The sequence below is a fragment of the Thalassophryne amazonica genome, chromosome 21 (genome assembly GCF_902500255.1).
Source record: "Thalassophryne amazonica chromosome 21, fThaAma1.1, whole genome shotgun sequence".
NCBI classification, from domain to species: Eukaryota; Metazoa; Chordata; class Actinopteri; order Batrachoidiformes; family Batrachoididae; genus Thalassophryne; species Thalassophryne amazonica.
The window spans coordinates 24,906,076-25,036,912 of NC_047123.1; the positions used below are offsets into that span (position 1 = coordinate 24,906,076).

Consider the following 130,837-nt stretch of genomic DNA (forward strand, 5'->3'; position numbering starts at 1 on the left):
GTCGACAGCCGAAGACAGAGGCCACCTGGGGACTCGGGACTTGGCGGCTCCGGTGTTCTTCAGACCGTTGGTGGTGGAAGCCGTGTGGGACGCGGCTTCTCTCTCGTCAGGGGTCTTCTATCTTCGAGCCTGCCCACACGTCACCTGGTGTTTATTGACTGTGCAAATTTCTGTACATTTAGTTGTGTATTATCACAACATTAAATTGTTACTTTTTGGCTTACTCATTGTCCGTTCATTTGTGCCCCCTGTTGTGGGTCCGTGCTACGACACCTTCCCAACAGGATTTCTCGGCCATTGTCATGGATTCTGAGGGGCGTCAACCCAAGCTTGAACGGCCAATGGAAGAGCCAGGAGCGCAGGCGTCAGCGGGAGGCGTGTTGAGTGAGCTGCAGCAGATCTTAACCGCCTTCACGGCTCGGTTAGATTTAGTGACCGAGCAGAATGTCCTCCTTAACCGGAGGGTGGAGGCTCTCACCGCCAGGGTGGAAGCGCGCGATCAGGGCGCTGCTGCAGCCACTCCTCTTGCTGGTCCTGGGCCTGTAACAGATGTTCCACTGGTCGTTCAACAACCCCCCCACCGTCCCCTGAAGCATACATAAGCCCTCCGGAACCGTACGGGGGCTGTGTTGAGACGTGCGCAGACTTCCTCATGCAGTGTTCGCTCGTCTTTTCACAGCGCCCTGTCATGTACGCGTCAGACGCCAGCCGGGTGGCTTATGTTATAAATCTGCTTCGAGGAGAGGCACGCGCCTGGGCTACGGCGCTTTGGGAGCAGAATTCACGGCTCCTAACGTCTTATACTGGGTTTGTACGGGAGTTCAAACAAGTGTTTGACCATCCCAACAGAGGCGAGACCGCTTCGAACGTGCTGCTGTCTATGAGACAGGGGCGCCGTAGCGCAGCCGAGTATGCAGTCGACTTCCGCATCACGGCAGCGAGGTCTGGCTGGAATAACGTTGCGCTCCGCGCCGCCTTCGTAAATGGACTGTCTCCGGTCCTGAAGGAGCACCTACTGGCTAAGGAGAAACCGCGGGATTTTGACGGGCTTGTCGATTTAGTTATACGCTTAGACAACCGTTTAAACGAGCATCGTCGGGAGCAGGCCGGGGGGCGTGACCGGGCACGAGCCGTCCCTCCCCCTTCCGGTTCCGAAAAGGTGACGTCGTCCCCACGCTTCACTGCCAGAGAGCTCCGTGTGGCTACAGCTCCCCCTGCTGAGGAGGCTGTGGACACGAGCAGGGCCAAAGTGAAAACAAACATTAGACAAAGACAACCAGTGACTTTGGTTGTGTCTGGGAATCACAGGGAGGAGATCGTGTTCCATGTAACACCATCTACCTCCCGAGTGATTTTGGGCTTTCCATGGATGGTGAAGCACAATCCCCGGATAGATTGGCCGTTCGGGGTTGTGACGCAGTGGAGCGAAACCTGCCACCGGGAGTGTTTAGGATCCTCGGTTCCTCCCGGCACGACGGCTAATGAGGAGGTTAAAGTCCCCCCCAATCTATCGGCGGTGCCAAAGGAGTACCATGATCTTGCTGACGTTTTCAGCAAAGATCTGGCGCTCATTCTTCCCCCGCACCGACCGTACGATTGTGCCATCGATTTGGTCCCGGGCGCTGAGTACCCGTCCAGTAGGTTGTACAACCTCTCACGTCCAGAACGCGAATCAATGGAGACCTACATCCAGGACTCCTTAGCTGCCGGGCTGATCCGGAACTCCACCTCCCCGATGGGTGCTGGTTTCTTTTTTGTGGGTAAAAAGGACGGCGGACTCTGTCCATGCATTGATTACAGAGGGCTGAACGAGATCACGGTTCGCAACCGATACCCGTTACCTCTGTTGGATTCAGTGTTCACACCCCTGCATGGAGCCCAAATTTTCACGAAATTGGATCTTAGAAACGCGTACCACCTGGTTCGGATCCGGAAGGGAGACGAATGGAAGACGGCATTTAACATCCCGTTAAGTCACTTTGAGTACCTGGTCATGCCGTTCGGCCTCACTAACGCCCCCGCGACGTTCCAAGCTTTGGTAAATGACGTCTTGCGGGACTTCCTGCATCGGTTCGTCTTCGTATATCTGGACGATATACTCATCTTTTCCCCGGACCCTGAGACCCATGTCCAGCATGTACGTCAGGTCCTACAGCGGTTGTTGGAGAACCGGCTGTTTGTGAAGGGCGAGAAGTGCGAGTTCCACCGCACTTCTTTGTCCTTCCTGGGGTTCATCATCTCCTCCAACTCCGTCGCCCCTGATCCGGCCAAGGTTGCGGCGGTGAGAGATTGGCCCCAACCAACAAGCCGCAGGAAACTACAGCAGTTCCTCGGCTTTGCAAATTTCTACAGGAGGTTCATTAAAGGTTACAGTCAGGTAGTTAGCCCCCTGACTGCCCTGACCTCCACCAAGGTCCCCTTCGCCTGGTCGGATCGGTGCGAAGCCGCGTTCCAGGAGTTGAAACGCCGGTTCTCAACTACACCAGTTCTGGTGCAGCCTGATCCTGATCGCCAGTACATAGTAGAAGTGGACGCCTCTGACTCAGGGATAGGAGCCGTGCTGTCCCAGAGCGTGGAGGCTGATAAAGTTCTCCATCCTTGTGCCTTTTTTTCCCGCAGGTTGACCCCAGCTGAACGGAACTATGACGTCGGCAATCGGGAGCTCCTCGCGGTGAAGGAGGCTCTTGAAGAGTGGAGACACCTGCTGGAGGGGGCATTGTTGCCCTTCACGGTTTTCACGGACCATCGGAACCTGGAGTACATCCGGACCGCCAAGCGGCTGAACCCCAGGCAAGCCCGCTGGTCTCTGTTCTTCGGGCACTTTGACTTCCAGATCACGTACCGCCCCGGGACCAAGAACCAAAAATCAGATGCATTGTCCCGGGTGCACGAAGAAGAAGCCAAAGCGGGGCTGTCGAACCCCACCGAGACCATCATCCCCGAGTCCACTGTCGTGGCCACCCTCACCTGGGACGTGGAGAAGACCATCCGGGAGGCCCTGACAAGGAGCCCGGACCCGGGGACCGGCCCCAAGAACAGACTGTACGTCCCACCAGAGGCAAGAGCTGCCGTATTGGACTTCTGTCACGGGTCCAAGCTCTCCTGTCATCCCGGAGTGCGTAGGACCGTGGCAGTAGTCCAGCAGCGCTTCTGGTGGGCGTCCCTGGAAACCAACATCCGGGACTATGTCCAGGCCTGTACCATCTGCGCCAGGGGCAAGGCAGACCATCAGAGGACTTCGGGACTCCTCCAACCCCTGCTGGTGCCTCATCGCCCCTGGTCTCACATCGGCCTGGACTTCATCACGGGCCTCCCGCCATCCCAGGGCAACACCGTAATTCTCACGATAGTAGACCGGTTCTCCAAGGCAGCCCACTTCGTGGCCCTCCCGAAGCTCCTGATGGCCCAGGAGACGGCAGACCTCCTGGTCCACCACGTCATGCGGCTGCATGGGATACCATCGGACATCGTTTCAGATCGTGGTCCCCAGTTCTCTTCGCAGGTGTGGAAGAGTTTCTGTAAGGAGCTGGGGGCCACCGTGAGTCTCTCGTCCGGGTACCACCCCCAGACAAACGGCCAGGCAGAGCGGGCCAACCAGGAGCTGGAGCAGGCCCTTCGATGCGTCACCTCCGCGCACCCGGTGGCCTGGAGTCACCATGTGGCCTGGATCGAGTATGCCCATAACAGCCAAGTTTCGTCTGCTACCGGCCTCTCCCCTTTTGAGGCATGTTTGGGGTACCAGCCCCCATTGTTCCCGCTGGTGGAGGGAGAGGTCGGTGTGCCCTCGGTCCAGGCCCACCTCAGGAGGTGCCGCCAGGTGTGGCGGGCCGCCCGCTCTGCCCTGTTGAAGGCCCGGGTGAGGGCCAAGACCCATGCGGACCGCCGGCGTTCCTCGGCCCCCACATGCCAGCCCAGGCAGGAGGTGTGGCTCTCAACAAAGGACATCCTCCTCTGTGTGGACTCCCCCAAGTTAAAAGACAGATACATCGGACCATTCACAATCCTCAAAATCATCAACCCGGCTGCAGTGAAGCTCCAACTCCCAGCTTCACTGCGGATCCACCCTGTATTCCACGTGTCCCGTATCAAGCCACACCACACCTCGCCCCTCTGTGCACCTGGACCTACGCCGCCTCCTGCCCGGCTCATCGACGGGGAGCCTGCTTGGACAGTCCGCAGGCTCCTGGACGTCCGTCGTAAGGGCTGGGGGTTCCAATATCTGGTGGACTGGGAGGGGTATGGACCTGAAGAACGCTCCTGGGTGAAGAGGAGCTTCATCCTGGACCCGGCCCTCCTGGACGATTTCTACAGAAGACACCCGGACAAGCCAGGTCAGGCGCCAGGAGGCGCCCGTTGAGGGGGGGGGTCCTGTTATGTGGGCCGCTGAAGAGGAGGTACTGCTGGCCCACTACCACCAGAGGGCGCCCTGCTTGGAGTGCGGGCTCCAAGCACGAGAGGGCGCCAGACCCAGAGGAAGTGACAGCTGTCACTCATCTACACCACTACTTAAGCCGGACTGCAACTCCACCTCCCCGCCGAGAAATCGACTACCATTAAAAAGGTAATTTCTCTGCTGACAGACACTTTGAGTGTTTAACCTGAACTTCTGTTACAGCCGTTTTCCTGGAGTGTTTCCTTGTCTGAGGGATTGGCGTTTGGTGTGACAGCGACGGCTTCGCCTCACATCCCAACTCAGATAAGTGGTTAAACCAGGAGCTGTACGAGTGTGTGATTGGAGGTGGAGGTGCTCCCTCCTAACTGTGTTTGGACTGTGGATTACTGAGTGTGCGGACTCACACTCATACATCTTATCTCTGCTTTCTGCCAGCAGTACCAGGGTCGACAGCCGAAGACAGAGGCCACCTGGGGACTCGGGACTTGGCGGCTCTGGTGTTCTTCAGACCGTTGGTGGTGGAAGCCGTGTGGGACGCGGCTTCTCTCTCGTCAGGGGTCTTCTATCTTCAAGCCTGCCCACACGTCACCTGGTGTTTATTGACTGTGCAAATTTCTGTACATTTAGTTGTGTATTATCACAACATTAAATTGTTACTTTTTGGCTTACTCATTGTCCGTTCATTTGCGCCCCCTGTTGTGGGTCCGTGCTACGACACCTTCCCAACAATTACATCCAAACTACTGCACGAATTTTGATGAAATCTTCACCACAGATAGATATTTGACAAAGGAAGACTCCGTTAAATTTTGAAGGTGATCCAGATCTGGATCCGGATTCTGGATCAAGTTTCACTTTATACAGGCTTTGGAGGATTACTTTTAGCAAGATTACATCAAAAGTACTGCACAGATTTTGATGAAATTTTTACCACAGATAGATATTTGACCAAGGAAGACTCCATTCAATTTTGGAGCTGATCCAGATCTGGATCCGGATTAAGTTTTACTTTATATAGGCTTTGAAGGATTACATCAACACTACTTCATGGATTCTCACCAAATTTGCACCACAGATAGATATTAGGGCATGGAAGACTCCACTTAATTTTGGAGGTGATCCAGATCTGGATCTGGAGCCGGATTCTGGGTCAAGATTCACTTTATACAGGCTTTGGAGGATTACTTTTAGCAAGATTACGTCAAAACTACTGCACAAATTTTGACAAAATTTTCACCACATATAGATATTTGACCAAGAAAGATTCCGTTAAATTTTGAAGGTGATCTGGATCTGGATTCTGGATCAAGTTTCACTTTATATAGGCTTTGAAGGATTACTTTTAGCAAGATTACATCCAAACTACTGCACGAATTTTGATGAAATCTTCACCACAGATAGATATTTGACAAAGGAAGACTCCGTTAAATTTTGAAGGTGATCCAGATCTGGATCCGGATTCTGGATCAAGTTTCACTTTATACAGGCTTTGGAGGATTACTTTTAGCAAGATTACATCAAAAGTACTGCACAGATTTTGATGAAATTTTTACCACAGATAGATATTTGACCAAGGAAGACTCCATTCAATTTTGGAGCTGATCCAGATCTGGATCCGGATTAAGTTTTACTTTATATAGGCTTTGAAGGATTACATCAACACTACTTCATGGATTCTCACCAAATTTGCACCACAGATAGATATTAGGGCATGGAAGACTCCACTTAATTTTGGAGGTGATCCAGATCTGGATCTGGAGCCGGATTCTGGGTCAAGATTTCCCTTTATATCAGCTTTGAAGGATATCTTAAAAACAACTTCACGGATTCTGACCAAATTTGCACCACAACTAGATATGAGGGCATGAAATATTCCACTGCATTTTGGAGGTGATCCAGATCCGAATTGACAGACATCAGAAATATCTGATTGTTGTTGTTCAGAATCCTTTTGGTCAATGGTCCTCAACCAGGTTCTCAAGTACTACCTAATGGTTAGGTTCATTTAGGTTAAGTCCTAACCTAAGTGTCTGTTCGTACTGGATTGGCTGCACACTTGAACAAGCTCAGGTATAAATGGAAAATGTGTCTTTTAGGTAGTACTTGAGGACTGGTTTGGGAACCACTGCTCTGGGTTACAATATTGTTGTTCTTACCACAGCTGAAATGGCTGTACAGCAGAGATCAGCGGTTGTACTGTGAGTGGATGTGGAGCTGGCTTTCACTTATTCTGTCTGTCCAGGTGACGTTTTGTGCCTTCAAGGTGGTGAATATTATGGGCGTGTGCCACCTGCCCTTCAGAATTGATCTCACTTCGTTTGCACTGCAGAACCACCCCACCGTCAGGTAAAAATCTGGTGATGATCTTGACATCAGCTTTGAATCTTGATCTCCTGCAGTTCCAATGGTTGTTGACTATCTAGATACATTTAATTATAATAACTCTGCTAACCACCCCTTCGAATCTGAAAATGATCCTGATACCTTTTTCAGTGAGAATATTGTGAGACAGTGCAAATATTTTACAGAAGAACAATTCAAAAATTATAAAATCAATGATGAAAATTTTTCAATTATACATTTCAACAGCAGAAGTCTTTCTCGTAATCTGTCCACTATTAATGATTGTTTGAAAACATCCAAAAAACGTTTTTCAGTTATTGCAATTTCAGAAACATGGTTAAATGAGGATAATAAAGATCTGGTATATCTTGATGGTTATGAATTGTTCCTGGTTAATAGGCAGACGAGAAGGGGCGGAGGCGTTGCATTGTTTGTAAGGTCAGATTATAACTGTAAACTCATTAACAACATGTCATTTACAGTGGACAACATCATGGAATGTGTTACCATAGAAATGACATCTATAAACTCCAAAAACATAGTTGTTAGTTGCATTTACAGAGCTCCTGGGACAAATATTGACACCTTTGAAGACATTATCTTAGGAATGTACAACAAAATCAACAGAAATAAGCATTTATTTGTCTGTGGAGATTTCAATATAGATTTTTTAAACCCTCACAATCATCCACAAATTACCTCATTTATAAACACCTTGTACTGTTTAGGACTGTTTCCAACCATCATTCATCCTAGCAGAATAACTATGGACTCAACAACTCTCATTGACAATATTTTAACTAACGTTATATCCGGTAATCTTAGTGGGGGACTACTGGTCAGTGATATCAGTGATCACTTGCCAGTTTTCTCAGTCTTTGCATTGGAGGGTTGTTGTATGTATCGAAGCAATATCAAATTCATGAGTAGAAAAGTAACACCTGAAACAATTGATCATTTAAGGGAGGATTTATCAAGTCAGAATTGGTCAGATGTTTTTGTTGATGATGTTGACAGGTCATATGATGCTTTCATTTCCATTTTTTCCAGTTTGTATAATAAACACTGTCCATTTGTTAACAAAATATATAGAAATCAATATAGCAACAAACCATGGATAAGGATAAGGGGCTTCAGAGGGCATGTAAAAAGAAAAACGTACTATATAAACAATTCATAAAACTACGAACTAAGGAAGCTGAAAGTAAGTATAAAACATATAAGAATAAGTTAATCAATATCATGAGACTCAGTAAAAAAACATATTATAATGAGTTACTTGTCAAAAATAGAAATAACATCAAAAACACATGGAACATATTAAATGAAATAGTAAAAAAGAATAGAGTAACTAGAGATTATCCTTCATTTTTTCAGAGTAACAACTACATCACGATTGATAACGACGAGTCTATTGCTGAACACTTTAATGAATACTTCGTTAATGTGGGTAAAAATCTTGCCAGTAAGATTGACTCATCAACTAATAACTTCTGGGTAAATAATTCAATGTTTAACAAATCTGTTTCAATGTTCATTGGTGGTACTCATGAAAGGGAAATACTTGATCTGGTTCATGGTTCAAAAAGTAAGAAATCGACTGATTTTAATAATTTGGATATGGCTTTATTAAAAAAAGTTATTGATTGTATAGTAAAACCGTTCAATTATATTTGCAATATGTCACTAAGTACTGGTAAATTTCCTTCTCAAATGAAAATAGCCAAAGTAATTCCTCTGTTTAAAACTGGTGACAAACACACATTTTCTAATTATAGACCTATATCACTCCTGCCACAATTTTCCAAAATTTTGGAAAAAATATTTGCTAAAAGATTAAATGATTATTTACTGAAGCATAACATCATTTGTGAAGAACAATATGGATTCAGAAGGTCTCGAACTACATCACATGCTTTGATGGACTTTGTGGAAAGTATAGCAACTGCAATTGATAATAAACAATACACAATAGGTGTTATTTTTTTTTTATTTATTTACAGAAAGCGTTTGACACAATTAACCATGGAATACTATTAAGTAAACTGCAGAAATATGGAATCAGAGGTCTGGCATATGAATGGATAGCTAGTTATTTACAAGGCAGATTTCAGTATGTTCAATTCAGTAATACAAATTCTGAACTCAGGGATGTCACATGTGGGGTGCCGCAGGGCTCAGTGCTGGGTCCTTTGTTGTTTATAATCTATATAAATGATATAAGTTGGGTGTCGAGTTCACTGAGATGTGTCCTTTTTGCGGATGATACAACTGTGTTCTGTAGCGGTGAAAATCTTGAACAGCTTCTGGACATAGTGGAGAAAGAACTGGAAAAATTTAAGGTTTGGTTTGATGCTAATAAGTTGTCACTCAACCTTGGGAAAACTAAATGTATTATATTTGGAAATAAACAGGCACCCAAATGTAAAAATTTAACTATAAACAATAAGGAAATTGAGTTAGTAACAGAGAATAAATTTTTAGGTGTTATAATTGATAATAAACTTAGCTGGAAACCACATATAAATTATGTGAAATCAAAATTGTCAAAAACTATAGCCATTTTGTATAAAGCCAAAGACCTACTGCCGCAAGAAGGGTTACTTACTTTATATCATTCTCTGATGGTACCATATATGACATATTGTGTTGAGTCATGGGGAAACACTTACAAATCAAATACCAATCCAATATTCCTTTTGCAAAAACGAGCCATACGAATCATCTGCAATAAACAATATCGTGAACCAACTCATTCTCTATTTGTGTCTTTAAATTTATTAAAATTCATTGATTTGGTCGATTACATTACAATTCAAACTATTTCGAGTGAAAAACCAAGCCTTACCGTGACATGTCCAGAGTCTGTTCCGATTGAGGGAATCCAGATATAGTTTAAGAGGTTGTGCAATTTTTATGAAACCACCAGTAAGAACAAATGTAAAGGGTTTTTGTGTGTCTGTGGTTGGGGTGAGGAAATGGAACAAATGTTCAACAGAGGTTAGAATGAGTAGTACCTTAGTGAGATTTAAGAAACTACTCAAAAAGAACATTATGTCTAAGTATCATAAAGAAGCAAATATAATTTGATTTATATGGAATGTTCAATTTATAAGTGGGACTTATTGTATATTTGAATGTGTGGGTATGTATATGCGTATGTAGATATATAGATATGGGTAGGTGTATATGTATATAAGTGACTGTGTATATGTATGTATATATTTATGTTTGTAAAGTATATACGTATGTATATAGGTATATGTGGCACAGCCCAAGCAGAGGGTCACCCCCAAGAGCCTGGTCTGCTTGAGGTTTCTTCCTTATAGGGAGTTTTTCCTCACCACAGTTGCCTAGTGCTTGCTCTGGGGGTTGGTAAGGTTAGTCCTTACTGGCGTAAAGTGCCTTGATTCGACTTTCTTATGATCTGGTACTATATAAATATAATTATAAGTGAATAGTATATTGATGTGTATGTCTGTGTGTCGACATGTAGTAGTGAATTTATATTTATGTAAATATGACTGATTAGAATTGTTGGACTTGTACTAGCAGGGGTGGGCGCTAATAAGCTTTGCTTCAGCCCACACCCTTTCGGACTCACTAGTTTTGTCTGTGTTTGTTTGTGGAATTGTTCATTTTTTTTCTATTTGAATATTTTGTGTGCCGAATTAAAAAACTTTGTCACTTGTCAAACTTTGTCACTTTGACTATGATTCAGGTTCACCTCAACAACTATGTGTTACTGAGTCGTCTTCACATTTCACAGGTTTTACCGTGCTTTTATTCCCGTACTACTTCATAACATAAAATATTTAAAGTCTAAGGTCACTCACGTGTTCAGGGTTTGCAAAGGTAGGTTGACCTCTAGTGGTTTAACCATCACATGTGCAGTTTGTGTTTACATAATGATGTTGCGCAAAACGAAGGTGACATATACAAAATGTTTTTATTACACAGCTATTCTGAGTTCATTTATATTTCACAGTTTTATAACAGTATTTTTTCCCTGACGTATTTGTCAATGTTTGCTTGTCAGCTTTAATCCAGAGATCTTCAGTGGCACCGTATGGAGGATGGAAGAACATGAGACTACCATCACAGTGTACCACACTGGCACCGTCTGTCTTGCTGGTGTGTCTCGATTACACACACATCTACAAACTCATAGTCTTTCCCATAATGTTGGGGCTGCAAACCAGTGTGGTGTCAACTGATGTTCTGCAAAAATATTCCCGTCCAAAAGCATTTGTTGCTAAGACGATATTAATCGAACAATAGCATTGAATGAGCTTCACATTTAATTATTTGAAAGTAGGGACATCGAAGATCGATATCAAGTCAAATGAAAGCATATTTTGACATGCCCGCCTTAATTAAACAGGAGTCACCCCAGTCAGTCTATGGTCCGTATCAGAAGCAGTATCGACAGAGGTGATTGCCACAACTCCATTCAGTGCTCATCAGCAGTGAGATGGCAAAAAAAAAAATACATCAACTCCTCTCTTTCTCTTCAAATATGCAATCGGGTTATTTTTAAAGCATGGCACTTCGCTCCTTGGCGTTTCTGTGTATTAATTTTGTCACGGCAATTTCACTTCCGCTTTGCTTCCATGTCACGTCAGTCGCTACCGTGACAATATGCAGCTGGCGACATGTCTAGGTGTGTGCCTTTCCAAATCATGTCCAATCAACTGAATTTACCACAGATGGACTCGAATTAAGCTGTAGAAGCATCTTGAGGATGATCAGTGGAAACAGGAGGCACCTGAGCTCAAGTTTGATCTTCATGGCAAAGGCCGTGGATACTTAAGTACATGTGATTTTTTTAAATAAATTTGCAAAAACCTAAAAAAAAAAAAACACTTTTTTTCACATTGTCATTATGGGGTATTGTGTGTAGAATTTTGAGAAAAAATTGGAATAAGGCTGTATCATAAATGTGGAAAAGGTGAAGTGCTGTGAATACTTTCCGTATGCACTGTAAGTTGCTTGAGCAGTTACTTAATCTCTGACTTCTTTTTATACGTTGTTGAATAGCTTGTTCAGTCATAACTGATTTGTCATTTTGACTGAAATGCAAACAGCTGCAGTTGTTCAAGAGTGAGGCTCCTGTCGAGGACGCCACAGTTAATAGACACCTTTGTAGTCTCTTGCAACCCTTACTCATGAGACTAAAAGAAATCCTTGTGGAATGTGTTGATTTATCGTAACATAATGTGTCAGGCAAAACACTGTCAATGAACTTTTGTATATATGTGCTTTTTGTGTTTTTTGTTGTTGTTCTCATTCTCTCTCTTTTTTCTCTTTCTCTCTCTCTCTCTCTCTGACACATTGGTCAGGACCAAGTGAGGAAAAGTTGATCGCAGCCATGAATCGGGTTTACGTACATTGTGTAAAGTACTGGAGACCCAAACAAAATGTTTCAGAACAGTGTTAATAATAAAATCGTTCTAATATGAAATATGAATTGTGTACCTGTTGTGTTTTTAACAACCTAAACACAAAAATGTTCCAAATGTCACCTGGAAACAGGCCCTCTGAGCAGTCACTGACCAGATTGGTTTATTTTGTCTCATTCTGTCACAAACACTGACTTCCATTGCATAAATGTGGCAGTTAATTTGACAAGTGTATTTGTTGACAATGAAAAGCCACCCCAGATGCTGCTCTTTTCTCTGGAAAGGTCTCCATCCTGTGGCTTGTTTGGACGCCCCACAAACACACATACATATACCTTACTGAATTTTCATATATATATATATATATATATATATATATATATATATATATATATATAATTGACAGGGGCCCAGAGATGCCCCAATACAATTATAATAGAAAATAATATGGGGTGTGGGCCTCAGTTTTATTCTATTTTTGACATGTCTTGTGCATATGTGATAGAGGATGTATGTTTTATTTTATTTATTTGTTTAGTTTTAGGCTTTTGTAACACTTGTTCAGAATTTTTGTGTTTTGTTGTACATCAACAGTTGCACATGATACACAGTAAAATAAATCATTGTAATTAAAGTTATTTGCACTACATGCAATAAAACTTTAAAAACGTGAATATAAAATATGCATGTTTGTTAAAAAAAATAACATTTTAAAAAGCAGAAGAAATATAACACCAATAATATAATTATTGCGATTTTAGATTATACATTCCAAAGTTCTTTACGTTGACAGTTGCACATCATAAAGCATAAATTAAAATATAATTAGCATCAGTAGGATAAAAACAAACACCCATTATGAACGTAGACTGATTGCAACACAGTAAAATTTAAAGCATGTCTATATGTATACAATCAATGTAAATGTGTTACATCAAATTTCATACAGGGGATATAATAATAATAATACAACCCCTGGCAAAAAATTATGGAATCACCGGCCTCTGAGGATGTTCATTCAGTTGTTTAATTTTGTAGAAAAAAAGCAGATCACAGACATGACACAAAACTAAAGTAATTTCAAATGGCAACTTTCTGGCTTTAAGAAACACTATAAGAAATCAGGAAAAAAAAACATTGTGGCAGTCAGTAACAGTTACTTTTTTAGACCAAGCAGAGGGAAAAAAATATGGACTCACTCAATTCTGAGGAATAAATTATGGAATCACCCTGTAAATTTTCATCCCCAAAACTAACACCTGCATCAAATCAGATCTGCTCGTTAGTCTGCATCTAAAAAGGAGTGATCACACCTTGGAGAGCTGTTGCACCAAGTGGACTGACATGAATCATAGCTCCAACACGAGAGATGTCAATTGAAACAAAGGAGAGGATTATCAAACTCTTAAAAGAGGGTAAATCATCACGCAATGTTGCAAAAGATGTTGGTTGTTCACAGTCAGCTGTGTCTAAACTCTGGACCAAATACAAACAACATGGGAGGGTTGTTAAAGGCAAACATACTGGTAGACCAAGGAAGACATCAAAGCGTCAAGACAGAAAACTTAAAGCAGTATGTCTCAAAAATCAAAAATGAACAAAACAAATGAGGAACAAATGGGAGGAAACTGGAGTCAACGTCTGTTACCGAACTGTAAGAAACCGCCTAAAGGAAATGGGATTTACATAGAGAAAAGCTAAATGAAAGCCATCATTAACACCTAAACAGAAAAAAACAAGGTTACAATGGGCTAAGGAAAAGCAATCGTGGACTGTGGATGACTGGATGAAAGTCATATTCAGTGATGAATCTCGAATCTGCATTGGGCAAGGTGATGATGCTGGAACTTTTGTTTGGTGCCGTTCCAATGAGATTTATAAAGATGACTGCCTGAAGAGAACATGTAAATTTCCACAGTCATTGATGATATGGGGCTGCATGTCAGGTAAAGGCACTGGGGAGATGGCTGTCATTACATCATCAATAAATGCACAAGTTTACGTTGATATTTTGGACACTTTTCTTATCCCATCAGTTGAAAGGATGTTTGGGGATGATGAAATCATTTTTCAAGATGATAATGTATCTTTCCATAGAGCAAAAACTGTGAAAACATTCCTTGCAAAAAGACAGGGTCAATGTCATGGCCTGCAAATAGTCCGGATCTTAATCCAATTGAAAATCTTTGGTGGAAGTTGAAGAAAATGGTCCATGACAAGGTTCCAACCTGCAAAGCTGATCTGGCAACAGCAGTCAGAGAAAGTTGGAGCCAGATTGATGAAGAGTACTGTTTGTCACTCATTAAGTCCATGCCTCAGAGACTGCAAGCTGTTATAAAAGCCAGAGGTGGTGCAACAAAATACTAGTGATGTGTTGGAGCGTTCTTTTGTTTTTCGTGATTCCATGATTTTTTTCCTCAGGATTAAGTGATTCCATATTTTTTTTTCCCTCTGCTTGGTCTAAAAAAGTAACCGTTACTGACTGCCACATTTTTTTTTTCTTGATTTCTTATAGAGTTTATTAAAGCCAGAAAGTTGCCATTTGAAATGACTTTAGTTTTGTGTCATGTCTGTGATCTGCTTTTTCTCTACAAAATTAAACAACTGAATGAACATCCTCCGAGGCCGGTGATTCCATAATTTTTGTCAGGGGTTGTAATAATAATAATAATAATAATAATAATAAATAATACCCGGAAAGGGTTGCAAAGTCTGTGACGTATTTCCGCTACAACATTATTGGCGCAGCGGCCATTCTGTCGCCGTGGTTTCGTAATGTTTTGCTACAATTTTCACAACAAAAAACGTCCAATTTCAGAAAACTGTTTCGGCGTACAAACGCAGTATCTTTTTTAAGTTTGTTTTTATTGCTGAACGATTCAGGCAGGAAGTGTAAGTATGCCGTTTTGCTGAGCTAACAGGAAATTAGCTATTAGCCCAGCGTGCGCGAGGACAAAGGCCTTCCACATCACTGCAGGCGACGTCTATTTTCAGCGGAATGTATCCTTCTTGGGGGAATTATGGTGGCTCTCAATCGCAGAACTTTGGGGGCACCGGACCCCGTAAACCACTGGTTGCCGGGCACCCCCCACCGACGGGATACGGCGGCTTCGAGGCCTCGAACAGTGGCTCGATGTTCTCCAGCCTGCAGGAGCAGCACCGGCAGCAGATGCAGCAGCTCCAGATGCTCCACCAGAAACAGCTTCAGTCCGTTTTACATCACAGCAACGCTCCTAGTACGTACGGCGGCGGACCCTCAAGCGGCCCTGCTGGGTCTTCATGGTATTCAGAAGGGTATGGACAGGTAGACAATAGCGCTGGAGCGCAGTCGTACTACAGACACGATCAGCCACCGGTGCGAGAGCCTCCTGTTCCTCAGCAGGATGTGGCTCAGCCTCCTCCGCCTCCTCCACCACAACCTAACGAGCCCCAGCCTGGTCCTCCGCCTCCAGAGCCCGCTATATTTTGACATGCCCGCCTTAATTAAACAGGAGTCACCCCAGTCAGTCTATGGTCCGTATCAGAAGCAGTATCGACAGAGGTGATTGCCACAACTCCATTCAGTGCTCATCAGCAGTGAGATGGCAAAAAAAAAAAAAAAAAATACATCAACTCCTCTCTTTCTCTTCAAATATGCAATCGGGTTATTTTTAAAGCATGGCACTTCGCTCCTTGGCGTTTCTGTGTATTAATTTTGTCACGGCAATTTCACTTCCGCTTTGCTTCCATGTCACGTCAGTCGCTACCGTGACAATATGCAGCTGGCGACATGTCTAGGTGTGTGCCTTTCCAAATCATGTCCAATCAACTGAATTTACCACAGATGGACTCGAATTAAGCTGTAGAAGCATCTTGAGGATGATCAGTGGAAACAGGAGGCACCTGAGCTCAAGTTTGATCTTCATGGCAAAGGCCGTGGATACTTAAGTACATGTGATTTTTTTAAATAAATTTGCAAAAACCTAAAAAAAAAAAAAATAAAACACTTTTTTCACATTGTCATTATGGGGTATCGTGTGTAGAATTTTGAGAAAAAATTGGAATAAGGCTGTAACATAAATGTGGAAAAGGTGAAGTGCTGTGAATACTTTCCGTATGCACTGTAAGTTGCTTGAGCAGTTACTTAATCTCTGACTTCTTTTTATACGTTGTTGAATAGCTTGTTCAGTCATAACTGATTTGTCATTTTGACTGAAATGCAAACAGCTGCAGTTGTTCAAGAGTGAGGCTCCTGTCGAGGACGCCACAGTTAATAGACACCTTTGTAGTCTCTTGCAACCCTTACTCATGAGACTAAAAGAAATCCTTGTGGAATGTGTTGATTTATCGTAACATAATGTGTCAGGCAAAACACTGTCAATGAACTTTTGTATATATGTGCTTTTTGTGTTTTTTGTTGTTGTTCTCATTCTCTCTCTTTTTTCTCTTTCTCTCTCTCTCTCTCTCTGACACATTGGTCAGGACCAAGTGAGGAAAAGTTGATCGCAGCCATGAATCGGGTTTACGTACATTGTGTAAAGTACTGGAGACCCAAACAAAATGTTTCAGAACAGTGTTAATAATAAAATCGTTCTAATATGAAATATGAATTGTGTACCTGTTGTGTTTTTAACAACCTAAACACAAAAATGTTCCAAATGTCACCTGGAAACAGGCCCTCTGAGCAGTCACTGACCAGATTGGTTTATTTTGTCTCATTCTGTCACAAACACTGACTTCCATTGCATAAATGTGGCAGTTAATTTGACAAGTGTATTTGTTGACAATGAAAAGCCACCCCAGATGCTGCTCTTTTCTCTGGAAAGGTCTCCATCCTGTGGCTTGTTTGGACGCCCCACAAACACACATACATATACCTTACTGAATTTTCATATATATATATATATATATATATATATATATAATTGACAGGGGCCCAGAGATGCCCCAATACAATTATAATAGAAAATAATATGGGGTGTGGGCCTCAGTTTTATTCTATTTTTGACATGTCTTGTGCATATGTGATAGAGGATGTATGTTTTATTTTATTTATTTGTTTAGTTTTAGGCTTTTGTAACACTTGTTCAGAATTTTTGTGTTTTGTTGTACATCAACAGTTGCACATGATACACAGTAAAATAAATCATTGTAATTAAAGTTATTTGCACTACATGCAATAAAACTTTAAAAACGTGAATATAAAATATGCATGTTTGTTAAAAAAAATAACATTTTAAAAAGCAGAAGAAATATAACACCAATAATATAATTATTGCGATTTTAGATTATACATTCCAAAGTTCTTTACGTTGACAGTTGCACATCATAAAGCATAAATTAAAATATAATTAGCATCAGTAGGATAAAAACAAACACCCATTATGAACGTAGACTGATTGCAACACAGTAAAATTTAAAGCATGTCTATATGTATACAATCAATGTAAATGTGTTACATCAAATTTCATACAGGGGATATAATAATAATAATAATACAACCCCTGGCAAAAAATTATGGAATCACCGGCCTCTGAGGATGTTCATTCAGTTGTTTAATTTTGTAGAAAAAAAGCAGATCACAGACATGACACAAAACTAAAGTAATTTCAAATGGCAACTTTCTGGCTTTAAGAAACACTATAAGAAATCAGGAAAAAAAACATTGTGGCAGTCAGTAACAGTTACTTTTTTAGACCAAGCAGAGGGAAAAAAATATGGACTCACTCAATTCTGAGGAATAAATTATGGAATCACCCTGTAAATTTTCATCCCCAAAACTAACACCTGCATCAAATCAGATCTGCTCATTAGTCTGCATCTAAAAAGGAGTGATCACACCTTGGAGAGCTGTTGCACCAAGTGGACTGACATGAATCATAGCTCCAACACGAGAGATGTCAATTGAAACAAAGGAGAGGATTATCAAACTCTTAAAAGAGGGTAAATCATCACGCAATGTTGCAAAAGATGTTGGTTGTTCACAGTCAGCTGTGTCTAAACTCTGGACCAAATACAAACAACATGGGAGGGTTGTTAAAGGCAAACATACTGGTAGACCAAGGAAGACATCAAAGCGTCAAGACAGAAAACTTAAAGCAGTATGTCTCAAAAATCAAAAATGAACAACAAAACAAATGAGGAACAAATGGGAGGAAACTGGAGTCAACGTCTGTTACCGAACTGTAAGAAACCGCCTAAAGGAAATGGGATTTACATAGAGAAAAGCTAAATGAAAGCCATCATTAACACCTAAACAGAAAAAAACAAGGTTACAATGGGCTAAGGAAAAGCAATCGTGGACTGTGGATGACTGGATGAAAGTCATATTCAGTGATGAATCTCGAATCTGCATTGGGCAAGGTGATGATGCTGGAACTTTTGTTTGGTGCCGTTCCAATGAGATTTATAAAGATGACTGCCTGAAGAGAACATGTAAATTTCCACAGTCATTGATGATATGGGGCTGCATGTCAGGTAAAGGCACTGGGGAGATGGCTGTCATTACATCATCAATAAATGCACAAGTTTACGTTGATATTTTGGACACTTTTCTTATCCCATCAGTTGAAAGGATGTTTGGGGATGATGAAATCATTTTTCAAGATGATAATGTATCTTTCCATAGAGCAAAAACTGTGAAAACATTCCTTGCAAAAAGACAGGGTCAATGTCATGGCCTGCAAATAGTCCGGATCTTAATCCAATTGAAAATCTTTGGTGGAAGTTGAAGAAAATGGTCCATGACAAGGTTCCAACCTGCAAAGCTGATCTGGCAACAGCAGTCAGAGAAAGTTGGAGCCAGATTGATGAAGAGTACTGTTTGTCACTCATTAAGTCCATGCCTCAGAGACTGCAAGCTGTTATAAAAGCCAGAGGTGGTGCAACAAAATACTAGTGATGTGTTGGAGCGTTCTTTTGTTTTTCGTGATTCCATGATTTTTTTCCTCAGAATTAAGTGATTCCATATTTTTTTTTCCCTCTGCTTGGTCTAAAAAAGTAACCGTTACTGACTGCCACATTTTTTTTTCTTGATTTCTTATAGAGTTTATTAAAGCCAGAAAGTTGCCATTTGAAATGACTTTAGTTTTGTGTCATGTCTGTGATCTGCTTTTTCTCTACAAAATTAAACAACTGAATGAACATCCTCCGAGGCCGGTGATTCCATAATTTTTGTCAGGGGTTGTAATAATAATAATAATAATAATAATAATAATAATAATAATAATAATAATAATAATAATAAATAATACCCGGAAAGGGTTGCAAAGTCTGTGACGTATTTCCGCTACAACATTATTGGCGCAGCGGCCATTCTGTCGCCGTGGTTTCGTAATGTTTTGCTACAATTTTCACAACAAAAAACGTCCAATTTCAGAAAACTGTTTCGGTGTACAAACGCAGTATCTTTTTAAAGTTTGTTTTTATTGCTGAACGATTCAGGCAGGAAGTGTAAGTATGCCGTTTTGCTGAGCTAACAGGAAATTAGCTATTAGCCCAGCGTGCGCGAGGACAAAGGCCTTCCACATCACTGCAGGCGACGTCTATTTTCAGCGGAATGTATCCTTCTTGGGGGAATTATGGTGGCTCTCAATCGCAGAACTTTGGGGGCACCGGACCCCGTAAACCACTGGTTGCCGGGCACCCCCCACCGACGGGATACGGCGGCTTCGAGGCCTCGAACAGTGGCTCGATGTTCTCCAGCCTGCAGGAGCAGCACCGGCAGCAGATGCAGCAGCTCCAGATGCTCCACCAGAAACAGCTTCAGTCCGTTTTACATCACAGCAACGCTCCTAGTACGTACGGCGGCGGACCCTCAAGCGGCCCTGCTGGGTCTTCATGGTATTCAGAAGGGTATGGACAGGTAGACAATAGCGCTGGAGCGCAGTCGTACTACAGACACGATCAGCCACCGGTGCGAGAGCCTCCTGTTCCTCAGCAGGATGTGGCTCAGCCTCCTCCGCCTCCTCCACCACAACCTAACGAGCCCCAGCCTGGTCCTCCGCCTCCAGAGCCCGCTACACTGAAGCCCCCTGACAGCCTGAGTGGCGAAAAAGAGATGACCATGAAAGAGTCCTCCGTGGCAGAAGACAAGTCCATGCCTTTGCAGGTAAAGTCTGTTACCTACTTTTGGAATTGATGGAAGATTGCAGATGTCCTCATACCTCTCTTTAGTCCTGGCTGAGGGCAGCTTGGTGGGCAAGCGATTCGTGCTCTTGATTTCAGAGTAAAAGGTTTTCAGTTCAAGACCACCCCTACCCATTATGCGTTGAATGTGGAGTTGCCTCAGGAAGTGGATCTGCCGTAAAACTTGTTTCAAATAAAGCTGCGGTAACCCATAAGTAATACAGGGAGAAGCTGAAAGAATCGGCTTTCTCACCATATTTCCTTGGTGCACTTCAGCTGATTTCCCCCAAACAGCTCTCACCCAGATACGCTTGACACTGAGTCCTCCCGAGCAGGCACACCACTCCGCAACAGTTGAAGAATGTCTCTTTTTGTGTCTGGATTTTTGGACAGATTCTCCACATCTCACTACACTACAGTCAAACTTTGTGTGCACTCAGTTGATCTTGTCCTAAATTCTTCCATCATTCACACGCTTAGCAACGCCGACTGGCTTGACAACAGTTGAGCCAGGATGTACTTTTATAAATAGTGCACATTTTAAGTTGATGCAATTTCGCTACTGTTTTTGGTGAATTCACTTAAAAAAAAAACCCTCAACTGAGATGGATCAGCATATGCACCATGTAAAAATGGCAGAATATGTGGTCAACATTTCATTAATGGTATGTCTAAAATTCGCTTTTCAGAAAGTTAAGACATTAATAAATTTAAATATTTTGTCATTCGTTGTATGATATAAATGTAGTGGTGCTCTTAGAGTTAAAATTACATTTAGACACTCGTAACAGTAACACCATAAAATGTAACGTGTAACTAATTCATTATATTTCTTTCATAAATACCTGGTGTATCTGAGGTAGGAATAAATATCGGGATATTGAACATCTATCCATTGTGTAGAATTATTTTTCCATTGTCCAGCTTCACGTTTGCTGCTGCTAATTTAGCGATATCCAAGCCCTCTGAATACTCAGAAGCCATACCAAGGCCCTAACAACAGAAATTAAAAAAATATATTTCCTTACATACGCAAGTAAATCATACTCACAAATACACATTGTATTTCTACGCTATAATAACTCATAATAACTGCCAGTGAGTCATGTGACGCTGAAGAAAACTGTAAGTGATTTTGTCACGGCCCATAGAATATCTCAGGGTTAGCCTTTTCCATGCTCTGTGTGAAAATTGGATGGCGAGTGGTGCCAAACTTGCACCGCACCACCTTGAAATGAGCAAAATTAAGCATGAGTTTCACCAGCTTTTTCTGATTTGGCGGTGTTGTGCAGCACACCCAGGTGTTGCTTGGAGGAATTGAGCATCAAATCTGTCAGGTGTAAGAGCAGTTTAAGGATGGAGTGGAGGAGTCTATCCCAGCAGTCATAGACTGCCAGGCAGAGGGTACCAGTCTATTGCAGGGCTATAGCAATCTACGGTTTCAAAGAAATGATGGCTACACTTGTAAAATTGGATTTTGAGATTGGCTGTTCAGGCCTTGGAGAATACAGTGCTACGACCACAAACCCATAACTGTGGCTGAAGGGAACAGGCATCAAGTTCCCAGAAGCAATAGCAGATTGTCTCGGTACAAACAGAACCCAGGCGCACTTGTTACCACCTCCGTTCAGTCTTGGTGATGTGAACCAAACACATGGTAACTTTGGTTCAAGGGGAACTTCAGTGCTCCAAGTAGGTACCAGAGCGCATCCACCTGCTGCAGCTCACATTATGAGGTTGATCTTAAAATAAATTTTTACCTCTGTCAACAAAGTTCAGTGGAAGTTCATCTCTGTTTGTTTGTGAACAGCCTGTAACCCACAATTTTTCATATATAGTTATGTTTTGTTTTTGTTTTGTTTTTTTTACAAAGGATTCATATCATGATCAGCAACAACCAATTACATTTTCAAGGTCATTGGTCAAAGCACAATCTTGGAAAACTGGAAAAATCCTTATCGTTTAACATTGAATGAATTTTCAAAAATTCATTACTGTCAGAAAGATTGAATTTCTTTCATATTTGAGAGTGTCACTTAGGATGTTATCCTTTTATCATCTGAAAAAGTTTTATCCAGATCTGATCTGTATTGTCGATTTTGCGGCCATTTAAATTTAACATTGAAAACCCCATTTAATGTATTTTTTTTTTTTTTTTTTTACATTATATCGTAATCAAACGTACCCCAATCACTCTCCTATTTGAAAGTGAGGTGCAGACTGGTACTCACTGTTGCCTGATAAAGTTTTATCCAGATTGTGGATTTTGTGGACATTTGAATTTAATATTGCAAAGCCCATTTGGTGTACATTTTGCATTAAATCTCAGTCAAAAGTGCCTTAATAACTCTGATTTTTCTCTTACAGATTTACCTACACCACCACAATTGGGTGGAGGTTCCAATTTTATGCCTGTTTGTGTATCTTCTACAACCCCTGGCAAACATTATGGAATCACCGGCCTCAGAGGATGTTCATTCAGTTGGTTAATTTTGTAGAAAAAAAGCAGATCACAGACATGACACAAAACTAAAGTTATTTCAAATGGCAACTTTCTGGCTTTAAGAAACACTATAAGAAATCAAGAAAACAAAATTGTGGCAGTCAGTAACGGTTACTTTTTTTAGACCAAGCAGAGGGAAAAAAATATGGACTCACTCAATTCTGAGGAATAAATTATGGAATCACCCTGTAAATTTTCATCCCCAAAACTAACACCTGCATCAAATCAGATCTGCTCGTTAGTCTGCATCTAAAAAGGAGTGATCACACCTTGGAGAGCTGTTGCACCAAGTGGACTGACATGAATCATGGCTCCAACACGAGAGATGTCAATTGAAACAAAGGAGAGGATTATCAAACTCTTAAAAGAGGGTTAATCATCACGCAGTGTTGCAAAAGATGTTGGTTGTTCACAGTCAGCTGTGTAAACTCTGGACCAAATACAAACAACATGGGAAGGCTCTTAAAGGCAAACATATTGGTAGACCAAGGAAGACATCAAAGCATCAAGACAGAAAACTTAAAGCAATATGTCTCAAAAATCGAAAATGCACAACAAAACAAATGAGGAACGAATGGGAGGAAACTGGAGTCAACGTCTGTGACCGAACTGTAAGAAACCGCCTAAAGGAAATGGGATTTACATACAGAAAAGCTAAACGCAAGCCATCATTAACACCTAAACAGAAAAAAACAAGGTTACAATGGACTAAGGAAAAGCAATCTTGGACTGTGGATGACTGGATGAAAGTCATATTCAGTGATGAATCTCGAATCTGCATTGGGCAAGGTGATGATGCTGGAGCTTTTGTTTGGTGCCCTTCCAATGAGATTTATAAAGATGACTGCCTGAAGAGAACATGTAAATTTCCACAGTCATTGATGATATAGGGGTGGTGGCCAAGTGGTTAATGTGCTTGGTTTCAGATCAGAAGGTTCCGGGTTCAAATCCCACCCCTGCCACATTTCTCCATGTAATGTGGAGTTGCGTCAAGAAGGGCATCCGGCGTAAAACCTGTGCCAGTTCAACATGCAGATCCACCTTGGATTTGCTGTGGCGACCCCGAGTGTAAACAAGGGAGCAGCCGAAGGGACTTACTATTGATGATATGGGGCTGCATGACAGGTAAAGGCACTGGGGAGATGGCTGTCATTACATCATCAATAAATGCACAAGTTTACGTTGATATTTTGGACACTTTTCTTATCCCATCAATTGAAAGGATGTTTGGCGATGTTTCAAGATGATAATGCATCTTTCCATAGAGCAAAAACTGTGAAAACATTCCTTGCAAAAAGACATAGGGTCAATGTCATGGCCTGCAAATAGACCAGATCCTAATCCGATTGAAAATCTTTGGTGGAAGTTGAAGAAAATGGTCCATGACAAGGCTCCAACCTGCAAAGCTGATCTGGCAACAGCAATCAGAGAAAGTTGGAACCAGATTGATGAAGAGTGCTGTTTGTCACTCATTAAGTCCATGCCTCAGAGACTGCAAGCTGTTATAAAAGCCAAAATACTAGTGATGTGTTGGAGCGTTCTTTTGTTTTTCATGATTCCATAATTTTTTCCTCAGAATTGAGTGATTCCATATTTTTTTTCCCTCTGCTTGGTCTAAAAAAGTAACCGTTACTGACTGCAACAATTTTTTTTCCTGATTTCTTATAGTGTTTCTTAAAGCCAGAAAGTTGCCATTTGAAATTACTTTAGTTTTGTGTCATGTCTGTGATCTGCTTTTTTTCTACAAAATTAAACAACTGAATGAACATCCTCCGAGGCCGGTGATTCCATAATTTTTGCCAGGGGTTGTAGAAACCAAGTGCCAAAAAGCAATGACAAATTGTGCATAGCGATAACCAATAATCTGTGAAAATTATCAGAAAAAGAATTCAGAAACCAAAAACTTGAAAAAAAAAAACCCCGACAACACCACAAAAAACCTTTGATTCAGGTGAATGAACTAAATACATACTCGTAAAAGTTGTTCACATCTAATTTAGCTTATGAAAAGCCGCTTCTAACAGGACTTTGACCTTGAAAATTTTTTCCAAGGTAAAAATTTGTACAATTGGAAACTAGCATTAGGGTAATTGATGCTCACTTGGCCTGTGCATTTTGTGCATATCACTAGGGTGGGAGCTAAAGATAAGGATGTGCGTAGGACCTATGGTCACTGTGTTCCTAAGTTTGTTTGACTGTGACAGCCTTTCCAGTATACAAATCAAACACACATGACAAATTTCATTTCTGTCAAGTTCTTAACTTTAAATGCTTGATTCATTATCTGTTTACTTTGACACCACAAAACCACTGTGGATATGCAAAATCTGCACATCCATGTGCTTTATCACGTTTAATTTTTTTATGCCATCAAATTTCTAACGGAAATTTTGGCGTCTGTAAATTACATTTATATTATTATATTACAGTAATGCACTTATTTGCACTTATTCATCTCACAGGCAACATGTCTACACCGTAAATTAGAGAATCAGAGCCAAAATAATTGAATAACTAACTCTGTGCTCTTGAGAATACACAACAAAGTAATGACTTCTATAGTCAGTTTATTTTAGGCAGGCCGGATAATAGCTACAATAACCTAAATATACATTACTTCTACTCTGTGGTCCTGGACAGTGTGTTGGCCAAGTGGTTAGTGCACTTGATTTCATAACACAAGGTTTAAGACTGGGCATCTGTGATTCTGTGAGTCTGTATAGAACAGGTGCCCAAGTGTATTCCTGGAGGGTACCTGTCCTGCAAGTAGTTTTGTTTTTTCACTCTCTCTGCTCCACCCACAGTTAATTAATTGGCAGGTGTGCTCAACCAGTGAGAAGCTGAGTATAAATAATTAGGTGTAAGTAGAGCATGTAGGCATGAAAACATGCAGGACTGGTTTCCTCCAGGAACACATTTGGGCAGCTCTGGTGTAGTACAACTTTTGTTTATTGCATCACCAGTTACAGTTTCATGACAAAGTGGCACAGAGGAGGATCCCTCTGTTGGTCTGTGTTGGAGATGCACTCTTGTTTATATCATGACTTAATGGCAAAATGTATTTGCATCACTATATCCACAGATTATATTCAAATGTTTGACCTTTAGAACTCAGTTTGCTGTTGAGGTGTGTGTGTGTGTGTGTGTGTGTGTGTGTGTGTGTGTGTGTGTGTGTGTGTGTGTGTGTGTGTGTGTGTGTGTGTGTGTGTGTGTGTGTGTGTGTGTGTGTGTGTGTGTGTGTGTGTGTGTGTGTGTGTGTGTGTGTGTGTGAAGGAGGGAGGGAGGAGGTTGGAGATGCTCTTTTGAGAAATATCTTTTTTCAGTGAATGACCAGGAATTAATAGAATCACTGATTTGGTTTCCATAGCTACTGTTAGCCTTCTCCATTATCAGGCTTCTTTACAAAATGTTTTTTGGTCTTCCTGCAACAGTGCTGCATAAAGAGATAAGTCAAAACTAGCTGAATGATTTTTAGATCAGCCTGCAGTTTTAATCTATTGTCAATCATAATAAATTATCCAAAATATGTAGTTTGTGAGTGTTCAGTGTCATAAGACTGAGAATTTTTGCTCAACTCTTGTCTCGACTCTCAAGGTGAACTGTGTTCACATCTTCATCACCATGTTTTCCCTTAATTTGAATATCCAGGTATAGCAAAATAAATGTATATCTATATTATGATAGCCAAGTGGCCTCTGTTTACGTGCATATTGGCTTTGATCACGCAAAAACTAGGGAGAGCTGACATTTGCCATTTGGTATGCTTAAGTATTTTGGGTCAAGGATGAACGCTGTGAAAACAGAAAGTTGGTAGGACAAATATTTTTGGAGAGATTAGCAATTCTAGCTAACTAGTAAACAGTGGATGTGTGCTGCAATGCACCATGGGAGTTTGGGGTTTGGGGATTTCAAATGTTGTTACTGAGGTTCATGTTAGTTTAACAGTGTTGTTGATTTATTGTGTTTTTTTGTAGTTGAATTGGTTTAGTCAGTTTAGTTAATGTCATGTTGCTGGTGCCATGAGTGAGTTAAGTTTAATGTTTGCCAGTACCATGAGTGAAAACTATAGTGCATTTGATGTCTTCCACCACCATCTCTGTTTCTGCCTGTCTAAAATTAGAGGTACTTGCTTGTGACAGAATGCAGAAAAGACAAAATGCTCTCCTTGCATGTGTGCGTGCATGTGTGTAACTTCAGTCACAGAGAAACTGTGGAGAGTGGACATTTGTCTTTGAGTATGCTTATGTATTTTGGGTCAAGGATGAACACTGCCAAAATGGAACGCTGATAGGACTAATATTCTTGGAGAAGCTACAGATATTAGATAACAACACTGAACAATGGATGTTGCTAACTACATTCTGGACTTACACACCATTCCAGCAGGGGGTGGTATGTTATCTTTATATTAAAAGCATGAATGTAGTGAGTGATTTTTAGTTAAGTTAATTGTGAGTGCATAATATTTTGTAAATACGTTAAAAATACATGGATGACACAAGAAAGTGAAAACACTTATTTCCATTGTGGTCCATTTAAAAATCAAATGACAAAATAGAAGTAAAAAATAATAATACTGTGTGTATATGATAAAAAGAACCTAAACAATTTATAAATACATACAGTAAATGAACTTTTAAAAAATTACATATTTAACAGGAAATAAAAGGGTTGAGTTTCTCTTCTAAAAATTGTTGAGGCCTAAGGTTCTAAAAACATTCTGGACTCACACACCATTCCAACTCATTATACAAGCTTTGCTTAATTTATTACTACCCTTGAAAAATGTCAGCTACCTATTTTATAAACACTACCCAATCTAGAGCTCGTGGATCCCCACAGCAACACGCTGGTAAAGGTTTATCTCCATATATTATCAGTTCAACACTCTTTATTTGAATTTTAAGGTTGCTGAAATTATTGTGCCATAGCTCTGTTGAGGGTGTGCAATCAATTATTCAGGGGAAAAATCAGTAAAATAACTTGTTCTGTAAAAGCTTTAATGAACATTGATGTACAACATAATAGTGCACAAAAATCCCAAATTGAAGTGCTGATAATACAGAAAAAAGGTGTGACTTATATATGAATTTTTTCCCCTTCAAGACTTATACGGTATATTGTTAGTTTACAAATTCTCTCATGTAAAATTAGGAAATTATGAGGTGAGATCTAAATTATCAGTTAAATGATTCAACATGCGCACAGTTACTGCATGCTAATGTTAGCGCGTTAGCATTATTTGATGCAAACAAGTTGTAAATCATGATGTGTTCGAGACATGAAGGATGATTCTGTGTTAAAAGCTTCCATATGTGCATTGTCTGATCAGTGTTCTTGCAATTGTTTCAACTAGGAGCAGCAGCAACTTTGGTACCAGCAGCATCTGATTAATCTCCAAAAGCTCCGGCAGGAGAAGGCCAAACAGAATCAGAAAGAGGGTGATGTCCTGATGCCACCATTACCACATCAGAGCCAGCCGGCTCCCCCACCACACGAACCACCGAAAAATGCACCTCCTCCACCACCACCAAAAGAAGAGCCCCCATCTCCACCTCCACCGCCTAAAGAGGTAAGAATGCCTGAAATTATCACGGTATAATTTTGAAGGATTAACAGTAATGGTACGTATTATTGTATATTAATTTTTCTTAAAAACTTAAATATAGATGCATCTGAAATGGTAAAGAATTGGCATTGCAGCTATGACTGCAGCACAGGGGTGGTGGCCAAGTGTTTTGTGCGTTTGTTTCCAGAGCAGAAGATTCCCTGCACATTGTCCATACATTGTGCAGTTGTCAGGATTTGCTTCTGACATAAAACTACCAAATCAACATGCAGATCCGTATTTGTAATACTCGGACATATTACAGCGGTACTGCCAGGCATTTATATCTGTTGAATTTTTTTTTTCTATAGAGGGATGGCGTTATATCAGACTCTGACTTGTATATAATTTTGCCTGGGAAAACTTATCACCCGGCCTCCTTGTCAAAGCAAATGGATGTGCCTTTTTTCTTGTTTAAAGAGCCAGTCTTTGATAACCTAGGTTCACAAAAAATAAAAGACAGAAAGGAATGGGTCTTTAGATCCCATTTAATGCTTTAGTAAAGCAACCAGGGAAATAGAAAAGGTTTTCCAAACAAAATTTAATTCAAAGAAAGTTCACAACAGTGGCATATATGTCTATAATATTTGCTACACATTCAAAGTATTCTGTGTAGTATTGTCTAAAACATTTGCTGATGTCTGTGTTAATGCAGCATCTTTGTAGAAAGAAAAGTCATAAACACAGAATGTAGTATTGAAGGGAGTTGACCAGCATGGATTGTATTCATTGAAGTGTTAGAGGTGGAAACCTTCTTAGCATTCACATTTATTCTGCTGTAATGTATAACTTCCTGTTTTTCTCCATTGAGTAGCCACCTCACCAGTTTCTTTGGCATTTTTAACCCCACACATTATCTACTAGCATAATAGTTTGCACCATAAACTCACATGTGACTAACTATAACATAACTTGGGGAACTGGGCTCAGAGTTTAGGTGATGCCATCGTGCTTCAGTTGCTGTTTGCTCGTAGTAGCGTGCCATCTTGTGTGTAACATCAGTGACTCAACTCCGTAATGAAATTTATTGACTTATAGCTGTTTTTTCTCTCTCTCTCTCTCTCTCTTGCTTTCATTTAAACTAGGATCAACAGCAGCTTTGGTACAAACAGCACCTTCTTAATCTCCAAAAAATAAAACAGGAAGTGACCAAACCAAATCAGAAGGAGGATGAAGTCCTGGCGCCACCACTACCACCTCAGAGCCAGTTAGTTCCTCCACCACATGAAACACCCAAAACTGCACCTCCTCCACCCCCACCGAAAGAACAGCCCCCAGCGCCACCTCTACCACCTAAAGAAGTAAGTATGCCTGAATTTAAGATCAGTGTAAACTTGTCTTGGTCATAGCACTTTACTGAAGTGATACTGCCTTACACATAATGTCTGTATGTGGCCCTGCGATAGACTGGCGTCTTGTCTTGGGTGAGCCCTGGCTCATGCTCCGTGACCACTGAGATAGGCTCCAGTCCTCTCCCCCAACCCCATGACCTTTAATTGGAGTAAGCAGGGATAAAAAATAAATGATCATCAATCGTGTGAACAAAATGTCCAGCTCCATGATCCATGCAGATCCGTTGATACCTGTCACAGAGCATAGGAATGTCCTGAAACATTATTTTTGCGCCTCCTGCAGCCATGTCCTTTGTGTTCAGACTCCAATTTTCAGCTACTTTTGTCTTTTCTTGTTTATGTACTTTTGCATGCACTGCACAGCAAACACAAAGAAATCTTTGGAATTTTCAAAGCGTTCTTATTCGAGGCTTCAGTTTTGAAGAGCACTCTAAGCTCCTTGAAGGAGTCAGTGTGTGCAGTGTGGTGTGTGAGAGCTTTAAATCTCCTCTGGAAATACAATGTATGTCCATAATCCTATGAAAGGCATGTTGCACTCTTCAGTAGAAGACAGTTTACAGCTTTGTGGTGAAATCTTGTTATAAGTGCAGATGTTAGTGCATATAGACTGCATACAGTACCTTTGTGAACATGGGGCTGCAGTCAGTGTTGCTTGGAATCAGCACTAACCTGATGTATATACTGTGACATGCAAATTCAGACTGTTGTTGTGGACATTCTGGCTCAGTTTTGTCACTTTTGGAATTGCAATGGCAATCGGTGCCAGAGATTGGCAGTGGGAGACCGGGTTTGCTCTATGTAAATCAGAGAGAGTTGAATACCGGTACATATATTTAGCTGACTCCATCGACTAAACCTCTTAAACTCAGAAATCTATCGCCTAGGATGACAATTAAAATGGCTATAAAATCTGTCTGAATAAAACACTACATTAAAATTCAGGTGAGTAGTTTTCAGTTGTGTTGCCTGTCATCACAAATTCATTTTTATGTTTTTGATATATTTATCTTATATTTGGTGTGTTTTTACAGGCTGCTGTCTCACAGGACCCAGAGGAGGCTGCACGCCTGCAGCAGTTGCAGGCTGCAGCTGCACAGTGGCAGCAGGTCCAGCAGCAGAGGGCCGGAATGCAATACCAAGCTCTCATGCAACAGCATGAAAAGCTACAGCAGATCCTTGAACGCTACCAACAGCTGATTCAGCAGCCTGCTGACCTACAGGTAGGTTAAAAATAATCAGTGAACTTTTATTTATATAGCCCTTTACAGCAGCCAAAAGGTGGCCAAAGTGCTTTGACAGTAAAATCAAGAAATAAAATTCACAAGAATAAAAGCATACATACATAGAATTTAAATAAATAAGGCACGTAAAAGCAAAACATCACAGCACCACTAGGTATTAAAGTCTTGAGCTTTGATTTAAAACGTGCTCAGTCAGAAATCGTGCGTAATTCGGGGCGTAGCTTGTTCCGCAGTTTGGGGCCAGCAGCTGCTGAAGCACACTGGCACCAAAGTTTATATTTTGACCATGGAGCTTCTAAATAACATTGACCAGATGACCGCGATGCCCGACTGTAAGTGCGGGGAGTTAAATTTTTGACAGGTACAACAGAGCAAGGACATTAATGGCTTTAAACAAACAAAATCTTAAAACTGATTCTACAATAAACTGGAATTAAATTATAAAATAAATTACAAATGTGCTGGAGCTTGTCTCAGCAATTATCGTCTGTCACCCCACCAAATTTTGAATGTCTAATGATTGTGTAACGTCTCAACGATTTCGCTGTTATGTTAATGTGCTGGTAATCTAAATATTCTCATTTTCCATTTGCTCTGTTGCAGTCAATGTCTGCAGAAATGCAGCTCAGGCACTATGAAATGCAGCAGCAGCAGTTTACCCCTTTGTTCCAAGACTGGGAGCGCTTTTTCATGCTATGGTATGAACAGTTTCAGTCCTATCCCCACAAAGATCAACTGCAGGACTATGAGCTCCAGTGGAAGCAGTGGAAGGAACAAATGAGTGCTACCAATGCCCATCTTCACGAGCGAGTGGCCACACTCCGTACCATGATGCCGTATGCTTCGACACAGTACAGCGGTGGGATGATTGGAGAATACGGGCAGTACACTGGCCATAATGTGCAGTTTCAGCAGCAGTCTGTTAGTACAAATGTGCAGCAATCCCAGAGTGCTGTTGGTCTGAGTGCCCAAGGTCCATATCCACCTTCTGCACTCCCTGTCACTGGCGGTAACCCTGCTGGAGTAGAAGCTAGAGCTCCAGTACCACCCACCGTACAGCCACCAAACTTCAGCAGTGATGGTGGGCCAAGGTGAGCTACATCCTCAGCAATTGAGACAATTTTGATTCAGAAAAGGATTACTTTAAGATATTCCTGGGTTTTAATTTGTATTTGTAGAGTGTTCAGTTGAGCACTTTTGGTGAAAGTTCAGTGAGGCCACTGTAAATTGCGTCAAATGAGGAAGTGAATATTTCAGGGTGATTGTATTTTAAGTACAGTGGCTCTATATTTTACATTTCTGTTTGTGGGGAAACATGGTGTATTTGATTCCTTAATAAATATGCATAGTTTGGTTCAAAATACCAGCTTCAGAATTTGTGACTATATTCATGAAGACAGGCTCTTTACAGTGGCATAATTCTTTTTTTATGCTATGCCTTGTTATACTCAAGCAATATGCATTTGAAATATAGGCTTGAAAAGATTTTTTTAATGCCTCATATTCAGAAAATGTTATTTTTTTTAGAAAAATACTTAGTTAACAGTATTCTAACATGAGAAATAAGTACCAACATTTAAAAGAGCTGATGTGCTTCAATGTGGAAATGCTGAGGGCTAAAACTCCTCCAAAGCACAAATGATTTTTTTTTCTTTGCAGTTTTCATCTAAATATAAACTGACACATATGCAACTATTGATCTTTTATAGTAGTTGGACATCTCATACCTAAGAACAACTGCCAAAGATTTCACACATCCAGCAGTAGTTCAAAAGTAATGACTTATTGAGCTTAGCATATTTTTCTGTGCCATTTGTTTTATAATAAAATCAGTGTCACAACCCATTTTTAAAGCCCCAATATCTCAAAAACTAATAAATACACAAGGCAGAAATTTTGTATGGTGTTTACTGGAAATGATAACAGTTTGTGAAAGTATGAAGCAAACCAGAGATGGTCAGTCAGGAGGACGCCAGTGATTTCATATGGACAGACCCTTTAGCAAAACAGTAAAATAGAATTAGATACAGTTCAGTGGCCAACTGAATATTGTTTTTCCAGATAAAATTATAATCTTGGAATTCATGCAGTCATGAATGTTTACAATGACTGAAACATTTTTATGAAAAAAAAAAGAAACTGGAAAAAAATGCTTTCAGTTACTGAAACTGGTTTTGCATCATTATTACATCTTATTTGATTGATTATCCTTTGTTCTCTTGCTGTTAACAGAGGTAACCTCAGATTTGACCAACCACAGCAACGTTTTGATGGTCCCCCAAGGTTTGACCAACCACAGCACAGATTTGATGGTCCCCCAAGATTTGACCAGCCACGGCATCACTTTGATGGTCCGCGAGGTTTTGATAAGCCACCACCCTGTTTTGATGGTCCCCCAAGGTTTGACCAGCCACAGCACCGTTTTAATGCACCTCCAAGATTTGACTTGCCACCACCACGTTTTGATGGTCCCCAAAGGTTTGATCAACCACAGCAACGCTTTGATGTGCCACCCAGATTTGGCCAAACAAGGCACCACTTTGATGGCCCACCCAGGTTTGAGCCACCGCAGCAACACTTTGAATGTCCTTCCAGATTTGAGTCCCCAAGAGCACCTCAACCTCAGTTTGGGCAGCAGCCTCCAGTGCACCCCATTACTCCAAATCGCTTTGAGTGTCTGCCTGTCCTTGAGCAAAATGAGCAGATGGATTCTCAATCTGATACAGAAAAACAGCCAGTCAATATTGATTCCAAGATTCCAGTAAAGCCAGAAGGACAACCACAGACTGTGACAGAAAAAGACAAATCAAAGACAAATAAGATGAATGCTGATGATATGACTGTTGACAGCATGCTTGTAAATGAAGGCTTTTTTGTCCCGAATGACCCCATCCCTCAGACATTACAAACAAGTACAGACCCAGAAGATACCCGTGACAAGAAGGAGTCTGACAATAGTGACAAGTCTAAAGTTGATAGCAGTGAGCCCTCCATAAAATCTCCTGGGTCATCTCAGAATACTGTAACACCAAATACAGACCTGACAAATACCAAACCCCAACTTGGTTCCATCCCTCCTGAAATCCAACAAGAGGTTCAGCTTCCTAGCACAGAGTCTAAACCTGAGCCAGCCACGCCTCTACTTGGTAGAGGACGAGGTAATCCTGCAGTACCTCTTGCACGTGGGCGTGGACAGAGAGGCCGTGGAGATTTTAGGGGGCCAAACACAGTACCACTTGGTGACAGTATGGATAAAATGTCTCATGACTACATGCCACCCGACAATGACTTGAGCATGCATGAAGATTATCAGTGGCAAGACCCCTCATACGAAGAGTTTGGTGATGAACAACCAGAAGTACAAAATACACAAGACATGTGGATACCAGAGGATCATCACTTCACAACAGAGGAAGATTATTATGAAGAGCCTATAGTAGGATCTGCTATGGGTCGGGGCGGACCGCCCATGGGTCGGGGCGGACCGCCCATGGGTCGGGGCGGACCGCCCATGGGTCGGGGCGGACCGCCCATGGGTCGGGGCGGACCGCCCATGGGTCGGGGCCACCCGCCCATGGGTCGAGGCGGCCCGCCGATGGGTCGAGGTGGCCCGCCGATGGGTCGAGGAAGACCACCTGTGTGGAGGGGAGGCCCACCTTCAATAAGAGGGGTTTCACAAATTGAAGAAGAAGAATCAATGGATAGGCACTGGGAGGAACCTGAGACTGCTGAGTACTTGGAAGAAGAGGATGTTTACTGGGAAGAAAGGAGACCTCCAGTGAGAGGCATGAGACCACCATTTCCACCTGTCCGAGGACGACCTCCACGTGGTCATCCTAGTTTCATGCATCAAGGTCGAGGGCGCCCTCCTCCAGTACACAGACCGATGGATCCTGAGTCATTGGACACTGATTCCATAGAAATGGACCCAAAAAGGTACCCACTGTTCCATGGCCCTGACCCTCATGGTCGTCCGATGTATCCTGATGTGGAAAGAGGCAGGCATCTAGTTCCACCTCATGACATGAGGGATCCCATTGGGGAGCCACTATATGATGAGGAAATGGAACGAGAATTGGGGTTGCATGACCCACATGGCAGACGTCCTCCTTTGCTTCCACATGATATAATGGATAGAGAAGGAATCAGGAGACCACCTAGGGGTCGAGGAATGGCTAGAGGAATAAGGCATCCAGGGCCACCTCGTGAGGCGTATGAAGAAAGAGTTATTGAGGGTTATGTCCAGGATTATGGTCATGGGGAAGATGGATATGGCTGGCGACCTCCCCGGGACTATCCGCCTGATGAGTACGAGGACCCATATTATCCCCCAAACTGGGATGGCGAACATGTTCCTCCTGAGAAGGATTATTACTCCCATATGCCATTACCAGAACGATTAAGAGATGAGCACTGGCGAGAGGAAAGAGAAAGAGGGTACCCATATCCATATGAAGAAGATGATAGGGAAAGAGGGGAACTTAGAATCCGTGAGTACGGGCATGAGCCAGCTTACCAGCGTGAAGGCTCACCGGCGCCTTATGAATGGGATAGGCCTCCAAGGCTTGCCACACCACCAGGCAGAGAGTATCCTCCAGCTTATGAGGTTCGCAGACCTCACTATGATGACTACAGAGAAGAACCTCCTTTGGATATAGCACCAGACCCTCTTGCACCTGTTACAAATACACCCGAACACACAGTTGACCCAGCACCACAAGGGACATCTGGAGCAGGTGTCCTTGCGCTGTCTCAGCGTCAGCATGAGATCATTCTGAAAGCTGCTCAAGAGCTCAAACTGATGAGGTAATTTCTCAGATTTCATTATTGATTCCATAAATGGGAGAAACCTGCATGGGGCATTGAAGATAAATCATTGTGTGAATTTGTCTTTCTTTTGGGGCATACAGAGAAATGCAGGAAGGGAAGACTGCTGAATCTCATCCTGCACCATCTGAAGTCCTGCCCGAACTTCCAGCTGGTCTTCTCGGTTTGGAGATCCCACCAGAAGTCAGGGATGCTCTGAAGGTAAATTATAATGAATGCCTCAATACGTTGACTCAAAATATGGTAAAATCACTAAATCCACCAGTTGGTTGAAGCCTCATCAGTTACATTGTGTAAAGTGCAGCATGGCCTTCAGTGGCACATGTGGAGCTTTTCTGCTGTAACTTCTAAATTTTCTCTTGCACCGAGTGGAAAGGGGGTAGGGGTGCTGGAATAGGTTCCTTTTGTACTTGCTATTTATCCATCTGGAGTATTACTACTCAGATCAAATTAGATAAAATCTGTCAGGTTTAGTGATGCGACAAGGCATTGACGTAATCTATTATGTAACATCCCTTTTACACCTTGACGATTTAACCAGCATATGCCGACCGTATTAAAAATGCTGGCATACAGTGATATATGTCATAATAGGGTGAGTATGTCAAAACATTTTGGGCATGCACAGTATTTTCAGCATATGCTAGCATATGGCTGATACGTCCCGCATATACGGGCAAGAAGTTGGAGATAAGTTATGCAATTGTTGACACGTTTCTTGTAATTTACTCATAAGTCGAAACATGTTCATTGATACTGTGCATTGATTGGCTCAAAGCTGCAGTCATCTGAAAAGTTTAGACTATTTCAAATATTAAACCCATTCACACACTGATTAAATATAAAGTTTTAATCTTACCTGTTCTTTTCAGTCTGATTCATCATCACAGCCTGACAAAAACATAGCCACTTAAAGTGTCCTGATTTTGGTAAGCAAAGTCTGTAAATATTTTAATTCCTTGTTGTGGCTGAAGAAACGTAGTGTTTTTAAAGAAGTCCCACCTGCGCTTTGTGCCACAACAAGAAAATTAACTTGGCACCTCATTCATTCACCTCAGCGTTTATCACAGATATTGGTCAATGCGTCAGCATTCTGCATGCAATGAAAATAGAGTTGTATGCAAAGTTTGGGCACTCCTGATAATTTTCATGATTTTCCTTTATAAATCATTGGTTGTCTGGATCAGAAAATTCAGTTAAATATATCATATAGCAGACGAACACACTGATATTTGAGAAGTGAAATGAAGTTTCTAGTATTTACAAAAAGTGTGCAATAATTATTTAAACAAAATTGGGCAGGTGCATAAATTTGGGCACCCTTGTCATTTTATTGATTTGAATACATTTAGCACTAATTATTGGAACACAAAATTGGTTTGGTAAGCTCACTGGCCCTTGATCTCCTTACACAGGTGAATCTAATCATGAGAAAGGGTATTTAAGGTTGCCATTTGCAAATGTTTCCCCTCTTTGCATCTCTTCTAATGAGTGGAAACATGGGAGCCTCTAAACAACTCTCAAATGACCTGAAAACAAAAATTGTTCAACATCGTGGTTTAGGGGAAGGATGCAAAAAGCTATCTCAGAGATTTCAGCTGTCAGTTTCCACTGTGAGGAACATAGTGAGGAAATGGAAGACCACATACGCAGTACTAGTTAAGGCCTGAAGTGGCAGGCCAAGAAAAATCTCAGATAAGCTGAAGTGAAGGATGGTGAGAACAGTCATAGTCAACCCACAGACCTGCTCCAAAGACCTACAACATGATCTTGCTGCAGATAGTGTCTCTGTGCATCGTTCAACTATACAGCGCACTTTGCACAAGGAGATGCTGTATGGTTCTGTAATGCAGATGAAGCCTTTTCTGCGTACACACCACAGTCGCTTGAGGTTTGCTAAACCACATTTGGACAATCCAGCTTCATTTTAGAATAAGGTGCTGTGGACTGATGAATCTATAATTGAGTTATTTTGACATAACAAGGGGCGGTATGCATGGCTGAAAAAGAACACAGCATTCCAAGAAAAAACACTTGCTACCAACAGTAAAATTTGGAGGTGGTTCCATCATGCTGTGTGGCCAGTGCAGGTACTGTGAATCTTGTTAAAGTTGAGGGTCACATGGAGTCCAGTCAATATCAGCAGATTCTTGAGAACAATGTTCATGAATCTGTGACAAAGTTGAAGTTGCACCGGGGCTGGATCTTTCAACAAGACAACGACCCAAAAAACTGCTCAAAATCTATTAAGGCATTCATGCAGAGGAACAAGAACAATGTTCTGAAATGACCATCTCATTCTCCAGACCTGAATATTATCAAAAATCTGTGATGTGATTTTAAGTGGGCTGTCCATGCTCAGAAACCAACAAACCTGAGATGTTTTGTAAAGAAGAATGGTCCAAAATACCTTCAACCAGAATCAAGACTCTTATTGGAATCTATAGGAAGCATTTAGAGGCTGTTATTTCTGCAAAAGGAGGATCTACGTACTAAATATTGATGTATTTTTGTGTGTGTGTGTGGTGCCCAAATTTATGCACCTGCCTACTTTTGTTTAAATAATTATTGCACACTTTCTGTAAATCCTATAAAATTCATTTTACTTCTCAAATATCAGTGTGTTTGTCTGCTATATGATATATTTAACTGAAAATTCTGATCCAAACAACCAATGATTTACAAAAGAAAATCTTGGAAATCATCAGGGGTGCCCAAACTTTTGCATACAACTGTAAATCCCATGATCCATCAAGACTAAAATTAAATTAAGAAAATGTTAAATTACTCTCTTTGGCATCCAAATCTTGAATGAGTGTGAAAAAGAACCTTATGCGCATGAAGGGTGTGTCCTTTTCGTTACTCTAGTCATAGTTGCTACGCAGAGCAGCAACATGACAAACTACACCACTAACTGCTGAATGTAAGAACAAGAAATGTTCTAAAATGTTTTAACAGTTGCACATTGCTTCACTTTGTAGTTCTTTAAGAACCACATAAAAATGTAATCCTGTGGACGGTCAGCAGTATTTCCTTGTTACTTTCTAAACAATTCAGCATTGTTTTTATTTATTTTTTCAACTTTTTACTCACTTGGTTTGTGACCTTAGTGTACATCTCTTTCTTATCAAATCTTCAATTTTTCAGATAATGAGTGCAAGTGGGAACACGGCGACTGGTCCCTTGTCTTGGGATCCCAATTCTATCACTTCATCATCTGTACCTGCAGAACCCACAACTCCAGTGATCCCAAGGACTGTGGATTATTCACATGGCCAAGGGCCTGGTAAGAGTAGCACTGCTAAATGTTTGTGAATGATTTCCAAGATGTGACAGCCTAAAACGTTGGCAGATTTTACTGTGAAATTAACACTCATTGTTTTAGAGTCTGGCACCACTGTTGAGCGGATTTCTTATGGTGAGAGGATTGTGTTGAGGCCTGACCCTGTGCCAGACAGGGGTTATGAAAAGGGTGAGCTAAAGTTTTAAGTTTGAAATTGGTCTTTTGCTGCTCAGAATGGTTTGCTTTGAGATTGTCATATGTGGCTATTTTATTTTCCTCCTAGAACTTCTCGGCCCAAGAGAGCTGTATGGCAGAGACCCGTATTATGAAAGACGGTCCGATCCATACATGGACCGCCGGGAATACAGTAGGGAGAGGGAATTGTACAGAGACGAGCCTCTGCATGATTATGAACGGGAGAGATATGAGAGGGAACGGTACCCACCTCGAGACGACAGGTAATATTTCATCAGTGCACCTGGAAGAGTACGTCTTCAGTACGTATGTAATGTTGTTTTCTGTTTGTCTGTTCTTAATTCAAGCACACAGTCCATGGTTGAAGAAAGGTATTAAATTGTGTTATACATTGTGATTGGTCATCAGTGTGTGCCCGTTTCAGATGATAGGTTCTGTTGGGGAAAGAAAGTCTGATCATCCGACTTTGTGTGTGTGTGTAGACCTCTTCGCTCAGGATACAGGGAAAGAGACAGGGATGTCCGCAGCGTGGACCGCGGTGCCAGTCATGATCGAGATGATCATTATGGAAGGCCTGCTGGGTATGATCGACCTCCTTACGAGCGCGTTGGACTTGACCACAGTGGACCTGAGCGTTTTGGCCGTGGCTCCTCACCTTTCAGTACGTTCAGTCTCACATCAACATTTATGCACAGCAAACTGCTTTGCTAAGTGGAAACACACTCTAAGCCCTAATTACACAAGAGTGTCATTAAAACAAGGACTTCAATTCTACATAATGTCATGCAGAGGACCGAAGAAGTTACCCGGAGGACCGTGGGTCCGTCACTGCACCTTCTCTACCACCTCTGCCACCCCCAAGAGTCGAGAAGAAACCAGAAATAAAAAATATTGACGACCTCCTCAAGTCACCTGGAAGATTATCACGACCAGAAAGGGTATGGAAAGTTTCTTATCTGCAGTGTATATAGAGTAGTTACTTGAATTTCAACAGTACTTTAAGAAATACATTTTTTGACAGATCGTAATCATCATGAGAGGTCTTCCGGGCAGCGGGAAAAGCCACGTGGCCAAACTTATAAGGGTGAGTGAAGCCAAACCATCACATCACAGCAGTAATAAATGAGAATCTTTTGATTCAAGAAATTCAGAGTATCTAAAGCTGATACTGCAACAATTAAAATTGGACATCAGAATGCATACTTCATTACAGTCTGGATGTTTTTTGTTTGTTTGATTTTAAACTGTAGTTTTGTGGGAAAAACAATGAATTCTTCCAGCAGTTCCAAAACTTCAGAATGTCACAGCCCACTTTGAAATCTGAAAATCTTCTGCAGACAGTTAATTTGACTTAATCATTTTACTGGTAATGTATTAAAGGATTATTAACCTCGCTTGCTCGGTCTGTACGGGAAAATATCAGACTGGGGTGTAAGTACGGGCCGAGCGTTAGCGAAAAAGCAGAGGCCTGATTATCCCATACACACCGAGTAAGCGAAGGTAGTAATTCCTTTTGTTTGCTTCACTTCCATGAAGAACTTGCTAACAGATGGTCCGGTCATTAGCTGGTAAGCTAGCAACCTATATGGATCTGTGTATTTTTTTTTTCTGATGCTATTTAAATATTTATGGAGTATGTTCATGTCCAACTTGGTTTTTCTAATTGTGTTTTTAGCTTTCTGGTTTGTAACGCGTTTCAGACTGATTGTCATTGTAACCGTTTGAATATGGGAAAACATTGGACCGAAATCAGTCATTCAGAGCACGCGTAGCATCGCAGCCATATAATAATATTTATTTCATAATCAGGCTAATTTTATGTGAAAGTAGGCATACTAAAATGGCATGCAGTATTATAATGTATCTGTACTGTAGGTTCTGAATTAGCATATTTTGCATAAATATTTGATGGTAAAGTTCAACTTTATCATAAAATTAAAAATCATTTTTAAAGCCTCTCACTGTCCACATGCAGTATCTGACAGAGCACACTTTGGAAAGAACTAAAATGAATTATAATCCGAGTTATCTGTGCAGCAAATCCCCACCATAGTCTGCGTCAATACATTTTTTCCCTCCTGTGTGCATTTTTACAAATATATGACTACGACTTGTGTAGTAATGCAAATATAAATATGAAATCTTTACTTTTCTGTCCTGTTTACATTATTCAGGACAAGGAAGTAGAATGTGGCGGTGCCCCGCCAAGAGTTCTTGTTTTGGATGACTATTTCATGACGGAGGTTGAGAAAACTGAAAAAGACCCAGACACAGGGAAACGGGTGAAGAAAAAGGTGGGTAGCGTTTTAAAATGTAAACACGCAGTGTCATCGTAGGTTGAATAAACTGTGGTTATTTTTAAATATGAGTATTTGTCATATAATTGTAAGTCTTAAAACTGGTCAAACTATTTTGCAGGTTCTTGAGTACGAGTATGAGCCAGAGATGGAGGATACCTACCGGAGCAGCATGCTGAAAACCTTTAAGAAAACATTGGATGATGGCTTTTTCCCCTTCATTATTTTAGACACTATTAACGACAGGGTGAAACATTTTGAACAGTTCTGGAGTGCAGCTAAAACTAAAGGGTTTGAGGTGAGTTGTGATTTAATGTTAGTCTGAAAAAATATATTTTTTTTTCTTTATCTGCTTCAAGCCCATTCTTAAAACCTGTTTATTTGAAGGTGTATCTTGCGGAAATCACTGCAGACAGTCAGACGTGTACAAAGCGGAATGTCCATGGACGCTCACACAAGGACATAATGAAGGTCTGTAATGTCAAAGAGGGTCCATTAAATGTTGCAAACACATTTAGAATGGTGCCTCTTGTTTGGCACGAGCTTTACTTTCACACGGTCTTGGATCTCAGTTTTAGACATTCAGGTAGCAGTTATTAATAACAGCAAAATCTTGCCCCGCTTGAATTTTTTTGTCGAGCTCATGAAAAAATATTCAGTAAAAAAAACAGTATATAATTCAGTCTGATGTGATGTGCAGAATTGAGACTTAGACTGTTGTACAGAAGAGTTTATGAATCATGATTGTATTGTTTTGTTTTACTCCTAATCATTTTAAATTGAGACACACTTTTAAAATGAGAGGGTATTGTTTGATGTTGCAAATATAACATTCGACCAGTCATTTGAAATTAAAGTTAAACGTTGCAATTGTAATTGGTGTATGCTTTCAAGAGTTAATGTACAGCCCTGCTGCTTTGTGGACTTTTTGATGGAGTATGTTGTGCACAGATGTCCAACAACTGGGAGAGTTCGCCGCGTCACATGGTGCGTCTTGATGTCAGGTCTCTGCTTCAGGATGCTGCAATAGAAGAGGTGAGATACGACCCTTCTGAAACTTCTATTTTTCGGTCATCAACATAGATTATGGTGACAACAGTGCAGTTTGTGGGTTTGATCCTTGATGGTAGTGTGCTTGAGCGCCTTGGGGCAACTGTTTGTTGTGATTTGGCGCTATATAAGAAAAAAGTTGATTGATTGATTGATTGATTGAATGTTGATTGTATGCAACCGTACAAACTGAACGCCAAAACAGCTTGGTGGTACATTGGCCCCACTTGAAGGTGAAGGCTTTGAGAATCTCATAGTTGGCAACAGAGGAAAAACTGGTGTTTTTGTGTCATTAGGTTGAAATGGAAGACTTCAATCCTGATGATGAGCCCACAGAACCCAAGAGAGAGGATGAAGAAGAAAGTGATCTGGTAGGACTCAAGCATCATTTTATGTGCCAAGTTTTTATGCCTAAGCCACACCAGGACGATCAAAGTGTTTTCATTCAAAAGTTTGAGTTCAGGTGTTTGCTAAAGTGCCCAGATCAAAAAGGTTCTTCCCCAAATGTCATGAATCAAATATTGTTTAGCCGAGACAAACATAATGCCAGTAATAATCATTCTATTTATATTATTTGTATAGCAACGTTCACATCATCTAAACACAAAGCTTTCAAAAAAATTTTTAATTGCAATAAAAGGCAAAGTTAAAAATGTAGTAGCACAAAAATAACATAGCATGTACATAAAAAAAGAATTAAAATGATTAAATACAAAATCACCCACTGTCAATGGGTCAATATAAATTTGGTAGTACTGCCATTTTCAGTCAGATTAGAGCAAGTTAAATGAAAACTGTTGTTCAGTCTGATTGATGGGCTCAGCCATATCTAATTTGTTGTGGTAACAGTTGTATTGTGATCATGTTTTTAACATAATAGAACATAAAGCTGGTCATAAAAATGTTGAAGATTGCTGTCATACTCCCATCAATACTGTTTCGATGTTCGATGAGGTGTGGTCTGGGACGAATCTGAAATAGTTTAAAAAATTTAACTTTTTTTTTTTTTAAGGCCACTGCAGGCCTTGTCAGTCATCCATCCATTTTCTACCGCTTTATCCGGAGTCAGGTCACCCGGGCAGCAGCTCAAGCAAAGCTGCCCAGACCTCCCGATCCACACACACCTCCCCCAGCTCCTCTGGGGGAGTAATTTTCCAAACAAATAAAATATGTTTCCCTAACCTTTGACTACGGCCGAATCAATTATGCGCAGTGCATTTATTGTGTGTCTCAACAATTGCATTAACAAAATATGCTTTAAACATAGTGATCAGTTGCTTAATTTCCACATCTTCTTTCTAGCTTTTCTGTAGAAAAACGCTTGATCTTATCATATTATGTTGCATATGAGTTAAAAAAAAAAAAAAAAAAAGATACGGCTGCCATACAGGCAGGAGATAAGAGGGCTCACAATACACAGATGTTCCTAGGCTTTGAATAAGCCTAGGCACCTTCCCCCTGGTCCTCAAGGACTACCTCACTTACGCATTTTCCATTTTTCCCTACTCTGCCAAAACCTGACAAGCTCATTCATTAGCACTTGATTGCGTGCATTTGAATGAGCGAATCAGCTTGTGGCTGAGCCCAAACGGATAAAAATGTATGTTACAACAAGGGTTGAGAACCACTGCTCTAAGATAGAGTGAGTGAATAGCTGAGTGAACGAGTCTATCGGCTGTAGTTTAACACAATAACTCAAAAAACAATGAACTTTAATGCAACACAACACTCAAAAAAGCAACTTTGTTTTTCCAGTGAAATGTCTCATAGACATGTCTGCCACCTGCTGGATGGTTAGTGGATGCTGAATTGATGATGGTTTACTTGCAGTTGTGCTCATCTGTCAGTAAGACAGGCAAACTGTTTCTAAATAGAAATTTCATAAAATATAGTCACTAATCCACACAATCCCCCAGGAAGTTTTTATTAAAAAAGTATGAGCTAAAGCATACTTCTTTCTTCTGTCTGTGTCTCTCAGCTAGTGCTGCCCAGGGTGTGACCTGTTGGCCAAGCTGGGCCTGCACTACCTTTGTTTTGGCCCGTCATGGCGATTGAACATCCTATGCAAATTAATATATTCTTGTAAAGTAAATTAAATAGTAGCGTCATTGTCACAGTGAAATCGTCCCTCTGTAAGGCCGGGTTCACACGGCAGGATAATTAGACCGATATCGGACCCAATCTTCCCCTTCCGACAATCCCCGACAATCGTGATGATGCTAAAGATAATCTTATCAGATATTCCTCCCACGTGTGGTGTGTTAAGAGCGCTCTGATCTGCTTGGATGGGCGTCAGGAGCGCTCCGATCGCAAATCGGGGATATTCAACATGTTGGATTTTCTTGACCCGATATCGCAGCGTGTGTTGTGTCCTCCGACCACAAACGAGCACGCAGCCTGCTGAATGTGACGTGCAGCCAATCAGAAAGCGAGGTGACAGACGTACGGAGTGGAAAATAAAATCAAAACAGCTGTTCTAACTTACCAGAAAGTCCGGTGGTCGCGCTGTCTCCACTCCTTTAAAGAACACCTTTTCTTTTTCTTTTTGTATCGTTTTTTTCCCTTTGTTGTAAATAGTCCTCAAAGTACCTCCTTTTGTTTACTCTGAAGTCACGTTTAATCTCGAGAGATTTTGCAAGATTTCCTGTCTGAATTGTAAATGTTCGTGTGTGAAATCTGTTCGTGTGTGGTGTTGTTGTCCACTGTACGACCAAACCTGTTAGATCCATGATTTTTTATCTTCACGTGTGTGGTCTCTCAGGTTTTGGAAACCTACAGATAATTTTAAAACCCTGTCATGTGAACCAGGCTTAACCCGGGTCCCTCTATTCATATTAACGTGGCCACGTCTACTCTCAACATATCTGTGGTTTTGAAGTTAGATGTAGCTTGAAATAGGCGTATGTGTCAGTTTTTCCATTTCTAAAACTGATGTTTGGTGGCAACCAATAGTTCATGTATTTACCTATAATATCTACGTTATGATACTTAATAATGACGTTAACGGCTCAGCAAATTACTTGTCTACTGGTAACTGAATGTTTTAGCACAGTTCTACACTTTTACATAATTATGTCATAAATGTTATTGCATTATAGTTGCAGAATGGAAAATAATGAGGCTCCTCCTATTCCGTTCATTCCGCTGCTGGATAAGCAAATATTCAAGCGGCCTTCTTTTTGACATATTACCTTATGACCTTTTTCTGTGTTTTTCAGCTCTTCTTTGTATATGCATGCCTATGGTGTTCAACATGTTCCTTGAAAATCCAGGCTTTGGTCTGGTGTGTCAGTTTTTGTGTTAATTTCACTTCTTTTTTTCCTATTAAACCAAAATAAAAAAGAAGTAAAATGAAAAAGAATGGAGAGAGGAGAAAGGACATTACACTTTCTCAGAAAAAAAACAAAGAAAATAAATTAGTGTTTCTGAATATAGAATTTATACGTTGCATGTTCTAAGTACTTCAGCACAATGAACTTTAAGCCATGTAAACAATCAGATTATCCTCTATGTGCGTAACATTTGATGGAGATATGCAAGAAAAGTCGGGGGCAGGACAGGGACATAGTGAAGCATCCCATAATGTGTATGGGCAATCAGTCCCTGGTGCAGTCTGGTCTTAGGTTGAGGAAGCAGTGTAAGTAAAAGAAGGTCTGATGAGACTGTGTGATTCTGTTGCTCTCCTCTTGTTCAGAGTGACTGTCCTTCTGGAGTTTGACCAGTGAAAGTAGAACAGTTAGAATCAAGCTGACTACAATACAGGACTCCCTGTTCATTGTTGGAGTTGAGTAGTTTCACACAGGAAGACGTCTGCCGGTTAGTGGTTACTGTGCCAGATGAAAACAATCAAGTCAAACACATGACTTAATTGTTTTTATCTGCAAAAATGCCATCTTACAGAGATGTGTGGGAACAAAATTGGCTTTGATCCCTGCGATGCAGGATGAGTAGCTTTTTCTGTATTTACAAGCTCCCAAAAGTGCTGTCCTTTACTCTTGCTTGTAGTTTAGCTTAACTTTGCAGGTCCATAATTTAAACATTGAGACTGTTAAGGTGGCGTTGCACTGTGACGGAGAGAGCGAATAGATTGGTTACATATTTAAATATTTTGTCTGGTAGTAAAACCGCATAATCTGTCAGTATCCCATGGATTTGGGGCTCTGGTGGACAGATGACATCACATTTCCACTAGCAGCACAGAGAGCAGAAGGATTTTCCCTTTTTCAATGTGCACTCTGGTGGGAGCTGGATTTGAGCGGGATTCACTGAGGTCTCAACACAAATGTGAATGGAATCCAGCACACTCAGGGATTGTAATGTCATACTTCCTCACTATGTTTGTGCGCTGACAGTGTCGTCTCACTGTGCAGGCGTTCTGTGCGGCTGCAGTTGTGAGGGCATCAAACAACTCTGTGCCGCCAGCTCACCAAGAGAATCTGCCAAGAGCGGCCTGACATCCAGATATAAAAGATTTAAAAGCACAAAGCTGTGCTGTCTTTTTCTTGACTTTGGCTAAATGGGCAGAATTCAGGTGCGTGCAGAATTCAGACCCCACGCCAAAGCTTTGGCTGATCAGAAGCCTAGTCTGAAGCATGGGACAGCCACAAGATAAAAACACCAGCGAATCGTAAAATAAAAAAACAAAGGACAAAACGTTAATAAATGTGCAGGCACCGAGAAGTGTTTGAGCATGCACAAAGGAACACAGTTGGTGAATGCAAAAAGGACTTTTGCAGGATAAAAACACATATCCAAAATTCATATCATCTCTTCCTATGTTTCCTTGATCCATCACTGTGCGACACAGGCTTTAGGTGGTGACTTGGTTTGGTGTCACCAGTGGCTTAAAGAATAATGGTGGTAGATTTTTACTTTACTAATGTAAACAAAGTTGTTTTTCTATTGAAGGTTGGAAATATTGGAGAAACATTAATTGAATGACATTTTATTTATTTTTTTTAGGTTAATGAATTTACTAATACTTCATCGAGCTCGAGAATATTCTTTTCTAACAGTTTATGTGAAGAGTTGTGTGTCTATGATTGATTCTTACATGTTTCCCCTCAAGTTTTTTTTCAGCTCTGATACTCTGTGAAAACTCAAATCCGAGGCGCATAGAGCGTTAAAATGCAAAAGCAGTGTGTAACCTGTGAACTCTGCAAAAATGACACGTCATAAACACAGTGAGCATGAGTCATTGCTGCACGGCGCAGTGAATTTTAAATGTAATCACCTCAATTAAGGTGGGGTTGCTGTATGATATAGCATGTTTCACTTTGCTTATCAGTTTGTTTTTTCTGTGATTTTTATTCATTCTGGGCCTCTGAGTATGCATACATGTGGACAGGGAGGTACTTTTAATAATCTGATGTAAAATTAGAGCAGTTGGGGTGTATTTCTGTTCCTTATGTCACAGGGGTGACATAAGGAAACCGTTTCAGGCCTAAAGGGTGTTTATAGCTGGAGAATGACTGAAAATACTCACAGAATTGTGGGACCTTTGAGATGTTTAACATTAAACAGCAAACACATAAAAAATGTAAGGGGCAGATAAAAACTTGTTTTGCACTACGTGACCCCCTTTACCAATCTTATTTGATTAGGACTATTTTCACTTTCAAATCTGTTTGTTGAAAGTTAAAACCTGGATGAAATGTCTTTTTTTTGCAGTTGTACGTGTTCAACATGCATTGCAGTATTTAGTGAAGGTGTTTTGAGTCACGTGTGAACAACGGCATGGGGGCGAGGGTGATTTGAACATTGCTTTTTGAGCATTTGAGCATTGGCTCTGCAGAGCTAATCAGCGCTGTGAATAAATACAAATATTTGTTGGTTAATGGTTATTTGCTGTTACATTTCATAATATCATTGGTGTGTTTGTTTGTTGTTGTTGTTGCTGAAATATTTGTAGCCTGGCAGGATTCTTGTTAGTCTGGTGACTCTCCAGGCCTAAAATGCTGTCAAAGAATCACTCATCTTAGTACCTATGAATAGACTACTCCGTTACTCCAGTTAATTTGAATGTGTATTTGCACAGAGGTGACATGGTACTAACCATTTGTGAACTCTGAACTTGATCCAGCCATCTCCTCTCTAGTAGGTATGATTCAATATACAGATAATGAATGTTTATGAGTTCAGTGGTACAAATATTTCATGAGGTGAAAGATAGAACATTCCATTCAATGAGACGAAGCAAAGTTGAATGGTACGTTTCAGTTTTCACTGTTCCATTAAAAGAATTAATAAACATTCATTAAGTTCGATAGTTCAAAAATAATTCTGATGATATAGTCAATGATGCCGTGCGCTGACTTTGTGTACTTCCTCACTCCAGCGAGAAATCACATCAGAAATTTGTCCACGTTTGCATCCTAACCTCATCCTAACAACTTTTCGTGCCTTCAGACAACTTACGGCGTAGTTAATTTGTTTTTTGTGTGTGTGTTAGAAGAATTAGCACAGTCAATTAGCTCATTCAAATCATCGTCCGTCAGCAAAACAAACTGCCATGTTTAGCTAAACGCCACTTCCACTGGTGTGTGCGTGGGTGGTGGTCGCAGCGTGCAATGGTACAAAACGTATGGAGCCCAATTGCATACTAAATGCTACGCAACACAAATGGGACAAATAATCCATGAAAATTGTAAATACTCGTACAACCAACCTGAAAATGCACCTTAAACATCACCATCCCATCCAGGTTTCCCAACTGGGAACAAAAACCACAGACATAACATTGACGATATATCTCAACATTATTAATGATCATGATATTTGTTGTCATGATATTTTTGACATGGGCGTTTCCATGTGACTTGCGTTACATTTTTTGGTAAATTAGAAAGTATTTTTTCTGTGCAACTCCTACATAAATACATGTTTAAACACAATTAATTGCATGCATGGGTCAGCTGGTACAAGGTATGAAATGGCACCAAAAAAGTAAGACCAAATCTTTAATAAGTCTTTTAATTACTATTAATTACAACGTGACTCACGTTACACAAAAAGTAAAGGGCAAAAAACTTAACCAACTATTTTTAAAAGTCTCCAACTGAAAATAACTGAAACATAGAAATACCAGTAATGTAATTGTAACACATGAGGCTCTTATGTTATAAGGGAAAATAAAATATTTTACACCAAATATTCTTGGGCTCTTGCATAATCATCGTGACTCGCATTACATTTTTCCTCAAAGTGTAAAAGTACAATTATGCCACCAGATGTAAAGCATTTTTTATTTAAAAGTAATCTGTAACTGAAGATATTTCTTGGGAACTCCTTTTTTTTTTTTTTTTTTTTTTTTTTTTTTTTTTTTTATTAAAGTTCACTGAAGTAAACATTAACCCTTTGTTTTCTTAATTTAGTGTACATGGATAACCTAGTAAATAGTACAAATCTAATACATGTACATGTATATTGGCATACCATACCTTTCTATAGTACTGACTACTGAGGTAAACTCTCATTCCAATTGCAAGAGATCACTTGGATTCAAAAATCAGGAAAACCAAAGTGACCACAGTTGTTAACAGCAAAAGGTGGTTGCAGCTTTTTCACTAGTTTGTCACTGGTGTAAAATATCTCATCTGGTTTATCAGGCCATTTCCAAAACTTGCCAGCTGGTATCATTACAGAAACTTGGTATTCACCCTTTTCAATACTTTGGACCTCCCCTGGGTAGATCTTCCCATCATATACTACACCAAACCAGTCACCCACCAAGGCACTAGAATCAGTGACCTTGTTTTAATTCTCATAATTTATTTCACTATTTAAAATCACTATGTGAAACTCAATTATGTGTGCTTAGAATGTTCAGAGAAACACAGAGGCAGCCTCAATCTGCTGGCAATTGGCTTTAAGATGCATACCTACTTTTACATGTAGATAATGCATGTAATGAACATTCAGTCATACACATACATGTCAGTCATACACATACATGTAGGCCTTGCTAAATAACAGCTCTTTGTTTACCCTAATTTTCTTAACTTTTGTGCAAATTAAATGTCTACATAGTTTCTCAGTATTCAAAAGTCAAATGATAATGTAAAATACATTTTTTAACTTACTTGATTTTCAACATTAAGTCGGATGAAAATTTCTTTTGTTTTTGTTTGAGGTGTGGCATCAGCACAAACAGGAAAGTGAAATGAATTGTGGGTAAAAGAAAGTGCTTCCATCTGTACTTAATCTTAGAAACTACCAAAGAAATGAAATTGAAACAATTTAAAAAGAAATCATGAAGTTTAAATATTGTGACTCGCGTTACTTGATCCCATTTTTATGACTCGCGTTACACATATTCAGTGCTCAATAATTTATCTTAAAAGGAAACACCAGGCCTGCTACTGGTTTCCCAATAACCATTGAGGGCTAGAGATGCAAATATATCATTGCCAGTTTACTGCTAGTATAGAATTCTTTTTTTGTGAGAAAAATTGTACTTTTTTGTGACTCGCGTTACATAACATTTAATTTGGGACATTTTCTTTGAATCCTGTTTGGATGGAGATGAACTCACTGACACTATCACATCTTATATTAAGTTCTGTGAGAATAATGTGTCAGAGACTAAAACTGTGAAAATATTCCCAAATAACAAACCCTGGGTGTCCAAACAATTGAAAATTTGTCTTAATGAAAAGAAGGCAGCCTTCTGCTCTGGTAATGTGCAATTAATGCAGGAAAAAAGGAAACAGCTGAGAGGGAATATATTTAAGGCAAAAATTGAGTACAAGAATAAAGTAGAAAGTAAATTTTTCAGTGGCAATATAAAACAAGCCTGGGAAGGTCTAAATACACTGATGGGCAAATCCAGTAAGAAATGTGATGCTCTTACACCCATTAATCAATGTTTTGTTGATGAGTTAAACCGTTTCTTCTGTAGATTTGATAAAGTGGATGATAAACAGGAATGTGATGAGATCTGTAAAAATCGTCCTGCAGGAGCTCCCACAGCTATCACTGAGGATGACGTGGCTAAAAGTCTTTCTAAACTGAAGCCAAACAAGGCCACTGGCCCAGATTGCCTGAAAGCCCGTCTACTCAAAGACTGTGCTCCTCAATTAAAAGGAGTCTTTTCCAGATTGTTTAATTCCCTTCTTGTCACAGGAGTGCCCAAATCTTGGAAATTCTCCATAATAAGGCCTATACCAAAAAAAAGCCAGGGGCAAGCAAACCTGAAGATTTTCGGCCTATTGCCATAACCTCCATATTATGTAAAACTATGGAGAGAGTTTTAGTTGACGTCCTGACCACCACAGTGGTCAGTGAACTAGACCCTCTGCAATTTGCCTATAAGAAGGACAGAGGTACTGATGATGCTGGATTGATCTTGCTGGACATGATCTCAAAGCAGCTTTCACTTGCTAAAGCATATGCTCGGGTTTTGTTTGTAGACTTCAGTGCAGCTTTTAATTCTATGAAATTACATATTCTTCTGAAAAGGCTGGCTGATTTAAATGTTGAAAAGGGCCTGATGCTCTGGATCAGAGACTTTCTGTCTTGTCGCCCTCAAAGAGTTTGTGCTAACAACATTCTGCCCACAGGGTAGTGTTCTTTCACCTCTGCTCTTCTCTCTTTTTACAAACAAATTTGCAGTTAATGACACAAACTTTAAACTGATTAAATACACAGATGACATGGCCCTAGTCGGCCTGCTACAAAAGTGTGACTCCTCTGGCGAAGGCTCCTATCTCGCTCACACTAAGGCTCTTGAAGCTTGGTGTCTTGACAGCCAGCTGGAAATCAATGTGTCTAAGACAAAGGAGCTTGTTTTTCACACAAAGCAAGAACTGACCATGCAGCCAGTTTCACTCAATGGCCAGCTTGTTGAAACAGTTGAAACTTTTAAATATCTTGGTACAGTTCTTGATAGTCACTTGAGCTTCTTTGAAAACACTGATTTTATCTTTAAGAAATGTTCACAGCGACTCAGTCTTCTCAGAAGATTGAGTTGTCTTGGTGTTAATCTGCAGATTTTAGAGCATGTGTATTCTGCACATATTGAGAGTATTTTAACATTTCATCTTTGTGTTTGGTTTGGTCACTTGAGTTGTAAATGTAAGGACAAATTAAATAGAATTGTAAAAATGGCGGGGAAAATTGTGGGAAAACCCCAGAAGACTCTGGCCCACATTTACACTGACAGGATGAGGAGGAAAGCTGAGAGAGTCCTGGCAGACAGCTCTCATCCTCTGTCCTGTCAGTTTGAGCTCTTGAAGTCTGGGAGGCGCTACAGAGCTCCTCTGGCCAAAGGTTCTTTCAAAAAATCTTTTATACCAAATGCCGTCACCATAATGAACTCAAAAAAGTGACCACTCCACAAATTAAACCTGAACTGCTTTACTTCTGTTTTATTTGATTTTATTAGATCTTATTGTACGTTTTATTTATCTTACTAGGTCTTATTCTACTTCTTCCTTTACTTCCATGTATTTTATGTATCTTATTTTTGTTTTATTCGTGTGTTTGTATGGCTGTTTTATGACTGTTTTGTCTTTTTTGTGCTGGTGAGCCGAAGACAATTTTCCACATCGGTGGACAATAAAGAATTTATTCTATTCTATTCTATTCTACCAAGTGAGGAAGGCTGTCAAAGAAAAGGTAGATGGTAGAACAAAACTTCACCACTGAAAATATTTAGAAGAAGACCTACTTAAATAGACATAACATTGAAACTTTTGAGATTTCTTTAAAAAATAATCCTTCAGAGGAGAAAAAAATCCTATCTAAAAATATAAAAAAAATTATCAAAACAAATGCAGTTATTCAATTCTTGAAATTTACATGAAGAAAACACCTAACAACCAAAAGTATTTTGTTTCCTGAAAGAACAACTTATTTCATATTAAAAATACTTAAAATGAAAGGGAAACACTATAAAAAAAACTTTTGCCTAATTTTCCCATTCAGCATGGAAATGCCCACATAGTACCAGTATCGCAGACCGAACGGTCCGCACTGCCTTCACTGCCCGTGCGTCTTGCACAGCAGCACGTCTGACATGGACTCTCTACACCCAAAGCGATCAAATGGATTATTAATGATCAGATGACAAGGTAATACCTCTTAAATCATTCTAAAATCAGTTTTAAGCAGAAAACGAGGCGATAATTGGCGAGTCGTTATTAACCCTCTGAAATGACGTAGGCGCTGCAGCAGCTGCACGCTGATCGGTCTGCCGTCTTTCATTATGAAATATTGCTGAATTTATGTGGAAATGTTTGTTGTACAAAAGCTTCAGATATCTGTCGCTGAGACAGATGATGGCTGCAGTGCAGTTTGAAGCAGAAACGAGGTGATAATCGGTGAATAGCTGGTGACGCTCAGAAATGACGCTGCTGAGCTCCGAAATCATGCATGCGCAATGAAGGCAGGGGGCCGATTTTCAGGGGGTGTTGCCCCCTGTTGATTTAAGGATGAAAGCCAACAGAAAAAGTGGCTGCAAGTTGTTGTTAATTATTTATTTATTTATTTATTTTGCAGTTTTATGTGTTCAATAAACACAAATATTTGTTGGTTAATGGATATTTGCTGTTACATTTCACAATATCATTGGTGTTTGTTTGTTGTTGCCGTTGCTGAAATATTTCTGGCCTAGCAAGATTCTTGTTAGTCTGGTGACTCTCCAGGCCTAAAATACTGTCAAAGAATCACTGGTCTTAGTACCTAAGAATAGACTACTCCAGTTAATTTGAATGCGCATTTGCACAGAGGCGACATGGTATTAACCATTTGTGAATGCTGAACTTGATCCAGCCATCTCGTCTCCGCTAGGTATGATTCAGTATACAAATAATGAATGTTCATGAGTTCAATGGTACAAATATTTCATGAGGTGAAAGATAGAACATTCCATTCAATGAGACGAAGCAGAGTTGAATGGTACGTTCCAGCTTTCACAGAATTCTTTCACCGTTCCATTGAAAGAATGAAAAAAATTCATTATTTGTTTTATATAACGAGTAAAATAGATCCTTCTCATTTGATATTTATTTATTTTGTTGTTTTAAAATTATAAACAACAGAAAAGGGACTTACATTTTGGTCACAGTGCTTTGATGTCAACAGTTGTTATTATTAATAGACATTGAACAGAATTCCTTAAAGCAGTATGAAATATGTAATTAATTGATATATTGTTATATCAACAAAAGCACTCCCCTCCCCCCCGCCCCGTCATAACCAGGGATTATTATAAACACAAAGTCATATTTTCATTCCTATCAAGTGGCTTTTTAATTATTTCTTTATACCATACTAGCTCAAAATTATATAATTATTTTTCCCTCAAATGATTAAAAAAATAAATAAAAATAATAAAATAAAGTGGTCAGAACACTGGTCACGTGGCTTTTAACTTTTCAACAAAATGACAATTACAAAATGATCGAGTGTAGGATTCTTGTAATTGGTTTTACGGGTTTTAATTATATGAAGTTATCTAAATTTGTTTTGCAATTATCTCCATCTGTATTCAAGATGTTAATATTTTTTAATTTTACATAAGAATTTCCCATATGTTTAAAAAAAATTCATTATTTAATCGAGTCAACCGTTGCATTTTAATCAAATGAACTATGACTTCAGTCATCATAACCATTTTAGAAGTATCTGTTTAGCACTGATATTGACCAAACCCCATATGATACCCAACCCTGATTGTCGCCAGATTATCTTTGGTGATACTTGCACTGGTTTTGTTGTCTTCCCTGCTCTATTCAAATTATGATTTGACTCGGACCAGTTATGCCAGCTACAATCCCAACACCTTTCCTGCCTTGATCATTTGCTCCAGTGTACAGCAACTTGGTCTACTTCCCAGTTCCAAAACCGTGTTGCCTTTCTGTCTCGTTTCCTTCAAACACACACACCATTCCAGTGTTCCACTTCTCCAGCTCTCATCCCAACATTCTGTCTTAGTACTCTTGACTTCAACTTAAGCTACCTTGACACTTGAACAAATTTAATCCCCGCACTGCTGCACAATTCCTCATGCCATTGCGACCCACTGTGTTTCACTGGATGCTGCACTTTGTGCTGCTGGACACCGTGTTATATAAAATAACTATTTCACAGTGGATGACGCATTTGCTCTCAGAGTTTTGCTGATGAAACTATCTCTTATCGCTCCCAGAATTGCAGAGAAATTATCTACAGCTGCAGCTTTTCTCGTGTACTTCATAAGGTGAACGCATTTGGAATCATCTCAATTATAATTATTTATAATATTTATATTGTCATAGCTTTTTAAAATGGTTGCATTGTCATTCCTTCTTATGAGTTTCGTAGTGTATCTGCAAAATTATGTTTATTGTGGATGTAACATCTCGTCATAATCGTTCAGATGCACCGCAACAGTGAAACACATCGACTTACAGTGTTTTTGAATAGATTGTGCAATGTTCATGTCTAGGTCACAAAATTAATGCGTGCCAAAGATTTTGAACATTTCAAAATTTTCTTTGCACACTTGCACACAGCCACGCACAGCTCATGCACAGTTTGCAACAGTTTACGAGTTTACTCGCTGGCATGCCAGACTGTGCGCCAGTGTGGGGATCAAATTTGTGCAGGTGGCGAGGTACCTTTACCCTTCTCTCCTTTCCTAATCTTGTTCTGCACTACCTTATGCAACAGAGTCCACTTCAGCCCCGAAGTGCCTTCTTAGTTCTCACACCTGTGACAGGACATGAGCCATCGAGGTCCCGATGCCAACTCTCCGGCACAGGACACACACGGGTCTCACCCATGTTGAAAGGACAGTTATTTACATGCATCATCTGACCCAGAACAACCAAATCTCTTTACTGTAATTCCTCGAAAAGGCAGCTGTGTATGAGTGTGGTCAGAAAATTCATGGGTAATAATAGCGACTCTCAAAGATACTTTCCAACAGCAATAAACAATAACGTCTTGACAGTATAAACAGGAACATGATGAAGAAAGTGGATAAATGAAGACTGAGAAACTGTGTGTAAGCCTCAAATATGATATTTATTTATAATCCTTTGACACAAATGTGCTACTTCTGCGACTGTAGATTGGTGGTGTCTTTATGTTTATGCTTGTTGGAGCAGCTGCCTAACCTGGTAGAGGTTAACATAGACATACAACACACAATTTAACTCCATTTTTTTTTTTATTGATTATAAACTTTTATTGATATAATCATCCACAGTCAAACAGCACCGTGTCTGTAAGTTAACTATGATGTGTCAGCAAATCATATGGACACTGTTTGTCTTAAATTTAAATATTTCATTTACAAAACAGCAGTTATTTCAAAAAGACTATCCTTAAGTTCTTAACCCCTTAAGCCCTAGAGCTCATTTCACCAAACTCACATACCCATACATTATGATTTATTTCTCAGCTTGTACAAGGTCAAAAATGCAAAAGTTTGGATCAGCTAAAAGACAGGTCCTAGGGGATGTTGTGGATGCAAAAAAATTGAAAGTAAATAATACTTGGTAGGAGTAAATAAGGTTTTTTTTCCCAAAAAATGAATTTCAATTTATGTCTTTATTTGCTTGGCGTTTCAGCTGTGGTTAGTTGATATGTGATTGAAGTGGATACTTTTGTAGAGGAGACTTTGCTTGACATTTTGATGTATAATAAGTGTATGTTGGTGTCAGCATTTGTTAGTTATGAGTGTTCAAATGTTCCAAAACAGGGCAAGTCCCCAAATTTGGGGACTCTAGGGTTTAAGAGGTTAAAGTGTCTGTTGACCTGTAGGACAGTAATTGGTTATTCAGTCCCTAAATTTCCTCCAAGCCAATACATGTTATTCTAAGGTTCTCCAAACCATACATTCAAAAACAAATACAATGGAGTGAAGTCCACGCATGTGATCACCATTTTTGATTTTCAGATTCATTTATTAATTTAGGGTCAAATAATAACACAACTCACCTCAAAGCACTACAAATGAGCAAGATTGAGACCTTACCTGCCCCATGAGCAAGCAGATTGGCAGCAGTTGTCAGGGAAAACTCCCTCATGTGTTACTTGATTATAAGAAGAAACCTCAAGCAGACAAGTCTCAATGGGGGGACCATCTGCTATAACTTGGCTTTAAGACATCCAAAATACTGCCATTCTGAGTGTTCTCTTCATGGCCATCTGGCTTAGACTAAACAATGACAAAGATCTTTAGCCAGATGCCACAACTTCAAAATATTTGCATGGCAGTGTTGCTAATATGTCTGTGCTTAATAATTCCTGATGCCTTTTTATTCCTGTAGTTAACATTGGTGTATTTTGACCTCTGTTAAACCAGTTTCCTCTCTTTTCAGCCATCCCCCTTTTCCCCAGCTGTCTCTGCCTCCCCTTGTCCTTGTGTCCTTCACATGTTTAACTGTTGCAGTCTTTCTTTACATAACATAGGGTTACATTCCAAAAAGCAAATGGGAGATGGACACATCGGAAGCAAAACTTGGTAAGTGCCTTGTTTTTATGTAGTTTGTGTTTTAGGACAGATAGCCTGGTACACCATTCAATAGAGCAAAGATTGGCCTGTGTGTACCAAGAAGAGCCGACAGTTGGAGGGTTTTTGTTGTGTCATCACCCTAGAGGTGCTTTTTCATTGCAGGGACAAGATCTTGAACACAATACTGTTTGGCTTCCAGGATCCTTTGTAAAAAACAGAAGTAGTTCCTGTTTGTTCTCCCAGGCACAAATGATTCACTGATCTTTTTGAATGTGTCTTAAATGTATAGAGACTGTATTCAAATTTAATATGAAATATATGAAATATATTAATTTAAGCTTGAATAATGAATCCAGATACAGATAAACCTTTACAGTTAGATTCTGTTTTCTCAAGTGTAAATGGCACCAGAGTACAAGTCACACCTGTCAGAACGAATAAATAAGAAAGCCTCTTGAAGAGGGGAAAAATCAAGTCGCACTGGAGTACAAGTCATGAGACCTTCCAAAGTACTAAAAATCTGTAACACTGGAAAATACAATATGCCATTGTGTTGCAAACAAGCATCTATAATGGAACATGACCTTTAATGGAGACACACCAAATGAAAATGTAGCTAAATACGACTGAAGGCCTTTATTCATTGTACGGTGTCCAAGAGCAGCTCTCCAAAGAGGATATGTTGCAGTGTCGGTGAAATGATTTTGGGCAAAAATTCTTTATTTTTATACACTGTTTTCACTGGATTGATATCTATGGACTGCACAAATTAAGACATTCATAATTTGTGACCTTGTTAAGGCAGGGATCAAATTGTCGATTTTACCAGTTTGGGGGTTTTGTAAGTGGGGCTTAAGGCCCGGTCACATGGCATTTAACGAAGAGCAACAAAGCCCAAACGAAACAAGAAATCTGGACTTTCGTTAGTATCATTTAACCTTTGCGCAGCTTCGTTCCTGCAGCTGACGCTTCGTCAGGATTTTTAAACTGTTGAAAAATTTGAACGAAGGGCAATGAAAACCTCAATTCGTCCGTATTTTGTTTTGCTGCAGTTCTTGATGTTTTTTTTTTTTTTATTGTTTGATTTGTTTTTGTAATGTTGCCGTTTCGTTTGACTTCATTCGACCAGCTGAATGTTTTCATACAGTGCAAAAGCAAGTTTGTGAGCACTGCTGCTGCCGTTGCGTTTATGTACCGTCAGAAACTCCAAAGCAAACTCAGCCTGTTTGCTTGGATTTTTTTTTTTTTTTATCGGGGTGGGGGGGTCAGCTTCACTGGGCTCAGGCACCTTATATAGGCCAAATGAGTCTTTTGTGTGGATACAGTGAATTATTTTACCAAAAATAAAATGAAAACCACACTCCTGCCACAAGCAACTGCTGAATTTGAAACAACAAAAAAGTTGCGTAATTTCTGACGTAGCGTCAGCAGCAGCCATCGCCTCCTGCATACGCTTATTATTTTTTATTAAATATAACAATAGGAGTGTAGGAATGACAATCCAGCCCTTCTGTACATGTAGCAACAGGTAGATGATTATACAAAGAGCTGTTCTAGAAGGCAGAATTCACGCTGTGGATCAGTGGCAGCTCGTGAAAATAAAACTTGTGCCATATCCTGGTGCACATCTATATTTTAGCAGATGTGTCATAGCCAAAAGATGAACTACTACAACTGTCTATCACTAAACACTGAACCTCTTTAGACCTGTGTTGACTAAAAGTACTACCCCTAGATCACACTCTAAAAGAGCCCCTGTTAAATCAAGAGTTTCAGCTCTGGTTCCTGCTGTCTAGTACTAATCTATTAGTATTAGTCTTGTCGTTGTAGTGGAAAAGCAACTTTTTAGTCATCAGTGAAATCATCTGCCCGGTTGTTCGGTTGAAACAAAAACCTTCAACTGTTGGCACATATTTGCCCAAGTTATAGAGGAATTTGGTTGAGCAACGTTTAAATTGATGAGCTTTAGATGTGTTGTTGTAGATGTTTTGTTGTTGTTTTTTGAATCATCTATGCTTTATTTACATTTGTCTGTTTCCATGTCATTTACATGGCTGCAAAACAACAAAATGTTTATGCTGAGACTATAAAAGAAAAAATACTGAAAGAAATGTTTACATTTTATCTGGTCATAGGAGCCAAATCACTATGTGGAACCATACCGGATCCACTGTGGTGACCCTGAACAAAAATAAGGGTAGCCAAAAGAAAATAGTTTAGCATTTTATCACAGGAATGTGACATTTAGTGATGGAGTCTGTGTGCCCTCTTTCATTGGATTTCCTTTGATTTTTTTAAAACGTGCACTTAATGTATAAGATCAGGACTACAGAGTTCATATTTTCAGTTTTTCAAATATTCAAGCTCATATTTCAATGCTTTTATACAGTTTGCTGGTTTTGTCTGTTCTGATGTATTAGTAGAAATGTGTATACTGCTGACAACAAAAAAAACAAACAAACCCCAATTTGGTGTAATTTAATAGACGATGCCTTTTTCAAGGGTTTTTTTTTTTTTTTTTTTTTTTTTTTAAAGGAGGAAATACAGTGAAAAGAAGGCTCACAGACTGATACAAATACATCAAATGTTTTTCACATTTGAATCTAGTAGAATGATAACCGCTTGTAAATGTGGAAATAAAGTTTGATTCTAACTCCTGAGCCTCAGCAGGGACAGAAAATAAATTGCTTCGCTCTGATTAAATGTTTAAAAAGAAGCAAAAACAATGTGCTCCTAAATGAGTAAGAAGAAGCCTGGCGTTTGCTCGGCTGTTGTAATGACGGGTGTACGGTTTTGACACGAGCTGAACGGGCGTCTTCCCTCTGCAGACAAGCTGGACGGTCTGAGCAGCAGCGGAAAGAGGAAGCGTGAAAGTGATCGCGAAGCTTTGGAGGACTACCTTCAGCTGCCAGACGACTATGCCACTCGCATGTCCGAGCCAGGAAAGAAAAGGGTAACTAGACATACCGGGCTGTCACAAAACTTGTGTGTAAACGTCCTAGCGCTTCATGATACAGTCTTCAGTTTGTTTGTGAGGGAACGTTTATGGTAAATGTAATTCGTCCATTTCCTGCCCATAAGCAAACATTCTGGCTGTTCTGGTTTCTTTTGTTAAGGTACGCTGGGCCGATCTGGAAGAGCAGAAGGACGCAGATCGAAAGCGCGCCATCGGATTTGTGGTGGGACAAACGGACTGGGAGAAAATAACAGACGAGAGCGGCCAGTTAGCGCAAAGAGCTCTCAATCGTACAAAGTATTTCTAAGAAGATAACGTATCCCCCTGTCTTTTCTTTGTATGGAACGGTAGGTGTATCTCTCTACTATCGTAACTGTCGCTCTCTTAGTTTTTTGTTTGTTAAAGGTAGATGAGTTAAAAAAAAAAATCTGAATTGTAAAGATAGAAGTAAATGTGAGTATACTAAATCTGTCATTTGCCTGACTTTTTCCATGCGCTGACTTTTAATTTGTATTGCAAATATTCCCGAACTAAAAGTCAGTGAAAGTTGTTCAGTTCACGTTGACCGAACTGTCTAAAGATTTCCACGAGCTCTGAAATCAAGTTTTTCTGAGCTTATGAATAGTTAATGACAAATCTAAACCAGTGATTGAATCAAATTAATCATCCTAAAACAGATTGATGGCTTATGTTAACAATTTTTTTTTAATTTTTTTTTAACCCAACTTTGCAAACATTTTATTTAATATTTGCTTTTTTTCCTGCAGGTGTCAACATCGCAAGCACCAAGCTTTACTTGAGTTGTCACGGGGATGTGACCAATGTTTTTTCCCCCTTTCTTTCCTTTTAGCTATTGGTTTACTGATGTGGATACAACATGGGTTTGTTGTTATTTTGTTTTGTTTTTTCTTATTTTTAAACACACCCCAGATAAACACATAGATTTATAGCTTATAGTCTGTGTATCAGCTGGTTGTTTATGTAATATTAAGTAATGTTTGCTGTTTTTATGTGTTCCATTCAGTGTACTGTACACCTGTAACAATGTACTTGATTAATTCTTCCTTGTTAAAAATAAATAAATGAGTCACAAAGAGAATCCCACGGTGGTTTAATTTAAGTTTTGACAATGACAGGCAGCCTTTGTGGAAGTGTTTTTGCTTGCAAAAAGTGCAGAATGTCCTCATGATATCTTATAAGGTAGCATTTAATTAGACTTTAAGATTAGAACACTAATGACAGAAGTAATTTTTTTCAAAATTTGTCATTAGAATGCTGACTCATCTGATACTGTGTAAATTGTGGAATCTTTTCACAAGTCAGTTCACAGTTTATCTCATTGACTTGAGTGTGTATATGTTTCCACCAAACCCTTTGTGTTGCTGATAGATTGTTTCTTTTTTTTTTTTTTTTTTTTTGGGGGGGGGGCTCCTGTTAAACACAGAATACTGACATGAAATCCTACATATAAAATCTGTTTTGTGGTCCCTGAAATAATGTCCTCTTTCTGATCCTGATCCTGATGTAATAACTCACTGTTGTAATAATTATTAGAGGAGCGGCCACCTAAGTACACCTCTTAATATTACATACATAATACAGTGCCTTTAGAAAGTATTCACAGAGCTTCTCTTTTTCCACATTTTATGTTAGAACCTGATTCCACAATTGAGTAAATTAATTTATTCCCCTGAAATTTCTACCCACAACACCCCATAATGACAATATGAACAAAGTTTGTTTTTTAAATTTTCGCAAATTTATTGCAAATAACTAAGAAAGTATTCACAATGTTTGCTCAGTTTGTTTATGCACCTCTGGCAGTAATTGCAGCCTCAAGTCTGCTTGAATATGATGCCACACATTTGGCAGATCCATCTTGGAGCAGTTTTGCCCATTCCTCTTTGCAGCACCTCTCAAGCTTCATTAGGTTGGACGGGTTGTGTTAAACCCAGTTGATTAAACCACATCAATATCTTGTGTTCTGCGTCAATGAACGTTGGCATGTGATTTTCATCGATACCCAGTCCCGAACCATTTTTTCCACTGCTGATGTTAAGGCCATAGAACCTGTCCAGAATAAAGGCTACCACAGTGGCTACCCATGTTGAACGATCAGTTTAAAACAAAAACACTGCTCCTCCACAGTAAAAACTATTCCAGAACCACATCATAGTTTGTTACGTGGAAGGCGAGAGCTGAACAGTTCAAATGCATACCTGAAATGTCATTGCCAATTTATATATTTTCTGAGTAGCACCAACACTACCGGGATTGTAGGCCAAGCTCAGTCTCTACAATAGCTATTCCGCTAGTTAGCATGCCTGAGCATTGAAGCTGTTGACATTATATGTGAAATGTCAACAGCTTCAATTTTCAGTCACCCACCTAGTAAGTCATTCTCTATTGCAATATTAAATACTTTTAAATAATGATTAGCATTAAACTGATGGTATGTTAGCTGTGGCAGGATTTGGCATGTAGCCGTACCTGTGCCACTCAATCATGCAAGTCAAATTTGTTATGCCAATCTAATATGACCATTCCCTAAATCAAAATCATGGCGGAGGATTGTGGGGGAAAGGGAAAATTTTTCTTTTTGGACCTTTTTGTTTTTTTTTAAATAAATGCATTTTACATGTCAACATATGGGATTCGTAAAGTCACACTTGAACAGCAACAATAACAGTATGATCAAACAAAAGATTCATGTGTTTCCACAACATCTCAATAATTTGCGTAAGATAAAGATGCCTTATCCAAAATATTTGTTGCTTTGATTGTAATTGAGTTACTTTTGCTCTAACTCTACAGTATGTTCACTTGGTACGCAAGAATAATTACGCTTGGTCAATCTGAATCACTGTGATTATCATGTGGAATACATGGTAACACATGTAGGAGTTTTATTTCATCAAACATTTGTTTTACAACTGAGACTTTTCACCACATCTGACATTTCCCCTCTGAAGTTACGCCTGGAACAACGGACGATGGAAAAAAAGACTACGAACAACAAGGACTGGCTACTTTGGGTGATTTGTTTGATTTTTGGACAGTGGATATGAAGTAACTTCTTGGTAAGTATGGAAGATCAAAGTATTTTGAACAACGCAGTTTGATTATAAATTCTGTAATTGGCATATTGGTTCTGTGCATAAAATGTGCATTAACAATGAAGATTAAAGCTACAATGTGTAGGATTTAAGGGGTTATTGGCAGAAATAGAATACAGCAGTCCCTCGTTTATCGCGGGAGTTACGTTCTAAAAATAACCCACGATAAGCGAAATCCATGAAGTAGCGTTATTTTTTGCAGTTATTAGATGTTTTAAGGCTGTAAAACCCCCCTACATACTTTATACACTTTTCTCAAACAGGCATTAACATTTTCTCACTTTTCTGTCGTGTGTAAACACTCTCAAAGTTCAAACCTTAGTAGAAAAAAAGAACGTTTTCCTATAAATAATTATGATGGCTTTTAGAACTAACGAATTTAATTTTAACGATCAATTTTTGTTTTGTTTTTGTTTGTTTTTTTGTTGGTTTTTTGCCTATAATTTTACAATGTGCCCTTTTATATTTACATGGGAGTGGTCCTTCTCATGGAGGCCACCGTGTTGTACCGCTATGTACATTACTACATTACATGTACTATGTACATACATTGGCCCAAAAAGGACATCTTTACTCTGGGTTTTGCATTTTGCAGCGCTGCCATAATACTTAGGAGGAAAAAAAAAACAGGAATCTGGTTGCTCCCCCATGCACAGTCTACTGGTTGCTTGTGCAAACTAACAACTTTGAGAACCTTTGTCACTGCTCATATTGCTCATCCCAAGGGGAAGGAAGGGTAGCATGGATCCTGCTCACCCGTGATGAGAAACAAAATTGCAGTCAGTGATGGCAATCTGCAGTCTCACCACTAGATGGCAATAAATCCTACACACTGTAGCTTTACGATCTGTTGTATATTAATCTATTATGTGGCGTGGAATTATTTTCTGCTCATTAAAGAACGATCTGATGACCAAAAGCTGAAACCTGTGTTATCTGTTGAACTGAAGATTTTTCCTGTCTACATCAAGTTTCTAATCATTACCATAGACACGACTAATTGGAACGCCCTCACGCTTCAGTCTTTGAGATGGCAATGCCTTTGGAGTCGCATTTAAGTCACAGTGTTGCAAATCATGAAGTGGCTTGTAGCTGGTTCTTATCCAGAATGCTTGAATTCAGCCGGGACGTCGCTGTCCAGTTTGCAGATTATCTTGTAGATTGCTTTCTTCCAGGATGGATCGCGGTCTTTACCAGAGGAAAGGGCGATGTAAAATTCTCTCAGCGTAATCTCGGCTACTTCGAGAAATCTGTCAGGAACCTGTGAATTCACAGAAGAATTAAAAAAAAAAAAATGGTTAAAAAAAAAACTGATTTGTGGTTTGACTGTATTCTTGACATTCAGAATGACGATTGACGGCAACAGTAATTGAACATATGATCATGGAAAACAACAGCAAAACATGGCCTCAGATTGTAAAACGTTCTCCAAATTGCACTAAACACATTCACGTTGTGATGTGGCAGCGGTGTGCATTCATTGGGGCTGCCTCTGTACAGTTCAGTGGTTTCTCTGAACTGTTTTTTTTTTTTTTTTTTTTTCTGCTGCACATTTATTATCCAACATCATTACCATCATGACCCAAATACCTGGAGAGCGAGGAAACATTTTATTCTAAAAACTGCGACACTTTGGTTAAATTATACTTTTATTTGGGCATCTATGCTGAAATGAAATCCCATTTTCAAAACTTCAAATAAAGTCACAGTGAAAAACATTATTTTGTCCATGCTGTTGCTGTAAATGAAACACTTTGTTTACACCCCCACCCCACCCCACCCCCCCCCAAAAAAACAAAAAACTCTCACATAAGCAGGTAATGTCTTTGAAATACCTTCCGGTAAAATGTGATTTGAAGGAACAGCTGTTAGGTTTTGTTTTTCCTTCATAACAGCTGGTGGAGTCATGTGCACCAAGGTGTTTGGATATTGGCAGCCAAAAGCTATTTCCAGAAATCCTTCGGTGGCTATCGGAATTGTATATTCGCAATATATAATAAATCCTAGGCCAGCGATGTGAAATTCATTTGCACAAGGGGCCGTTACGAGGCTTGTAAAGTAAACTATAAGCCTTGTAATGGCACAAGACTCACATAATACTCAAGTGACACCATGTGCCTTCTGACAAACTATCTGAAATTTCATGCAGTCTTTAAAAAATAATTCTTCTGTGTGCTGCTCCATTATGAAGCAGGATAACTGTTGATGTAACAGACAAAAGTTACACTACGTGCAGCTTCTCCAGTAACTCTCCCAGAACATAACTGAAGGAGTTGCCATGGGTGTGTTGGTGGCTTCCCTCACCTGTCTTCTTGTACTGTCACTCAATCTTTGAGATTTGCCAACTCTGTATTTGCCACACAGTCCTGCGCTGTTTGTATTGTCCCCAGAAAACTGGCCAGAAAAGTGATTTGTGTTCCAAATATTGTCATCATTGTATCTGAATACTTATACTAGGTCTGAAAGTGGAGACGGTCTTTGTTTACAAATGACCGTAATTCCCAAGTGGTTATTGTGATATTCTTGTTCAATCCTTTGAAAATCGACATGACAAGCGCATGTGGATTGTTTGGTTTCCACTCCGTTGTGTTGGTGTAAAGAGGCAAAATTTCAAATATTGCTACTGTCCAAATATTTATGGACCTGAATGTATAAAATTGGTTTGTCACAGAAGAAATGTTTCTCGTGATGAAAACAGTTAACAGTTGGCCACATCAAGAACACCCTGCAAGAGGATGGAAGAAGCCATCAGAGATCACTACAACAGGAAAATACATTTGTAACACTAAAAAAAAAAAAACCTACCCAGAGGTGAAAAGGATGAATTTGTGGCAAAATAATAAGACAAAAAACGAAGAAAAGAAAGAACTGCAACTCGAACACGGAGGCGGTATCACCGTGGCCTGGAAATTTACAGGAGGGAGTGGAATTGTTTCCCTTGTGTTTACTGAGGCGTGATCCAAGAAGATTCCTGACATTTTGGGGTCTATTATCTACTTATGCGTAGTTAAATGTTCACAACGCGTTCATTCTGCAGATGGACAAAGACCTTGAAGGCAAAGAACTGAAGTCTTGTGCAACACCCAAATAAATCACCCGACCAGGACCAGCATTTAACCTTTTCGAGGCAAAACAGACACTTTGCCCCAAGGACAAGAATGCTGCAGTGAGGGTGGAACACGGAGCATCTCTGGTGATCTAATCTGGTTTGAATTCCAGGCTTTAAGCAGTTCCATCACAAATCATTTGCAAGAAAACATTTAAAATGGCCACTTCTTCAGGGTTGGAGGTCCATGTGGCTCTGGGCACCTGCAGGATTCTTCTTCTCATGAAACCGCATGTAAATGTCCTGACCCAAAACATCAGTTACACCAACAATTTTTTTGATGTCCTGTTCATGTGTAAGTCAGAAAATATCTATGCAAAGCATTTTGGGTATTTCTTCCTCAGTTTGTTTCTCTGTGAATTGATTGTTTAATAGCTTTCTGTGTTTGGATTAACTTGTTACATTTGAGCACCGAGCATGGCGAAAGTGTCATTAGCTGTGAATACCATTAAAATTAAAGATGAAAGTCTCCACTTTGACCAAGTCCTAATTGTTTTATCTTATATCCTGTGTGATTGCTCACGGAACCAGAATGATGTATTTGGCATCATTGTCCAATTACTCATGGATCTAACTGCACAAATGTAAATATACCTTCAGTTTTTAAATAATCAGTGCAAAATATTTACAGATGAATGCGTAAAATACACACTCACTTGTCGGCTCTTATTGGCAATAGAACTGCAGCCGTTTTGATGCTCTTGTAACCTGTGAGAATTTTGGATTTAAATTTTAACCATTTTATTCCCAAGTGGTCATTAGCGACACATGCTTTTGGTTGCTCCCATTAGGGGTCGCCACAAGAGATTATCTGTTTCTCACCCTGTCCTCTGCATCTGTCACGCCTACCACTTTGCATGTCCTCCCTCAGCACATCCTTCGGCCTCCCTTTTCTCCCGCTGCTTGGTATCTCCATCTTCAGCATCCTTCTCCCTATATGCCCTTGGTTCCTCCTCTGCACATGTCCAAACCATGTCAATCTCACCTCACTGAATTTCTCTTCAAACTGTCCCCATTAATCGTTCCCAAAGAGAATCACAGCAGCTTCAGCTCTGCCACCTCTTTATGTTACTACTCCCACTGTCTGTAAGATGTACAACATAAATGGTCTCATAACTGGCTGGTAAACCTTTCCTTTCATTCTTATAGATAGCCTTTTGTCACAAGTCACTTCTGCCATATTTCTCCATGCACACCATCTTTTATGCTCTCTCTTTTCACCTTGCTACCACTGCACTATTTTGGGTATTTGACATGGAACATAAACTGGAATATTTCAGCAGAAAGTCTAAATAGAAAAAACTGTCAGACTACCATAATAAGATTGTTAGAGCCATTAATCTTTAAATTTAAAGTTTTTGCTGACTTGAGGGCCGTCACTACAAATTTAGAATCCATCCATTGTATCCACAAACAACAATAAACCTCATAACCTTGGCCCTTCGAGATTGGTGCAAAGGTTAGATCTCCATAACCCCACCAATGAGAAGGTGGAAGTTTTATATATACACAAGTGCAGGACAGTGAATCATTTTTTTAGTATTTTATAAGGTACAAAACACATATTTTGAAAACAGCCAGTCAGGACCTGGATCAGATTGGAAATACAAATCCAGATAAACTTTCTGATTTCACCCCATGTGAATATAAGTTTACGACCGCACAAGAAATCGTTGAGCGATGACACGTAGAACAAGGTTCAACTGCAGTCGAAACGAATGTACAGTTTTTGTTCCACTTACCTGGAAGTCGTTGGCTTTGTTGAAGTGCACGTTGAGAGCCCTGAAAAGTTGTGATTCTCTTCCCACAGTCAGCCCTCTGACGTCAGACGCTCCACCGGCGAGGGAGTGGCGTGCACACCGTTCCATCTGGATGTAGTAGAACTCCCTGAAGTTACTGAACCACTTGACAAGCTGGGACGTGATGCAGCGTGTGAACTGAGGGTGGAGCAGAAAACAGGTAATGGAATTAATCAGGTATTTACAGTAATTGTGAGAGATGCTGATTTTGACGGTGTTATTTCAGTGTGAATAAAAGATTTTAACTGCGCCTTTGTGTGGTAATTTGTACTTTTGTCTCATATCTACGGTATAATCCTGAATTTACTTTGAGATTAAGATGCAGCCAACAAGAACCACAAAAAACTTGAAGCTGCATTTTGTGCAAAGTTTACAGACTGCGGTGTGCTCTGTAATGTGCTGGGGGGTGGCTTCTGAAGCATTACGGATTGCATAATGGATTATATCAACTCCTGTACAGACAATATCATCTCAACTGAGACTGTGCGTCATTACCCCAAAAATAAACCGTGGGCGACCAAGGACATCAAGGCAACACTGAACAGGAAGAAGACTGCATTGAGGAGTGGAGAAGAGGGTGCAGCTTGCACTGAGGGAGAAGCTCTTGAGGGGAAGGACAGTTACAGGAGGAAGCTTGAGAGCAAGCTCCATCAGAGTGAGGGAGGTGTGGAAGGGGACAAGAACAATCACTGGTCATGGTAAGAAGGCAGGCCAGATGATGGAAGGAGACCTACATGAGGCCAATGAGCTAAACCTGTAGTTCAGCAGGTTTGACTACATGGACTGCCCACCCTCCCCCCAGCTTCTCTCATTGCTCACACCCCTCTTATTACTACCCCCTCCTCTTTCCTCCCCTACACCCTCATTCTTCTCAAAGCCTCTGCTTGCGCCTGCCCAGACATCTCAGCTTTCCTGCCCCCTTCTTAACTGGGGTTCTCTCCATCATCTCCCATCACCATCACTGCTGAGGATGTGTAAAGAGAGTTTAGTCCCCTGTGTCCAGGAAAGGCTGAGGGTCCTGATGGCCTCAGCCCCAGAGTGCTGAAGGGATGTGCTATCCAACTGTGTGGGATTTTCCAGCACATCCTCAGCTTGAGCCTGAGCCAGATGGTTGATCCTGAGCGGTGGAAAACTGCATGTCTGGTTCCTGTTCCCAAGAAGAAGAACCCAAACACACTTAATGATTGCAGACCTGTGGCCCTATACATCACATGTAATGAAGTCATTGAAGAGACTTGTCCTGAGGCACTCGAGGCCTGGATTACCAACTACTCACAGGCCACCCACAGTATGTGAGGCTTCGGGACATTACATCCGACACCATCAAGAGCAGCACAGGGGTACCACAGGGGGATGATCCTGTTTCCCTTCCTGTTCACACTCTACACCTCAGCCTTCAGGTTCTGGTCATAGTCCTGGCACCTGCAGAAGATTTCAGACTCTCTGCCATTGTGGGCTGCATTGACAGTGACCAGGAGGCTGAGTACAGGAGTGTGGTGGACAGGTTTGCGGAGTAGTGGGGACTCAACCACCAGCAGCTCAACATCTCTAATATGAAGTAGCTGGTGGTGGACTACAGAAGACAATCAATGGAACTGAGGTAGACATTGTGGACTACTACAAGTACTTGGGTGTCCACATAGACAACAGACTGGACTAGACTGGACTGTAAACAGATACGGTGTATAAGCTAGGTCAGAGCCAACTGTAGTTCCTTAGGAGGCTCAGATCTTTCAATGTCTGCAGAAATGTGTTGCAGATGTTTTATCACTCAGTGGTCTTCAGCGTCATCTTCAAAGCTGTCGTGTGCTGAGGCAGCAGGCTGAAGGCAGCTAATATGAACAGACTCAACAAGCTCATCAGGAGAGCCGGCTCTGTCCTGGGGGTTGAGCTAGAGTCTGTGGTGTAGGTGTCAGAGAGGAGGATGCTGAGGAAACTGCTCAGTATCCTGGACAGCACCTCCCATCTCCTGCATGCCACAGTGACGTCCTGTCAGAGCACCTTCAGTCGTAGACTGAGACCACCGAGGTGCGCCACACAACGCCACAGGAGGTCTTTCTTACCTGTGTCAATCAGACTATAATTTCCCTCCCTCTTCTGCAGGATGAATACATAATGAACAGAGAATAACTCAGAGTTATGTGCAATATTGTCAAACATCTTGTGCAATATATCTTCTAGTCATTTTGCATCAATTTGTTGTACTTATTGTAAAAAAAAAAAAAGATGATTGATTGATTTCTGTTTAATACTAACACTTTCTGTAAGTATGTATTTAACTAACCATTGTTTACTGTTTCTAAGTTTATCTCCATTTGTTCATGTAAATGGGGAGTCTTCTTCATGGACTAAGGTTAATTATGGAGTTCCACAAGGTTCTGTGCTAGGACAGATTTTATTCACTTTATACATGCTTCCCTTAGGCAGTATTATTAGACGGCATTGCTTAAATTTTCATTGTTACGCAGATGATACCCAGCTTTATCTATCCATGAAGCCAGAGGACACACACCAATTACTTAAACTGCAGGAATGTCTTTCAGACATAAAGACATGGATGACTTCTAATTTCCTGCTTTTAAATTCAGATAAAACTGAAGTTATTGTACTTGGCCCCACAAATCTTAGAAACCTCCAGTAATACTGTGAGAAATCTTGGAGTCATTTTTGATCAGGATATGTCCTTCAATGCGCATATTAAGCAAATATGTAGGACTGCTTTTTTGCATTTGCGCAATACCTCTAAAATTAGAAAGGTCTTGTCTCAGAGTGATGTTGAAAAGCTAATTCATGCATTTATTTCCTCTAGGCTGGACTATTGTAATTCATTATTATCAGGTTGTCCTAAAAGTTCCCTGAAAAGCCTTCAGTTAATTCAAAATGCTGCAGCTAGAGTACTGACAGGGACTAGAAGGAGAGAGCATATTTCACCCATATTGGCTTCTCTTCATTGGCTCCCTGTTAATTCCAGAATAGAATTTAAAATTCTTCTTCTTACTTATAAGGTTTTGAATAATCAGGTCCCATCTTAGGGACCTCATAGTACCATATCACCCCAATAGAGCACTTTGCTCTCAGGCTGCAGGCTTACTTGTAGTTCCTAGGGTTTGTAAGAGTAGAATGGGAGGCAGAGCCTTCAGCTTTCAGGCTCCTCTCCTGTGGAACCAGCTCCCAATTCAGATTAGGGAGACAGACACCCTCTCTACTTTTAAGATTAAGCTTAAAACTTTCCTTTTTGCTAAAGCTTATAGTTAGGGCTGGATCAGGTGACCCTGAACCATCCCTTAGTTATGCTGCTATAGACTTAGACTGCTGGGGGTTTCCCATGATGCACTGAGTGTTTCTTTCTCTTTTTGCTCTGTATGCACCACTCTGCATTTAATCATTAGTGATTGATCTCTGCTCTCTTCCACAGCATGTCTTTTTCCTGGTTCTCTCCCTCAGCCCCAACCAGTCCCAGCAGAAGACTGCCCCTCCCTGAGCCTGGTTCTGCTGGAGGTTTCTTCCTGTTAAAAGGAAGTTTTTCCTTCCCACTGTCGCCAAGTGCTTGCTCATAGGGGGCCGTTTTGACCGTTGGGGTTTTTCTGTAATTATTGTATGGCTTTTGCCTTACAATATAAAGCGCCTTGGGGCAACTGTTTGTTGTGATTTGGCGCTATATAAATAAAATTGATTTGATTTGATCTTTATATGCAAATGCTTTTCCAAGATTGTGATCACATTGGTGGATTTAGGGCGGGGTTTAGTGGGGCTGGTACATTTGCTAGTCTAAATTCATCTTAAGAATTTGTAGATGGCGCGTTGCATTTTTGATGGGGACATCAAGTGAGGTTTTCAGGCGATTGCACGCAAATCATCAAATGCGCTAGCGAATCATGTATGGGCGCAGCAGTTTCCTGAGGATAATTAGTTGAGCAACTTGTTCCTGCAACACCTACTACATCTCTGTCCACCTGAACCCAGGGAGGAAGCATGCCAGTTATTAATGTTTAGCATTTTTCAAATAACATAGTTTCCTCAATTGAATTGAAGAACGCGGCGATAGTTTTTGTATCGTCAAGAATTTCTTACCTGTACATTGTGGAAACACATTTTCAGGACAAACGAGTTGGGGTAACGAGTGTAGAAGAACATCAGCTTTGCTTTCTTCAGGTGGCTTGTGGTCAGACCCTCCTGATACTTGTGTGTTAAGGATAAAATGCATAAATCTGACCTTTGACAAATGGGCAGCACAACATTCAACCGAAACCTCTTGCACATCATTAGACAAGGCAGATTCTGTGAGAAATCGAAGATTTTGTCCATTCAAATTATAGGTAGAGTCGGCGTTGCAATGACGTTTTTAAGGTCAGTCGGATTTTATCTGTTTTAGAATGGAAATGTACAAGGAAAATATCAAGATTGATACGGATACAAATTCGATGATTAGAAAACTTATACAGGATACGTTTGGAATGGACACATTATTCCTCACCAGGCTATCACACTCCGCTTTCACTTGAGGGAGATAAAGGTTTTCCCAAAGTAAGGTACCCCTTGGAGTCAAATGGGTCTGAGGGTATCTGGCAGATCTTGAGCCTCCTTTGGATCTCACTTTGACTGTGTTCCAAGGTTCATCTTGTGTTTCAAACATTGCTCTGTCAACTTTGTAGTATCGATGAGCAGTGCCGTGAATCTCCTCTGATACCTGGACCCGTTGTTGCTCAGGGTATTGACCGGACAAGACTGGAGCTTTGCGTCCACAAGATTTAGACTCGAGTATCTTGTCAGTTCTTTCCAGTGGAGGTTTTTGCACGACCAGAGAAAGTGCTTCAGACTGAACATCTGCCTTTCTGGAACTTGTAACGCCTTTAGGTGAGAATGACTGCTGAAAAAGATTTGGATGATACGTGTTTGTCTCCTCGTTCGTCTGTAAAAACGGAATGCTTTTGAAAAGGGAGTCGACGCTTAGGCTGACGGCTCGTGACAGTTCATATTTTAAAATATTCGCCATCAACTTTAACTTTGCAGGTTTGGAGTGGAAGCAGTTTACTTTTTGCCAGCTGTGATAGTTTCTATTCGAGGGATCCTCAGACTTGCTGAAGGCGTCTTCGGTTATGCACCTTGGTGTGTCGGAGGAATCTTCTGTCAGACTTTCCTGACTGGTGTCCTTAGTTTCGGAGATTCCTTCTGCACAGTTAAATGTTGTGTGGAGTTGTCCGAAGTTCTTCTCTGGCATTTTTGTCTCATGAGTCATGGCATTCATGCTCTCCTCTAATTTTTCTTCCTCCCAGTCGTGACGTTGACTCCGTCGTTGAGTCCGCTTGCTTTCCTGCACTCCATCTAACACTCCTTGCAAATTTCCCGTCTTATTTATGCAATGCATGCCTTTGATGATGCTTTCTACCCTTTCACGTTTTGCTTGATGGCCACTCATTCGGTTCCAGTCCCGCTGGCTGCAGGAATTGTACCCTGGAGATGACTGGTACCTTCTCGCCGCGTGGTCTTCTGATGGGTTTGATTCCAACTGGCTGGAACAAATCAAAGCTGAGCAAGCATCAAGGCGGCTGGTGGACAGACCCGCTGTGTCCAAGTTGAACATGAGGTCACAGTGGTAAGATGTAGTGTCCTCCGAGCGCCTGTCGTGCAAGATATTGCTGGAGGAATACATTGATTTGCTCTGCGTGCTTAGATTTCTGGAATAAACCAAATGTTTATGAGAAATTCCTCTATTGATTCACTTTTACCAGTCAGCATAAATTGCCATCAAAGATGAAAATTAATCCAAGTATCTTAGATTTGACAGATGTGATCAGGATGGTCGGTGACCTACCTGTTGCTTTTGTGAAGGTTGAGCGGATGCTGCAGGTCTGGAGTTTTGTGTGCGACAGAATGCCTCAAATATTTCCTCTTGGCCTGATTGAACAGCTCCACAAATGAGGAGGAGTGGTCAGATTTGCCAGCCTACCCCATTTGTTTCCCTTTTTTTGGGGTAAATGTGATGAATACATAATTCTAGGTTTTAATTTGGTGTATTTTGCATTTCTTTTTGCTTGTGTTGTAAATTCTGTATGCTCTTTGACTTCTGGGATATATGTCTTAAATGCAGCCTTGTGCACGCTGTTTTCATCCTTGTTTCTTTGTTTCGCCTCAGATGTGTGTGCTACAAACTGCACAGACCAGTAGCAAAGTATTTTAAGGTAAAGCTTCAGAATACACCTTAAACATTTACTTTGACAAATCATGATGATGAGTACGGTTTCTTGAAATGCATTTAGACTTAATTGTCAGAAGCATCTCAGATTTTGATTATGATGTCATAGATGTCATTCGTCTTTGTCTACACATCATAAATTCTCAGCTGTTGTTTTCGAGAGTTCAGAAAACTTTTATTTTGCTCACAATAGGCAAATGTGAAACACGGTACACAAGGTCACCTCAGTAAGACCTCGGGCAAAGTTCACAAGTAAGTATTGTACGCATTTAAAAAGTGGAGTTTTCCTTTGAAAAACTTTCAGTCTTACCTGGTTGACATCTTATTTTTTTAATTTGGTGATTGATTGCATTTGGAGAGTTTAGTTTTATTTAATATTCAGATGTGAATTCCCATCATTAGTAAATTGGTTTTCTCAAGATATCAGCCGGTTCACGTTAAACACCCAAACACCCATCGGTTTAACATTCTGAGCTTAACTTGTTCCTTGGTGTTGAATTTTTGTGAAATGATTTTTGTGCAGGCGCTGAGGTCGTCACAGTTTTTACAGATTCTGTCACAGAAGATGAGGTGAGCTTGGAAAAAGATACACACAAACATGGGATTGTGTTGTATTCTCCTGATTGCGTGGCAGGGGTGGCGGCGCCAAGCGGTTAGTGCACTTGTTTCCAGTGTGTAAGGTTCCGGGTTCAAAACCAGCCCTTCCCAGAATGAAACACGGCAGAAGCCAAAGGGACTTACTTGGCTAGAAGAACCTGCTGATACCTGATTTTGGGACCAGGGATTTTCTTCTCAAATTCTGGACAGGAGCTTGGCACTTCTCAACATCAGTATTATCCTAATAATGTAAGAGTAATTTTGAGAAGTATTGAGTATGGATAGCACATTGCCACTTTTGATGTCCGATATAATACCGATAATGGAAACTTCATTATCTACCGATATCAATAGAACACATTTTTCCCTGTTTTCAAACAACTAATCTGTCAGTAAATTTTAATAGATATACTTTGGTAACCTAGCCATCAAACAAACCAACGCTAAATTGTGAAACTATTCTTCTCTCCAAAAAAGAAAATGTACAAAGTCCACAACTCTGGATTTTGTCGATACTAGATATAAGATCCAGTAATTTTGGCCAATATTAAACTGATACCAAACCAAAATACCAGATGTTTGCACTCCTAGTACTGACTTCAGACCTGTTTTTTTTTTTTTTCTTTTCTACAAAACCCGACAAGTTGGTATTGTATATTGTATATATAGTTTTGTAGCAGTGACCACCAATGATGAGACCATGAAATTTGCTGGTATTGAGAAATGCAACATCACTCACATTATTCAAAATGGTATCACATAGTAATTGCATAAGGTGACAACTAGTATTTCCTCTTATGAACAATCAAAAACAAGTACTTCAGAAAGGTGATAGTGAAAATGGCTGCCCCAAAGTAGAAACTTAGTGGAACAAAAAGTTGGTACAATTATGTACATACTTTAATATAACACGCCAAAATCATCTGTTTTGGAGCTGAGAAGATTTCCAGGTGTCTCTTGGAATTCATTTACATTAGTTATTTATAAATATAAACAGTACGATGCTGTGTGGTAACTGTGGAGTAAACAGTTCTCAAAAACAGTGACCATGCAGGAAGGAGAGCAGTGAGGGAAGCCACCAAGACACCCATGACAATCTTCAATCCTGCTGTGATTGAAGAAACTGCCTCAAGCACCTGTGGTCTGTGGAGTCACCAGTCCCAGCTTAGTTTAATGGTAAAGTCACAACAGAGAAGCATTTTCAAACCAGATCAAATCCAAGCTCACATTTCCTATGTGGCTTCTGTCAAACTGTAGCTTTTTAGCTGTATGACTGGTTGTGCAACAGACAAAAGTGGTGCAATGATCAGCTTCTCCAATCAAAACAACAGAAGCCTATGAGAGTTGTTACAGTTGTCTTGGTGGCTTCCCTCACTTGTCTGGGAACTGCTACTCCAGACACATTTACCATACAGTATCACACTGCTTGTATTTCTTAAGGATTGATGGAAATGAAGTACAAGACATGTTTAGTTGGAAATGTTCATGTATTCTAATCTTGATTTATCTTGTGCCAGATCCGAGTTCTTGTCCTCAATGGATCTTCAAAGCCCCTTTAGCGGCCAAGCAGGTCCAAATAAGGGGGTCGGTCTCTGACAAAGTTCTTAAGGGTTGCTTGGCCCTTCCTCCCACTTCACACACGCGGCCTCAAGTGCATGCAGCTGTGTGTGACACGGCTTCAGGATTTCTGTTTATTTTCATAATCACAGGCCACAATGGGTGCTAATGCGCATCTTTGTTTTTCTGCCAGCAACTACACAGATTTACGACCAACAACCTTTGGAGGAAAACACAGAATTCATTAAGAGAGCAGACGTTGGATTACCATCAGAATACTGGAGGTTCTAATGAGTCTCAATACAGCAGATAATAATGCAGGGCTTCGTCTAATTTATTTACTTTCATTCCCCCTCAAGATTCCATTAGCACTTTGGCGATCATGCTAATTGGCAGCATCTGCCAGCAGGTGCATCGATATCTGAAGGGTTTGTTGGCAGGTTTTTGTTTAATCCTTAAAAAATTATGCAAAAAAAAAAAAAAATTTTTAGTTGGGTTCCTCAGCGTGATTTGTGTTTGTTTATTTGTGGGGGGGGTTTTTTACATCTTTGCATCTATTCAGACGCAATTTGAGACATCAGAAAATACTAGCTAGCTGTTTTTGTGAAGCCACATTGGTTTGTTTACCTAAATTAGCCTGTTTTTCTATCATATCATTTCTATCAATTGGCTCCATAAGCATCATGAACAATTTCTTTGTGGAAAAGTACATTATAATTTTAAAGCTTCAGTGTGTAAGATATAGTGTCATCTAGTGGTGAGGTTGCAGGTGGCATTATGCTGTTACAGGCAATGATTTTGTTTATTTGCACATTTGTTCTTTTTTGGCGACAGGGATTCATGCCCCCTTGCGTTCTTTTGTGATAAGCAATATCTATGCACCTGCATTTCACAAAAACATGAGGGTTCTCAAATTTGTTAGCGTCCGCTAGCAGCCACAAGACCGTGTAACAGGAAGCAACTGCTGATTTCTGTTCTTTTTTCCCTTCAGTATTCTGTGGAGACATGGAGTTCTACTAGGAGTGACTCCCTTTTGCAGCCAACCTCAAGTGGCCATTCGATGAACTGCAAAATTTGCCACTTCCCACGTTGGCTTTGTTTTTCAGCACAGGAGGTTGCTCCCATGAGTTTCCGTTACAACCGAGGTATTTACAACAGCTTCCTCATGCGAACAATGTACTATAGCTACTATCCCTTCACATGATGATGCACGAGAATGTTTGAGAAATTTAGTGCCCGGAAACCACTAATGTTGTAGTTTGTTATACGTTTTTGCCGACTCCAGAACCACCTTTCCAAAAAAAAAAAAAGAACCATAGTGTTTGATATCACACCTTTAGACAATTCATCAGCGCACCTTTAATAATTCTCACTGTGCTCGGTCTGCATCAGTAATGCTGCATATGAATATTCATAAGTCTGTCCTTGTTCATTCAAAGCTGTCCAGTGTACCCAAACAACTCGCTCGCATCTGGCCCTATTCTTTCCCCTGGCGGTTCTTTGATATGGACGCCAGCTCTTTCTTCCTCCTCTTGTTCTGTTGTCATACCAGAAGATTGTTTTCGGATGGAGAGGCCCGCGCACAGTTGGCACAGCTCAGGCGGGTGCAGCTGGTTGGTGTCAGAGGTTCAAGAGGTCCCACAGGACCAGGCTGATCTGAGGTAAGGATCATCGCGGAAGGTGAATGGAGGGTGGCGTCATCACCGACAGCTTTCCTCTGTGAGTTACCAACATTGGAGGATGCGGTGTTGCCAGGAATCCAGTTTGGGGTAGTTCCCGCCATCCAGTGCATCCAGAAAGACTTCACAGTGCTTAATTTATTCCATGTTGTCATTCTGTGGTCTTGTGAGTTGAATTTTGAGGAAAAAAAATTAATTTACGCCAGTTAAAAAAGGCTGAAACAACAAAATGTGGATAAAGTGAAGTACTGTGAATACTTTCCAGATGCACCGTACCCTGGATGTCACCTACTTAAGTCTTTCAAGTGGTTTGAAAGACTAAATGATCTGAAGCAGTTACTTTGTCATTTGTTTTTTATGGTTTATTTAGCTCTGAGTTTCAAAAGGACTAGTTTTTGTCACATGTGAAATACTCTGGACTGGGTTTTAAGCTTTAAACCCTCCCTCAAGCTACACATTCGCTTGTATTGCCACATTTTGGCTCCAGAAGGACAATGTGCAGAGGTAAAGCAGACCTCTCTTTATATGGGCTTTGTTAATATTTTCCTTTATTTGGTCCTGAAACGTCATCTTTGATCCTGATCTTCAGTTTTGGGGCCTCATTGTTATGTTTTTGCTGTCATGTGTTTTCTTGTCTCTGATTCTGATGTCCTGACATCATGATATATGTAATCAGCATTATGATCAAAGGCAGCAAAGAAAGCTTTTCTCCTTGATCTACACCAAACTATCAGCTCATCTTTTCATAGTGAAGATCATGTTCTTATACACTTGTCTCTCTGGAAAGGAATCGGTGGTCCATCCTGAATTGTCATGGGGTGTCCAATACTTTTGTGGCCATAGCTGCCTGACACGCATGTATTTGGAGTGCCGTGTGAACAGACGTTGGTCATGCCAATACCTTTCCAGGAGAACAAAGGTCCAAGTCTTTCCTGGTGCTTCCTGTCTGACTATAAGCTTGTGTGACTTGGACACTCACAGTTCATCAGGCCTTTGGTCTGTCTTCAGGATCCTGAAATCTGAACGTTGTAAGATTTTGTATTGTGTATATTATTTCTTTAAAGTTAGTCAGGCTCATAAATTTTTGGACAATGGTTTATTTCAACTGTCTACAGCAGAATATTAGAGTTTATCAATAATAAATAGGATCTCTAAGCTTTATTATCTGTATCTTTATATATAAATCAGTAAATGGTGTAAATGCAAAACTTGACATCAGTGACCTTTTATGAGTTTGTTCATGAGGTAATGATTGATTCAACACTTGGTCATGAAACGGCTCAGAAGCCACTTTCGTCTGTAATTCTGCACTTTGAGCTCGGCTCTGTTTGATTTTATTAGTGTGTCAGAAAGCTAAAAATAAATCAACAAATATTTATAGAACTGACAAAACATAAATATATGTTACAGTATTTAATATTTTCATATTAATATACAGTGAACCTGTTGATGTGGTGAGCAAATTGAAAATGCAAACATATGGTCAACACAACTGAAGGAATAATTCAGTCAATGCTTGTATGTATATGTTAATGCAATTTTATTTATTTTAAAGCAGTAACTTTTAGAATGTTGTAGTTGTGAGTTTTGGATGAATGACCACTAGATGGAGCTATTGGCTGTGGCATGCAGCAAGCTGTTGTACACGTCTTTGAATTTTTATTATATCAGTTTTATTTGATGTTGTTTATTTGTTGTTTGTAGTGTTGACATGTTTGTTCAGTTGCACAGATTTCACCATCACTGTTCCGTCTACTCGGATCAAATCCGACTGGCATCATTTCGCGTCAGCAGACAGAAAATAAAGCGGGATGCATTAGACAACGATAAGACCATGTTTTTTGTAAAATAAAGTTTAATCATTCAGGTTAACAGTCATACATAGCAGAAGTTTCCTCTTTTAAATCATTCCCCGTTGTCAAACGGCTTTGAGCAAAAGAGGAAGACGAATCACTTCAAGTGATTACCAAGCATTTAATGTGTTTATGTATACAAAGCAGTATAAAACAAGTACAATAATGGACAGACGAGTCAAAAATCAAGAGTGTAAACAATGTGTGTTATATGTGCTTTTCATGACGCCAGCGTCACCACAAATCGGCTCAGCCGGTAACTGCCGCAGTCGAGGCAGGATGGAGAAATTACAAAAACTCTTCTCTGTCTACGTATACTGAGTATTGTGTCCTAAAAACTCTACGCCGGTATATTTCGACTAGCATACAAAGGGAAGCTGCGGAACACTGAGCCTTCGTGGGCATTGATACGCGGCTGTAGCGCAGCACCGTTTTAGTTAGTGTAATTCCTCGGCGTTGTTCCGGGTCGTACGCTGCCGTTTCCACTGGTCCCTTTATGTAGCCATCGGTTGAAGTAATGGCGAGGCACAGCAGGCGTCAACGCCAGCGCGTTAATGTGGAGATGAAACTGGATAGCTTCAGTCTTCCAAAGGACTGAGCCAGCTCATGCAGCCCCAAAACCCTCCGGCCTTTTTGAGCAGAGTCTGCAGAAGTCTCTCATTTTCGAGCTCAAGTGCTTACTGAGAAGTTTATTGACCGTTTAGACTTTCGGGCTCCGGCAGTTCACTTGGTGTCAGAGGACAGCTGCTCCAGCAGAGGGTTGGCCTCGCTCTCCGGTGTCTTGACGCTGTCGGTCCTCACGATGCAGGTGGGCCGGTGGAGGTTGAGCATCACCATGAGCTGCTGCCTCTCCAGGCGGAGCTCCTCGATCTGGGCCTTGAGCTCAGAGTTCACCATTTCCAGTCGCTCCGATTCCTGGACAGACATGAATTGTCAAAATTCTGCTCGTTTTAATTCGTGGAATACCTTCAACCTGAAGAAACCGCTCAGGTTTTCCCCAACAGTTAGATTTTCTGCCTCGTCATGAACTCACCCTTTGGAGGAAGTCAGTCCGTTCCTTCTTTTTGTTTCGGCACCGTGCTGCAGCAACTTTGTTTTTCTCTCTTCTCCGTTTCCTCCTTTCCTCGTCTTCATCCATCTGCACACATGAAGATTTAATGGTCATGTTTTTATTTAAGGGCATCTCAGATAATGACTTTATAATTAATTGTAACTGTCACCTTGAAGGAATGACTTTATAAATGTGGCAATTTGTGGCAAACAACCCATTTTTGTATTCTTGGTTCAACCACGAGAGGGGGCAAGCTCACACTTCAAAATGAGCACATGAACATTGTTTTTTATCATGATCCCAACTGGAACTGTGCAAAAGGTTTATGTTGACTTGAGGATGAATGCATGTAAAATAAAGTTCACAACATGCAGCAATAATCAAGCAAGCATCAAGTCGAACATGGGACTTTCCTTGAAGAAGCAAAGAGCTTCAAGTACTGAAGAGCCTCAGTCTATACCTCAGAGTCTATCCCCAACTCTGGTAACTAGGCATTTTTCTACTACACCCGGGTGAACTGTGGGTGTCCTGTTGGTCTTCTCCAACTGCTGGAGTCTTCGACACTGAGGTACCTGAACAGAGAAATGCACCACGTGGCCAAAATGGTGCAGCTGATGTTCCCTCACAATGCCGTCTTCCAAAATCACCAGACATTTGACACAAATGGATTCAAATGGTGCACAAGGATCATCCAGAGAGATATGACAGACATCCAGTCATCACCTTAGCACACTGGTTACTGTCCAAGTCGCACAAACTACCGTAAGACAGGAAGCACTAGGATCTTAAAATGTGGATCTTCATTCTCTTGCAAAGGTATTGGCATAACTAAACCGAGACCTCATGATTTCAGAAGCTCTTCTCAGACGTCTCTCGATCTTAAAGGCTGAGGACTCACAAACAAAAACATCTGATAAAAAGACAACATTTCTGTAAGTTCACGATATACAGATAAACCTCTGCTTACAGAGTCCAGGAAGTCACTGAAAGACAACTGCAAACCCACTCTGACTCCTCACTCACAACTGATCTATATGTCCACTGGGAATAGCGTAGGACAAATGCTGAGCTGCATGGATGGTTGCCAAGTCAGGTATGTAAGCTCAGCAAACTCTGCTGCAGCAGGAGCGAGGAGCTTGCATCAGAACTCATCCACAGGATGTCTGGCAGAGCATAGCTGAACTAAACCAACATCTCGATGAAAGAAACACGACTGGAGGTTGCAGAGTTGTGGACAGCAGTTCTATGGAGAGCCATCACAGTCCAGAGACATTAACCGAGATTAGGAAAGGCACGTGTGCCTAAAACCTTTGCACGGCACTGTGCATGCATAATTGGAATTGAGATGTAGTTACTAGAACACTTATCAGTGCCGCACACTGGAATCAAAGCAAATAAAAAATTTGGACTCTGCTTTTGAGAGACTCTGGACAAACACTGACAGCTGTTTGAGCCACCTGTCAGCACTTTTAGACATTTTTAAACCAGTGTTTGTGACCCTTTAGCATAAGTTAATTTTCTTACTGAATCTTCTCAGAAATAAGTGTAATGTTGAGTTGAAGGACTTGGGTTCTTGCTGATGTGAGAGTCTTGCCTACCCTGTGAGCTCAGAACAATCACTAGTCTCTTTTGGTTTCTTGTGTCTCCCCTCTGACTTGATGTATTCTGTCTGTCGACTTGACTCTGATGTGCAGCCTTTCTTCGTTTCTCCTCCTCACCTCTGTCTTAATGGCCAGCGGCCTCTTCCCAAGCCGGCCCAGGAAATGCAGCGGGGACAGCATGGAGCCCAGCTGGTGTAGGTCCGCGAGCTTCAGCTGATCGGTGAGAGTAGTTGCCGAGATGCCCGCCAGCGGGCCCAGGCTGGGCAGGGAGCCCGCCGCCAGCGAAGGGTCAGGTATTTGTCCCGGCATCATGTCCGACCCGGCCGCCACCAGCGCTGTGGGGAGACAAAATCCAAATAAACATTATGGCCAAAAACAGGTTTCCATACATGTGTAATATGTTACAACTTAAATTTCTTACAAAATTGTAGGAAACCACTTGAAAGATGTCCAGGTGTGGACTTAAGTTTATATACACCTCAGCTAAAAAGAAAGAAAAAGCCCCTTCAAACTCAATTTTCTGCTGCTTCACATCTTCCATTTTATTAAAAATACATTTCCTCAGTTCAAAGATCTACTTTATCTCCATATAAAGATTTTCAGTGAGTCAACACCTAATTGATTTAGTGTTGCTTTCGGGTTTCAAAGCAGGGAAAAAATGTAAAGAATCAAGCCAAAGCTTCTGTCCTGGTTGATAACCTTTCAGGTCATGGTGATGGAACGCGCCCTCTTAAAAAGGTGGACGATGTCACGTTTCTATCTGATGTCTGCAACTCCATCATTCCTTAGTTTTGATCCTGAAGTTCTAGTGGACCTTTAATACCAGTTAGTTGATTTGTGAGTGTAAATTCGGGACTCCTTCCTCAGTGATATAATCGAAGACACAATCACATGTAGTACCAGGAATCTTTTAGAAAGTTCTGCTTTAGGAGGAACTCAACTTGTGATTCTGGATGTCTTGGCTTAATTCTTTAGATTTTCTTTTGGTCTCGGCCTTCAAATACAGCTCCCCAGATTAATCGTAAATGATGCCATTTAGTCATTCAGACGCTTTCACGAGTAAATTCTTCAAGTTCTGGAACATTCCAAAGTCTTCTGTGCTGTTTAATGAAGCAGTATAGACTTTTAACTTGATAAAATGGATTATGTGCAGTTGGAGAAAACTGATTTTTGAAAGTTTCTAGCCAATGTGTAATTTAAACATCTGTGCACAAGTATATTTTGTTACAAAGTGAGAAGCTGTCACACGTAATTACATACATTACAAAACATATTAAGATTTCATTTTTTTTATTTTTTTTATTTTGCGGTGTTGTAGTTTTAGGGGCAGCACGGTGGCGTAGTGGTAGCGCCCTTGCATCGAAAGATTCGGGGCCCACCCATGCCCCAATCTCCCAGCACATCTGGAGTTGTGTCAGGAAGGCCATCCGGGGTAAAACGTGTGCCAAATCAATATGCGGATCAATTCCAGATGTGCTGTGGCGACCCCGAGCAAAAAAAAAACAAAAAAAAAAAAACAGTAGCAGCCAAAAGAATCAGACACAGTCCAGTCAAAGGCCTTACTGCAGAGCTGCGCTTTTTAGACCCGAGTGAAAGGTTGGCGGCTTTCACAGCTGTGTCTTCTTAGCAACCGGGTTACAAACACAAACGTCACACTGTCAGCAGCTCAACGCTCAACCGTAGCTTCAGATGCAAAGAGACGAGCTGTGAGCACAAATTCAGTCCCAAGTCTCCATTTGGTTTTTATCAAGCAGATTCAAAGGATATCAAAAGCACTCGTGTTAAAGTGGAGTGGGTAACACGAATGCATTCCACCGCCACCCTCTTTCAACAATTTTGGGTAGTTTGGAGGGTTCGACCGCAGCACTTTTTTTTTCTCTTTTTTCAAGTAATCAACGAGGAATGAGGGACAAAGGAGAAAAAAGGGAGAACTTGTACAGGCCTAAAGGAAGTGGCTGGAGAATTAAGACGTCTCTCTAATTACTGTAAAAGACCACGACTTGGAAAAGTTCTGATGGCCAAATAAAAAACAAATGTTACAGATGGGAAGTGTGAAACATGAGCTGAACCGACCCTGCCCATCCCTCCGATCTGTGAGGAGAGGAACGGCCACTTCTCATAAAAGACGAGAAACGGTTTCTCTCAGACATTCAAGTGTTTGATATGAAGGAAAACCTGGAATACAACTATCGGGATTGAAATGCCCGATTCAGTCTGTAAACAGTCGAAAGGTGAAAAACAAAGACAAAAGCTCAGTTCAGAATTTGCTGTCGGCCGTGTTCGAACTAAGACATTGATAAAAGCTCTAGCTATGCTGAGGTTGACTTGTGCGTTAACAGTTTAATTCATGTTCGCCTCCCGAGTCTACAGGTCGTGCACAGACTGAACAAAGCCCCTCTCATATGGATCCAACAAAGATGTGTATTGTGAGGCGTCGAGAAACAGCTGACTCTGCTGGTGGCTGACACGCCGGCTATATTGTACGTTACGCCAAGTTGTTGTTTTGGGGGGTGGGGGGGTTCTGTCTTTCCAACTTTTTATTATAAAAGCAAACAGTTGGGGCAATGCAAAAAAAAACTGCATTATATAACCCCATTGTAACACACTCCACCCTAGAATGGGCCGTCTCAAAGTAATTTTATTTATTTATTTAACCGTTGGATTAGTTTACTGTCGAGCACGCCCACGCAGAGTCGGTCCATTATTAGCTCTCTGCAAATTGTGCCTGCCCTATATTGCCTGGAAGAAATTAATCAACATTTATAAAATGCCAGTGGCCGATGGTTAACGGTCACAAGAAAGGAATGTGCAACAAATCTGATGAAAAAGGTCAAAGAAATGAGGAAGTGTAACAGGGGTTATGTGCTTTCTGTGTCTACGCATGGAGAACCACCCTTCCTATCCTAATAGAGAAGAACTTTGTTCACAAAGAAACTAAGCCCAGTCTAGGCTTGAGTCTCCCATGTGCCTTCTGGAAACCTGCAGCTGGAATCTGACGGGTTTTTTTGGGGGGTTTTTTTAAGAAAAGCCTTCTCTCTTCCACTCCACTATGAAGCTGTATAACTAACGTGTAACTCACTAAGAGTTGTTGTGAGTGTCTTGGTGGCTTCCCTCACCTTCTGCTTCTTACACAGTCTGCCTAGTCTAGACAGATTTACTGTACAGTACCACATCAAATTAAGGTCCAAATCTTTCTGGGCCCTGGCGCTTCCTGTCTCACTGTATGGTTGTGAGGACTGTATGCTGACCAGTGACTGAAGCAGATGACAGGATGTCTTTGGTACTAGGTCTTTTCAGAAGATCCTTGGGTTCAGCTGGAATGACTTTGTTTCAAACGGGTACGAGTTGTATTGCTTGCATTGTGAAGGAAGGTCGGCGACAACATTTTGGCCATGTGTTGCGTTTCCTCTGCATGATCCAGCATGCAGGTGCCTCAGTGTTGAAGACCCCAGAGGCTGGAGAATGCCAACAAGACTTCCTATTCTCTTTAGCAGTGAGATGGTTACTTTGAATACAAGGGGACGGACTGGTTGACTGCCTGAGTGGTTGCCATCTAGGGCCCAAGACAGTTGTGTTGTGCGGCGGATGCTGGCCCCATCACATACTCCCAGACCTGACCCAAAAGGCTTTGAGACACTGAAATGTGTAAAACCCAAAGGGTATGTACACTTTCTATACCCACTGTTAGCTGAGGTTATGACTGAAAGTAGCCTGTTTGAGTTCTGTGATTACTTCAGTTTTCAAGCTCAAGACGTCACTTGGATGAGTGCTGAAACTTCTTGAAGACCAAGCAAGAAGTCTGGTTGCTTTAGATTAAATGTCTAAATATCTCTATGCAGGATGTTTGAGAACTTTTCTGGACGCTGCCTTATTTTAAAGAACATCCCCCCCCCCAGTTCAAGGCCACCTGTGCCCCATTCTCCCTGTATATCTAGAGCCGCAATGAGAAGGGCATCCGGTGGAAAACTTGTGCGAGCTCAACATGCGGCTCCACTGTGGTGACTCCGAGTGAAACGGTAAAAGACAAAAGTCGTATCGTACTCAATAACCTGATGTGGTTGGTGCAGGAGCGAGCAACACCAACAGACGTACTTGACTTTTTTCCAGCAGAGAATCTGGCCAAAGACTTCATATTACTCGTGACCTGTCGTCCACCGCGTTTAGTTTGCATGATTTATTGGACCAGAGGACAAGCGGGTATGTGGAGCTGGTGTCCACTGAGGCAGTTTATTATTTAATTCCACCCTCCTCTCAGCCTCTGCCCCACTGTATGTATACTCCCATTTACACGGCACTTGGCAGCAGGCTGTTGTTTTTACTGGAGAGGAAACGAACAAGACAGCCACGGTAAAAATGTCTCCCTCAGACAAAATTCCCTCATGTAACTCCTAGTAGAAGTGTAGAAATGTAACATGCCAGAGGCCTGAATCTGCACAGAGACGTTCAAACTGCAAACATTAACCACATGTCCCCTAATGCGGGGCGAGCGAGAGAGATTAAAACTCAAAACTGACAATCGTCTACCACTATCTTGCATAATGCTACTAACATTTCATTGATATTAAATTATATTAGTAAGGTGGGAGGGTGGGGGGACTATTTTGATGATATTCAAAAGGAGAAACAACAAAAAAAGTTTTAAAGCTAACGAAATATACATTTGGTACATGACCAAATAAATGTGGAGAGCACAGCATATTTAACCGATAACTTACACGTTTCATATTCTACAAAAATAAACCACACACCATTAAATCAGGATATGAAAGAAGGGCTCAGATGTTACATCGAGGCTTTGGAAAAACTTTGGTGTGTCCCGTGTAGATACATAGTTAAGAGTGATCATTAATCAAATAAGAAATTAATCCCCAAATATTTTCATAACAGATTAATTGTTTTGAGTCTCTTTTCTGATTTCAGCTTCTAAAATGTGAATATTTTCTGGTTTCATTAGTAGATTCTTTCCCCCGCTCTTGACGATAACCTGAATATCTTTGGGTTGTAGACAAAACAAGCCACTGAAGGACATCATCTGACTTTAGGAAACACTGACCCACATTTTTGGCCCAAACAATTAATGAATTAATTGAAAAAAACAATATTGACAATAATTGTTCGCTGCAGTCCTACAGAGGGATAGATAGATAGGTACACTCAAAAAGTGAAAGTCTGAATCAACCTTTTCAAAAAAATAAGTTACTCTAATTTATAACATCTAAATGTATTGTTTTTCTTCGAAGTACAGTAGTGTTCAGAGTAATAGTAGTGCTGTGTGACAAAAAAAAAATTAATCCAGGTTTTGAGTATATTTCTTATTGTTACATGGGAAACAAGGTTCCAGTAGATTCTCACAAATCCAACAAGACCAAGCATTCATGATATGCACACTCTTAAGGCTATGAAATTGGGCTATTAGTAAACAAAAGTATAAAAGGGGGTGTTCACAATAATAGTAGTGTGGCATTCAGTCAGTGAGTTTGTCAATTTTGTGGAACAAACAGGTGTGAATCAGGTGTCCCCTATGTAAGGATGAAGCCAGCACCTGTTGAACATGCTTTTCTCGTTGAAAGCCTGAGGAAAATGGGACGTTCAAGACATTGTTCAGAAGAACAGCGTAGTTTGATTAAAAAGTTGATTGGAGAGGGGAAAACTTAAACGCAGGTGCAAAAAATTATAGGCTGTTCATCTACAATGATCTCCAATGCTTTAAAATGGACAAAACAAAAAAAAAAGACGCGTGGAAGAAAACGGAAAACAACCATCAAGATGGATAGAAGAATAACCAGAATGGCAAAGGCTCACCCATTGATCAGCTCCAGGATGATCAAAGACAGTCTGGAGTTACCTGTAAGTGCTGTGACAATTAGAAGACACCTGTGTGAAGCTAATTTATTTGCAAGAATCACCCACAAAGTCCCTCTGTTAAATAAAAGACGTGCAGAAGAGGTTACAATTTGCCAAAGAACACATCAACTGGCCTAAAGAGAAATGGATTGAATATTTTGCAGACTGATGAGAGTAAAATTGTTCTTTTTGGGTCCAAGGGCCGCAGACAGTTTGTGAGACGACCCCCAAACTCTGAATTCAAGCCACAGTTCACAGTGAAGCATGGTGGTGCAAGCATCATGATATGGGCATGTTTCTCCTACTATGGTGTTGGGCCTATATATCGCATACCAGGTATCATGGATCAGTTTGGATATGTCAAAATACTTGAAGAGGTCATGTTGCCTTATGCTGAAGAGGACATGCCCTTGAAATGGGTGTTTCAACAAGACAATGACCCCAAGCACACTAGTAAACGAGCAAAATCTTGGTTCCAAACCAACAAAATTAATGCCTCACAGATGTGAAGAAATCATGAAAAACTGGTTATACAACTAAATACTAGCTTAGTGATTCACAGGATTGCTAAAAAAGCAGTTTGAACATAATAGTTTTGAGTTTGTAGCGTCAACAGCAGATGCTACTATTATTGAGAACACCCCCTTTTCTACTTTTTTTTTTTTTTACTAACAGCCCAATTTCATAGCCTTAAGAGTGTGCATATCATGAATGCTTGGTCTTGTTGGATTTGCGAGAATCTACTGGTACCTTGTTTCCCATGTAACAATAAGAAATATACTCAAAACCTGGATTAATCTTTTTAGTCACATAGCACTACTATTATTCTGAACACTACTGTATACGAATATGGTTTAAACCCAAAATTATAAATACACTTTAAGAGAAAGTAATGAATTTAGGTGTAACAAATTAGAGTAAGTTGGTCCTAGTTTCACTTTTTTCAGGGTTGATAGACAAACGGGTTTATCTATCAATAGATACATTGATCCATTCTCTGGTCTGGCAACACAATAACTCAACACCAAACTGAAAAGGGCACATAAAGACAACAAAGTCGTTAGAATTTGGTATTTTGATGCAGCAGGTCCATCCAAAAATAACAATATGTTGAAGTAATGTGGATGCTGGGTTGATTATAATAATTAGGAGCAGGTGTGGTTGTGAGACAGTTTACTTTCTTACACTTTCTTACATGGCAGTTAGATTCCAAAACGCGAATAACACGGTCGTAACACCACACAACCCAGCAGAAAGGATTGTGTATGAACGTCGCCAAAGAAGACGATCGTTCCGTCTCTCAACGTGTGTGGTTTTGAAGTTACATGTAGCTTGAAATGAGCTTGTTTGTGAGTTTCTTTCATTTCCAAAGTGTAGCTCTGGTGGCCGCCGCGGCTGCCGCTGCTTGCTTTTTTATGATGCCGCAAACAACCATGTGGAAACTGATGTCACGTCCAGTTATAGTGTCAGAATGGGGTGTTTTCCTTGAGGTTTCCTCGTTCCAGTTTGATGATGAACGCAGCAGAAAGTTTAGATGCAATCGACACACTGACATCTTTGAAGAGCAAAGAACAAAAATTCCCTTCTTTAAAGAGGGAATTGCCAAAAAAAAAAAAAAAAAAAAAATGCATGGAAATGTAAACAGAAGGGAACCCAAAGCGCTTCAAGAGTAGGACGTGTTTTTCCCGACATTGCTCAATGCTGACCAATAACAGAGCTGGAATTCCAAAGCTGTAATCCAACCTAACCTCTGGGCCAACAGATGGGCCACAGGAACTGAAGTGCCAATGAGGAATGACTGAGCAAATCACTTTCAGAGCCAAAATATAGTCCAATATCAGCGTTGGCCAGACATTCAGGATTGGTTCACGGATTCGGACCTCAGACTTCAATAGATACTGACACTGAAAAAATAACGTGTTCAGCGAGCTGATATAAAGTGTGTTGTAAAGGAACCCAAAGCACACAGTCAGGAAAGCCCCTGTAGCTAGCTAAGACTTGTTGAAACACGCCTGCGCAGTACATGTGTGCACAAATAAACCCATTGTCTGGTTCACTGCGTGACAGCAGCTCAAATACAGTACACAAAAAGGTCAGGTTGGACTCGAAATGACGCAGGAACCAAGACTCTTATCAATTATGAGGCGTAAATGCAGAGTATGCACCGTCCCAGTTCACTTCCAGCATGACAGTAAATTATCACACAAATTACTTATGCCATGCCTGACATTTAAAACAGCAACTTTTGAGATGAACAGAAAGTTTGTTTGATCTGCTCAACCTGTCGACTGTAAATCCCTCTGAGCAAAGGCCACGCCCCTTTCAAGCCTCAAGATGAGAAACCTTTAAGCATGTCTAATTATGCCAAAAAGCATGAGTCAAAGTGACTTTAGGCTTTTCAAAACAGGGGTATTAGTTTCGCTCTTTTTTTTTTTTCCAAGGGCAGCCTGCTGAAGAGGATTACTGGTCAGTGTGTGATGACGCAACGCCGTTACTGCGCTTTTGCAGTGGAGCAGAAAAACCACTGCCCCGGCTTTTAAATCCACACTGAGCTCAAATAATAACACGTACACGACCCAGCTGCAGCGTGGGCACCACCGAGCGCGAGGGCCAAGGACACCGAGGGCCAGGGAGTGGAAAAATCACGTATAGGAGTTCTGATATATAGAACTATAGTCAACACGGGTTCCAGCATCAGACCAAAACTAATCCACTAAATCCAAAATGATACAGTCCTGCTCAGAATGAACATCAGATATAAATGTTAAAGAACTTGAATTTCTTTTACATCTTTTAAAAAAAATATAGAGTGTGTTCCTGTCTGGTACATCTGTGTGGAGTTGGTAGTTCTCAACATTTGAATAACTGTACAAGAGGGAGACTAGTGAGGGAAGCCACCAAGACAGCCATGACGAGGCTTCCCTCAACATGACTGGAGAAACTGCATTGAGTGCAACTTTTGCTTGTTGCATCACCACTCACAACTTCGAGGAGGAGTGGAACAGTGAGGGACTTTAAGAAAACAACTCAAGGCTGGAATTTTGTATATGCCTTCTGGGAAACTGTTTTTTTTTTTTTTAATGCAAATCCTTCGGTGTTCTGCTGCACTGTGAAGCTGTGTAACTGATGATGTAACAGAGAGAAGCTGCACTGCACACAGTTTCTGCAGTCACAGCCACAGAAGCCTGTAACTCCTTCAGAATTGTCATCGGTGTCCTGGTGGCTTCCCTCACTAGTTCACTGGCATGGTCAGTGCATACTCTAGTTGGAGTTACCACACGATTTCTAGCTCTTAATGACTGATGTAAATGAAAGTCCAAGACATACTCTGTGACTTTGCAGTGCTGATACTATATCAATCTTCTGTCTTGTTTCATTTATTTCTATGTACAAGTTGGACCTAGGCTTTGGAAAAGAAAGAAACTGGCCAACAAGCTCATTCCAGGTTACATGTAACTTCAAACACACATATGTTGCTCCTAAATTTCATCACTCATGTGGGAAACAAGCCCAGACATGTCCAGATGGCTGACATCTGTAAGGGTTATTATGTCAGCAAAAACAAAACTTGATTTTATTATTGATCTGGTGCAACAAAGTTAACTAAATTGTAATCAGTTTATCCTGATCAGGGTTGGGGAGAGTCCACTGGTTTGAACCACTTTATATTATTTGATGGTGTATATTACAACCCGAAACTGATTTTAAAGTTCACAAATAAATGTAATACTTTCAAATTACTAACAAACCAGATCCAGTTTTGTTTAATTTACAAAAATAAAATGCATAATTCTGTTGACATACACGATTAATCACCTTTAACTGTACTGTTGTCTATAAATCTGTTGAATTGTAAATCAACAAATAATGGTAATTCACCATAATTAAATTTTTTTTTTAATTGTCACACCTACCATAAATGTAAAAACAACTTTAACATGCTCTCCTTAATACTAGGACTAGAACTAGTGTGACATTCCTGAGAAGCTGTAGCACTTTGCCTTTTTCAAATACCAATGGAAGCCATTCCCTGCTACTTCATAAGCAGAAGACATTAAGGTAAAGATCATCTGAGGAAAAAAAAAAAAAAAATGATTCTGCTTGGTTGCCCACAAATTAAAATAAAAAAATTAAGTACAATTTTAAAAAATAAACTTACATGTTAGTAATGATCTTGCTTATTTATTGTATTTGTGTGATGTGTGCTTTTTTAAAATAATTTTATGGGTTTTTTTTTTATCTTGCACACAAATGAATTCTGAACAGTTCTCAAGAAAAGCATCTTTATTCACGGTGAGCAAACCTAATTTATTTATTTTTTTTTAATAAAGCAGTGTTATTCGTGGAATATCCAACATCAGTCTGATATTCCACCAATAACCACCAATGTCTTCTTTACGAGATTCCACAGGAAAGCAACATAGACAAGAGAAATCACTCCTCACGGCTGCAAACTGACGAATTTTTAAAAATTCACGCAAAAATTACCAGAGAAAATGGTGTAAGCTTAAAAATTGGAATGATGGGTGCTCAGACTGTAACAACCTGGTGCTGTGCCACGCTTCCATTGCTTTAGGGAGAACTCCTTCAATTTGGAGAATTACAAGGTAACATCATTAACTATTTTTGTGTTATTGTGTCCCATTAATTTATCTATGCATCCATTCACTTGTCTTTTACAGGGTGCACGCCTGAGCTTTCCTCCAAAGCTGAGGACTCCCTTAAATTCCGTGCTAAAATATACTGTTAAATCTGATTTCAGACCTGTTGCTTTGCCCACATGCTTCTCTTTAACTGAACAAAATGCGTCTTATTTCCTCAGAGCTATTAGCAATGCTGTGGAATTTAAACCCGGCACCAACAGCACCAGCAGAGGCCCTTCTGTCCCGGGCGAGGAGGCCTTTCAAAGGCTGCTCCTTTCCTTCATGTTTGCACAAAGAGCCCTCTAACAGAAAAAAAACTGTGCATTTTCCTAATTACACAGAGACACAATTTGAATGAGTGCGCACTTTCTTGTCAGCATGCTTTCTAATTTTGGACGGCTGCTCACATCTTGCAAAACTCTGGCAAACACTGAAAATGAACAATGAGCACAGGGGCTCGGGCCAAAGCACGCTCGCTCACTCCCGATCTCGGGCCAAGGCTTCAGCCATCATCATTATCGTCTGCGCGCTGAGTTACAGCCTTTCGCAATCCTCTGAGGAAACTGGGGAATTTGGAACAGTCTCCCCCCTCTTAAGACACGACAGTCCAAATATACAGTATCAACACTGCTCCCTGCCGCTTGTTACACTTTCATTGGAAAGACGAGAGGCAGGCGCAAGAAAAAAAAGACGAACAGGCGCCGTTAACGGTTGTCGCCGCAAATCACGGCCGCGGTCGACTCTCGCCGTTTGTAGTTGAGGGCGAGTGCGTGTGAGAGCGGAAGTAATTACCAACAGAAAATAAGATCATTGCAGCTTTCATTTCTCTTTCGAGAGCTCGGCAGTTGTTGGCACAGACGCAGAAGGAAGCTGTTCGAATACAGGCGAATAGAAGCGTCAGTATTCAAGTGCACGCTCGGGTCAGCTTTTATTCACAACGAAACTGCACAAGAATGCGCACAGTGCTGCACCAACTGTGGACGTTCGCCGAAAAATGAGCAAAATTTCAGATTAATCCAAACACAAAGCACCTGCAGATACGTGTAAAACACGAGCGGCGCAGCGGCCTGCGTTCACACACTAATATGTGATGGTTGGACGGTTTCCCATTCAAACACTTAAACATTTATATTCTTTATATCTGGGTGGGCCAGACTGAATTACGATAAAGTTACAATATTTAAAACCAGGATTAGGGTGTTCGTGGCACAGTTCTGGCTCGACTCGGGACACTAAATAACACGGGGCTTCAACTCGTGATTATTTTCATCCTTGGACCTTTTTTTTTTTTTTTTTTACCGTTTGACAGTTCAGGAAATAATTTGCCAGGATTTTTTTTTATGCTGATGTAAATCAATTTAACCGAAATGGATATCTGCTCGAAAGCCAATTTAAAACTGTCTGAAAGGTGTTTAAAACCAGATGACTTGTAATTTATCCAGACTGAAGCCAGTTCATGACCTTTTGCTCTTTTAAAGGCTATATTAATTTAAAGCTACAGTGTGTAGGATTTAGTGTCATCTAGTGGTGAGGTTACAGACTGCGTTATGCCGCTGCTGGTCACGATTTTGTTTCCCTTCACGTTTTTACTCATTTACCAACAGGGATTCATGCACCCTTGAATGATCTTGTGATGACCAATATGTATGATTTTCCTTTTCACAAATATGAGGGTTCACAAACTTGTTTGTCTGTACCAGCAACCAGTAGACTGTGTATCGGGGAGAAACCAGTGATTCCTCTTTTTTCTCTTAATTCTTCAGGTCACACTGCATGTTGCATCGATTTGTTGTTGCAGGTAATTAAAATAAGATCAACTTTATTTAATCCAAGGGAAATTATTTTGCCAGTGTACCGAAACAGTAAACAATGTTGTTTTGGGGAGTTTTTTTCCCAATAAGTACAACAAATTTATGCGAAATGACTGGAAGACATATGCACAAGATGTCTGACAATACTGTACACAACTCTGAGTCACTGAGTAACTGTTCATTATGTATGTATTCATCCTGCAAGTGGGGGAGAAATTATACAGTCTGATTGCCACAGGTAGGAAAGACCTCCTGTGGCGTTCTGTGGTGCACCTCGGTGGTTTCAGTCTGTGGCCGAAGGTGCTCTGATAGGACGTCAGTGTGGCATGCAGGGGGTGGGAGGTGTTGTCCAGGAAGCTGAGCAGTTTCCTCAACATCCTCCTCTCTGACACCTCCACCACAGAGCCAGCTCTCCTGATGAGCTTGTTGAGTCTGTTCATGTTACTTGCCTTCAACCGTATAATTATGCAATAATGCAGATGTATTAATGCAGATGGTTATAAATGCACATAGTCATATCCATTTAAAGCAACACGCAGGAGTAATTTCTAAAGAGACCTTAAGGTGTTTATTTGTGATGCTTCACCACGATCTTTTGTGGAGTATTGTTAGCTACAGATTTTATTTTTCAGACGTCCCCCACCTTATGAAGAGGTCTAATGTGACTAATATTTGTATTGCTGGTCTACCAAAGCTTTTTTGGGGGGGGGGTTTTTTGGGTTTTTTTTGCCAAAAATCTCTTCTCTTTAACTCTATTCCTCTCCTTCTCCCACTGTATTACCCTCAGATTTGTCTAGTGTAAACTAATCTGTTTTGGTGGATGTTGACTCTGACCCCGGTACTCCTCTTCAGGAGTTGGACCCCTCAGTCCGTGTTGTGGTTCTTCCCTCCTGGATGACATCAGGAGCTTATCTGATCAGTCTCTTTTCTGTTTTCACATAATTACATTGCATCCCCCCCATTTTCCTACTCGTATTGTGTTTTTCCAAATGATGACATAAAGCCCACAGTGACAGTCTGTGATTTGTGGCCATATAAATACAAGCAGCAGTGGGCTTGTTAGTCTCGGCTTTGGAAATGAAAGAAACTGACAAACAAGCTCATTTCAAGCTATCTTTAACTCCAACCACGCCTGTTCCTAATTTCCATCAAGCATATGATAACATTCTTTCCTGCAACAAGGCCAGACATGTCCAGCAAGTGGTGTATGACGCAGGCAAAACAAAGTTGCTTTTTGGATCAATCTGGTGCATCCAAGTTCACCGAATTTTGATATGCTTGTCCTCATCTTATGTCCTTTTAATCTGGTGAGTTAAGAGACGACAGCATTTATTGTTTTTCAGTTACTGTGTTAACAATCTCTCAAGCAATTGACTCATTCTTGTATTCATTCACATGGATGTGCTTCTTTTTAAACTCTGTGAATGTTCCAAAGCCTATGAAAAATAGAACAAAAACAAGCAAACATCTGGTTTACATCAGTTTAAAACATCAAATGTCTTGATAAATGGCAAATTCTTCAACAAAAGTTATGTTCTGTCAGCTAATTACTTCAAGTTTAGCTTCGACATACCAGAAAAAAGGAAACATCGAGAAGAGTCATTTCAAATTGAATTTCAGGCTATGACAAGGCTGAGGAAAACTATGTGCAAATCCCTGACATTAAGATGTTGGCCAACAGAATCCAGAAAAATAGATTTAATGCTGCCTGTTGAAGCAATCACTGTCATTATGCAACACGGGGTTGTCACTTTAAAGCTGCTTCACACTTTGTCCTCTGATATTTCCTCATCTGCTCCGTGTCAGATGCTGGCGCTGATTAAATAACCTCCGATGTCTGACTGTGTGGTAGGTGTTCGGCTCTTTGGTTTCACTCAAAGAGTAAAACGCTGTGAGGCAGAGGTCGACGCTTTCATATCAGGTTACAAAACTGTTTCTGTGCAAGCAGAGAAAACTGGGCTGAAATCCTAAAGAAATTCAGGAAATCTGGAAATCATAACTGAAAAAAAGGGGACTTCTTACTTCTGTGCGCTTAAAAAAAAACCAAAAAAACATGGGCTTTAAAGCCTTTTCAAATGCACCCTTGGATGTTTTTCTTTCTGTTTTTGTATACCAGGTGGAAAGGCTTATATAGCCGCCCCCGGGGCGCTAGTATCATCAAGCTAGCTGTTGCATAGTTGGCTCGTTCACCTGCAATGCGTCTGCTGTCTAATGGGGTGCAGTTTGGCAATTCTGCCTCTCCAGAGAGGCACTGGAAGGCATTTCTACTTAAAATAAACCCTGTGTGTGTGCCCACGTCCTGCCTCTCAAAACCCCACCGGCCCCGCGCTGCTTGTCGGCTTTCCAGCCCTTCCCCATTAATCCGCTGCAGCGTTCCATTTATGCGGAAACCATCCTACGGATGTGCCCGGGCAGGTGCTGCTGGGGCATTTAAACCCTCTGCAACACATGCTTTTGCTCACACTGACTCACGCAATCGCAGATAAAGAGACAGACGCACAGATATGTTTGCCCTGCACGCTATGCGGTTGTATGAGCGCGCGCTGCAACCAGCCGGGAAAGCCTGTGCTCTGAGCCTGTGAACTTGCAAGTCACTGCTGCACATGCAATCCAGCGCGACCCATCGGGTACCTCGCCGCACAACCGGCCTCTGACCTTCAGGCCAGCAAGGTCAGAACTGAAGCTGCGTCTGACTTTGATAGAGTTACTGTCACATAATAAAGTGGAAATCCTTCAAATTCCAATGTGGACGAGAACACGATGTTACTGGCCCATATGGGCAGTAGAAAATACACAGATCAGCACAACCATAACACTGAGCTCTAAGGTTTTTGCAGTAATTATGCTGCTAACCATGCAGACTGTGTGCACTGTGCAGGCAATATATTGCAAATATGAACCAATCTGAGGAGAAAGTGCTCTGCTATATTTGCATATTGCCATTAAAAAAACTCCCCCCATGTTGCAAGTTGTACAAGCTTTGCCAAGAAAACCTTTTACAGCCTGCAGAAGGACAGAAAGCATTCTAACTGTTTTAAATACTTACTCAGAGAAAACCTGCAAGGCGTCTTCTGTCAATGATGCAACTGTGTTTGGACGCTGTGTGAAAAGAAATATTTGAGAATTATTAGCAGGAGTACTAATTAGCTTGCATGGGGACTAGTTGATTAAAGGACTCCATCAAACAATGTCAATTATATTTTCAAATCATAATTAGTGTTGAGAAAAACTGCAGTCTTGTTAGCCAAAAAAGTTAAGAGAGTTATTTTCCAAACTGTTTACTCATCAATTAGCTACAGTAGGCTAACTGATAATTAAAATAATCACAGTTGCAGCTCTGGTTGTATACAGTGCGAGACTGGAACTTGAATATGTTTTTGGTCAGAGTATATTTACGTGGTTTTTGTGTGTGTATGGTGGTTTGGGGGGTCCTTGATAATGTAAATCCAAGCATGTAAGGGTCATGTTTCACAATAGTTACACTGCCAGAGATGAGACCAAATCGATGTAAATCCACATATGCAATTAGCCCACATGAATTACAAAAAAATTAAATAATCTGATTTGGCATGTTCACGATACCCAAAAATATTAGATATTCCTCACATGTTGGGGGAGGGATTTGGCCACTTCAGATGCCAATGTGAATATAGCCCAAGTAGACCAAATGTGACATCAGAAAGGAAAAACAAGCACACACACACAAACACATGGCATGTTCACAATAAACAGATATTTCACATATAGACAAAAAAAAAACAGTAGTTTATATTCGTTTATATATATATGTATATATATATGTGTATATGTATATATATATGTGTGTGTATATGTATATATATATATGTGTGTGTATATGTATATATATATGTGTGTGTATATGTATATATATATGTGTATGTGTATATGTATATATATATATGTGTATATGTATATATATATATATATATATATGTGTGTATATGTATATATATATATATATATATATGTGTGTATATGTATATATATATATATATGTGTGTATATGTATATATATATATATATGTGTGTATATGTATATATATATATATATGTGTGTATATGTATATATATATATATATGTGTGTATATATATATATATATGTGTGTGTATATATATATATATATATATGTGTGTGTGTGTGTGTGTGTGTGTGTGTGTGTATTTGAGAGGGGGGGGGGGGTAAAGTAATTTCAGATGGTGAAAACGCACTTATTTTCCCTTTTAGTATAGCCAACATACTGGCATAGTATGTTACGTACATACATAGTATGCTTTTTATCCTTTCAAATTCATTTTATTAGGAAACAGAGCGGGCTGCAGCCTCAACTTTATCTGAAGTCTGGGTCTTTTAGTGAAGCTTGGGGCTAGTGGCCGGTGATCACCTTAGTATTTCTTCTGTTTTTCTTGTTTCTTAATGCTGACAAATTATACTGTATTTGTTGTCTTTCTTATGCCTAATTCTGTTTTTCTCTGTTTGAGGTGTGGCTCCATCCAGAGATGGGAGTTGTGTCTACCTCTGAAACCCTCCTGTCCTTTGCACCGGCAAAATTTCCTGTATATCCTTTTGTAAATTGTTTTGTCAATTGTTTCAGTAGCATGGCCCAAGCAGAGGGTCACCCCTTAGAGTCTGGTCTGCTTGAGGTTTCTTCCTCAATTCATCAGAGGGAGTTTTTCATTAACATTGTCGCCTGTGTGCTTGCTCTGGGAGTTGGTAAGGTTAGACTTTACTTGTGTGATTTGGTGCTATATAAATGAAAATAAATTCAAATTAAATTGATGTGAACATGGCCCAGGTTGCCCAAATGGTGTGGGTGGGTGTGTGTGTAGGAGCTGATTTTGCATGTTCACATTATACAGCAAAATAAAAAATGGGTGTGACATGCAGCTAAAAACAAGTTCCATTCTGAATGTGAAAGTAGCCAGAGCAGCCAAAATCGGGATGTGAAAATAAATAGTGACATGTTCACACTGCTCAGAAAGATCTGATCTGTCACATGCATGGAAAAACAATCTTAAAAATAATTCTGAAAGTAATGTTAATATAGCCCAAGCTGCTCCAAAAGAGTGACACGTTCACACTACACATAAAGATCAGGTTTGTGTCACATGCAAGCCAAAAATAAATAAATAAAAACCCTGATTTGAGAGACATTTAAATATAAACTTGGCTCCAGTGTCTGATATTGAAACAATGGATGCATTTATATTTAACAAAAACAATAAATGTCATTCACAAAATAACATCACTTCAGCCAGCAGTGTGAACATACCCAAAATGAATCCATCCATCATACACTTTTTTTTGTCATTGTAAAAACTGAGTTATTACACTGAAATAACCGGAAGATGAGTGTGCAATAAAAATGTCACTGTTAGTTGAACTTCTGAGTCAGCAGTGTTATTTTGACTCCACTGGAGTGTTAAAATGAATTTCACGTATAAAACAAGGAAATCGTGTAGAAGAAAAACGAACCATCGCTGCAACGCTGAATATAAAGAAAACTTGTTGAGCGACAGCAAAAACGTGGACACAAGCGGATCTGTGGGTCATTTAACGGAAAATAAGCAGCAGAAAGGACGCGGTTTTTTAAAAAACCGTGTAGTTCGAACACGCAAAGCGACACCGTGCAGAAGGAAAAGCGTAACACACACACCCTACAGAAGAACACAACAGTAGGAAAAGACAGGGGGAAATAATTGCGTTTTTTTTTGTTTTTGTTTTTTTTTAAGTGTGAGATTCGTACCTGCCGTGCGCCCAAAATCCGCAGTAATGACGTGTGGAGTGCGGAGCTCAGACTAGCGCGAGCCGTTGCATCAGCTCCTTTAAGTACCGAGTGCGGCCTCGAGCGCGCTGGAATGCGGACGTGCCGTCGCTGACGTCATGGCGGATGAAAATAATGTGCGAGCGTAGCCTTTGTTGGCCCCGCCCCCTAGCAACCTGAAAACATAGGAAAGTTTCATGTGGAGCTGGCGTAAACACTCACCATCAACGACTCGGTAAATACAGCTATTACTATAAACACATGCACAGTTGTCTCAGTCGTAAGTGTTTTATTAGGTGACGGAAGACGAGGGTGTAAAAAATAAAAGTCCTGCCGATTATATTTTTTAAAAATGGCGGATGCTTTAACAAATCTTAGGTTATATATATATATATATATATTTTTTTTTTTTTTTTTTCCCCATAAAGGTTTGATCGAAGCTGACGCAAATATTTCAATCGTTTATCTTAACAGTGGAAAATCCAGCACTTCTTTTATTTTTTATTTTTGTTGACTCAGCTGTGCTCTGTTGCCGTCCACCAGATGTCAGTATTGTAGCGCTTCGAGCGTCTGAAACACCGATTCAGTTGTTTTTGTTTGTTTTTGTTTTGTTTTTTAGAATTCAGAAATTTGCTCTTTTGGGAGCTTCTCAGAGTATGTGATTTCATGAAGCAGTCGGTTCACCTAATTCCAGGCATTTAAACTAATTATTTCCTAAAGTAATTGTTTTCGTGTTTCAGACAATTTAAACGCAGGGAAGCTTTTATTTGGAGAACCTTTGTTTCATGTTCCAGACTTTTTAAACAAAGGTGATTCATTTTTAAATGTTTTTGTTTTGTGTTTCACGCCTTTCGAGCAAAGTGGATCGTTTTCTGCTGTAATTTACTGTTTCACACATTTTGAACAAAGTCCATAATTTTCTGCAGTAATTGCGCCACTTAGTGTTTCACACATTTTCAAAGAAGTTGAAAATTTTATGAAATAATTGTCTCATTTACTGTTTCACACATTATAAGCAAAGTGAGTTTTGTTTTTTGTTGTTGTTGTTTTTAAATAATTGCTTCATTTCATGCTTCAACCATTTAAAAAAAGAAGTGCATAATTTTTTCAGGTTAATTTCGGTTCACATGATGAAACGAGGAATAATTTTCTGAATCATTTCGCTTTGTGTTACAAAACAGTGACTTGTGGTCTGAAGCACTTGGTTTATGTATTGTTTGGTTTTCCCTAGCAGGGCATTGTCTTGTGAAGCAGTTGATTGTTTAGATGAAAGATTCAGTTAGTTTTGTCTCTGCCCTCACAGTGCATGGAATATTTCTGGCAAAGTTTAAATCCATTCCAATTTTTAAAATTATTGACATTATTTTCTCTGCATGAACACCACTTGGGATAACTGCAACAATGGGAATACATTACTGGAACAAACCTGACAAGGCCACACAGAACCATATGTGATGGTAATGCTGAATTGCAAAGAAATATGTGTGATTTATAAATGCAGGTGTTGCAATCTGAATGCACATTATAATTAGATTTTGGTACACCCCCCCCCCCCCCCCATTTATTTATTCATTTGTTTGTTTAGTTTCTGCAGATTTTGTTTAAACTTGTCACAGTGTATTTTGTGTTCAACTGGCACTTGTAAATTAATTTATAAATATTAACACCAACTTACCAATTGAGTGTATTCAATTAACAATTATTACTTCTCAGTGGAATGCAGCATTTTAACAGTGACATTGATCAAGCACAGCTTCAACAATGGTTCATTCTTTCGTGTGTTTTTATTCTTACTAATATCTGAATATCAACTGGGCTTTATGTGATTCCATCTTAACTGTTCCAACAAACAGCTGGGTTATTAGAAGCTCACAAAAATACCCCGCTCTGTTCCTTTTTTAGATTCTAATTTGGTTCCGCTGTGATTTATGACTAGCATCTGAAGAGAGGTTGTGGGGGGATTGTGTGCATCACAGATGTGCTTAACATAGATTAAAATTTTTTCTTCTTCTTCTTTTCAGGGAGGCAAATTGAGCTCCCGAAGCAGAAGCGAACCATCAAGCATCCAGGTTTCATAAAATCTGAATTCTCCCTGTGCAGGTATAAACTTTGAACTGAATTCATCACAGTCTGTGTCTGCAGAAACAGGCAACCAGAGATGTCACTCAGTGCATGAACACACATGGCTCAGGCTTTTTTGGCTCTTAAAAAGGAAATGCCCACAAGAAGCCTTTGTAATGACACTGTGAAAAATAAATCCATCCTGAACAACCAAGCAAAGTAGGCAGAATCTTAAAGATGACTTTACTGGAAAAACAAGTAAGTTTCAGGTCTTGCAATGCTGCTGCTACAAAGTGTGGTGATGTCACATTAATGTCTTAAAACTGGCCATTCAATTGCAAGATCAGGATTCTATGTCAGTATATCATGAGCTTTACTTCTTTTATTCCAGTCTTCCTATCGGTGAAACAGTCTTTGTTTCCATCTTTGAGGTAGGTTTCATCTCACTGGGAATGGTGATTGTGTGGATTGGAATAAGTGCCGGGCTTTTACAGCTCACTGTGCGGGGAAAGGTGCTTGTGGGGATTCATTTTAACAGCATTCAGTGACCAGAGCAGTGGGGCTTCATGCCCAAGAAATCAACCATTGACCGCATCCTAGCTCTGTGAGTACTCGCTGAACACAAGCAAGATTGTTAGCAATAATTGGAAGCCGATGTTGATTTTTGCAAATCATGCATGTGTTTGACTGGGTGTTGGGTCTGGTTTACGGAAAGGTTTACTGACTTTTATTTGCAGACGATGGTGCAATTTATTTATTTTTGTTTATTTTATTTATTGTTGCTGTGATTGCAGCTCTTGATAATCTGAGTGAGGACTCGGAGTGTCTGGGTTTGACATTATCCTGGCTCAAGAATGTCCAGGCTTTCCATGACTTGCTGGGCTCAACCAATGGAAATGAATCTATGCAGTGAAAGTGTTGAACTTGTCAAGAGATTCATGTGACATTCATGTCTCTGGGTCCTTGGCTTTTGATATATAGAGATTCATAGGAACACCTCAAGGGGTCATGAGGTCCCTGGACAGAGCTTTTTGTCAATGCCGACAAAAAAGATTTTCATTTTAACCTGCCAATTTATTTAGGCATTGTGAAAAAATGTGCCCATCAGAACCATGCAAACATCTAAAAATCAAATAAAGAGGAAAAAGTGTGCAAAAGGCTGTTTGATAATTGTCATTATTGTTCATTTACTGTGACTACTGACACATACACCACAAGGAAAACTACAGGGGTGTTGCAATACTGCAAAACCACAAACTTCGCCAGCTCCCTATTCATCATGTGGACATGCAAACATGTATGGTGAGCTGTGTGCATTCTGTAATTTGGTAATTGTGCACAACCTAGGTTTCTAAATAAAAAACAAAAACATACTGGTTAGTTCAGGTCTTGGGTCCTGGATAGAAACCATCTAAGCAGACATCCGGTTCATCACCACCTCCTGAGAGTAGTCATGGTTCTGGATCTTTGGAAATGCCGAGATCCAGTAGTGTTCAGAATAATAGTAGTGCCATGTGACTAAAAAGATTAATCCAGGTTTTGAGTATATTTCTTATTGTTACATGGGAAACAAGGTACCAGTAGATTCAGTAGATTCTCACAAATCCAACAAGACCAAGCATTCATGATATGCACACTCTTAAGGCTATGAAATTGGGCTATTAGTAAAAAAAAAAAAGTAGAAAAGGGATGTTCACAATAATAGTAGCATCTGCTGTTGATGCTACAAACTCAAAACTATTATGTTCAAACTTCTTTTTTTAGCAATCCTGTGAATCACTAAACTAGTATTTAGTTGTATAACCACAGTTTTTCATGATTTCTTCACATCTGCGAGGCATTAATTTTGTTGGTTTGAAACCAAGATTTTGCTCATTTACTAGTGTGGTTAGGGTCATTGCCTTGTTGAAACACCCATTTCAAGGGCATGTCCTCTTCAGCATAAGGCAACATGACCTCTTCAAGTATTTTGACATATCCAAACTGATCCATGATACTTGATATGCAATATATAGGGCCAACACCATAGTAGGAGTAATATGCCCATATCATGATGCTTGCATCACCATGCTTCACTGTCTTCACTGTGAACTGTGGCTTGAATTCAGAGTTTGGGGATTGTCTCACAAACTGTCTGCGGCCCTTGGACCCAAAAAGAACAATTTTACTCTCATCAGTCCACAAAATATTCCTCAATTTCTCTTTAGGCCAGTTGATGTGTTCTTTGGCAAATTATAACCTCTTCTGCACATGTCTTTTATTTAACGGGGGGACGTTGCGGGGGATTCTTGCAAATAAATTAGCTTCACACAGGCATCTTCTAACTGTCACAGCACTTACAGGTAACTCCAGACTGTCTTTGATCATCCTGGAGCTGATCAATGGGTGAGCCTTTGCCATTCTGGTTATTCTTCTATCCATTTTGATGGTTGTTTTCCGTTTTCTTCCACGTGTCTGTTTTTTTTTTGTTTTTTTTGTCCATTTTAAAGCATTGGAGATCATTGTAGATGAACAGCCTATAATTTTTTGCACCTGTGTATAAGTTTTCCCCTCTCCAATCAACTTTTTAATCAAACTATCCTGTTCTTCTGAACAATGTCTTGAATGTCCCATTTTCCTCAGGCTTTCAAAGAGAAAAGCATGTTCAACAGGTGCTGACTTCATCCTTAAATAGGGGACACCTGATTCACACCTGTTTGTTCCACAAAATTGATGAACTCACTGACTGAATGCCACACTACTATTATTGTGAACATCACCTTTTCTACTTTTTTTTACTAATAGCCCAATTTCATAGCCTTAAGAGTGTGCATATCATGAATGCTTGGTCTTGTTGGATTTGTGAGAATCTACTGAATCTACTGGTACCTTGTTTCCCATGTAACAATAAGAAATATACTCAAAACCTGGATTAATCTTTGTAGTCACATGGCACTACTATTATTCTGAACACTACTGTACCTCTGGAGATCCAGAGATGCCTCGGAACAGCATAAGGGGTGATAAGGTCCCCGGACAGAGCTTTTGTAAATTGTGACACCATTGTGGGAGATCAGTAGAAAGAAGATGCAAGTCTTCAGGTTTCTGGCTCTTCCTGTCTTACTATATGGTTGTGATACTTGGGCGCTAACCAGTGTCATGATGACTGGATGCTTTTTGTTGCCAGGTGTCTTTGGAAGACTCTTGAGTACCATTGGAATGATTTAGTGTAAAATGAACGGTTACTTAGACTTGGAGGAGGACAATCACTTGAATCATGAAGGAAAACCCAGTTACAAGATGTTGGCCCAGTGGTACACTTCTGAGCGTGATCCAGTGCACAGGTGCCTCAGTGCAAAGGACCCCAGCATTTAGAAAAGCCCATGGAGATGTCAACATATTACCTGGCTGGAGCAGAAACATGACTACTTTACGGAGTTGGGGATGAACCAGTTGTCTGTCTGCTTAGATGGTTTCTGTCGACGACCCAAGACCTGAACTGACCTGTGTTTTTTGGCTTTAGAAATTCAAGTTGTGCACAGTTGCCAAATTACAGAATGCACACAGCCCCCCCCCCCCCCCCCCCCCCCATGTGTGCATGAACACATGGTGAATGGGGAGCTGGCGAAGTTTGTGGTTTTGCAGTATTGCAAAACCCATGCAGAATTCTTTGTGGTGAATGTGTCAGTGGTTACAGTAAATGAATACTACTTGTAATTATGAAACAGCTTTTTCTGCACTTTTTCTCTTTATTTGCTAACTTCTAAAAACATTTTCATGGGTCTGTTGGGCACATTTTTCATAATGTCTAAATAAACTGGCAGGTTAAAATGCAAATGTTATCTTCACATCTTTGGGAAATACCCAGATCTCTCCAGACACTCCTGACTCACTGCCCTGAAGACTGGACACAAACGGTAGTTTTTTTTTTCCAGCCATCTGTTTAATTTCCTTCCTTTTTCTTTTTAAAATAATCTCAGACGGTGACAGTGTCAGCTGTGTGTGTACTAACCTGTGCAGATAGACATTTTCAGCCAAACTATTTAAAAATAATACACAGCATGGATTTCATGTTTCTGCTACGCCTGAAAAAATTCCATATACATAGTGATGACAAAAGCAAAGCTCTGAAATGTTTAACCCAAATGAAGCATTTGCTGCACAAAGCAATTAAATTATCTCTTTTGGGAAAAAAGTTCTTCTGAATTCTCCTTTTTTCTAGGGGTCACTTCAGTAGATCTGTTATGCATCTCTGTGTTGATTTGGCAAAAGTTTTTATGCCAGATGCCCTTCTGATGCAGCTCCACATTGCATGGAGACTGGGCACAGGTGGTGTTGAATTGTCTGTTTTGGAAGCAAGTGTACTGACCACTTGGCCATCACGCTGCCCCTGTGAAGAAATGAAACAGTTGCTCCAAAAAGTGATTCATGTTTAAGAAACATACTGAAACTATTTCTTCAGAAAACAATCCCCTGATTCAAAAACTATCAAAACAATAAACAATTGCTTCAGAAAGTGATTCACTATTTCAAAACTGCAAATGAAACAATTATCTGAGAAAATAATTCACTTTTCAAAACACTTGAAGTGGTAAATGAAACCATTACATCACAAAATCATTACTTCAAAATGTTTCAAAAAACAACCAAACAAATGAAACAGCTGCTCCAGAAAATGATTCAAGTTTTAAGGAACGCAGAAGACACCAAAAGGGAATAATTGCTTTGGAAAACACTTCACTGTTTCAAAATGATCAAAGCAATAAACAGTTGCTTTCAAAATTATTCCCGCTGTCAAAATTCTGCAAACACAAAACTAAAGAATGACTTCAAGCACATCTCTTGGACAGTGTTCTTCTGACATTTTGTGTACCACATCAGGATTTCTATAAAATGGTATTCACCTTTTCTGGCAAACAGTGGTTCAAATAATTAAGAAAAGTCAGATTTTGCACCACCTGCATGTGACACTTCATAGTCATCGCTCTCACAAAACAACAGGCTGCCAGCTATCGTGTCATCAGTCTTTTTCTCCCGTGTTGATCCTGTTTCCATTTGTGTTGGAGCTCACGGGGCATTAATACGATGAGACATGAACTCACTCTTTGGGACTCGCATCATGTGTCACATATGAAAATCCAAAAACAGAACCTTGCTTTTGCATTAAGACGTGAATCCTCAACTAAACTTAAAGCAAATAAGATGCTGATGTTAACTGTATATTAGTATGAAGTGATGTTTAAATTAGCCAATCAAAACACTGCCTGTTATTTGATTTTATGTCCATGATAATAGTAATACAAAGTTAGCCTCCTACTATTAATGATGTCAGGTGACCAGGCTTCCCAAACCCATGTGACATTGATTTATCCATGTAAATATAGCACTTCCTTGGGAATATCACAACAAACAGGAGACTGAGGGGTCAGCAGGTGCATGAGGATGAGATAACATGCTGGAAAAAGTGAGTGCACAGCAAACAATAGAATGACAGAGATCTGTAACCAAGCAATGTGAGACATATTGCATGGTACTGATGATGTTTGGAGTAATATCATCCTGAAACATTGCAGACTAATGTTTGTAGTGGACAGACGCTACCAAGCATTCTTTAGATGGCTTGTATTCATTTATTTACAAGATTATCAAGCACACAGACCTTGTATCTAATGAAACACAGGAACTCTCTAGTCAGGAAGCACCCCACAGTGCTGAAGACTTCTCAGCACCTTTGGCACCCATATCCCAAAGCAGCATTTGACATGCCACCAACATACCACAGTCTGAACCCATTGAGGAGAAGATTAAGTGGTCAAAGATGTCTGATATCAAAGAGTGGGTTAGCCTTGTCGAGGACTTGGACAAAGTACCACTAGCGGGAATACGAGAGCGGAAAGTGAATAGTCTCACTGAGATTGCGTACAGCCTAGCAAAGGAATGATTTGGAACAACAAAGAGAAAGGTCAATATCAAGGCAAGAAAACAACCAAACAGAAGAGAGAGAGAGATCCATCATTTAAGGAATGAGATCAAGAGCCTTAACAAGCAGCACTGAGGAAAAGGAAGGGATACAGGAGCTCACAAGCAGCCGTCGAGAGCGCCTCAGCAGACTAACAAGGGCAGAAATAGCAAGGATAAAGAAAAGAAGAAGGCCCAGTTCATAAAGAATCCCTATAACTTCACCAGGTCCCTACTCCTCCTCCTATTCAGTGGTCAAAAATGGATTTGTAAACACCTCTATCCAAAGTTAGGGATCCCAGAATTTGCGGGATGCCTGGAACACACGGGAGTCCTACGCCAGAGGATACACAAAGCCAGGTCAAACAAAAGTGGCCTAACAGTAGCCTGGCTGGACTTGGCTAATGCCTATGGGTCCAATCCTCACGATCTACTCAGGACAGCTCTGAAGTACAACCCCTGGCAATAATTATGGAATCACCGGCCTCTGAGGATGTTCATTCAGTTGTTTAATTTTGTAGAAAAAAAGCAGATCACAGACAAGTTATTTCAAATGGCAACTTCCTGGCTTTAAGAATCACTATAAGAAATCAGGAAAAATAATTGTGGCAGTCAGTAACGGTTACTTTTTTAGACCAAGCAAAGGGAAAAAAATATGGAATCACTCAATTCTGAGGAATAAATTATGGAATCACCCTGTAAATTTTCATCCCCAAAACTAACGCCTGCATCAAATCAGATCTGCTCATTAGTCTGCATCTAAAAAGGAGTGATCACACCTTGGAGAGCTGTTGCACCAAGTGGACTGACATGAATCATGGCTCCAACACGAGAGATGTCAATTGAAACAAAGGAGAGGATTATCAAACTCTTAAAAGAGGGTAAATCATCACTCAGTGTTGCAAAAGATGTTGGTTGTTCACAGTCAGCTGTGTCTAAACTCTGGACCAAATACAAACAACATGGGAAGGTTGTTAAAGGCAAACATACTGGTAGACCAAGGAAGACATCAAAGTGTTAAGACAGAAAACTTAAAGCAATATGTCTCAAAAATCCAAAATGCACAACAAAAGAAATGAGGAACGAATGGGAGGAAACTGGAGTCAACGTCTGTGACCGAACTGTAAGAAACCGCCTAAAGGAAATGGGATTTACATACAGAAAAGCTAAACAAAAGCCATCATTAACACCTAAACAGAAGAAAACAAGGTTACAATGGGCTAAGGAAAAGCAATCGTGGACTGTGGATGACTGGATGAAAGTCATATTCAGTGATGAATCTCGAATCTGCATTGGGCAAGGTGATGATGCTGGAACTTTTGATTGGTGCCGTTCCAATGAGATTTATAAAGATGACTGCCTGAAGAGAACATGTAAATTTCCACAGTCATTGATGATATGGGGCTGCATGTCAGGTAAAGGCACTTGGTTGATGGCTGTCATTACATCATCAATAAATGCACAAGTTTACGTTGATATTTTGGACACTTTTCTTATCCCATCAATTGAAAGGATGTTTGGGGATGATGAAATCATTTTTCAAGATGATAATGCATCTTGCCATAGAGCAAAAACTGTGAAAACATTCCTTGCAAAAAGACACATAGGGTCAATGTCATGGCCTGCAAATAGTCCGGATCTTAATCCAATTGAAAATCTTTGGTGGAAGTTGAAGAAAATGGTCCATGACAAGGCTCCAACCTGCAAAGCTGATCTGGCAACAGCAATCAGAGAAAGTTGGAACCAGATTGATGAAGAGTACTGTTTGTCACTCATTAAGTCCATGCCTCAGAGACTGCAAGCTGTTATAAAAGCCAAAATACTAGTGATGTGTTGGAGCATTCTTTTGTTTTTCATGATTCCATAATTTTTTCCTCAGAATTGAGTGATTCCATATTTTTTTTTTTCCCTCTGCTTGGTCTAAAAAAGTAACCGTTACTGACTGCCACAATTTTTTTTCTTGATTTCTTATTGTGTTTCTTAAAGCCAGAAAGTTGCCATTTGAAATGACTTTAGTTTTGTGTCATGTCTGTGATCTGCTTTTTTTTCTACAAAATTAAACAACTGAATGAACATCCTCCGAGGCTGGTGATTCCATAATTTTTGCCAGGGGTTGTACTATCACATCCCAGATCACGTCAAGGGAATGATGAGTACAGTAGCTACTTAGAAGGGATCAAGCACCAGTTTAAGACTAAGGACTGCATCACACAGTAGCAGCACCTCCAGAGAGGGATTGTCACCAGATGCACAGTCTCCCCATCCTGTTTGTCATGGGCATGAACCTCATCATCAATGAAATGGAAAAGGAAACCAGAGGCCCAGTGATGCATTCAGGGGTCCAACAATGAGCAATCAGGGGTTGCATGGATGACCTAACAATCACAACATTGTCCCATGTGCAGGCAAGATGGATCTTAGTGAATGTTGATGTGGTGGCAACATGGGCAAGAATGACATTCAAGCCAAGAAAATGGAGAACATGATTATTAGGAAGGGCAACATCAACAACAAGTACAATCTGCTCATTCAAGGCGAGATCATTCCATCCATCAAGGATAATCCCATCAAGTATCTGGGAAAGTGGTACAACAAGTCACTAAGGGACTGCAACAATGTCCGCAGCACTGAGAAGCAAGTAGACGTTTGGCTGAGGAACACTGAGAAATCTGGACTCCCAGGGAAGTTTAAGCATGGCTGTACCAACATGGCCTGCTCCCCAGACTGATGTGGATGATGACCGTGTATGAAGTCCCACTTACAGCAGTGGAAGGAGTGGAACAAAAACTCAACATGTACCTTAGATGGTGGATGGGAATCCTTCCAAGCTTCACATCAGTCAGGTTGTACATCAGATCAGGGCAACTACAACTGCCCCTCTTGTCACGTTCCATGTGGCAAAGTATTGGGTTGCTATGACCTCCAGGGAGTCAGGAGATAACAAGGTCAGGGAAGCTAGAGTAAAAACCAGGTCAGGATGAAAGCGGGAGGCCTCAGCATCATTAGCCCAAGCAGAAGGGAACCTCAAACTCAAAGACATTATCAGAGCACTATGCATGGGAAGGCAAGGTCTGGGAATGACCTGCTTCCAAAGGTGGTGAAAAGCCAACCCTTTGGAGAGGAAAACCATGGTCCTGGCAGAAATAAGGGATTTAGAGAAAGAGCAGAGGAAGGCAAGAGCTGTAAAGCTAGGTTCCCAGGGAGCCTGGATAAAATACTATCTCCTCACAAGGAAACTGACATGGGCTGACCTTTAGAAGCTGTTGAGTGCTGTCTATGACACCCTTCCAACCCCTGTGAACCTACACTGATGGAGTATGAGAGACAACTCAATGTCTAAGCTCTGCAGCCAAAATGGAACCATGGCACACATCATGGCAGGATGTAAGACTCAGGAATCAGGAAAGAATCAGGAAACATCAATGCCAGAACAGGCTACCACCTGTAACATTTGTCAAGAAGGGAGCAAAGCCACCAGGACCCAATAAATCAGGGCAAGTCTCCTGCAGTCAGCTCAAGCATGGGAGCTTAGGGTAGACCTGAAGAGGATACTGGTACAGCTCAAAGTGCCATGAGAAGAAGGGTGTGAGGAGGCATTCCAGAGGAAATCTGAGTGCTACAAAGACCTGGTGCAGGATTGCAGTGACAAAGGCTGGCAGGCATGGTTGTACACAGTTGAGGTAGGGTGCAGAGGCTTCCCAGCCCAATCAGCCTAGAAGTTCCTGGCAGCTGTGGGTCTGACAGAGAGTGGGAGAAAGAAGGCAGTTGAGCTGACAGCCAGGAGAGAGTGAGCAGTGGTTGCCCACCATTGCTGACCCGCCAACAGGAGAGTGTTATGGTTAAGGGTCGAAACAGTTTGTGATTGTTGGTAGCCATCTGATAACACAACCTCCTGGCTAAGGGCTATAGCCATTGTATAATGACCGAAGGAAAAGCATCCGTGGTTGTATGTAATCAGTAGACTTGTAATTCATATCAGTTGAAATAAGTATTGCACTGTGCACACATAGGAGTGTACAAAATATAACACTAGAAAGCTACCTTAAAAAGAATGTGCATCCACAAAAAATAAATAATCTTAATGTTAATTGTTTTATGATGCCCTGAAAGCACTTCTGCACCCTTAGAGCCCTAAAGTATTTTCTTGATTTACAACACCTTAAGAACTCCCATTTTAATGTACTTTTTTTAGTGTAAAGCCCATGTGTTGCATATCAAAATATTCAGAACAATCTCAGCTTTCTGGATGTGAGACATATATTTGTCTACAACACTGATCTATTAATAGATATATAATGAAATGCTGACCAGGGCACTGGAGAGTTTCATTAGGAATTTAAGGGTTAAGCTTTAGAATACATTATATAAATCTGACAAGCTTCATTTTCAAAGCTGATTTGATGCAACTCATTTTCACTGTGACAACTTTTTGTAAGCACAGTTTTGCGATCGATAAATACGCAAACACCACATAGATTAGAACTTGGCTTCACTAGAACCAAGCCCACGTGCTCAAGAGTCAAGAGAGCTTAACCACCATCCCTCTTGTTAAATGATTATGAAGCTAACGGAAAAGAATAGAAAGTATCTGTAAAGCAAACTGAATCTAAAACTATCTGAATGTAAAAAAGGTAACTGAGAAGCTAACTGAATGTATGTCAAATGTCATGTAAAAGTAGCAGAATAAAAAGCTAACTGACAAGCCAATTTTATGTAAAACTTACCTGAATGGAAAACTAGCAGAATATAAAGTTAATTGAAAGGCTAATATAAAAATTAGTAGAATGCAAAGCTAATGGCGATGCTAATTAAAGTTAAACCTACCTGAATATACAGCTAATACAATATAAAATATAAGGATAACTGAAAAGCTAACAAAGCTAAAATTCACTTCATGTGAACCTAGTAGAATATAAAAGCTAACTTAACCTAGCACAATCTAAAACAAATTGCTTAAGCCTTAAAAATATATATATATAAAGCTAACTGAAAGGCTAATTGAGTATAAAATTTGTAAATCTAAAACCTAGATGCTAATTTAATCTAAATTGAAGAGATTATAAAACTTGCAGGATGTAAAGCTAATTGAATCAATTAGAAGTAACTAAAACAATTACATTTAAACCCATTTGCATCTGAAACTAATTGAATATAATGCTGACAAAACATAAATTGATCTTCATTTAGAACTATAACACGATGATGTCACATTAAAAAAGCTAAAACACACAAGTACTTCACTATTAGCAATAACTACAACATAATGTTTCCTATATATGTTGTATTGTATCTGGTAAGTTATACTTGTATAACTATATAATATAAGTACGTGGGATGTGCACACTTATGAGGGGTTTATTTCCCCCAGAAATTTGTTCAAAATGTGTTTCACACTGAACAAAGCAGACTAACAATACAAAAGTTGAATGTTTTGTGCTCAATGAGTTTCAAATTGTTACATTTAGACTTTGGAGTATGAAATGTAACACTGGAAGAACAACCTAATGGAACAACTAGAGTAGACAGAATATGAGTCACGGGTGGACCAACCATCACCACTCTAAAATAAGCAGGCTATAAATCAGTCATTCACTTGATCAAATAGTGATAAGCACAACACTGATCACACTGGAGCTCCCCCTACTGGTATCAAGACGTACTACAATACAAATATGCAGCTGCTCTAAAAACAGCATGAAACACAACAACAATAATAAGATGAGAATAATAATAATAAAAAAAAATCATATTCCTCACAATTATGACATAGCATATTCCCCATTTGAACTTTTTGTTTTACTATTTAATTCTTTCTCTGAGCTTGTTCAGACTGCATTTAGACCAGTTCCAAGCTTATATGCACCATGTAGATGGTAATGTAAAGGATAAAAACTATGTAAAAAGTCCAAAATGAAAATTGTATTTTCTCACAAAACATACACATTTCAGCTACATAGCCTTAGTGCATTTTTAAAGATAGATTTATGTATTTGTGCCATTAAAATACACTTGTGGAAATTTTATATTTGTAGTACAGTGCAGAGGTTTTACATATTTGCTGTGCCTCGAACTTTGGGAAATTATAATGGAAAAACTAACTATGAATAAATATAAATATCAGTCTATAAAATGGGTCACCAATTTCCACCTTTAAGAATGCATGCATTGTTTTGGTGATAAAAGTTTTAGAAATTAATTTTATGTATTTAATCAGATTTCTACCATCATATTTTTATTTATTTATTTATTACTAATGTGGTTTGTAATTGGTCAATGGTTAGGTTTTTTATTAAACAAACAAACAACACATTTTGGACATTTCAAATTTTGTTAAGATTTAATTAAAAATTTAAAGCTGAATTATTTGGGTGAACTATCGTTATCGACAGACAAGAAAAACAAAAGCAAGAAAAATATTAAAACGAGTCTGTTGCCTGAGTTACGACAGTTCTCAGCGTTTACGATCAGCAGCTTCGTGCTTTTCCGGTAACAATCTTCCAGCCCGAAACCTGACACCATCACCATGGAAACAAACAACTGCAGTCACCCAAATATGGTCAAGGAAGAGATACGAGCCAGCAGCGTGTTGACGTCACGCGGAGCACGCTCAGCGCTGCTGTGGAATCCACTGGTCTGATCTCAGAGCAGCGGTGGAACCAAGCGGAACCCCGAATCAATAACAGTCAAAGAGCTCCGGTTCTGGTTACCTCTTTTATTATTATTACTTGCATCATCTTAATAAGTAAAAAAATAAACTATATGCCATAAAATACATCTTGATAAAATTCATGAGGTGATCTTTGAAAGTAAATGTCACCATACAGGATGATATATATTTAGGGCTACATAGTAATCCTGCTTGATTTATTATTTATTTATTTTAATATTACAGCACATGTTTGTCAACATACATCATTAGACTATTGATCTAATTTCACATCACATTTAGGGATTTTTAAAAAGACAAGATCATACCTCTTGCACTAATAGGCGACTTGTTTTTTGCATGCATTTTAACACCATCTGAGAAAAATGCACCATCATTATGGAAGAAGTTATTACAATCACAGAATAAAAGTCGTCTACATTGATGTTCGATTACACAACATCAAAACTGACACAAGAATCATAGCTTACTGGCTGGTTACAACACAATTACAGTATGTTCAGTTACTGCATTATTTATTTCAGGGGTGTGGACAGAATTTTTCTCTCCTTGCCCCCCTGTTTGCTAGATGTCATTGCCACAGTTCTTCACTCTCAACCAGCTGATCAAATTCTGAAGCAGTTCTTTTGTTAGGTTTTGTTGCCAAACTGAATCATTTGTTCAGTGTTTCAGGCATTTTGAAACAGTGACTCGCTTTCTGAAGACATTTTTATTTGCATAAGTGTTTCACAAAAGCACATCATTTTCTCAAGTTGTTTAGGAGTGTTTGGGAAAATATTTCTGAAACATGCATTTTATTTCAGGTAAGTTAAGGGAGGTAATTGTGTGAAGTGTTCCATTTAGTGTTTCAAAACCCTGAATCATAGGCTTAATGAGTTGATTCACGTACCATTTATAATAAGCAGTGTTTAATTTATGTAAACAATAGTTAAATTTAGTATTTAGAATGTTTCAAAAAGTTAAAAAAAAAAGTTTTAAGCCAGTAAATTAATTATAAATAAAAAATTTTTTTCTTTCAGTGGTGTCAAAATAATGAATCATTGCCTGAAACAAATAGTTTATGTAGTGTATTAAAACACTGAATCATAGCTTCTTGTCTTTTAAAACAATGAACTGGTTTGGTACTCCAAATGAGCCTTTCAAAAGTGAAACATGGTGTGAAGCAATTTAAGTGTTCATTTAATTCATTTACTGTTTCTTGCATTTTGATACATGCATTTGATACTTTGTTTTGTGAAGTAATTAAGTTACAGTTTAGATTAGATTTTGTGAACTTATTTTCAAGTGTTTCAATTGGGTTCATTTACTGTTTCAAGTATTCAAAAACGGTGAATTTCAATTGATTCATTAATTGTTTTGAATGTTTCATAAAGTCCAGTTGATGCATTTCTGTAAAACACTTAAAACAATGAAGCAAATGTCAATTTGGCCTTCAAACAGTCAATGTCTGGAGGAATTTGTTCCTTTGTCTTCTTTCAAATTTCAAAATGAGTGACTGTTATGTGAAGCAATTGGTTTGTTTTGCTGAAAGATTCAAAAAGATGCTGTGCTGGCATCATAATATTGTGGGAGGGCTTTAAATTCCAAAACCAACCTGTCTTAGCTACACCTGTGATTTCTTTGCATTCACAAGGCTAAAAGAGTTGGTGAATCAAGACTTTCTTTGATGAAGTCAGATGCACCGAAGCTGCCTTTGAAGCTCTCACATCCATCAGCCAGTGAATCAATCTCAGAGAAATTAAAGGAAAACACTGTGCGGTAATTGCTACACGTTGGGACTGGAAGACATGAGCGTGTGTTTAAAGATTCAAGGTCATTTGCCACCGACTTGTAGAGGGTGTCCCAGTCTGGGAGGGAGAAGGGACCGCTCAGATCAATGTCAGGGACCGAGGCAGGCATCTCAGCCCCAGCTGCCACCTCCAGACTGGGCATCAGGTCATCCAGGTCCTCTCCCTTTAAGGTCTTGCAAAGCCTCCTCCCCTGCACTTGCACACAGGAGGATGTTGGAGTTGCCCAAAATGGCGGCTGCTGCAGGGATGCACGGGATGTTGTCCATGTCTGAAGCTGTGGGGGCTTCTGCAATCGGCGTACTGTTCTGTGGGCTTTTCTCCATGATGGACAACAGCTGTAGAAGAAGCCGTCTCTTCCTGCAGCACAGACTCGTCTCCAACATCCTCGTCGTCATCATTTGCAGGGAGTTTGCAGGATGCTTTGTGAGAGGCTAAGACCTGCTCCAATCTGTCCTTCTCTTTCAGCAGGTCAGCAATCTCTGTCTGGAGGGCTGATCGCTCCTCTTCAAGCTTGTCGGTTTCCTGAGATGAAAAGGATAAATAAGATGAAGGAGGGGACAAAACAACAAACATGAGCAGGCTGCAAGGTTTGATCATTACCAGCTAGGTGGCATTTATCGGGATTAATGTTGATTTGCTGAGCTTCAGGGGCGTAGCCAGGAATTGATCTTTGGGGGTGTGGGGCCCCACTGTCCACCAGTCAGTATCGTAGTGGTTCAAGCATTTTGAAATGCAGAAGAAATTTATGAAGCACTTATTTAATTTGCTCCTGAGCATTTTGGAACATCATTTTCTGAGACAAGTGTTATTTAGTTTCTAATGTTTGAAAAAGTGAAACAATTAGTGGAGGCAATTGTTTCAGTCAGTGTTTTGAGGGTTCGACATCAAGCACTTTCTGAAGCCATTATCGTATTTAGTGTTTCAAATGTTCCATAACTAGTGTTTCATCTGATGACGTTTTTAAAAAAAAAAATGTAGTTAAATCGTAAGTATGCAGTATGAAAATACACATGTTGCAGGTCATGGTCTGTCAGAGGTTTGTTTATTCAGCAAAGTCCGACTGTACATTTAAGAATATGCATTTGGCTTCTGTTGAAAAATGGGTAAAACTGCTCCTGTTTAAATCCATCGCAATCCAAACAAAAAAACAAAACATTCATTTCTTTTGAACATTTGAAATATTGAATCTGTTTCATTTAATTTCAGGCGTTTTGAAAGAGGAAATTATTTTTGATGGTTGATTATTTAGTGTCTTTTGCTTTTCAGAAACAAACGAGTCACTAAAGTGAATCAGTGGCTTGTGCATTTGAAAAGTGTTTTTGTTGTTTTTTTCTAAAAATATTTTCAAAAAATATTACTTAAGTAATCATATATTTTTCAAAGTCAGGGTGGTGGTGAACTAGTTAGTGCCCTTGGTTTCCCTGCGGGAGGTCCCCAGTTCAAACCCCACCCTACCACATTTCTCCATGCAATGGTGAGTTGCTTCAGTAAGGGTATACAGTGTAAAACTTGTGCCAAATCAACATGCAGATCCACCTTGGCTCTGCTGTGGCGATCCCAAGTGAAAAAAGAGAGCAGCCGCAGGGACTACTTTAATCGTTCATTTTCAAGCTGAATCATTGTCTGTGTGAATAGTTTCATTTTGTGTTTCAAACATTGTGAAACTGAATTACTGTATAAATTTCATTTCATTTAGCTGTTTGAGCACTTTGAAACCTTGAGGGAAATTCTCAAGCAGGCCATTCATTTTGTTTCAAGCAACTAAGAATAATATTTGATGCAATTATTAGCGTCTTCTGTTTTTGAAAAAAAAAAAACTTGAATGTACCCACAGTTTTTGTTTTTTTTTTGGTTTTTTTTTGCATTTTGAAAAGTGTTTTTACTTCTGGTTTATATTTTGAAACATTTTAAAGCAGTTTTGTTTATTTCAAAGATTTTGAAGTGGAATTGTTATCTGAAAGAATAATTGTATGTATTTTAAAAACTGAATCATTGTATGAGACATCTGTTTCATTTGATGGTTTAAAATCTTTGAAACTAGTGTTTAAGTATTCACTTGAGTTGCAAATACTTTTAAAAATCTGAATTACTGTTGAAGCTATTAGTTCATTTACAGTTTCTAATGTTTTGAAACAGTCAATTATTTTGCGTAGCAGTTATTATCCTTTTTTATATGCCATTTCTGTGTCTGGAATATTCAACGGGGGTGGTTGGGGGGGTGGGTCGGACCTGAAGTACCCCCGCTAGATGCGCTGTGCCGTTCAGACTCACAGCTTGCAGAGTGTCGATCAGCTCCCTGCGCCTGTTCCGACACTTCGCTGCAGCAATTTTATTCCTCTCTCTCCTGATCCTCTTCCTCTCCTCGTCCCTCGTTGGAGAGCTGAACCAGTCAAGGAAGATCTTATTTTATTTTATGTTATTTTCCCCGTGCCATAAAGATCCTGTCAAAGCAGCAGCTGGCACTCCAGCAGTGGCAAAATGAAACTGGCGCAGACGTCTCTCTCTCTCTCCTCTCCTCTCCTCTCTCTCTCTTCCTCTCTCTCTCTCTCTCGACGTCCTCTCTCTCTCTCAGTTCAGGCGTTAAAATGCTGCATCACTGCACGGGTCTGCCAGCCACGTGAGCGCGGCATGACTCAAAGTAATTACACATTGGCGCCAATTAGAGAATCCATTCATGGGCTACTGTAACTCTACAAGGAAAAAAAAATGGACCGATTTCATTCAAACACTGCGATGGAGAGCTGTCATGCTGATTGATTGAAATTGATTGATTGATTGACACTTGCACATCCTTGTCCCCTCCCACCGATCGTCCCTTCGCGTACCTGCTCCTTCTGTCCTTTCCTGGTTGAGGGCTTCGCCTTGTTTGCACCTGCAGGAGCGGCCGACGCACGGGTCGCGCCGTGCGCTTGGGCTTTGCGCGGCCGGACGCGGAGGAGACCGACCTGACGGCCGACGGCTGCACCGTCCACCTTAGATCCGGAGAGGTGGAGGTTGCAGTCCCAGTCGGAGTGCAGGAATCTGCAGCGCGTGGCTCAGTGTTCTGGAAAAGCCAAATCACAGAGATGGTCACGTTTACAGATGACCTTTAAATGTGCATGTTAGATTGGATAGAAATAACAACAAAACAAAACAAAAAATCTATCTAAAAAAAAAAAAAAAATCACAATAGATGATGCATCTTTGCAGAAAGTGTCTTCGTGCACTGCGTGCGTTCACGTCTTCACTATAATGTTACCAGACTGTGTGTACCTCGCCGCCGTCTTCTGGTGATGAAAGCGCGTCAGAAGGGTGCTGGCTGTGGCTGCACCCTGGGGTGTCCCCGTCAGGCGATGCCGGGCCACAGCTGGACGACGGGTCCGAGTCGGCGCACGAGTCCGGGCTCATGTTGTCATCTGATGTCATAAAAGAGCCAAATACCTGCCGTGAGCGCACCGCCGGAGCTTGGTTATTGTGCAGATAGTGAGGCCCGCCTTTTATATAGTGAGCTGGAATTTTAGAATGAAATCCGTGCGGTGGGACCGCACCATTCCTCGGGAGGGGGAAGTGAGGCAGAAACATGGGAGCAGATGTTGTTCAAATGAACGCTGATAAAACACCAGGCGTGGGGGTGGGGGGGGAATGGAATTCCCTTCGTTTAAAAATAATTGTGATTTAGTGTAGTATTTAAAAGCGTAATCCAAGGATTGTCTGCATGGAGACCCCCTGCGCCAGGAGTTGTCCACCGTCTGGACTACGTCATTTCATGTATGCATCATCTGCATCATATACATTGTGTGTCACTTCCATGTGAACACATTAACAGTGGGCAGTATGTTAGGGAATTAAATACTCTTTGAAATACAGGATCATAACTGCAATTTTTCATATTTATATATAAATTTTGTGCTTTTAGGGTTAATTCCCATGCGAGTAGATAACCTGTTTTGAAGATATCAATATTTAATCATGTGATTTATTTTAAATTTTCTGAAACACGGTTGATTCCACGCACAAGCTGCTGATCATTCCATAAGCATCAGTGTATAGATTCCACCTGTCTGCCAGTGACTAGACCTCCAGCAACAGACCCGTCGCTGTAGTAAAACAGCCAATCGCTGAATGGACCGGTCGAACCATATATGGTGTTTCCGGGAGGACGGGGCGCGCGGCGAGCGCGCAGACGACCGTGCTGTGCTGCTGCGTGTGTGGCCCACTCATCACTCTCTCATCCACACACACACACACACAGCCACGAGAGAAAGTGCAACATGCGCTAAAAGGTTCTTCTCCCGACATCCATTGTGCCTCATCGCGGCGTCATTATTGGCCGCGGAGGCGCCGCTTTTAGGGCGCGGGAGGAGGGTGAATCCCTGCAAGTTTATTTATAGGCACGAGGCTGAGAGAAGGTTTCTGTGATTGACAGCCAGTGAACTGTAATGCATCTACGTATCTGTAAGGAGGACAAAAAGTACTCAGAATAATGATTTGTTGCAAGTGGCTTGGTGCAGAGGTGGAGCTAGTAGTTCTGGTTTGGGGAAGGGGGGCATTGCCAACTAGAGTCCATCCATCCATTACTCCAATTAAGGAGTAATTGTAGGCCATCCCAGTAGTAATGTAATTTCAGGAACTACATTTTTGAATGAAATTATATAGGACCAGCCACTCTATTCTGATTGGCTGTCAACCGTTGATTTGATGATTTGAAAAGTGACGTGTTAACCGAGGCCATCAAATATGGCCATTGGGTTTGCGAAGACTTTGCATCTGTCCCTTCTCTCTGTGGCTCAGCAGTGGTGGCCGGCCCATAGGGGGGCGCTCGGCGCTGCCCTCCTAGATGTGGAGGGGAAAAGTCATAATACGTATATATATATTTAAAAAGTATTATCAGTGTCAGTTTTAACTACTTGTATGTTCCTACATGTAATATGAATGATTAAACACACTTCCTCCAACTGACTCTCATTCAACAGTGCATTTCCACCGAAAGGAGCAGAAAACGTACGTTCCTCGTCTTGGGCGGTCATCAAAGCGCCCTTGAAGTGCAGCGAAATACCAATTGTATGTAGTTACTAGGGACAATTTATTTAATTAATTAAATAATTCTCTCTCTCTTCTCTCTCATTCACACACACACACACACACCACACACATTCTCTATCTCTCACTCACTCACACACACATTCTCACTCACTCACTCACTCACACACACAAACATTTTCTCTCTCTCTCTCTCTCTGCAGGTGGTGTGAACATTGTAATTGTACATAATGTTCTTTTGTCAATTGAAGAATTTTTCCATGTTTTTAAAGAGTGTAAAATTTGATGATATTTTCCATTTTGTTAAGGTCGGTGTCATTGTGAACCCCAGGATCTGTTTGTCTGAAGATAATGGCAGTGCCAGTACAGTTTGGTGTACTATGTGTGTAATTGGTGTCAATGGTGAAATGTTCTTTGCTCAAGAACTTGAGTGTTGTATTTGTTACTGTTCCTTTCCAAGTAGAAAATGGGGCCTAATATAGCTGTAAATGATTAACTTGATCTGTAAAACTGCTGATTTGAGAAGGACATGAAATGATTATTGTGGAATTGTAATAATTTTCCGACTGTTCACTTGAATGCCTGTACTGGAAAAGGCAAGGGAATCTATTGGCACAGTAGCCCCACCAAGACTGTTTTTTCACCAGCTGCCACTGGTGCTCAGCATAAGTCCAGTCTGATGCTAAAGTCCTTCAAATTGACAGGGAGCATTCTTGGGACATAGACGTTCAACAAGTTCAAAGATGGCTAACCTTGACTGATTTGAAGAGGTTAAAAACTCACATTGTGTTTTATTCGTTCCGTTTTTTTTTTCCTTCTTCTTCTTCTTCTTTTAAGGGGCAGGAGTGACAGCCTATCAGAGTGGAGATGCACCGTGAAGTAGAGGTGGGCGATACGGGGAATTTTGGTATTGATCCGATACCAAGTAAATACAGGCCCAGTATCGCTGATATCGATACTGATACTTTTTCATATTTAAGCTTCATAGATCCAAAGGATCCAAAAGACCTAGGATAGAATATTGCCAACACTGTACGTGACAACAAAATACTTTATCACAATCAACATTTTTGTTTAAAAAATATCACTCAACACAACTTAATACAAAATCCCCTGAGGTAGACGGCTGACAAACCACAATACAAGGGTGCACTGCTCCGTGTTGTGTGACACAGCACAGGGCAGCGCTGCTCTTACAGACAGAGAGTAGACTTTGATGAATTTGTGTGCGCAGCAGTCAGTGCATGCGGGAGAGAAAAAAGCTTGAGTGTCGACCTTTTTACATGATGATCGGCAATATCAATACCAGCGTTGGTATTGATATTATCGATATATAGATATCGATCCGCCCACCTCTACCGTGAAGTCAGTGGCTGGTCTAGCTAGCTGCAAACTCTGTTTTGTTTGTGTGTAAATATAACCTCTTTGTTATATATTATGTAAAATCTACCAAGAAATAAACACTTCTAAACTGAAAATGCTGTTTTGGAACCTGATAACACCTCTGAAATGTTTCACATTTTGAAACATTGAATCATTATGAAGCAGTTTTTTTTTTTTAATTTCATGTTTTGAGTGTTTCAAAAAGAGTCACCTTTTGATGCATTTAGTTTCTTTAATTTCAGGCACTTCAAAACAAAGTGTCATCTTTGAAGTAACTTTCATTTTTGTTTCACTCATGAAGTCAATGTTCTGTTTAGTTTTCTGTAATTCAAAACATAATTTTGTGAAGCATTTTTGTCCACTTATTTTCATGCACATCAAAACAATAAATTGTTTCGTGAGAGTTGTTTTACTGGCATTTCAGGCATTTTAAAACAATCTTTGTAATGTAAGCATTTCAGTTTCTGAAGCAATTTGATGTGTTGCATTTTGAGTTGTGTTTTGAAAATGGACTGTTTTGTGAGGCAGCTGTTCCAAGCATTTCAAAGTAATCATGGATCACTGTCTGAATCAAAAGTTTAATTTAGTGTATGTCGTGTTTAAATAGGCTCATTTTGGAAAGCAGTTGGTTCATTTGTTGTTTCTTTCAGTTTGAAACAGTGGCTCATTTAATGAAACTTTTAGTTTGTCTTGCTCACTGCTTTGTGTGAAAAATATATATGAGGTTTTCAACCATAAATCCAGCCATTGGCTGCTCATTTGCCTTTTGGGGGGCTGCTTTCTTTATGTCGATCACATTTTAACTACAAGCAGGGCTGATGGACAAGTGGTTAGTGTGCTTGGTTTCACTGTGGAAGGTTCCTGGTTCAAACCCCACCCTCTACATTTCTCCTTATAATGTGGAGTTGTGTCAGGAAGAGCATCCGGCATAAAACTTGTACCAAATCAGCATGCAGATCTGCTGTGCTGACCCTGAGTAAAAACAAGGGAGCAGCCAAAGGGTCTTACTTTCATTTTAAATGTGATTTTGTAACTTTACACGGATGAATCGGATGTGTCTCTGCGCTTATTTAGCACTGATTCCTGCACATTCAGGGTTTAGATTTGGTTCATACAGGTTTTAGTTGTGCTAAATTTAGATTCATGATGACCTCAAATCCTCTGAAGTGAAAGCGATGGAGAATGAATGGAGGGGCCTCTCCCTGAGCAGAGGGCGGGGTGTCCGCTCGGGTCATTTCCCAGCAGTCCCACCCACTTCGGGTATTTTGCCCCATGCCTGGACAGTGTGTGTGGTTCAAGACCAGCAGTGTTCATAGATCCCCCCCCCCCCTTTGCTCCTCATAATCTTGTTTTCACCAAAGCAACGTAAGCGTGAAGATGTGCACAGATGGGCCATATTTATTTTTAAGCGCAGTGACATTAGAGTTCAAAAGTTCACTGATATTGTGCAAAAAAATCAGACTGATGTGGACTAAAACAAAACTAGGTCAAATCTCATTCCACTTGAACCCCTGAAATAACCATGAAAGCTCTCCTGTGACTTTCTTGTTTTTCTGCTATCACGGGTACAAGCTGCATGCTGGAAGCCATGAATCTTATTAAACAGCCTGCTTTCCATGTTTAAAACAAACACAGTGGGGCAGATGTGGCTGATTTGCAGGCTATTCTTGCCAACAGCTCAAACAAAACAGGAGAAAGAAACCACACAATGTAAATGTTCGGTGTCTTCTTTCAGTCCTCTGAACTGAAAACACAGACAGATGTCTCACTCTGTTGCTCTTTAACAAAACCACAAACATCACAGTGGAACAGTGTTTATTCAGTTTATCAGCAACGTTTTTATTCCTTTAATTATTTTGTCCTTTGTGATGGGTTCGGTCACTGCTGCAGTTGAATATATTGAGCTCAGGTGATTGTTATTGCGTTGCAGAGTACATACTTTTCTCTTCTTGTTTGTTCTTGATAGGAAAAGTGTTGGATCACTCAGTGTCATTCTGACGTAACGTGACGTTCACAAGCAAAGCTGCTGAACCGGCTTTTCGCTTTGTTCAGTGATTAAGTGATTGCTCTCACAACACATTCGATCTTTTTGGAGGGGGAGTATGCAAATTTAAGTACGTCACTGACAAGTAAGGGGTGGCTTGTTGCTATGACAACCAGGAATGTTCAACAAAACATTAGCGGGAAAAAATGTGAAAGGTCACAGTAACTGACACGCAACGGCTTTGATGAAATCACAAAAAATCTGCAAAATTAACATTTTCACAGTACGAAAATGTATTTTAACATCCAGTAATACAAAAGTATAGTAAATACAAATAACATCACAAAATAATTGTAAAAATTAAATGCACAAATAAATAGGGATAAATATACAATACAGACTATATTAATTATATTAATAGTATAATGGCAACAATAAAAACAGTAATAAAATATAATAAACATGCTTTTGGCATTTGTAATGAGCAATTGTGAACATGTGGTAAAGTTGACATTTTGTATGTATGATTACTAAATTGATTACATCAAAATCTGATGACATTGTATTTGTGATTGTATTTTTGTTGTTTTTTTTTGTTTTTTTACATATTAAGGTTTTCATACATGTCGAGCTTTTAAAATATGCTAAAAGGTAGCCGCTAAAGGTTACTAAAGCAAATAGTAATAATTTTTGTTTGCATAATACTTTCAGTCAGATTTGACAAAATGGTTTAAAATTAGCAGAGAATTAAGGACAGAGAATTAATGAATAGAATGATAATAGCTAATACAAATTGCCAAATGTTTTAGAAAGTGCTATTTATATTTGCAGGATTTTTTTTTCCTTATAAAGCCTCATTAATACGAATGTCACATGTCCTAAAATCACCCATTTTTATGTCTTTAAATGCCCCTTGTTTTTTCCTTTGAATTTACATACTTGAAAATGAAAATAAAATTAAAATAGGATGATTTTAATTTGAATTTTATTTGAGTCAAATAATATGGCCATGTTTTGAAAATCAAAAAGCCTTTCTGCTAATGTTTTTTTAATTTTCAAATTTGCTTTTTCCATTTGAATCTCCAGATGCTTCTATAGTTTATGTACCCGTTGCTTTAAATAGAATTGAGCTGTTGCTGGCCACGCCCCCTCCTTTTCTGCCTTTCTCCCAGAGCCTGTGTGTAGTGCAGACTCACTTTGACAACAGCAAGTGTGCAGATGTGGACCTTTGTCACATATGTCTAAATTGAGCCATTTCAGGCCTAATTGTTGGTAATAGTAGTGGAACTTACATGCACAGACAATACATTTTGGGACTTTGATGATGTTTAATCTGCAACTACTATCATTTATCTGGAAAAGATTTGCATTATATCGTGACTTTAATAAAGTTTCATCTTGTAAAACTGCCAAAGTTTCATTCTCAAGCATTAATATGTAAATCTGTACGTATGACGATCATAATGGAGTGGCATTCCAAACATCCACCCTTTTTAATGACTAATTTAACGCCTCACACGGGTTAAATAAGCCAGAGGATTTACTCTCAAGAGGGAAGACCTGCTGCATGAATGACAAAACCGTGCGAAAGGCAGCCATTAATGACGTGCAGAAGTACACTAAACAAACCAGTTACAGACGTTTGTTCTGCAGCCAAAACACACCCATGCGTGAAATGCACACCAAGGTACAACTTCTGCCTGCGGGTGTTTAAACGTGCGCAACCTGTGCCATGTAGAGACATGCACGTATGTTGGTGTTGTTTGAGGGCATTCCAAATTAACCACATTCCTTTATCTCCAACACCCTCTCAAAACATCTGCCGTGTAAGCAACTGTAAATGTTTCTTTCTCCATTTATAGCCACTGTGACACATAACCAACTGAGTAGAAAAAGAAAACTATTCGTTTTATGTGTCACACATAGTAAATAGCATATAACATCCGGCAATACACAAGAGGCAGTTTGACTCTGAGAAATTGTGTTGTTACACTATCAACAAGAACAAAACTTTTCATGTTATTACTATGTAGCTACAGTTTTCATCAGTTCATCTTCAACTACTTATCCGGAATCAGGTCGTAGAGGACCCTAAAGCTTCCCTTTCCCAGGCCACATTTTCCACCTCTGGCTGGGGGATCCTGAGGTGTTCCCAGGCCTGTATGGAGATATAATCTCTCCACCTAGTCCTGGGTCTTCCCCAGGGTCTCCTTCCCAGCTGGACGTGCCTAGAACACCTCCTAGGGAGGCGCCAGGTGGCATCCTTACAAGCTGCCTGAGCCACCTCAGCTGGCTTATCACAAACAGGATTGGTGACCAGGTACAGCCCTGGCGGAGGTTAACCCCCACCGAAACGAGCCCAATTTACCGCCAAGAAGGACCGACGGAACCCGCATTGTTCCTCTTCAATACAAGGTTCGACTATCAGCTGAATCCTCCTTTCCAGCACCCTGGAGTAGACTTTACCAGCGATGGTGTAGTGTGATGACCCCGATACACACTCTCTGGTCCCCTTTTTTAAACATGGGGACCACCACCCCAGTTTGTAAGACCTTAGACACTGTCCCAGACCTCCACACACCGTTGAAAAGGCATCTCATCCAAGAAAGTCCCTCCACACCCAGAGCCTTCAGCATTTCTGGACCAATCTCACCAACCCCAGAGGCTTTCCCACTGTGCAGTTGTTTGAATACCTCCGTGACTTCCACTAGGGAAATTGATGATGATCCCCATCAGTTTCCAGATCTGCCCCTACTATAGAGGGCACTCTATAGTAGGGGCAGTAAATAGTAGTAAATTTCCTAAATAGTACCAAATATTTCAAAAATCTATAAACATGGCCAAGATTTGTCTATTTCCAAACATTACAACACTCCAACAAGCTTTTATTTGAAAATGTACAGTGATCAGTACAAAGTGTTACATATAAAACATAAAAAAACATCAAGCGCATCCATTTCCAAACCTACTACACTGAATTACAGTTTTCACTCCTGAAAAGTACAGATAACAGTCCAAACAAACAATGAACTAGAGCATTTTTTAATTTTCCAAACTTTCTTGTAATGCAATTACAATTTTCATTTTCAAAAAGTACAATTAACAGTGCCAACATTACATGAAATCATGAAACAAAGACAGGCTTTCATGTTTAAACCTTATTACTGTGTAACTACAATACAGCAATCAGTGCAAATATTCAATTTAATGTTAGAAAACAAACAAATGAGGGCAAATGTTTGAATTTCCAACCTTTTTTTCAACAGTGTCATTGCAAATTTCATTTTGAAAGGGTGCAGTGAATCGTGCAAATATTAAACCGAAAATGTCAATAAACAAGGAAAAATGTTTCCAGTGTCAAACGGTTTATAGCTCTAAAAAGTGCTGTTCATTCATTCATTCATTTTCTTCCGCTGCTCTAAGTTGCAGTAGCAGCAGACCAAGCAGCTCATCCCACACTTCCCTAACCTCGACCAAGTCCTGTGCTGTATAAAAAGTGCTGTATTGTGCAAAACTTTGAGTTTTTAAAAAATATGAATGATTTTTTTGTATTACTTATACTGTATATTTTTATTACTATAAAGGATTGATAATGTGGGCTGTGACTGCACTGAGGGCACACGATGAGGCATGTTTTAAAAGGACTCTGCCTTCAGGTGAGGCACCATATGTGGTTTCCTGACCTTTGGCCTCCTTACAGTGGAATCAAAGTATTGCTTTTCTCCAAACTTACACTTAATCCTGGCAGATGACTCTGGTACCGTCACTCTATCCTGAGAGGATGTTGGATATCTCCACTTTCCAGGGTTGTGGTGAGACAGCTGAGGGTGGGGAAGCCACAGGGATTTGGGGCAAAGCAATCTTTGATTCTACTTGATTTTATTTGTATTTATTTGCAAATCATATATGTCAAGTCACTTTTCATTGTTTTAAAAAAAGATTTAGTCACACTAAGTGGTTTCTAGAGCAAAAAAATTGCCCTTTTTTTTACCTCAATAAATATTTACTTTAATTTGAACCAATTCTCTGCCACGTATTGACACATCTGTCATGAATAAAACTTCTGCAAGTTTACTTTGTTGTGTAAGAAGTTCTTTTGTTGACCAATATGCACTTGTTCGGTTTTCACAACAGCTCCTGTGTTTATCTTACATAACGTCACGTCGCTGTCGGCCAATGGTGCGTTTCCCAGTAATACCAGCCCACTTTACAGGATGCACCATATTTGGAAAATGACGTCTTGGGGATCCCGGTGGTGGAATATTCCATTTGTAGCGCACAGAGGTTCAGTAAGTGTTTTTAACGCTGTTTTAGACGTTTTAAAGCGCTAAGAAAGTGTCGGACGTTTAACGTTTAGTGGA

At 40.2% G+C, this 130,837-nt stretch overlaps 3 protein-coding genes, 1 long non-coding RNA gene and 1 pseudogene across 7 annotated transcripts; 2 read left to right on the plus strand and 3 right to left on the minus strand.

Annotated features, from left to right (window-relative positions):
- The first annotated feature begins 19,418 nt into the window (after window positions 1–19,418).
- Window positions 19,419–69,174, plus strand: ylpm1 (YLP motif containing 1). Of its 4 annotated transcripts, none has more exons than XM_034162387.1 (23): window positions 19,421–20,227; window positions 28,104–28,319; window positions 29,441–29,656; window positions 30,739–30,927; window positions 31,552–32,039; window positions 33,181–35,754; window positions 35,859–35,976; window positions 38,923–39,061; window positions 39,161–39,247; window positions 39,342–39,516; window positions 39,601–39,624; window positions 39,736–39,914; window positions 40,043–40,191; window positions 40,275–40,337; window positions 41,428–41,547; window positions 41,672–41,848; window positions 41,938–42,021; window positions 42,502–42,585; window positions 42,897–42,971; window positions 58,003–58,054; window positions 60,874–60,998; window positions 61,162–61,348; window positions 61,769–62,095. In XM_034162387.1, exons 1-22 carry the CDS (start codon window positions 19,676–19,678, stop codon window positions 61,306–61,308), a joined length of 6,033 nt encoding a protein of 2,010 aa, XP_034018278.1. In that variant the 5' UTR covers window positions 19,421–19,675; the 3' UTR covers window positions 61,309–61,348; window positions 61,769–62,095. The 4 variants fall into 4 exon arrangements, with proteins under 4 accessions (XP_034018281.1, XP_034018278.1, XP_034018279.1 ...); XM_034162388.1 differs by having other exon boundaries at window positions 30,754–30,927; XM_034162389.1 differs by lacking the exon at window positions 39,601–39,624.
- A 1,230-nt stretch (window positions 69,175–70,404) lies between these two features.
- LOC117503592 (prospero homeobox protein 1-like) lies at window positions 70,405–75,146 on the minus strand. Its single transcript, XM_034162847.1, has 4 exons — window positions 73,470–75,146; window positions 73,094–73,195; window positions 71,086–71,119; window positions 70,405–70,478 (listed from the first exon to the last, which is right to left on the minus strand). Exons 1-4 carry the CDS (start codon window positions 74,670–74,672, stop codon window positions 70,405–70,407), a joined length of 1,413 nt encoding a protein of 470 aa, XP_034018738.1. The 5' UTR covers window positions 74,673–75,146.
- Window positions 75,147–81,002: 5,856 nt separating this feature from the next.
- On the minus strand, window positions 81,003–101,876 carry jdp2b (Jun dimerization protein 2b). The gene is made up of 5 exons (XM_034161885.1): window positions 101,618–101,876; window positions 98,898–98,950; window positions 83,671–83,888; window positions 81,935–82,039; window positions 81,003–81,816 (listed from the first exon to the last, which is right to left on the minus strand). The coding sequence occupies exons 3-5, from the start codon at window positions 83,863–83,865 to the stop codon at window positions 81,625–81,627; spliced, it is 492 nt and encodes a 163-aa protein (XP_034017776.1). The 5' UTR covers window positions 83,866–83,888; window positions 98,898–98,950; window positions 101,618–101,876; the 3' UTR covers window positions 81,003–81,624.
- Window positions 101,877–102,873: 997 nt separating this feature from the next.
- On the plus strand, window positions 102,874–105,234 carry LOC117502771. Its single transcript, XR_004558405.1, has 3 exons — window positions 102,874–103,092; window positions 103,657–104,300; window positions 104,491–105,234. It is a non-coding gene; the product is annotated as an uncharacterized LOC117502771 (long non-coding RNA).
- Window positions 105,235–117,692: 12,458 nt separating this feature from the next.
- Window positions 117,693–120,880, minus strand: LOC117503593 (annotated as a pseudogene).
- Between the last annotated feature and the right edge of the window lie 9,957 nt (window positions 120,881–130,837).

Excerpts from the sequence above, each read along its gene's own strand:
- ylpm1 (XM_034162387.1), top strand. The coding sequence starts at position 19,676 with ATGTATCCTTCTTGGGGGAATTATGGTGGCTCTCAATCGCAGAACTTT. Across the intron at positions 41,849-41,937 it reads CTAAAACTAAAGGGTTTGAG|GTGTATCTTGCGGAAATCAC; the intron begins GTGAGTTGTGAT and ends GTTTATTTGAAG. Across the intron at positions 42,586-42,896 it reads AGGATGCTGCAATAGAAGAG|GTTGAAATGGAAGACTTCAA; the intron begins GTGAGATACGAC and ends TTGTGTCATTAG.
- LOC117503592 (XM_034162847.1), bottom strand. The coding sequence starts at position 74,672 with ATGTATTCCTCCAGCAATATCTTGCACGACAGGCGCTCGGAGGACACT. Across the intron at positions 71,120-73,093 it reads TGTGTTTCCACAATGTACAG|AAGAGGGAGGGAAATTATAG; the intron begins GTAAGAAATTCT and ends TTCATCCTGCAG. Across the intron at positions 70,479-71,085 it reads TTATAGTCTGATTGACACAG|CCCACAATGGCAGAGAGTCT; the intron begins GTAAGAAAGACC and ends CTGTCAATGCAG.
- jdp2b (XM_034161885.1), bottom strand. The coding sequence starts at position 83,865 with ATGATGCCGGGACAAATACCTGACCCTTCGCTGGCGGCGGGCTCCCTG. Across the intron at positions 82,040-83,670 it reads CGCTGGCCATTAAGACAGAG|ATGGATGAAGACGAGGAAAG; the intron begins GTGAGGAGGAGA and ends TCATGTGTGCAG. Across the intron at positions 81,817-81,934 it reads GGACTGACTTCCTCCAAAGG|GAATCGGAGCGACTGGAAAT; the intron begins GTGAGTTCATGA and ends ATGTCTGTCCAG.